The sequence below is a fragment of the Phoca vitulina genome, unplaced genomic scaffold, assembly GCF_004348235.1.
Source record: "Phoca vitulina isolate PV1807 unplaced genomic scaffold, GSC_HSeal_1.0 scaffold33, whole genome shotgun sequence".
Taxonomy (NCBI): Eukaryota; Metazoa; Chordata; class Mammalia; order Carnivora; family Phocidae; genus Phoca; species Phoca vitulina.
Genome location: NW_022589736.1, coordinates 18,641,059 through 18,785,237, shown reverse-complemented (window position 1 = coordinate 18,785,237; position 144,179 = coordinate 18,641,059). Strand labels below are relative to the sequence as shown.

At 36.9% G+C, this 144,179-nt stretch overlaps 2 protein-coding genes and 1 non-coding gene across 4 annotated transcripts; all 3 read right to left on the bottom strand.

Annotated features, from left to right (window-relative positions):
* Positions 1-1,528: 1,528 nt before the first annotated feature.
* Positions 1,529-35,413, bottom strand: TMEM236 (transmembrane protein 236). Of its 2 annotated transcripts, XM_032425967.1 has the most exons (4): positions 30,184-30,440; positions 21,289-21,361; positions 17,593-17,734; positions 1,529-2,176 (listed from the first exon to the last, which is right to left on the bottom strand). In XM_032425967.1, exons 1-4 carry the CDS (start codon positions 30,438-30,440, stop codon positions 1,593-1,595), a joined length of 1,056 nt encoding a protein of 351 aa, XP_032281858.1. In that variant the 3' UTR covers positions 1,529-1,592. The 2 variants fall into 2 exon arrangements, 1 of the variants encoding a protein (XP_032281858.1); XR_004301980.1 differs by lacking the exons at positions 17,593-17,734; positions 30,184-30,440 and adding an exon at positions 35,134-35,413 and having other exon boundaries at positions 2,094-2,176.
* Positions 35,414-57,836: 22,423 nt separating this feature from the next.
* Positions 57,837-141,416, bottom strand: STAM (signal transducing adaptor molecule). Its single transcript, XM_032425619.1, has 14 exons — positions 141,180-141,416; positions 120,908-120,992; positions 97,390-97,465; positions 97,210-97,305; positions 95,456-95,602; positions 87,695-87,785; positions 84,989-85,181; positions 83,462-83,556; positions 79,697-79,785; positions 77,727-77,814; positions 77,448-77,502; positions 76,731-76,884; positions 74,353-74,528; positions 57,837-60,258 (listed from the first exon to the last, which is right to left on the bottom strand). Exons 1-14 carry the CDS (start codon positions 141,217-141,219, stop codon positions 60,033-60,035), a joined length of 1,611 nt encoding a protein of 536 aa, XP_032281510.1. The 5' UTR covers positions 141,220-141,416; the 3' UTR covers positions 57,837-60,032.
* Positions 83,212-83,314, bottom strand: LOC116645699. The gene has a single exon (XR_004302001.1). It is a non-coding gene; the product is annotated as a U6 spliceosomal RNA (small nuclear RNA).
* Positions 141,417-144,179: the final 2,763 nt, after the last annotated feature.

The window sequence follows — 144,179 nt, the reverse complement described above, 5'->3', positions numbered from 1 at the left end:
GAAAACTCAGGAGGGACAGTCAAATGCCTGATGAATCAATAGCCACAACAACTTTAATCTGTATATTTGCTCATTTTGAACCTAATACTACTTGGTGAAAAATTATAATCTGAGGTAATCTTAAGACTTTACATATTATTTTTCACAAATGCATGGTTAAAATTTTTATTCCCAGACAGTAAACAGGGACGCAGCAAAGAATGAGACAGGAAAATTAAAACAATGCATTTAGCTACTTGTTTCTCTGGGATTTGGTATATTTGAAATATTTAGAATTTATCGGGTTATTATTGTTTGCCAGACAATGTCATGAGAGCATTTCCTGTCTCATATAATCCTCTCAATTTTCTTAAAGTACAGTTCTAACCTACTAAGGTACTGTTATTAGTCTCATGTTTTAGATGTGGAAACTAGGGCTTACCGTGGTCAAAGAACTTGCCCCAAGCCATAAAGCTAGAAGCTAAGCTTTTAATAACTGTGAATAGATCTTTTCTAATAGCGTGAGGAAAAACCATAAAGCACAGGGGCCCACTGAGACTGGGGAATTTGGTGGAGGGTAGGGGTGGCAGGTAAGTTCAGTTATCCATCCTTAAGCTGTTTGTTGCCACAGATCACTGAAGAGACTTGCTAATTTAACACATTACTCTGCACACATAAGCCTCCCAAATTTTTCTAGCAGCTGAATATCCAAGAGTGTCCCAATATAGTGAAAGCAAGTTTCACAATTATGTATCTCATCACTTAATATCAAGATATTCATTACATATTATCACATAAAACACTAAGCATTTGCGGCTATATTCATAAGCTGAATGTCTAATTCTAAACAGGGCGTGCAACTGTTTTTAGGATGGTCTGAAATTCCACAAACAAAATATTCTTTGAAATCCACATCTTCAGTGTATGGCTTCTTCCTATTATAAAACTTTAGGTATTACTGATGTACCTAGACTTCATTCTACTAAACAGTATTTACATTAATACTTCAGTACTAGCAAAAGAACTGTGCCTCAAACTGAACCAAACATCTATTAAACTGAACTGCTGTTTATGCTGAAATTCGTCGATTACATAAAAGTCACTTGCCACAGTGTATTAAAGAACATAATCCCATGTGTGAAGAAGACCCTAAAACTACAATTCAAATTGTTAAAAAGTATAATCTAAAAATTATTCAAGAACTTGAGGTGTATTTTCTAAAAAAACAGTTCTCACTAAGTCTTGTAATGCTCTTTAATTTATATAAATGATAAGAATCTCATTCTTGGGCTAACTTAGTGGGAAAACATGTTCTAATTTTTTTAAAGCTTTAATGAAGAGTGTTTTGAGAAAAAGTGTGGTATACATAACTAAAATGACTAACATTTTCTAGAGATACAGGGGAGTTAACATAAGAATAAAACTTTGCTTAAATTTAACATCATTTGAATATATTTCTTAAAAAATGATATGCTACAGTTATTAAAAACAGTGTATTCTCTACAATGTATTCATTTCTTTACATAGTACAAAAACCTATGCCCCAGAAAAAAAAAAATTACAAATGTGTACACATGCATAATGCAGAGGTTTGACTATATTACATTTTCTCTTTAAAATGAAGACGTTTCAAAAGTAGAGAAAGCCCTGAATTTGGTTACGTGATTGAAGTACACATAAGAGAGAGTCACCAGTATGTTTTTACAAAGGCCCAGTACAGGTGTGATAGTTCCCAGGGCAATGACTAAACTAAGTCTAACAAAAATAAAGGGTAAATCCTGGAGAAGGATGCCCAGGGAATTCAGAAGAGGGTTCTGAGGAGTTAATACAATTCGAAGGAGAGAAATAAAACTGAATATGTAGACTGGGTATAGCCAGCCTGACTTATACACGGCGGAGTGGCCAGCCACGCGCACCATTTCTATGGTGTCAGACCACAGCATAAAGCTCCACAGGAAGATCTGGGCACGGTCGTCCTGCTGGGACATATTTCCCAGGACTCCCGAGTGAAAGGAGGGCTCTTGGGGTCTCGCCAGCACTGGAGCGGGGTTCTGCATCCTTGTTGCCGATGGCAGTGACGCCTCGGTCCTCCTAGCCGGCTGAGGAGGTGAAGTGCTTTCTTCATTTTGCTTCACTTGGTCCGTCACAGTTTTTATTTCCTGCAAAGTGGCTGTATGACCGTGCCTATCCTCGTTACCTGCAACAAATTGATTTATTTGAATTTAAAAATGGTTTAAATTGTATGTAAATTAAAATTTTATTTCAATTTTACTTAAGTTTTAAAATTTAAAGATAAAATTGTAAGTGTTCTCTCGTTTGACACCTGTTTTACACATGGAACTTCAGACAACAATGGGAGGCATATGGCCAAAAAATAAAAAACAAACAAACAAACGAAAAACCAGAGGCAGAGAAGGTTCTGCATATTTTTGTATTTTTCTAGATATGGATTCCAAGTCATTTCCACCATTTCACAGTACTAGCCATGACTGGTTAGTGAGCTAAGCACTTCCACACATTATCTCATTTAATCCTCAGAAAAAAAGTGGACAGATGGGGATTACTATCCCATTTTATAAATATAGAAACTGCAGCCCAAGAGGTGAAATGACACACCAATTCAAATACACAGTTAGTAATGGGCAGAGTTGGAATTTACACCCAGATCTGTTTGACCCCAATTGATAATCTCTTAACTTTATGGCTACTATTACTGTCTAGAGGCAATACATCATGTACTAATTATAAAACATACAAATATCATAAAATCAAATGACTCTAAAAGTCCAATGGTCCAATGCTGTCATTTTTACAGGAAGTCCACAGGGATCACTACAATCCAGATCTCCAGGCTTGGAGTTTGGTCCTGAGAGGGAATCTGATGGACCATGAGAAAGTCTTCATGAAGGTTGCCACTCAATCCAAGTTTCTTTAAACTGTACTATCCTCAGAGTTTTTGAACCAGTCAGTACAATTGATCAGACTAAAGCAATTTGTTTGTGGCCACAAGGCTATCCCTGATCAACACAACAGGCGTCTGAATAAGGAGGATATTTTCTCATGAACTTCACATCGTGTGTGAGTGTGTGTGTGCACTCATGCGCATGCCTCTCTGTGCACACATGGGTGTTGAGGTTGGGGAATTATGGAGGGATCCTCAAATCTCAAAACTTACTACCAGTGTCGATGTTGATAGTGTGGTTCTTATGCATAAATGGTACAGCACATTATTTCTCAAACATTCATCTAGTTAAGCACCATTTTTTTTTTTTTTTGGCTAAGAATTTGTTAGGTCTTAACAAAGTTTACTCAGCAAACACGCTGAGTTGTCATATTACTTGATAAGACAAAATAGCTCTAAAGGTTAAAGACACGAAGTCAATAAATATTTGTTGAACTATACTGAACTGATGTGAAAACATTTTAAAATAAATAAATTATTATGATTAATGACTAATAAAATGTTTGATTACTATAAATAGGAGCTGTTTAAAGAACAAACAAACCTTGGTTTTCTTCTTTAAAATTTTAAGTGTGAATTGAGTAAATCAATAAACTAAAAAGATAATCTAAATTCTTGATGAAATAGTATTTTTTTTAAAAAAGATTTTATTTATTAATTTGACAGAGAGAGACATAGCAAGAGAGGGAACACAAGCAGAGGGACTGGTAGAGGGAGAAGCAGGCTTCCCACAGAGCAGGGAGCCCGATGTGGGGCTCGATCCCAGGACCCCGGGATCATGACCTGAGCCGAAGGCAGACGCTTAACAACTGAGCCACCCAGGCACCCTGAAATAGTACTTACTTCTGATATGAATCATTTATAAATAAATGGTAGGACCCTTAGAAACTTCTTTACCAACCTTAGATGACACAGTAGCATGAATGAGTATCATTTTAATAAATAATAGTCAGGTAAGAAAGAAAATTATATACTCATTACTATTATTTTAATATTCATAAAATCATCTCTTTTTAAACTCAGATGCTCACTGGCAGCAGTTATATCTCTCATTTTACAAAAGAAAAAAAAACAACATGGAAATTATGTTTCTTAGAGTATGTCATGTCCTGGAGAACTCTCCTTCACCTGTCTTAGTAGATAAAACTATTTGAAGGGAAATCCAAATTCCTTTGTCAACACAAATAATGCAGTGTATAATGTGGGCTTTGGAGGATGATTGCAAATTCAGCACTATTTCAATGCCAGTAACTGGCAAGCTAAGACATGACACATTAACATTTTTAAACAGTAAGAATCTTAATATCTGTGGATAAGAGCTGTGAGATGAACAATGAATTCTTAGCTAGAGTTCATTTTTAATAAGCTACTAAAGTCCCAACCCATGGGTATTTGGTGAAATTGGGGCTGGGAGCTTCATATCTCTCCACAGCTCAATAGAAACTAGCTTAGATTTGGGGGTACAGGGACTCTGTTGTCTTCTTTCCAAGGGAGAAGTACTAGAACTATTGGCTGGAGAGTTCTGCTGGCCTGCCAGAGGACAAGGTAGTGTTGAAGAAGCCAAGAAACGGTTGGTCATTCGAGTAGACCCCAAATTTACCCCCAAGTAATGTAAACTTTCATGTACTCAATACTATTCCATTTGATTCAGTAACTAGTTCCCCTCCAAATTATTATTTTAATTTCCACTTTGTTCTTTTGTTGTTGTTGGTGGTGGTGTTCTATTGGGGTAAAAGGATATTTATTTGTGCAAAATCCATAAAAGATCTAAGCATGAAGAAAGAGATCTACTCACTTCCCTAGAGGTTGACATTTCCCTGCAAAAAGTAAAAGTAACAGCCATTCTGTAGCTCCCTACATCTGATGCCAGTCGCCAAAACAACATTGTCTTCACTGTGCAAGCTAAATACTTAAGAACATGTAATTTTAATCACAGGTAAATGTTTAAGTAGGTAATTCACATCTATTTTTTAAATTACTTATTTATTTGAGAGAGAGCATGCATCTGCGGGGGAGGGGGCAGACGGAGAGGAACAAGAAGACTCTGCACTCTGCACCCAGAGGGGAGCCCAACAGGGGACTTGATCCCACCACCCCGAGATCATGACCTGAGCTGAAACCAAGAGTCAGTCGCTCAACCAACTGAGCCACCCAGGCAACCCTTGATTATTTCTTTGTATTGATGTATTTCTCTCTCTAAATTGTTCCCCAAAGTTTTAGATAGTTTACAGGGAAAACCTAAGAACAACATAACAAATCAGTAGTGGAGAATTTTCTAAAGTGAACATGTGTGCCTCTTGCAAAGAGAATAGGAAAGAAATAAGAGTTATTTAAATATAAGAGAAAAAGAATCATAAGGAAAGGCACCTAAAGCCAAGACGGGAATGGAGCTGATACTAAAAATGCACTAGTGAGGCTCCCAGTTGTCTGTTAGGAGCAGACAGATTTTAGAGGGCCATACCAAGCTTCAACCGGACATAGAGAATGGTAGCAAATACTGTGAAAACAGTCCCACCTTCACCATGCTGTAACCTGTGATCACATCAATAAATACAGAAGAATAAAATGTGGCAGGGCTTTAAAAAGAAGGTCAGTTCTGTGATGAGAGACTCTCGTATGGGTCTGAGTGAGACTAGAGGTCAGGAAGGCTCATTCAAGAAGTGAGAGTTAAGCAGCGACCTGAAGAATAAGTAGGAATGAATTAGGTGAAGAATGGAGAAAGGAATATTCTAGGTAGTAGAAAGAGCATGTGCAAAGATCTTTCAGCCAGAGTGATCGAAAGAGGGAAAGTTTTGTAAGGAGTTGGGGAAGCAGAGGGGGAAGAAGAGGAGAGGAGCCCAAACCTAATAAGTGCTCTCTATATACCAGACACTGTCTTAAGCCCTTTCTGTGCATTAATTCACTTAATCCTTAGAATAACTCTATACCATAGATGCTGTTATTTTCCCACCTGAAAGATGAATAAACTAAGGCACAGAGAGATTGACAATTGTTTCTAAGGTCACACAGATAGCAAGGAAAGAGACCAGAACTTGAACCTCAAACCCTTTGCCCCTAGATCACGCTATCAGTGGCAGACTCAGACTGTGTGGCACCTTATGGGCCATGATAAAGGCTTTGTACTTTCTTCTAAGCTCAATGGAAAGCCGCTGAAGAGGGAGAGTGGAAGGCAGAGGAACCAGAAAGGACATAGTCTTGATTAACAGTCCCCCAAATCTATTTTTCCTGAGAGAAAATGTTCTAGAGAAGGTGAAATGCTAATGAATTAGAAATAACACTCTGAGGGAAAAAAAAATCTAGAAAAGACGAAAATTAATAGTCATTACAAATATCTTAAAGTATTTTAAGCACACAAAGCACTTTTGGTCATGGAAAAAATGTAATAAATTAAAATACACAACAAGGCACTTATATACATTGTTATTTTGATGCTATCTACCGACTAAACTCAATTGGACTGTGTATAGTTTGTTTCCTTTCAGCAGCACATCTGAGCTCTGGAAGACAAGTAACTTCATTGCCAAGTAATAAATGATGAAACCAGCATCTACTTCACAGGGTGGTTATGAGGACTGAGCAAGTCAATATATATAGAACACTTAAAATGGTGCCTGACACACAGCAACAGCCATATGTGTGTTAAATGAATCAAACACAGCAATCACTAAATATAAGAATGCAGTAAATAGTAAAAGTGATTACAGTTTGTTAAACTTTGGTTATAGTTACACTGTTACCCCCATCCCACTTATGGGGGGGGAGGGGCGGAGGTCAAAAAGTTTGAGAAACTGTGTCATACTAGAGAGCCTTCATGAGGTCAGGACTTTAATTCTCATATTTGCCTGCTCAGATCACACAGCTTACAACAGCTAACAAGAGTCTATCACGTGCATCTCTTCCCAGTTCCGTGATCAGTGTTCAGTGACATCACCTTGGTAGCTTGAAAATGGTCATGGAAGGAGTAATTACACCAGAGAAATGGACAAAGGCTACAAATCAGGGCCTTCCCCTGCATTCCCTGGAGAGACGGTGGTTTAAACATTGACCAGCATACTACTGCTTGTGTTCAAAATGGTATGCAAGTTTTCACCAAATAATAATAATTCATAATAATAATGAATTCAAGACAAATATTCAACCCATCATCAATTTTGAAAGAGCTCATGGACTTTCCTTAGAAAAAGCATTATACTGTTTTCCAGTACATTCCAAAGCCTATTCACTGCCAGTTCCCTACCAGGCATGAGAATAAATAAACGTATCATTTCTGGATTTTAGGCAATGTAAAATATTAAGAAAATTCTTTTGTCTGCTGCAGCTTGAAGGCTGGATAGTTTAAAGACCACCTTCCTGGACAAGATATTATATTATATATAATAATATAACAATTATAATCATTATATTAAATATATGGACAACTATAAATATATGATATATATTAATATATGATAATTATCTATCATATAATATTGACTATATTTAAATAAAACATAAATAGTAAAGTAAAATGCTGAAAAGCATATGGGTATCTTATTTCCAAATATAAATAATTCTAGACTTTGAAATGCCTCTACTAGTAAGTGCTTGGATATAGAACAAAGCTTGGAATCCCAGCAGGAACACAAGCTGGGTGACAGAAATGGACACACATGGGAATGAGCCTGTTTTTAGCCTTCAGAGCGCTTGCCTCAACTTTAATTATACACATTTGCTAGTGTAATTTATTGATTTGCTATTATGTCCACTAAACCGAGAGCTCCATAACAGGGGGACTCTGCCCGTTTTCACTCACCACTGTACCCGCAGGACCTAGCAGAGTGCCTGGTATACAATAGATCCTCCCTAAAGATTTGCTGTATAAAAGATGGGAGACATTCCTGCTCAGGAGTCTGTTCACATAAGGGAGCAATGGGCATCTTGCTGGGGGAATGTGCTTGAAGGCAAGTAAGCCAAGGCATTAAAGCCAGGTGGAATAACAACGCACCCCCCCCCCCCCAACCTCCATTCAACAGGAAGAAGGTCTCCGGAGTCCTGCACAGGGTCTGCCCTAAGATTGTGGTCTAGATCCTAGAGAGAGCTCTTTAAGTGAGACCATGCAACTGACACAGCTAACAAGCCCTGGAGGACATTAGGAGGTCCTGGCAGCACGGCCTGGGCACATGCTCAGCTCACCGGTGAGAGAAGACGTCACACATGGCTTTGGGCCCGGGATCACAGCCAGAGCAAAGTGTCCCCAGCATCGCCCAGCAGGACTGGGACAGACATCGGCGGGAGACGGCTCCTACAGCAGCAGGCTGATTCAAGACATTGCAAAGGCTTCCCAGGCACCGGCGGCAAGTGGGGTCACCAGTCAAGGGACAAAAATGCCCACGTGTGATTCCGAGAAGACAGTGTTTCTGAGTTCATAGGACACAGACTAAGAACACCACCCCCATCCAGAAATAGGGGGACTTGGGGTTCTGAAATAGCAGGTGCAAGCAGAGCCACAGCAAAATGATGCTCCATACAAAGGACCCCATGATGTTTAACACAAAATGACCAAGAACATCCATACCTTCTGCAGACCATCAGCTCAACAACCTACTTTATTCTCTCTTCCCTCCAAGACAAGAAAATCTAGATTTTTTAAAAAAGATTGTATTTATTTATTTGACACACAGAGACACAGAGAGAGAGAGTACACAAGCTGGGAGAAGAGGAGAGGGAGAGGGAGAAGCAGGCTCCCTGCTGAGCAGAGAGCTGACATGGGGCTCCATCCCAGGACCCTGGGGTCATGACCTGAGCTGAAGACAGACACTTAACCGACTGAGCCACCCAGGCGCCCCAAGAAAATCTAGATATTGAAAATCAACGACCTATGCCTTTACTCTCAATCTGGGGCCATAATCTTTGCGGACTAATAATGATAGGAAGAACAAGGCTTGGTATTGTAACAAGGTAATGCATGCTGAGTTCTTCATGCTCCCTTATTTCTATCAGTCTCCCTAAAATATTTACTTTGAAAATATCCTGCAACTCTCAAGAATCTCACTTGATATACTAACATTGTTCATAAATTTTCCCCATGTAGGAAGAAAGTAACAATTAAATGCCGAATTGCTATAACCATGTAAAGTTGTCCTAATCAAAGGGTCACAATTTGATAGCACCTGATGTCTTATGTCTTTTGGCATGAGGATTGCTACAATATAATTTCTGGCCCAATACCCACTGACCTAATCCTGACAGCTGGTACTTCATTAGAAGGTATAAATCAGAAATTCTACTCTTCTCTCATCCCAGTCTGGTAAATAGCTACTTACTTCTTGAGAAGGGGAAAAAATCCTAGAACTAACGTACATACTTTTCTGAAACTTCCTTCTTCTAAGTAGCAAAAGGAGGGTGTGAAGGAAATACTCCCCCTTTTTGGCATGGCCCCGAACACAGTGTTCCTCATATGCACTCTCTAAAGCCATTGCAAAATACATTATGGAAACCCAGCTCACACGCTGGGCTCATATTGTATAATAAGCTTTTTCTTAAAAAGAAACAAAGGGGAACTCAAAGTGCCATTTATTTTATTCAGAGAAAAGCAGCATCCCTTTTTCCCCCCTTTACTGTCTGTGGCATCTCTTACATTCTATCTGGTTAAAGTGTGTTGCATTCCATTTCAAGGAAATCTGGAAAGCAAATAGCTTCAGGAATTTGGATTTGGGCTCTCAGCTTTTAACTTGGTATATGTCACAATTCCCAATACTTCCTATCACGAGGGGCTCTCCGTCAGGGTGGGTATCAGAACTGTTTGCAGAACTTTTGAAAGTTGCGGATGCCAGGCCTTGCATATACTTCAAGCCAGAAATTGCTGGTCTAGGCATATAACCTGAAGAAGTTAATTGTATATGCTGAGACCCCAACAACTGTCCCCTGGTGTACTGATCAGTAGATAGTGATCACGCATATGTATTGTGAAAAGATGCCTCTGGTGAGTACCCAACAGGTGAGTCCCTGCATATATGTCCACAGGTGGCCCATGATTCACCAGAAATAGCTTAGAAGTTCAATAAAAATCATCATTGTCATTCGTTTAAGAAATTGTGTAATTCAATAAGAAGAAGTAACTAATAAAGTAACAGATCCTTTTCCTTCTTCCATTCATGCTCTGCAAACCCCTAAACCTGGATCAGCCCTCCAGTTCCAACTTTTCTACAATCAATGCCCAGATTTCTCAGTATCATTGAAGAAAGCTCTCATAATCTTGATTGGTCGCAGGACAAATTCCTGGTTTCCATCCTTTGCTGAACCCTATGCATCTCTCATCCATCCATCTCCCTGCCCTTGACCCTCAGCAATTATTCCAAACCTTACCCATCCTGTTACAGAGTCTCTCCCTTCCATCCATTCCCAGTGCTCTCTGCAGGTAATTTTGCTTCCTACTTCACAAAGACATTGGGGTGTTAACAGGTATAAACTGCCCCTGCTTGCTTTCTGCCCATCCACTTGAATAACATTCATAAGTGTAAATCACCTGGGGAGTTTTAAAAATTACTTGTGCCTGGCCCTATCCTCCACCAAAATTATGATTTAATTATCTAGGGTTCAGTCTGGGAGTCAAAAAAATTTCAAGCCCCTTAGGCAATCTGAATGTGTAGTAAAAAAGTGAAAACCACTGCTCACAATTGGGGATACCAATCAGAATTCAATGAGGTTTTGTTTTTAAAAATTTAAATATGCCCAAGTCCCATCCTCAGAAATCCTGATTCAGTTTATCTGGGGTTGCTATGACTGGCATTGACATTTTTAAAGCACAGTATTAAGTTCTTTTTTTTATGTTGGAAATATCAGGAGAAATGGAAAGAAATAAAGGCAGGGTCTAAAAGCTTTGCCAGATCAAGTGAATAAATATACTGATTATCATTCCTGATTTATTGGTTACCTATAAATTAATGAGTTTATACCCTACAGAGATTCCAACTTCTCTTCATGAAACATTTAAGTGTACAAAATTTTTGAGAAGATAATTGGTAAATATTTATATCAGCTTGGAGTGAAAAAAAGATTTTTAAAGCATAACTTCATAGAGTCCAGAGAGGAAATATTTATAGATTGGATTATGTCAAAATTAGAAATTTCCTATATCAAAAACAGTATAGTAAAATTAAAAGGCAAATAACTGAAATATATATTTCTGACAGGGAAAGTTTAATGTCCTTACTATTTTTTTTATTTTTTATTTTTTTATTATGTTAGTCACCGTACAGTACATCATTAGTTTTTGATGTAGTGTTCCATGATTCATTGTTTGTGAATAACACCCAGTGCTCCATGCAACACGTGCCCTCCTTAATACCCATCACCGGGCTAACACATGCCCCACCCCCCTCCCCTTTAAAACCCTCAGTTTGTTTCTCGGAGTCCATAGTCTCTCATGGTTTATCTCCCCCTCCGATTTCCCCCCCTTCATTTTTCCCTTCCTTCTCCTAATGTCCTCCATGCTATTCCTTATGTTCCACAAATAAGTGAAACCATATGATAATTGACTTTCTCTGTTTGACTTATTTCACTTTGCATAATCTCCTCCAGTCCCATCCATGTTGATGCAAAAGTTGGGTATTCATCCTTTCTGATGGCTGAGTAATATTCCATTGTATATATGGACCACATCTTCTTTATCCTTTTGTCTGTTGAAGGGTATCTTGGCTCTTTCCACAATTTGGCTATTGTGGACATTGCTGCTATGAACATTGGGGTGCATATGGCCCTTCTTTTCACTACATCTGTATCTTTGGGGTAAATACCCAATAGTGCAATTACTGGGTCATAGGGTAGCTCTATTTTTAATTTTTTGAGGAACCTCCACACTGTTTTCCAAAGTGGCTGTACCAACTTGCATTCCCACCAACAGTGTAAGAGGGTTCCCCTTTCTCCACAACCTCTCCAACATTTGTTGTTTCTTGCCTTGTCATTTTTTGCCATTCTAACTAATGTCCTTACTATTTACAGAACTCATGAATCAGTAGTAGAAACAACAAAGGAACGAACATATCAACAGAAAAACAGATCAAGGACAGAAAAATATGATTTTTAAAAAATACAAATAGCCAAGATACCTATGAGAAAATGCTCAACACAACTACTACCTTAAGCAAATTATTAAAACAATAAGATACTGTTTTTGCCTATGAAACTGGCAAAGATAAAGAGGAATATATTATCCAAAGGTACAAGGTTGAGAAGAAACAGGTGTTTTCTTACACTACTGTTTAGATGGCAAATTAGGGCATTCTTTATAGGGGGTCATTTGATTGATTGACACCTGTCAAAAACCTTAAAAGCTTGCATATACTTGGAGGCAGAAATTGTACGTCTAGGCATTTAACGTAAAGAAGTAATCATCTATGCTGTTAAGATCTGGCAGCACTTGGCCCCAGTCTCTGGGTATTAAAGAGACTACACAGTAAGAACTGGACTAGGGCCACTGAGAGCAGATTTATTTGAAAATCTTACACTGCCAACATCATACCTGGCACTTCTGACTGATGTGACAGTGGAAACCACCTCCTCTGCAGAGCTCTGATGTTTTCCACTCAAATATCCTGTTGATCTCACCTCTAGCAAGTCGTCTCTGACTGTGCAGATATCCCCAATGCAGCCAAACCATCTTGCTATCCCGTTTGTACAATCCCCTATGAATGACCCCCTCTGTATTTGTCTGCATGTGCAGCCAGTCCATAATAGTCCCATTTCTTCTGGCAAGTGTCGTTGCCAAGGAGTCTGGGCATGTGCAGATGCTCAGGGTCTTCTGAGGACACTCTGTGGTCATCCTCCTGGTATCATTCGGCTGTCATCCAGTGGCCATTAACTCTCTCTGTCCCTGGCCACTGCTTGGCCAGTCACCTACAAGTGGCTTCTAACTCTCATACACAGCACAGGGTCCTGCAGACACTGACCACCTCTACCATCCATGCATGTGCGCTCCACACATGGCTTGCCTCCCCTGCTCAACTCAAACCACATCACCCTGCTCATTCTCACCACATCCTTCTCCTTTTTTCTGCAACCCTTTTTACTTCTGAACAAGAGTCCTAACAATAGTGCTTTTAGTAGTTAAAAACTGGAAAAGAATCTAGTTGTCCAACAACAGCGGTTAGTTAATGAATCATGGTTAAATAAGTTAGGGTTTGTTAGTACAATAAAAACCATGTACTGAAGAAGATACAATAATAAGAATGATACCCACCACAAACTGTTAGGAAAAAAGATACAAAATAGGTTTCCTTAAGTGAAGTATGTCCACGAAGATGCTATCAGTTCTAAATCTCTAGTCTACAAGATCATGGTTGATTTCCATTTTCTTCTTTTTCGCTTATGTTTATTTGACAATCTTTTTAAATGAATATGTATTATTTTGGGAAAACAAAACATTAGAAATAAAACAGTTCGAAATGGAATGTTAAAAATTTTATCTGGTTTTTATATGTTGAGCCTCAAAACCTGTGTGTGCTCTACCCTGATGAGCCCGCTCTACCTGCAATGCTGTATTGTAGTGCATTTTAGTGTGTTGTATTGTTGTATTGTATCACATCCCAGAGCAATGGAAGTCACAACACCTCGGATGAGGGTACACTTTGTCTTTGGGGGTGCAGTGTCAAGATTCCCAGGAAGCCATGGGCTGGAGAGGTAGAGAATTGGCCACCTGAGTTATGGTACTGCCTTAGAGAAAGCAAAAGCCTATGAATCTAAATGAGGTCCTGGGTTAATGGTTTCTAGACAGTTAGCAGAAGAACCATTCTTTTTTTTTTTTTTTTTTCAAATGAAATCTTACATAAAGTATCAGCTCCTAAACAGACAAATGTTGTATTGATTTGGTTCAAGTAGGAATTGGGGCAACCAGTGACTCCAGTTAAGCCTCCCCTTTCTGCCCACACCCCCCTACAAAGCAACTTTGTAGGTTTCCAAATTCACTATTTGAGAAACAAACAAAAGTTGGTTTTAATAAGGCAACTTCCATTCCAGCAATAGGTTTCTCCATTCAGAGTATGAAATCCAACTGGTTATTTTTGCACATTTATTACATGTATACCTGGATTTCTTGAGGCCCAATCTTCCTTTCCATGTAGAAAGCTTTCTTTACCATGCCTGCCTAAACTCCTACAAATCCCAGATATTCCCTTTAGATTTTTCTGACCTCCAACACCCTAGATTAAATGAAGTATTCCTTCACGTGTCGCCCCACAGTACTTTAACTATTATACGCTATTATACCACTTGTAATGTGGCGCCTGAGCTAGGCTTATGCTATTCAAGTGAGTCTTTGTACGTAGAACTGAAAATCTGCGTCCTAACCATGGACTTCTTTGTGGGTCTGTTTGCATTACTGGCTTTTATGAAGGTTAAGGAATCTATGTGGGGGCAGGGGGGGGTCTAATGGTGACCATGATTTGGGGTTCAGACAATATAGGTAAGGCTGATGTAAGGAAACTGAGATCCCATGGAAAAAAAAAAAAAACTACCTCAAGAGAAGAAGGAGTCTGGCTCTACCAGAATCAGCCACGAGAACTAGTGATAGGAGGGGAAAAGGTGATTTCCACTGGAGTGGGATGGCCATTACTTGAACTTGTTGAATCCCAGCCAATCTGTTGGAACATATACATTCTGGGCATAAAAGGCTTGTGTTCCCAAAAGAAAATCTATTGTTCTATTTGGGAGCTCTCTAAACAAGTAGATCTCTGTGGAGGGAAGTCAGTATTCCAAATGTCAGAAGAAAGGCAATCAGTCTAAAGCACCAAGAGAACATCAAACAATATCCCAGAAGCAAATAACAGCAGTACAAGCATTTAGAGGAGAGTCAGTCCAAGAGTGGTGGACAAATAGCATGCCAGGTTGTTTGTGCGTGAGAATGATGACTGAAAAAAAAGCAGGAGCAATGGAATACTTAGCAGTCTGGACCAACAAATGACACCACAGGAGATCACCTTGGGTCTGGCTTACAAAAAAATGGGAGAGGGAACAATATGGAAGAGGAAGAGGGATGGAGGTCCAGTCATTCATTGGTTGGGACTGAGCTAGCAAAATTCAAATAGAAATATCAAAGTGTGCTCATCAGTACCCACACACTAGTAAGAGCTGGGGACATTCAGGCTATATATTGTATTCCTATTATTTGTTCCCATGGCTGGGACGTGACATTATTAGGTACGACATCCATCTGTGAGGCGGCTGTGCCTCAGGGATCTGTGTATCAGAAAATATTCCCGTGTGAGGCTCAGGCTATGTGAAATGATGCCCTTGGATGTTATGACATAGTAATCGCTTGATACTGAGATGTTTCAACTGGTAATGGAAAGTTAGCGGAAAGGACTCCTTGATCCAGTGAGGATTGCTTTAAGCATAAGCATATTTTTTTTTGTATAGAATAACTTTTATTTAAAATTATAGAAAAGGAGGAGCTACACAAAGATCAAGCTTTTCTAGCTTAGAATTGGGATGGTTGAGATAGCACGAGAGTGTCCAGAAATCCAAGCATTGTAGATGACCTTAGTTTCATCAAGTAGAAGGTCATAACTGCTACAAGCTGATAGATGGGTAGGCATTTCAAACTCTCTGGATAGAGCACAGAACAGAATATATTCCATTTCCCAACATTTTCTAAAGGGAGCCAAATGTTTCTAAAGCTTAGTCACCACCCACTCCTACTGTACTTCTTGGATTCTGAAGTACCACATGCAGTGACAACATATTTTTAGCATACCGGCTTATGTTCAGATTTATGTACTATAACTTACATGTTTATGAATTTATGTATTAAATTCCAGAGAATGAGAATATCCCATACATTCAAAATTCACATAATCTATTTTGTTAGTATGCATATTCAAAAGCTTGCAAAAAATTAAATTGACATAAATTAATATTTGCAAAGGTATTTTGAGTGAATGCTAGTTTTTTTTAAAGCATGATTTAATTAAATGGTAGAGCTATTAAACCAGATATTAACCCTCCCAAGTTTGGGCAGAGGAGCTCAAGAAGAAGGCTTTTCAAATAAGAAAAAGCAGTTGTGCAAGATGTTCTCAAATCTTGTCTCCAAGACTGACTTCTTTGGGGTTTTCTTATTTCAATTCTCAGTGTCATCGTCATTGCTGGATACGGGGAAAATGCCCCTTTGACAATCCAACTCATCACTTAAAATATAAGATGCCAATAACTTATTCCCAAAAATATACATGTGTATTTTTTAGAAAGAGAATTTTCACTAAGAAAGTAAACAGAATGTCCACATTAACAGGGAAGGTACAGCATTATCAAAAACAATCCAATTTCAAAACAGGGTTGCATCAAGGAAGAGTCTAGAGAAGGAGCAAAGGATGTGACAATCCCCAAATCTCCTCAGTCTGAGACAAATACGCTTGGCTCTGGAGGGCAGATATAACTTGAGGATACCCTGTCCTCAAAAGATGGCCACTAGCTACCATCTTACCTACCTCGTACCCTGCGTTATGTTAAACATCACAACCGTCACTTCCTACCCGAGGACAGAGCGCAAAACTTGAAACTCAGAGTCTCAGATTTCCTGGCGGCCTCCCAACTCGGTTTTATTTTTCAAATTTGAGGAGTAAGAGTGACTGAAAGGCTGGTGGCTCATGATCCATACATGATTCTCTAGTCTTTTCCTTCCTGGCTGTAGTAGTCATCCCTATTACTGTAAAGCATTCCCCAGTGACTCACTCAGTCTAACCCCTCCACTCCACCAGGAAGTGATTAGACAAAACCTACCCATTTCAAATATAAAATCTTAGTCATACAAGAACTATCGCATACACTTAGTATAAATTAAACACAGATACTATCACATGAAATTAAGTGAAAGTTAAGAAAATTTAAGACCAATCATAATATTCAATTAGCATAATACCTTTTTCCTTTTTTTTTTTTTTTTTTTAAGGCCAACCTAAATTTAGTTTTGACTGATCCCTTTGGAAGAGTATTTGTGGCATATCTTGGTTTTGTTAGTGTGATTGTTAGCTTTTGACAATCCACAATTAAAAACACATAATTCTCGGGGCGCCTGGGTGGCTCAGTCGTTAAGCGTCTGCCTTCGGCTCAGGTCATGGTCCCAGGGTCCTGGGATCGAGCCCCACATCGGGCTCCCCGCTCAGCGGGAAGCCTGCTTCTCTCTCTCCCACTCCCCCTGATTGTGTTCCCTCTCTCGCTGTGTCTCTATCAAATAAATAAATAAAATCTTTAGAAAAAAAAAAACACACACATAATTCTCTAAGACATACTGCAGTAGTCACATTAATTTCTGTATCAAAGGTATCTAAACCTAAACTATTTATTTATCTAAACTTAAGGTTTTAAGAGCGTTCCTGAAAAATATAAATCTATAATAATTTACTTAGATAATTTTCTTGTTATAGTAAACATTAAAGTTTTTGGTATTAAATATTTGGTAAGTTTATTCATTTATCAGTACTACCAAAATACAAATAAGAATAACTGCCTATCAAAGTAGGTTTTAAAAGAACTATATTTAGATCTCTTCATTTCTGATCTTCTAACTATAATGTTAGATGTCAGAAAGGGTATCATTAAACATGTCAACAGGTAACAGGGTGACAGAAAGGTGAATAATCTGTCAAACTTCTAAAAATATTTATATTTAAAAGAATACTTACTCTTTAGCCGCCCTCTAAGAGGATATATCCTGAGTTTTTCAATAATATCAACCACAATCAAGGAAGTCAGAACCAGAGAAACTGGCAGGTCAGGTAAATTATCAGGTAAGATATCCACAGTACCATTAATATTTTTTTGAACCTGTTTTCAGAAAACCATTTAGAAGGATTATATTTTTGTGCTTTCTTTAAAATTCTTTTAATAGTCTGAAAGTAGCAATAAATTAATTATAAAGACATTTGCTAAAAGACTAGAAGCTTGATTTCCAGATTTTCAGGTGTTCAACCCCATAAGCTTTTGAACAATTTGTAAAGATGTAACAAAGATTCCTATCAGTGGAAGAGCTTTCAGTTCAAGATAGAGCTTGGTAAATACACACAAAAATACAATGGCAGGTTCCTGGTAATGGTGGGATGTGCAATTTCTTCCAACTCTTCTGCTAAGCAGAGCCTTTGGGAGTCCTTAGGTCAGAGAATGAGGGGGACAGATATTGGATGGAGTTCAGGGTTTTCCAAGAAGGGAGAGCCCAGGTAAACCCAGGCAGGTTTTGGGATACTTCCTTCATCTGATTAAGGTATCTACAAAAAAACCTATGGCAAGCATCATATTAGTGGTGATATGTTGAGTTTTTCCTCTGAGATCAGGAAGAAGACAAAGGTGCCACCATGACCAATTCTATTCAGCATCGTACTAGAGGTCCTAGCTGGTATAATGAGGGAAGAGAAAGAAAGAAACATTGTATATATTTTTATATATATATATATATATATATATATATAATAAAATTATTCCACATATATATATATATTTCCATAGACTACATAATTGTACATGGGGAAAATCTCCCCAAAATAGATAAATTATTTCTAAATACCAATAAAGGGAAAATGCAATTTTAAAAAATGATACCATTCAATGCAACCTCAATCAAAATTCAAAGTTTTTGTGGAAAATGACAAGCGGACTCTAAAACCCATATAGAAATACAAAGGGCAAGACGTTTAGATGAAAAAGATATAAAGATTTACTCTTTTGGCTATAAAGAGCTATTATACAGCTAGAAGAATTAAATCAATGCGATGTTGGCATAGGTATATAAAAGTAGGCAGTGGACAAAACAAGGCTTGAAATAGACGTGTATATATACATGCCTGATTTATAACAAAAGCAGCACCACAGAGAAATGTGGAAAGACAGACTTTTTAATAAATAGTGCTCAGTCCATTAGACATTAATTGGGGGGAAAAACAGACTCCCCACTGCACAACATATACAAAAATTAGTTTCAAATGGATTGTGAATCTAGAAGAGGATGTAAAATAATACAGGCTCCAAAATATAATATAGGAGGATATCTACAGGTCTTTGAAGTTCAGATTCACAGTATGACAAAATCTTTTCAAGTTACCAAAATTATTATCCATGAAAAAAAGAAACTGATAAACTGCACTGTTTTTAAATTAAGAACTCTTCATCCAAAAATGGCATGAAAAGTATTAAGTCACAAAGCGTGAATATATTTGCAATACATATGATCAACAAAGGGCTTGAAATCTGAATATATAAATAACTTCTGAATCAATTCCAAAAAGATAAATAACACAATAGGAAAAAATTGGCAAGATGAGAAAACACCCAATTTCATTAATTATTGGTGAAATGCAATGTAAAACTACAATGAGATTCAAGAATATACCCATCGGAATGGCTAAAAGACTTACAAGGTAAGGCTAGCGAGGATGTGGAACAATAGGTGTGCTCATTCTCTGCCAGTGTGAAGTCTAAATTAGTAGAATCTCTTTGGAAAACTGGCATCTTCTGCTACAGTTGAACATTTGAATATCATATGACCCCTCGATTATACTCCTGCATCTTTAACCAACTGAAATTCTTGCCTATGTGCATCAATAGACACATTCAAAGATGTTCACAGCAGCATTATTTGTAATAACCAAAACCAGACACAACTGAAGGTGGGCATCAAAAGCAGAAATGTAAACTGTAATATATTCATAATAAGAAATACTCTACAGAATGAAAATGAATGGAATACAGTTGTACACAAAAACCCGAATGAATCACACTTTTGAATAAAAGAAGCCAGACATAGATTAGGTAGATAAATAGAAGATAGATAGATAGATAGATAGATAGATAGATAGATAGATAGATAGATAGATAGATTATATATATATATAATTATAATTATATATATATATATATAATTGTATTTCCCTTTATGAAAGATTCAAAACCAGACAAACCAATATATGGCATTAGAAGTTAAGACAGAAGTTACCTTTGAGGAGGAGGGAAATGTTGTCATTGCAAAAAAACATGGGGGTGGCTTTTAGGGAGCTGGCAAAGTTATTTTTTGACCTCAGTAGTGTTTACACAGGGTTTTGCTCTGTGCTATTTCATTAATATTGTATACCTTGTGCTTTGTACACATTTCTGTTTGTGTGTTATACTTGAGTGAAAAATTAAAGAAGGAAAAAATGTGCAACAGTGGATAAGGACATAATAGAAAAGAACCAAAAAGGTTGTTTTGGCCCCCAAAAGGTCAATCAAACTACAAATACACCGTCACTTTATGATAATAGGGTTCCTTAACAGGTTGTAAACTGAATTTTTAAAGGTCTTGGGGACCTCCCAAGTGCTTTACAAAGTCTTTGGGGAGGAGGGAAGAGAAAAAGATAAATCTAGATAAAAATATTCACATATTGTTGTTTGATGGAAAGTACCTCTGTGGAGCCTTCTGAGGTTATTCTAACACATTCATATATTGTCCTAATGTAGCATCTAGGACATATTCCAACAACCATGTATTTCTAATGATATCATACACTACCCAGTACTCACTTCTTTCACTAAGCCTAGCATAACTATTCTGATTGCCTGTTTATTTTTCTCTCTACTGTTGATAAATTACTACTGAAGGCCAGAGACTCCATCAAATTTCCTTAGTGTTTTATCCCAGTACCTAACACACTGCCTGGCATGTAATATGCACTTAATAAGTATCTATTCAACATACTTCACCTATGAAATATAAAGTAATTTAGGTCACTCACTTTGGGGAAGTGAAAATTATCTTTCACAGCATCATCCAAATTAATAAGGTTAATAGGGCATTCTTCTTTGAACCTTTTTTAGACAATAAAATTCTCACAACCTAAAAGTTCTGCCTGTAATATTCCTGTCCTGTAGATGCCCATCTATCAGAGTCCTTTTGAAGCTTCATTAAGTCAAAACATAAAGTCAAGTTTATTTTCAAACAAATATCATGTGCAAATGCTTTGCCAACGGATATATTATCAAAGGTCTTAGAATGAGTGGTTGTTCCTTTGGATATTGTTCAGGACTGAGGACACTCAAAAGACATCTAGTTAAAAGAAACAAATGTGGGTCTACTTTCAAATTCCTTGCTTTTTTATTATTTTGAAATTAACATTCCTGTCTCTCACACACAAACACAGAAGGTATTTTTTTTTAATTGGCTGCTAGACCTTCCTTCACAATTGCAGAGGTAACAATGATCTTAGTACTTTAAATAGATACATTATAACTTGGAAAAAGATTGGATAAAATAAACTTTAAGAAAATTTTCGGGCACACTGTTCTATCAAATTCCAGTAACAGAGGAAATTTTAAAATCTCAAAATCTTGCATCAAAAGAAATAAAAATTCCATACCTCGGTCATTGCGATAGAAAAGCTGAAGCTGGGAAGTGTGGTGAGCATAACACACATCATCATAACAGGTCTCCTAGCAAAGGAGAAAAAAATAAGCAAAAGCAATAATGTACCAGATCAACAGTTCCTGTTACATTTTGCTAATTTTGCAGTTCCTGTTCCATTCATCTATAGTTTTTCTAAGAAACTACTGCTTCCTTATTTCCATTTCCCAAATGTTTGAGTATGGCAAAGGGCAACACACGCAAAAACCGGAATATTTTTCTAGAACAAAGGGGTGAGAGATTTCCAAATAACTAGCAAACCATGGACTTCTAAGAGCATTTCTGTGCAAGACAAGACAAGTGACATTCAACATTTTCATTATTATTTGGAATCCTGCCCAAGAGTTCTGGCTCCAGTGACCAACTGAAAAAAAAAAACAAACATGACTTTCTTAAGTATTATATTATATCCTATGTCTAAAATTGATTTTGCAAAACACGTGACTTTCTTAAGTATTATATTATATCCTATGTCTAAAATTGATTTTGCAAAAAAGACATTTAGAGACTGTATACCAAGAGTGACTTCAAGTGAAAACATTTGGATATTTCTTACTTGAGCCAAAAAAATTATATATATATAAATATATATAAAATGAAATGTGTGATTTTATATATCATATATATATACATATATAAAATCACATATATCACATATATATTATATACACAAAAATATAAAATTTTATGTATATCGCATATATATAAAAATCACACATATATGTATGTATATATACATATATATATGATATATAAAAATCACATAGGGGCTCCTGGGTGGCTCAGTCGTTAAGCATCTGCCTTCAGCTCAGGTCATGATCCCAGAGTCCTGGGATCGAGCCCCACATCGGGCTCCCTGCTGAGCGGGGAGCCCGCTTCTCCCTCTCCCTCGCTCACCCTGCTTGTGTTCCTGCTCTCGCTATCTCTCTCTCTGTCAAATAAATGAATAAAATCTTTAAAAAAATAAAATAAAATAAAAATAAATAAAATAAAATAAAAATAAAAATCACATAAATTTTCACATTTGTTTTTTGGACCATTTCTTAAACCTTACATGATCAATTAATCAAATAGTTATTGTTATATAATACATATATAATACATAAAATACGACAGAAAGAATTAAAATATACACTTAGCATCATTAATTTATGGGAAGACAAAATATACTCAAAGCTTTTGTATAATGAAATACTTACCTCCTCTTTCCTTAAATATTCATTTCACTAATTACACATTTTACTAATTACATTTATATGATAATGTGTTTCTAAGTACAAAAAGTGTTGAACTCTTTCAAATAACTAAGGATTTCTCCTTGGTACTACCATGTTTCCGTCGATCCCAGCCTTCTAGGTATAGATATAAATTAGAGGGCGGGATAGACACCTCTCCCAGCCAGACCCAATATGACCTGCTAAAACCAGAGGTACAATGGGGCTTTTAAGGGGTAGCTTTGCCTCCTTTTCTGAGCCCAGATCTAGGTTCCTGCAGCACCTGGTTCTCTAAGACTAGCTAGAGCCTTCACGGAGCCCTCTTCTTCTCAACTTGTGCTCAAAAATAGACAGGAGTGCCCCAGGGATTACTCCCACTGCTCTTCTCTATCTATATTTTCTCCCTCAATTATCTAAGCCAATCCCATGGTTTTAAATACCACCCACTTATCCATGACTTCCAAATATTATATATATATTATTTATATGTTATATAAATATTTATATAAATTATTATATATAAAATATATATTGATATATAAATATACAAAATATAATAATATGATATGTAAGATATAAATTATATGTGTGTGTGTGTATATATATATATATATGTGATTTTTTTGGTTCAAGTAAGAAATATCCAAATGTTTTCACTTGAAGTCATTCTTGGTATACAATCTCTAAATGTCTTTTCTGAAAAATCAAAATCAATATTATATATATATAAATATTCCTGAGTTCTGGGCTTGTATGCCCAATTCTATTTGTTACCTCCACTTGGATGTCTCATAGGCAATCCAGATTCAACATGCCTGAAAAAGACTCCACAACCTTCTCCATACCTGTTCTGATTATCATCAAATGCTGTCTGGTTTACTGCAAGTAGATTTACTGAAAACACATTTCCAATCCATCCTTTGCTAACACTCTAGCTCATCCGCTGTCATCTCATATCTGACTTCCTAACCGATTTCCTGTTAGTGCTTCTATTCTTGCCTAGCAATGTTTTCTCCACAGAGCAAATAGTTATATTTTTAAAATGTAAAACACATCTTATCACTGCCCTGCTCAGAAATCTCCAATGATGAGGGGTGGGGTGAATGGAGAGTTAGTGTTTGGTGAAGACAAAGTTTCAGTTTTGCAAGATGAAAAGAGTTCTATGGATGGATGGTTGGTGACCGCACAACAGTGTGAATGGACTTAATGCCACTGATCTATATGCTTAAAAATGGTTAAGATGGTCAATTTTATGTTATGTGTATTTTTCAAAAAACACACGCATTTGTGCATTTTACATAATTTTTAAAAATCTCTGATACATGAGTAATGTAATTACAATGAAACTGGAACCTATTACTCTAGCCTACATGTTCTATATGGTGTGGTTTCTCTTCTTTCTCCTACTCATTCTCATTTAGAATGACCTTCCTCTCTCCCAAAAACCACTTAACTCCAGCCGTTATGGCCTTCTAAGTTATTTCATGATCACAGCAACCTCGCCCCACCTTCAAATTGTACACTGGCTACTCCTTTTACTCCCAGATCTTCCATGTCTGACATCCACTGTCATCCAAATTATAAAATTTACAGCCCTATGACTATCTGAAATTCTGCTGATTATTTCTTGTTTACCATTTTACACATTCTTCTTTGCCAATCCCCCAAACTAAGTTCCATGGAAGCAGAAAACTTATCTCAGTGGTTTCACTACATTATCTCCACTGGCCAGCACAATGTTTTTGAACCATTTTTGTAGCAGTGAAACTTCTGAGAATCTGGTAAATCCTATGGGCCTTTCTCAAAACATAATTTTTAAAAACAAAACAATTATGTTGAAATACAGTTACCCAAATTCTTTTAAAATTTTGATATAGTAAAACATGTCCCTATCTATGAACACATTCTCTTCTTATTTCCTGTGGAGTACTCAAGATCTAGTGGAAACTGAAATCATTCATAAACCATAATAGGAAGTACCTGCAATGTGATATGAAAAGACCTATGTAATGAAATTACAGGTTCTGATAATACTACTGTGGTTTGTTACCAACATTCAAAATGGAAAGAAATGATAGCTTTCAATTAGAGGTTAGTGAAAATAAAGATGTAACCTGTTTCTAATCCAAGTTCTGTGTTTTATGTAACCAGAAATAATGATAATTTGTATTTAAAAATCTTGACTTACTGCTAACATATGTTTATAATTTATTAATAAGTGTTGTGTGGGTTAAATTCTGTTCTCCTCCCCCCCAAAGATATGTTGACGTTCCAACTCCTGGTACCTTACAATGTAATCTCATTCGGCAATAGGGTCTTTCTAGAGGTAGTAAGTTAAAATGAGGTCATTAGGTGGCCCCTAATCCAATGTGACTGGTGCCCTTATAAAGTGGGAAATTTTGGAGAATGTACAGATGAAAGATTATGTGAAGCAACATAGTGAGACACCACATGATGATGAAGGCAGAGATCAAGCAGGGTGATGCATCTCTAAGGCAAGGCATGCCAGAGTGCCAGTGAACCACCAGCCCTCAGAAGGAACCAACCAACACAGTGATCTCAAGACTTCTAGCCTCCAGAACGGGCAGACAATACATGTCTGTTGTTAAGAAACCCACTTAGAAGTTCTTTGTTATGGCCACCCTACAAAACGAATGCAGATTTTGCTGTAAGGAGGTGGGGTACTCCTGTAACAAATACCTAAAAATGTGGAAGCAGCTTGGAAGGGGGTAATGGGTTATCTGGAAGAGTCTGAAGATTGGTGATAGGAAAAGGCTAGACTGTTAGAAAAATATGGGTGTTACAGAAGATTCTGGTGGAAGCTCAGAAAGGAAAGAGGAGAGCTGCAGAGAAAGCCTCTATCAACCCTAGACAGTACGCACATTGTCATGAACAGAAATGCTACAAATACGAATGTTAAAGGTGTTTCTGGTGAAGTCTCAGGCAGCACTCAGGACCATGTTATTGGAAACTGGAGAAAAGGTGATCCTTTCTATAAAGTGGCAGAACACTTGGTGGAACTGTGTTCTGCTGGGTAGAGAGTGGAACTTAACAGTTGATGAACTCCGATACTTAGCTGAGATTTCTATGCAAAGCACTGAAGGCACTGCCTGGTTTCTCCTTGCTGCTTAGAGCAAAATTCAAGAGGGAGAGAGAAATTGAAGAAGGAATTGTTAAGCAAAAGGGAACCGGAACTTGAATATTTGGAAATTTCAGTCTATCCATATTGTAAAAAATGAGAGGGGCGTCTGGGTGGCTCAGTCGGTTAAGCATCTGCCTCTGGCTCAGGTCATGATCCCAGGGTCCTGGGATCGAGCCCCACGTCGGGCTCCCTGCACAGTGGGGAGTCTGCTTCTCCCTCTCCCTCTGCCCCTCCGCCCCATTCATGCTGTCTTTCTCTCTCTCTCAAACAGAATCTCTAAAAAAAATGAGAGAGCATGTTCTAGAGAGGATACTAAGGGTGTGGCCTGTGAATCCAATCAGCTATCTCAACAGAAATACTGCCACTGACAGTCAGCTTGGACAAAAAGGGGACAGAGATGGGACAAAAGGAAGGAAAGCTATTAGCCTTCTGGGATTCAAGAGGCAGGAAGTGGGCTGCTAGAGCTATTTGGCTGTGAACATGTATTATCCTTCAAGAAAAGGGAAGAATGACTCTGACAGTGCTTTAGAGGCCCAAGAGGCTGCCACTGCCAGCCCTGGGTCCCAAGGCATTCTGGGAATCCCCACAAATCCTCCATTATTATCCTATCCCCAGGTACTCTCTTCATTGAGATAGGCTCCAGTTGCAGACTAGCTTTGTAGCTCAATGGTTTCACCCATTCACTGATATCCCAGGAAAGGGATTTCTCTTATTTACTGGGATATACAATTTGGTGTGTATATAAATAGCTTTTCCTCATTCCTCAACCATCTCCCTAGTCTATTATGAATTATGACAGGCATCTCTAAAAAGGAACAATCATTCTAAAGAGAATGAGGAAGTGTTTCACAAGAGTAAAGGAAAGAGCACTGGATTAAAGTTCAGACTCTACTGTTGATTTAGTGTGCATGTCTTAAGATCTCTGGCATTGTTTCCTCCCTTACAAAATAGGAATTATATCCACTTGGTCAACTTCACAACACTGGCGTGCAGGTCAAGTGAAAAAATAAAACATAGAAGCACTGTATAAGTGCCAAATACTTTATGAGATATTCATGATATCACTATATTGGCCTTCATTTTTCTCAAAGGATAAAAGAGACCTACAAGATTTTCCAAATTCAAAGAATATCACTTGTAGCATATAATTTTCTTCATCATCACTTCTCAGAGTCATTCTGAGGATTAAACAAGATCATGTTTTATTTATTTATTTATTTGGTTTTTTTAATCAGAGAGAGTGCACAGGGCGGGGAGGGGCAGAAGGAGAGAGAGAATCTTAAGCAGGCTCCACGCTGAGCTCAGAGAATCATACGCAGGCTCCACACAGGGCTCAGTCTCACAACACTGAGATCACGATCTGAGCCAAAATCAAGAGTTGGACACTTACCCAAGCCACCCAGGTGGCCCTAAACAAGATCATGTTTTAAATGGAAATACTAAATTCAGCCTGAGGTAATAACAATAATATTCATTGAATCCATACTATGTGCCAGGCATTATGCTTAGAACTTTATGTGCATAATTTTATTCAGTTTCTTAAAACAGCACTCAAATGAAAAAGATATGGTTGTCCCTGTTACGCTCATGAGAAAATTAAGATTCAAAGAACTTAATTAACACACAAATCCTCACAGTCAATGTCAAAGCTGCGATTTGAACTTAGGTCTGTACCTCTCAGCTGTATGGCCAGGGCACACTCTTTATTAGCTGTATGACTCATTCTCTACTGAATACCAGCTTCATGGGGTTAATAATGCCATCATGAACTTACAGGGATGTCCTCAAATAGGCTCATAACAATCTATCTGTGAATGCTAAGGATTTTTAAGATTTTGTGTAAACAACTATTTAAGCATTCTTTAAAAATCATTATTTCAATCCCTACCTTCTATAATACCAATTGTTTTTGCATCATCTTCATCTAGCAATTAAGATAAACACTCTGCCTTACCACATATATTAAAATATCCATATACACAATGTTGAGAATCATATAGAATATCCAAATATACATCTTTGGAGGGAATATATCTTAATGACACCAAAAGAGTTGCGTTGATCTTGAAATACACTTGGCATTCAAAGACAGAAAAAAAATAAAGGAAAAGTTACACAAGATAAAGGAAAGAGCACAGATTCAGACCAATCTGGGCTTAAAATCCCAGCTCCACCACTTATGAATTTATTACCTGACAAAGTTGATCACTTGTTAGAGTTTCTATTTCTTTATCCCTAAAATGAGAACACTAGCACATAGCTTGCCAGGCTGTCATAAAGCTTAATTTTAATAGTACAGAATGTGTAAAGTTTCTAGAATAGTGCTAGGTAACTCTTCTCTTCTATGCCAGTAAGAGATAGCAATATGACAGTGCTCACGAAGGAGGCCATGAGGAAACAGTTTCACAGTTGCACTAAAACTAAACAACCTATCATATATTATTTAGAACACCTGTGGCCAGTCACACCTACAAAGAAAATGAAAGACCAGAAGAGTATTTCCCCAAAGAATTCACTGGAACATACAACTGTGACACAGCCCAAGACTCATTAGCACAAGGGGAGGACGTGGACCAGATTTGTAAAACAAAATGTGTACTGGGGAGTAGAAATGAAAGACTACTCTCTTCCTTACCCTCAATTTACCCCAGCAGATTGGGATCTTGTCATTCAAAGACACAGATTAGGAGAGTGTTTAGAAGTACCGATTATGGAGTCAGATGGACGGAGGTCCAAAGTCTGGTCCTCTCACTCACTAGTTAAATGACCAGGGAAGTTGCATAACCTCTCTAATCATAAATTTCCTCTTGGGAATAATAATGATGAACTCAGGAAAATACCTACTTTACAAGGTAGTGTAGAAGGAAATGAAATTCACATGTAAATCTCTCAGCACATACATGATCGGTAAAGAAGCAGTTATAACTTAATGATGATGATGATAACTCATATGGAAGGTTTGCTGCCTGAATGATATTCAGAACTTAGAGTCCCAGAGATTTGAGTCAATGTAAAAAAATATATGGAGTGCCTTTCTGGGCTGGAGTAAACCAATGGTTTCTACAGTTATTTGGATATTCCATCCTTCCCTCAAAACTCCCAGCCCAGCCAGGAGTCCTGAACCATCAAAGTAACTTCTAGGTGGTGTGAGGAGTGAAGGGCCCAGCTCAGCTCCAAACCTGCTCCATAGGTAATCCTGAGACTTTGGGTCAAGGTTTGGAAAATCCCTAAACCCAATTCATAAATGCAGTGTCAACCAAATGGTTTATTTCCAGAAACCCTTCAATATATTTGCCCTCAGGGAACTGAAAGTCCCCTGGCAAGGTTCGTGAAGCCACACCTAGAATAGGCACCCAGAGGACACCTGTGAACTCCACACTTCAGTTCTCCCCTTCTGTACCCTCCCGATACAACTAGACTGCTGTCTCTATGATTTTTACATTTCTGCCCTTGTTAAAATTCCCAGCTGCTTGCTTTTCAAATGTGTGATGTTTTTTTACTTTAAAATAAAAGATCAGTATGAGGGATGCCTGGGTGGCTCAGTCGGTTAAGCGTCTGCCTTTGGCTCAGGTCATGATCCATCTTGGGATGGAGACCTAAATCAGGCTCCCTGCTCAGCAGGAGCCTGCTTCTCCCTCTCTCTCTGCCCCTCCCCCTGTTGTGCTCTCCCTCTCTCTGTCATACGAATAAATAAAATCTTTAAAATAAATAAATAAATAAATAAAAGATCAGTACGAAAGAAGGTTTAATGAAGCAAAGAAAACAAAAAAATCTCAGATGAGTAAAAATCAGATCTGAAGCTCTAAAAGGAAAAAATTATTAGTACCAGAGATTATTTGTACTTAATCCATATAGGTGATATGGTCATCAAATTACTGCTGAACCAACATTAAATCTTAATTTATTTAAAATATTTCTATATTATTATTGAAGCAGTTCCCCCCCCCCCACACACACACCAGGGAAACAGAATTTACTAACATAGTAAAGTATTATTTTTTTAAATCTGAGTAAAGAGACTAGTTGCTTAAAAATCTCAGTTGGTTATCAAAGGATGCTTTAGACCTGCCAAACAATGCAATATAAACATTTCAGAATAGACATTACTTTGTTTCACACAAAAGTAAAATTCTATGTTATAATCTTACAATTATGATTTCTATAAATTAACTGTGTTAACTTTATGCAGTTCAGTGTACAGAAGAATTAGGTCCAACATTTAGTACTCAGGATATCATAGACTCATGCTAACTGCAAGCTTATAAACACATGTAACGTGTTGCTATCAGTCAGGAAAAATGCCCCTATTTTTTTTTTAAAGGAAGATACCATAATATCAACACATTTATAGAAATGGTACTAATTACTTCTCACTAATCATAATGCACATACATTATGTACATTTGTGCTATGCTAACATCCTTACCTGTAGTACCTGAGAAAGTATCTTTGAAAGCATCACAGAGCTCCCCTGCTTTAGAACGCTTTTACTTACCATCCTTTAATTTTTTTGGAAAGGCGATGCTTCTTGTATAAGAGAACTTTTATGGGAACCCAAATCAGTAGAGTTACCAAAGCCACATAGGCGATTGAACAGGAAACCATCAGCCAATAATGCGTTTTATCGGGGCTGCCCTCTCTGCTTTGATAGGCAGTGGCAAACTGTTCCACAATCACGAGCGTGGGAATGGAGAAAGCAGCAAACTCAAGAAGTTCAAAAACCAGGAGCTTGATTAGTCTTCCAGAAGCCATCCTGAGGAAGGGCAAGCTGCTGAGGATCAAACACTCCCCCTTTGGTTGTGAGCAGCATATGGACACCAATACTGAGCTAGGATCAAGTTCCTTGTACTGAAATCACTAACCAGTGACTTTTTATTCTTTTATTGACCCTCATTGGGTTCAATGATCTTCCAACTCAACAAGCGAGGCCTCTTAAAGAAACAGAACAGTTGTGGAAATGATCACTTAATGTGTTTGCACGTCCATTATTCAAAGTCAAATGAATTTCTGAATATGCTTTGCAGCACTGGTAAAAAGCAGGTCTTTCAGTGTAAGCTTGGATTGCCAATTGGAGCACACAAAAAATTTTATGCAATATTTAACATTTGTTCAGTAGAACCATTGGAATTATACAATTTTAGAGTTAAAGGAGAAGAAGAGCTGTAATCCAATCCCCAATTTCTATATCTAAGCAAATCCAGGCAAAAAGAGATACCCAAAACCTGGGTCTTCATCATGGAAGACTACCCCTTGTTTTTATTCAAAGCGCTTGAAAAGGGAGTTTGGATTCACACTGCCAACCTCCTAACCAGATTGCTTCCTGGTACTCGAACTATTTTTCTTGCACGTTAATTGTTATGTAACCCAGATTAACATTTTTATTTTGCTGGTGAGGAAACCAACATATGTTGGAAACTTGTTATCAGGATTGACATATTAAGAGCTGTCTATATCTAGTCCAAAAGCATATCAAATATTTAAAAGACAACAACCATCTTCATGATTATCCTCCCTTCAAACACTACTTGTGAGCACCTGCAATGAGCACTTTGCCTTTGCTAGGTGCTGGGGTGTGAAGGTGAATGGACAAAAGATTTCTGCCCTAAAAATGCTCAAAGTCCAATAGAGAAAACAAACCTGTGAACAACAAAAATCGCTGAGGTCAGAAGTACAACCTAAGTGCTATGGTAACACAGAGGAGAACTTCCTCTTTGGGCTGTGGGAAGGGGAGGGAGAGATAAGGATGAGGAAGACAGATGGCAGGTTTTGGGGTGTCGGTAACATTCCAGACACAAAAAAAGAAGCCAGGAGGCTGGAGCGGTTATGAGAATCTGGTGTCACATGGCAGGAAGTAGAGACAGGTGATGTTAGAATTGGCTGGGGTCAGAATGTAAATGTTCCTTGAGGGATTTGGGTGTGGGATGGGGTGGGGTGGGGTGGGGTAGGGGGGTGTATGTGTGTGTGTCTGTGTCTGTGTGTGTGTGTGTGTGTGTGTGTGAGGCAGTCAGTGAAAAGGCAGTGTTTTCTGGACAGAAGAGCCACTTAACTTGATCATTTGGAAAGCGTAGTGAGTGCTGGTGTGGAGGAAGGACGGGAGCAGTGTTAACCTGGAGGTGGGGAAGCCAGGGGGGAAGCCACAGAGCAACCTGGGCAGGAGGGAGAGACTTTGCTGCAACCAATGAAGCAAGAACCATGAGGGAAGCACTGATCCTGATCCCTTCCACATGCCTGCTTCTTTAGATGGCTTCCCCTGTGCCTGCTGGCAGCCTGACGCACGCCAGTATGTCTCTGGGTTCCTCTCTGCACAGGCTGAAGGGGCCCTGCACTGCCTGGCTCCCCGGTGCACCTAGGATTCTGGTAGCGGCTCTGAGGATTACAGCCTCCTGCCCTCCCACTGCAACACAATTAGTCAGCCGGTTCCTCAAGCTATTTCATTTGAACTTGAATTTCCAATCTGCTGATGTTTAGCAGATGTCCTCTCAAATGAACGAAGAGACCTGGAAGACTGGTACCAAGAACAGGAAAGGACAAGGTAGAAAAGCCATCCAACCCGTAGTTCTGTCACCAACTGTTTCTAATATCATATAATTGTCATGGATTCTCTGTATCATCCCTGACAAAACTTTCTATTTAAGAGAGACCGGATATAAATTAGACTCTAACCTCCTAGCCCTCTGTCTTGAGTCATCAGTGCTATGTTGTGTTATAATTTCTTCTACAAATTCTGTGTATTAACAGGAATTGTGACCTGGGCATTTGAAGACAGTTGTTGAATAAAATTGCCTGGCTCCAAGCAAAAGGACTCTGGCCCAGGTCTTTAATTCCATTTTAAATACTCAATTTTTATTTCCATGTATGGGAATTTAAAAATGGCACTTGCTTTATATTTCTCACATATAATTTTCCTCCAGTTCCTAATCTCTCTTCACCTTTACCTTCAAAGACAGCATTCGTGTGATGTGACCTGCAGTTCTCTATGGCATGGAAAGCTCTGATAACTAGCTGTGCTTTCTCTGAACAGGAGGGAGGTTGTGATGCTCGCCCCCTACCCACAACAAGCCCACCTCCACGTAAAGGAAAGAGCACCTGTGTTCACATTGTTTATAAACACTTCCTGTGAGCAGATCATGGTAGAGATACAGTCCTTCCTGACTTATATTCCGGTTAGGGATATGTCACCAATGCACAGGTAAGACCTGAGAACATTGATGGAGTGAGCTGGGCATGTCAGGGCTGTGAAGGGCTCTCCCAGCACCGTCCTCCACACCCCTCTCCAGCCACATCTGGTTGAATAGGCCCTGGGCCGCAGAATGTCCCTCCGTAAACTGGGCCACGTGATCCAGCTTAGAAATCTGCACCAAGAAACGTGGGAGAATTTGGTAAGTGGAATTAAAGGAGGCCATGATTTGAAGTCAGGATTAAAACGACCCAAACTGTATGTGCTAGAACTCCCCCTGGCATGTTGTGACACTAGGTACTTATTTGCTGAATGAACCAAGAAACAAATGGAAGCCAAGTGGTGAGGGAAAGGAAGAATGAGTAAAGAAGCCAACACAGAGAGTGAGAAGACTGGAAGAGATCAACAGGGAGAGGCAACCAAAGGGCTTACAAAACGGGCTCTTCGGTCTTGGCAACCAAAAGGGCTTGAGTACAAGAAAGGAATATGTTTATGAGCAGAGGCCAAATATTATACAAAAACAAGATGTAAGGCTACTGGATGATTCAGAAGGGACTGAAAAAAAAAATCAGAGTAGAGTTGATCAGAGAGGGCTTCTCGCAGGAGGTGAGTTTTGGCCAAACTGATTTTTCGATTGACTCAAAGCAATATCCGTATATTACTACAGCAACCTTCTCTGTGTCATATAATGACATTTTCTTTGAAAATTAGTTCTAAGACTGTTCATGATATAGTGAGTCAGGAGAGGGGTAGGAGAGAGAAGCAGGCTGCAGATGCTATGTATACCAGTGTGAATGGCACAATCTCATTTTTGTTTTAAAATATCATAGCTGTGGATTTAAGCATAAATAAAAAATCCAGAAATATACTCATCAAACTAACAGTGCTGCCCCTGGGGAATGGGTGAGGTGGGGTGAAGGGGTTTTCACTTTTGATTTATTAATGTTTGCATAAGTATAATATTTCACCAGCATAAAAATTAGAAAATAATTTTAGCTTAGTAACAATCAATTAAACAAGGCAATTCTGGCTTAATAAAAATTTAATGTTCTATTTTTTAAATCTTTCCTCCACCAGTTTGTTTTCCCTAACTTCTCAGCAAAAGCAACATAAATAAATTCCACTTCCATTTATCCCTTAGATGGCAGCACTAAAGAGCAATGAAATAGCCAAGAGGCAAGCAGATGGGGAGAACCTTGAATAACGGTTTGCCAGCTGGGGAGTGTGGGCAGAATTTTATTGCCTTCTCCTGCTCTCACATGAGAGCGGGAAGAACATAGCCTTCCTCCTGCAGGCCCCACTCTAAGAGTTTCCTCCCCGCTGAAAACTTTCCTTACTCTCCTTCTCCAAACGGAAGTAAGCATTTCCTCCTTTGAGTCAAAACACCTACTGAATCCTTCTGGATTCACCCACACTTGTACCGTAGCACTTGTTTCCCTATGTGGTTTGCACACTGGGTCCCCTACAAACTGGAAGCTCCCTGAAGGCAGAGAACACTTGCTTTCATCTTTGTATCATCGTATCTCAGCACGGTACTTCTATCACATAATAGGCCCTTGACAGATCTTGTGGAAGGAATGGACGGAGATGAAGGGTAAGAGAAATGGTGGGCAGGAAGGGGAATGTGCCAAGCTTTGATAATGGCTAATTCATCTTTTATTACAAGGGAATCCTGGCTCTCACACTGACCTTTCAGAAGGAGAAATCATGTATTACCTGTCCCAATACAATCTGTCCTCTCAGCCTACGAGATTTAATTTCCTTGTGTGGTCCAATTACAGCCCCCGGGTTTCCTTCCTGCACAGCCATGGCTCTGTAAGGTCTCTACAGAAGAGAGAAAACAAAGACTCTGGGGATTGCAATTTCTTCATCTCAAGATGCATGTTAGGAAAAGACCATGCCTCTTTGCAAGCATTCACAAAGACTTAGGTCTCAGTGTTACAGTATCTTTCCCAACCTTCTCTAATCCATATGCCCTCAAAAAAGCATATTCCATAATGGATTTGAACCATTAACAAAGGAGGCTGGGGAGGACTGGCTGGTATTTGTCTGGACCAAGGCATAGCCTTTAATTATTTAAGAGTCCTCAGCTCTTCTAAAGTATCTATTTGTCTAAAATTTCTGTAACAGATTGGGAGGCAGGGTAGATTCCTTCACCAGGGAGAGAAAACAAGCTAGCAACATTAAGCTACTGGGAGGAAATAATGCTAGACCCCTAACTTAGAGACAAAGATAAAAGGAGATGAGAGAGGGTTTGAAATCACCTACCCTTCAGCTGAGACCAGTTTATGCCAATCCTGATTCTTTCCCTTCTAAGTCCCCTGATGAGTCCGCCATGCAAGTAACTGGAAGGACACGGAGGGGGACATTTTCACATCCCCAAATTCTTTACTTGGATTAATCCAAGACTGATTCGAAGAACTCTGCCCCTTACTCTGCTTTTTAATGCTGGGTTTAACAACTTCCTGGTAGGAAACAGATCGGGTTTTCTGGAGCTGGGTCTGTGGTGGAAAGACTGAGTATTGTGGTTAGAACTCACTTCCACGTAGGAATGTTGATGCAGTGTTTTTTATTTTAGTAAGCAGAAGATATCATGCTGTCCAGGGTAACACCTGTTCCCCACACTTCCAACTGTCATTTCCTTCCTGCAGGCAGGAAGTTAAAAATTCAAAGTCTCTTAAATTGTTAGTAAGATCATTTGTAATCTCAAGGTTTGTTCATTGTTTTCAGGGTAGGGTCTGTGAAACAAAATGTACAGACAGCCAGGAATGTTCTGGTATATCTGTGGTTTGTTTCCTGTAATCGTATGGTGTTGATGTGCAGCACGGCAGGGGTTGGTAGCAGTGAAACTGTTCTGCAGATCAAGCTGGATCTGTGGAGAGCCTAGGGAAGAGGCTGGACCTAATCACTGATTCTTTACAGTTTCCAAAGAGTAGTTCCAAAATACATTACTGATCCTCACAAGCAGGTGTCACCAAACAAATCACGTGAAGTGAATTCGGTAAGATTATATCACCAACTGATTATGCCCCTTTTATCAATGTTATGCTATCACAGTCCAGACAACATTCAATTTATATTATAGGAAAAAAAGTACAATTTCATCTTCTTGACTATTAAATAAAACAACTTTGTAAGAGCAAGGACAACAGCATATTCACTTATGCAACCCTTTTCATATCTGGTATTTATTTAGTGACGCTACTCTTGAAATTAAAATTTGGAGAATGTCCTTATTTTTTAAAAAATAATCATGCTCCCCTGAAATATTTTTTCTATTAAAATTGTCCAGATCTCAAAAATTTAAAGAAAGGAAGGAAGGAAGAAAGGAAGAAAAATGATTTAAGATTTCCCATTACACAAATTGTGTGTAGTGGCATATAAATGGGAGCTATTAAAAATAGACCATTAAAGAAAAGAGGAAGTCACTTCATTCTGTACAACGATCCTCAGATTTTATTTTTTAAGAGATTACAACAATCTGGGTTAGCCTTTCAATATTCCAAAGTAACAAACTTAAGCAAATAAATAAATCCTATTTAAATGTAGATGCAGCCCTAATTAATTACTGTATATTCATCCCAAAGTTCACAAAAATGGGTGCCTGGGTGGCTCAGATGGTTGGGTGTCTGCCTTCAGCTCAGGTCATGATCCCTGGGTCCTGGGATCGAGTCCTGCATTGGGCTCCCTGCTGGGCGGGGAGCCTGCTTCTCCCTCTGCCTCTGCCTCTCTCTCTCTCTCTCTGACTTTCATGAATAAGTAAAACATTTTAATAAAATTAAAAAAATGATTTAATCTATATTTCCCAAATCTTCGCTGCTAAGGACTTGGTAAGTTTGTAGCTCTTCAATTTTTTCTTACTTAAGATAAAATAACTTGACAACAATGTTAGTAGACATGGCCATATCTTTGCCAAGTACACAGAAATGACAACTATCCAGTTATTTTGGTTAATGTAGATAAAAGGTAAAATTTCCAAGTGGGTTGCCTAAATGCAGTGCTCCCTAACTCCACTGGGTGGTGCAAGTTTTATTTTGTTTTAATCACAGATTTTAAGTCAGTATTTTTAAAATGATATTATGGGTTTGAAATCTTCTAACCTAAATTACTCATTTAAAAATTTAGACTATAAAAGCATACAAATTATGTGTCTTCTTGTACTATGCATATTTGGCCCATTTAGTTCCAAAAACATTTAAGTTCGCTTATCTCTTCTCTGTCCAAAGCAGCCCACTGGCTTCCCATCTCGTTTTGAGTAAAAGCCCAAGGCTTTACCAGAATTTTCAAGGCCTTCCACAATCTTTCCCAACCACCTTTCTGTCTAACTTAATTTTCCATTACTCTCCCTCTCACTGTTCTCTTCGATGTTCTCCAAACATGCCAGACATATAGGCTTCACCCATTATGAAGCCTTTGTCCTTGCTATTCTCCCCCCCAAAAAACATCCTAAGAGCCAAGTACCTCATTTTCTTTAGGTCTTTACATGACACTTGCTGCCAGACTGCTTATCCAAAATTTCAACACACCCCCCTCCTCAATTTCCTAATCTTTTCCCTCCTTTATTTTTCCTCTCATTACTTAACAACATGTTTATTTGACTTACTATATTAACTGTCTGCTCTCTCAACTGTAACATAAGTTTCTTTAGGGCAGAAACTTACCAGTTTTGGTCTCTGTTATATACTCAAACCTAGACTAGTGCTTGGCACATAATAAGATCTCAATAAATATTTGTTGACTGAGTGACAAAATGAATTCACAAATGAACTGAGTGGACCCTCCATGCCAGCTATTGTGCTTATGCCAGGGTACAAAGATGACCAAGACACACTCTCTGCCCTTACAAGCTTACAGTCTAATTGAACAGACATTTCCTCAAGTAATTTCAATAGAAGCACAATGAGAGATGTACACCCAAGTCATTATGGAAGCAAAGAGGACAGCAACATGGAGGTTCAGGTAAAGCTTCCTGACAAAAAAAAAAAAAAAAAAGAAAGAAAGAAAATAGGCACATTTTCTGTGCTCAGGAAACTAGTCTAGCTACAGAAATACGATACTCAAATACAAAGATCAAAAGGGAAATTTTAAAATATCTTGAGACTAATGAAGACAAAAACACAACATACCAAAGCTTAAGGGATATAATAAAAAAGGTACTAAGAGTTTACAGTGATAAGATCTCAAACATACAACCTAAATTTATACCTCAAGTAACCAGAAAAAGAAGAACTAAACTCAAAGTTAGTAGAAGGATGGAAATAATAAAGGTCAGAGAGGAAATAGATAAAATAAAGAATGGAAAAATACAAAAATAAACTGAGAGTTAGTTTTTAAAAAGACAAAATCAACAAACCCTTAGCTAGACCAAGTATGAAAAAAAGAAAGACTCAAATAAATAAAATCAGAAATTAAAATATGAGACATTACCATTTATGCCACAGAAATAAAAATATCATAAGAAACTATTATGAACAATTATATGATGAAGAGTTGGACAACCCAGAAGAAATGAATAAATTTTTAGAAACATAAAACCTAAGAATAAATCAAGATGAAACAGAAAGGGCACCTGGGTGGCTCAGTTGGTTAAGTGTCCAACTCTTGATTTTGGCTCAGGTCATGATCTCAGGATCATGAAATTGAGCCCTGCATTGGGCTCTGCGCTGGGCATGGAGCCTGCCTAAGAATCTCTCTCCCTCTCCCTCTGCCCCTTTCCTTGTTCACATGCGTGAGTGCATTCTCTCTCTCAAAAAAAAAAAAAAAAAAAAAAGGATGAAACAGACCAATAACAAATACTGAGATTGATCAATAATCAGGAACCTCCCAGCAAAAAAAAAAAAAAAAAAAAAAAGCCCAGGAGCTGAGTGCTTCATAGGTGAATTCTATCAAACGTTTAAAAATAATTAATGGTGGGGCGCCTGGGTGGCTCAGTCGTTAAGCGTCTGCCTTCAACTCAGGTCATGATCTCAGGGTCCTGGGATCGAGCCCCACATTGGGCTCCCTGCTCCGCAGGAAGCCTGCTTCTCCCTCTCCCACTCCCCTTGCTTGTGTTCCTTCTCTCGCTGTGTCTCTCTCTGTCAAATAAATAAATAAAATCTTTAAAAAAAAAAAATAATTAATGGTAATCATTTTTAAACTCTTCCAAAAAATAGAGGGAACACTTCCAAATTCATTTCATAGGCCAGCAATCACCCTCATATCAACACCAGACGAAAACACCACAAGAAAACTACAGGTCAATATACTTGATGAACATGGATGTAAAAATCCTCAACAAATGGGGTGCCTGGGTGGCTCAGTCCTTAAGCATCTGCCTTTGGCTCAGGTCATGATCCCAGGATCCTGGGATCAAGCCCCGAATTGGGCTCCCTGCTCAGTGGGAAGCCTGCTTCTCCTTCTCCCGCCCCCCCTGCTTGTGTTCCCTCTCTCACTGTCTCTCTCTGTCAAATAAATAAAATATTTTTAAAAAATAAAAAAATAAAATCCTCAATAAATTATTAGCAAACCTAACTCAACAGCACATTAAAAGTATCACATACCATAACCAAGTGAGATTTATCCCTGGGATGCAAGAATGGGTCAACATACATGGATCAAACAATGTGACACATCACATTAACAGAATGAAAGACAAAAAACAATCACATGATCATTTAAATAAGTGCAAAAAAAATATTTAACAAAATTAACTACCTTTTCATGATACTCTCAAAAAAAAAAAAAAAAAAAAAGTACAGAAGGAACTTGCCTCAACTCAATAAAAGCCATATATGAAAAGGCCAAAGCTCACATCACACTCAATGGTAAAAAGCCCAAATCTTTTCCCCTAAAATCTGGAACATGACAACACCTGTTAGGATGGCTATTACTCCACAGGTACTTTAAAAACCAGTGGGTTTAGCCCAGGGAGAGCCAGAGAGCAAGAGGAAATGGAGTCCCTGCCCTTAAAGAGCCAACATAATAAATAACCCTGCTGAGACAGCACAGAAACAGCAGTTTGAAAAGCGCCTGTGGTATTACATAAGGTAGATTCATTTACTAATATCAGAACACGCCCTATAGGGGAAGAGATCTTCAGGAGACTTCTCCAAGAATAAAAGTGCCGGTTGGTGCCATTTCTCTTCCCAACCCCCGCCTAGATAGTCATACATTTGTGGGAACCAGTGTAAACATTCTCCACCGATTTTGTTGGCACTGCCCTCACATTCCCCTGTGGTCCTGCCTTATCCAACCCACCATTTTAGCAGATATCCCTCCAAAGCCCTTGCCCTCGCCACACCCTATAAGCTGCCCCAGTAGGGACTAGTGCCACTCCCAAGTGATTCCTTCCCTAGAAAGAGGGGGAGATAACCCCACACACCAGTGTGCCCACAGTTCCAGCAGGTGAGACTTTCAGCTGGCTGTGCAGGGAGAGAGCACTGCTGTTCAGGGCATAGGGCTAGTATGCTCGTCAGCTAGTCTGACTAATGACATCACCCACCTACAAGCCCATGGTGACCTCAGAAAGGCCACTCAACAATGCAGGACCGAATCCTGCCCAGTGTACTCACAGTAGGCAAAGTGGGTCATTGCAGCTGATTGGAATGAAGCAAACAAGGTTCAGCCCTAACAAAAGAAAGTGTGTGGCCCACAGAGGGGACACATCCGGAATGCCTGGTTCTGGTGGCCGGAGGGCACTGTGCTACAGGGACCTCTTCTACACAAGGCAACTACTTTCAAGACCAGGAGATGTAGCTAACCTTCCTAATACACAGAAACAAACAGAGAGTAAGAAAAAATGAGGAATATGTCCCAAATGAAAGGACAGGTCAAATACGCAAAAGAGCTAAATGAAATGGCGATCATCAATACCTGATAAATAATTCAAAGTGATGATCATAAAGATACTCAGTGGACTTGACAAAAGAGTGGAGAATCTCAGTGAGACCTTCAACAAAGAGAGAGAAAATACAAAAAGGAACCAGTCAGAGATGAAGAACTCAATAGCAGAAATAAAATCTACACTAGAGGGCATCAACAGCAGATTGGAGGATGCAGAAAAACAGGCTGGCAATCTGGAAGTCAGAGTAATGGAAAGCAACCAAGCTGAACAGCAAAAAGAACAAAGAATAATAAACAAAAAATGAGAATAGGTTAAAGGAACTCAGTGACATCATCAAGTAAAATGCAACAACATTATAGAGATCCCAGAGGGAGAAGAAAGAGCGAAGGGAGCAAAAAACTTTTCTGAAGAAATAATAGCTGAAAATTTCCTTAATCTGGGAAAGAAGAGACATCCAGATCCAGGAAGCACCAAAAAATTCTAACAAAACCAACCCAAGGAGGTCTGACTCTTGATTTTGGCTCAAGTCATGATTTCAGGGTCCTGGGATCAAGCCCTGCATCAGGCTCCCTGATTAGCGGGGGTGGGGAGGGGGTCTGCTTGTCCCTCTCCCTCTGTCCCACCCCCTCCGGTTGTGCTCTGTCTCTAATAAATAAATTTAAAAAATTTTTTTAAAAAAAGAAAGTATAGGGATGGAAAAACATATACCATGTAAATGAGAACAAAACAAAAAAACATAAAAAACAGGAAGCAATACTTATATCAGACAAAACAGACTTTAAAAAAAAGATTGTGGCAAGAGACAAAATGGAGCACTACATAATAATAAAGGGAACAATCCAACAAGAGGATATAACAATTGTAAATACCTATACACCCAACAGAGGAGCACCTAAATACATAAAACAATTATTAACAGACATAAAGGGAGAAATTGACAGTAACACAATAATAGTAGGGTACTTTAACAAACCACTTACATCAATGGATAGATTATCCAGATGGAAAATCAACAAGGAAACAGGGGCTTAGAATGACACATTAGACCAGATGGGCCTAACAGACGTATATGGAAGAGCCCAGCCAAAAACAACAGAATACATTCTTTTCAAGTGCACATGGAACATTCTCCAAGATAGATCACATGTCAAGATAGAAAAAAAGTCTCAATAAATTCTAGAAGCCTGTAATCATATCAAGCATCTTTTCTGACCACAGTGGTATGAAACTGGAAATCAATTACAAGAAAAAAATCAAAATAACAGAAATACATGGAAGGTTAAAAAAAAAAAGTCTACAGAAAATGAATCAACAAAGAAATCAAAAAGGAAATAAAAAAATACATAGAGACAAATGAAAATGAAAAACAATGGTCCAAAATCTTTGGGATGCAGCAAAAGCAGTCCTGAGAGGAAAGTTTATAGCGATACAGCCCACCTACCTCAAGAAACAAGAAAAATCTCAAATAAACAACAACCTTATACCTAAAGGAGCTAGAAAAAGAACAAAGCCCAAAGTTAATAGAAGGAAGGAAATAACAAAGATTAGAGCAGAAATAAATGAAATAGAGACTAAGAAAAGCAATAAAACAGATCAATGAAACCAGGAGCTTGTTCTTCAAAAAGGTAGAGAAAATTGATAAACCTTTAGACAGACTCATTAGGAAAAAAGAGTGAGAACTCAAATAAATAAAATCAGTAATGAATGAGAAATAATGACCATACCACAGAAATACAAAGAATTGTAAGAGAATATTATGAAGAATTATATGCCCACAAATTGGATGTGTAAGAATTGAATAAATTCCTAGAAACATACAATCTTCCAAAACTGAATCAAGAAGAAATAGAAAATTTGAACAAACTGATTACTAGCAATGAATTTGGATCAGTAATCAAAAAACTCCAAACAAACAAAAGTCCAGGACCAGACGGCTTCACAGGTGAATTCTACCAAACATTTAAAAAAGAGGTAATATCTATTCTTTTCAAACTATTCCAAAAAAACATAAAAGTTAGGAAAACTTCCTAAGTCATTCTACAAGGCTAGCATTACCCTGATACCAAAACCAGATAAAGATGCTACCAAAAACAAAAACAAAACAAAACAAAAAAACTGCAGGCCAATATCTCTGATGAACATAGATGCAAAAATCCTCAACAAAATAATAGCAAACTGAATCCAACAATACATTTTAAAAAATCATTCACCATGATCAAGTAGTATTTATTCCTGGGATGCAACAGTGGTTCAATATTCACAAATCAGTCAATGTGATACACCACATTAATAAAACAAGAATAAAAGTCATATGATCATCTCAATAGATGCAGAAAAAGCATTTGACAAAGTACAACATCCATTCATGATAAAAATTCTCAATGAAATAGGTTCGGAGGGAAGATACCGCAACATAATAAAGGCCGTACGTGAAAAACCCACAGCTAACATCAGACTCAATGGTGGAAAACAGAGCTTTTCCTCTAAGATCAGGAATAAGACAAGCATGCCTGCTCTTGGAACTTTTATTCAACAGAGTACTGGAAGTCCTAGCCGCAGCAATCAGATAATAAAATGAATTAAAAGGCATTCAAATTGGTAAGGAAGAAGTAAAACTGGATGTGCAGATGACATGATACTGTATATAGAAAACCCTAGAAACTCCACCAAAAAACTTATAAAATGAATTCAGTAAAGTTGCAGGATACAAAATTAATATACAGAAATCTGTTGTGTTTATATTCACTAATAATGAACTATCAGAAAGAGAAATTAAGAAAACAATCCAACTTATAATTATACCAAAAAATAAAATACCTAGGAATAAACTTAACCAAGGAAATGAAACATGTGTATTCTCAAAACTATAAGACGCTGATGAAAGAAATTGAAGATGACATAAACAAATGGAAATATATTCCATGCTTGTGGGATTAGAAGAATTAATATTATTAAAATATCCACATTACCCAAAGCAATCTACAGATTCAATGCTATCTCTTCACAGACCTAGAACCAATAAGACAAAAATTTGTATGGAGCCACAAAAGACTGGGCAATCAAAGCAATCTTGAGAAAGAAGACTAGAGATGGAGGTATCACAATCCCAGATTTTGAGATACATTACAAAGGTGTAGTAATCAAAACAGGATGGTACTGGCAGAGATCAAATGGGGAGATCAAATGCAGAGATCAAACTGGTAGTTGCCAGAGGGGAAGTGTAGTGGGGGATGGGTGAAACAGATAAAGGGGATTAAGAGGTACAAACTTCTAAAGTATTAAATAAGTGCACAGAAAAGTACAGCACAGATAATATAGCCAAAAATATAACAACATTTAGTGACAGATGGTGACTACACTTGTGGCGAGCACTGAGTAATGTACAGAATTGTTAAATCATTACGTTGTACGTCTTAAACGAATATAACACTGTATAATTAAACTTCAGTTAAAAACGCAGAAAAATGTAATAAATAAGTCAAATTATACAAGTAGAAAATAGGATGGTGGTTATCAGGGGATGGAGGGAGATGTGGGAAGTTCATGTTCAATGGGGATGAAGCTATAGTTCTACAAGGTAAGTCCCGGACATCGGCTGTACAACATTATGCCAATAGTTAGCAATAAGGTATTTTGCACTTATACAAGGACAGATCTCATGTTAAGTGTTCTTACTACAAAAACAACAAAACAATTCCAGGAAACTTTGGGCAGTGATGGATATGTTCATTACCTTGATTGTGGTGATGGTAATATATATGTGTACACATACATCCAAACTCACAAATTTGTCTCTATTTAAATATAAATATAATTATTTATATGTCCGTTATCACATCAATAAGCAGGGAAAATTTTTTTGTTCCAAAGCATTAAAATGATTAATGCTTATATCTATCTGACTTCCCAGTTGCAATATTAGCACCATCTCCTTATAATACTTAACACATTACTAAACTCCTCCCTGTGCTGTACTTTTAAATGCATGTGTTTTATTTCCTTACACATTTATGACATCCTTAAAGGCAGGTAGAGTATTTTGCTGCATTTCAAGGACCCCACCACCACCCCCAGTTTTGATGGTTTACTAGGAGGACTCACATGTTCAGCATATTGTACTCAAGGCTATAATTTATTACCCCAAAAGGACTCCAAACCACATCAACAAAGGGAAAAGGTGCTTGGGGTGGTGAAGTCTAGGGGAAACCAGGTACAAGCTTCCAAGAGCCTCCTCTCAATAGAGTAACACGGGATGAGTTTAATTCCCCTAGCAACAAGATGTGACATGTGTGAAATGTTGCCAACTAAGAAAGCTCATTAGACTTAGTGCCTGGGGCTTTTATTGGGGGCCGATCATGCCATCTGCCTGGCATATGCCCAAATTCCAGACTTCCTAAGGCAGGCAGGTGTTCAGCATAAACCACATCATTCGTGCAAATAGTTTGGGCACAGTGGGCCACTCTTACCAATTCTGGGAATGGTGGGAAAACTCCCCAAATCCAAGCCAAGGGCCAACCTTGTAAATGGGACTTTGAAAAGATAGCAGTCAGACCTGCTATGCTTTTTTCTTTCCACTTGGTCACTGTTAAGTCCCACTAGTGTTCAAATATCTGCTGAATTCCATTCCCAGTATTGATAAAATGAGACAACAGGAATCAAAGAAATAAAAATTTCATACACATGAAGAACTATGTTTATATCTTAAAACTGTCTGCATGTGTTTTTAAAAACTGTCTTGCCACGTAATAGGAGTTTGTTCCGATATTACCTAAACTTGGATAAACCAATTTCCTGTAAACATCTAGCTAATTATAATATAGAAGTCAACAATATGTATTGGTTAAATCACCACCACAGAGGTAATGGCCCAGATATAATATCTATTTTTTTAAAGATTTTATTTCTTTATTTGAGAGACTGAGAGAGAGAGAGAGAGAACACACACAAGCAGGGGGAGGGGCAGAGGGAGAGGGAGAAGAAGACCACCCACTGAGCAGGGAGCCCAACATGGGGCTCAATTCCAGGACCCTGGATGCTTCACCACCTTAGTACCAGAATGACTTTTGCTGTGGTATGACATGGCCACCTCCAAATTATGCTCTAAACAAGAGGCCGGTCTTTGAGAATAGAATAAATTGATACACATACCTTGACAGATCAACACAGTCTACTTTATCAGAAAAAGCTGATTGCAAACTATAAAATCTACCTAGAGCACTGCCTTAATAGATTATGTTCTGTATTTTTAAAAAGATTTTATTTATTTACTATAGACAGAGAGCAAGCAAGCACAAGCAGGGGGAGGGGTATGGGGGAAGGGATAAGCAGACTCCACGCTGAGCATGGAGCCTGACCCAGGGCTTGATCCCACAACCCTGAGATCATGACCTGAGCCAAAGCCAAGAGTGGGTTGCTTAATGGGCTGCACCACTGAGGTGCCCCACATTATATTCTGTATTTTGACGAACTCATACAGGCTTTAAGAAAAGCATACTGGTTCCTTTGATTTTACTTTTTCCAAGTGTCCGGGAATATAATCTGAAAAATTTGCTCATTTTTACAGCTCCTGAGTATCATGGGTATAATGAGGCAAAAGGCTCAATCAGTAAGGTAGACCAAGATTACGGGAAACCCTGAAATCTAGCCGGGGAATTTTAAACTGATTCTATGAGGGTTTGTAAAGTAGGTGATGTAGATGGACTCTAAGGATCTCTGAAGCATCTGAAATTATATGTAAAGCTCTGGGTAGGAACATTTTTTTGGGAGAGGGTCCCAGGTGACTATCACTCTAAAATGTTTGTGAAGTCTCAGGCCAACTATGTAAGGAAATTTAGGTCAAAGGGAAGCTACACATATATCAGTATTTTCCAAACCAGTGTGAAAGGATCACTTGGGACACTTATTAAATTATATATTTCCAGCCTACCTCAGATGAACTAAATCAGAATCTCCAGGCAAATGGCCTAAAAATCTGTATTTTACCAAGTATCTAATTTGAGTGATAGACTTCAGCGTCTTTAAAATCCATGCCAGGTTGTACATTTTACAACTCCTTAGTAAAGGCCCGCACTACTGTGTTTCCTGAGGGGTGACAGGAAAATGGTATCTCAGTGGGTCAACAAATCATTGCTCCTATTTGTCTCATGAGATGATGCTGTCAGAGACAAAGCTGTTAAGTTCCTTGCATGTAATTCTCTTCTCCAGAAAATTCAAACAACGAATCAGAAACTCACTGGATTGTAACCTTCCTTCCCAAATAACCTATCTGAATCCTAGATAATCTTCAGTTAAATGTCTAGTTTTATATTTTTCAGGATTCAATCCCAGCAGCACCACCTACTGATGATTTAAATTCAGTACTTCCTGTAAATTCTTAGCAATGTGAATACTAAACAACTGGAAAACTTAACTAGCATGCATTTGGCTTTTCATAAAATATGCATGATAACTGAGAGAGGAAAGATTGAATAATTTTTGCAAACGGGGAATCAAGTTGCATTAAATGACAATGCATGCTTCGATCCTGATATCTAATGAATGTGTGCCCCCCTAAAATTAATCTTGAAATCCTAAGCCATAACTTGATGGTATTAGGCAGTGGGGCCTTTGAGAGGTGATCAGGTCATATGAGCAGAGTCCTCGTGAATAGGATTAGTACCCTTACAAAAGAGACCCGAGAGAAGTGCATACCCTCTTCCTCTTGCCATGTGAGCTTGCAGGAAGAGGACAGCCTTCTATGAATCAGGAAGTGAGTCCTTACCAGACACTGAATCTTGCCGGAACCTTGTTCTTGGACTTCCCAGTCTCCAAAACTGTGAGGAATAAACTTCTGCTGTTTATAAGCCACCCGGCCTATGGTATTGTTATAGCAGGCTGAAAGCATGGAGACAAATCCAGGTATGTTTCTAGCATGCTGGCTATTTTCCATTTGTCCCCTACCCTCCCTGATACGCTCCCTATCATTCAATATTCCAGCTGGGTTCAGCCACCAAGAGGATTATTGGCAGGAGATCAGAGGGTGGCAGGAGACACGGGGATATCTATCTCCCTTGTCCCTCTTTCCTGCCTGCTGTGCCAGTCACATCTGGCCCTCCTCCGTAAGTCCTACCTCTGCTCTCACTGAGCTCTATGCAGTTACTGTATAATAGTTGCCCCCTTTGACCTAGGAGTCACGACAGCAGAGAGTGCCTTGCCTCAACACCCCTTGTTTCTTCCCTTTGTCGTCAGTAAGTAGTTCTTTCATGCAAGTCTGTTCAGATGGACCTCCTGAGTGTAATTCTGCTTCCTGAAGGATACGGAGAGTCACCTTGTATCCTATAAAATAGATCATTCACTCAACACTTAGGTGAATACAGCGAAAAAATACTGTCTTCTGTGCAACACAGATACAGACACAGAGATGAAAAAGATTCCACTGTTATCCTCAAGAAGCTCATACTGACATACGTAAATGAGACGTGGGTTGACTAAAAACTTTCAAAGAAAATGATACAGTGTAACTATTTCAATTTCCATACGTAATTTTATTAATCTTATTTTAGGTATCAAACAGGTAAGCCTTTTGGCCAATTATGTCTGCATAGTTCCCTAAAAGTCTCACCGAATTTATTCTTACCAGATTAGAACCCTAAGGTTTATTTCAACAACTTTAAATAAGATTTATTTAGAAATTTAGAAATTTAGAAACCTGGAATCCAATTACTTAACCTAAACATGTACGTACACTTTTACATTCTAAAGAGGTATTCTTACATATGAATGCTTACCTTGGAGTCCTCCTGTGGGACACATTCACACATACACAAATACACAGCACAAAATTCTCACTTTGTGTGAAGATTCTGGAGAGCAGGGACCTGCCTTATTCTCTCCTGTGGCTTCCAGAGTTCTCACAGGGCAGAGAGTGAATCATTTTTTCAGTGAAAAGCTGGGAGCAGCACAGCATGGTGGAAAAGAGTACAAATTTTACCTAGGTTTGAACCCCAGCTATGGCATCTTCTAGAGGGATGACCTTGAGCAAATTACTAAACTCCCTGCCTCAGTTTCCTCACCTACATCATCTTTGTTTAAATGATTTTTGAAAAGCACTTAAGAGTGGTACCTGTCCTGGGGCGCCTGGGTGGCTCAGTCGTTGATCCCAGGGTCCTGGGATCGAGCCCCACATCAAGCTCCCTGCTCAGCGGGAAGCCTGCTTCTCCCTCTCCCACTCCCCCCTGCTTGTATTGCCTCTCTCACCGTCTGTCAAGTAAATAAATAAAATCTTAAAAAAAAAAAAAAAAAAAAAAAAAAGGGTGGTACCTGTCCCATAGTAAGAACAATGTAAGTGCTCGTCCAATAAACAAAATTAAAGGGATGCTGTTTTCTACATTGCCTAGAAGTACTGTAGTTGGAAATGACCTTAAGAGATAATGATTCTCTCATTTGTCGGTGATATAACTGAAGCCGGGAAAAGTTAATACAATTAGCTAGTGTAGAAGATGTGACTGTCTCAGATAACTTCACTCCTAGGAAGACTCACTCATTGATACGACATGCGTAAGACATAAATGGAGCAATTTTATCCAACAAAACAAATAAAAATCTTTTTTTTCCAGGGAGGAGAAAGACATATGGGCACCCAATCCATTCTGGAAAAGGTTTAGTCATGAGTAGATTAACGTTTGTTCTGCCAAAAAATAAAATCTTGAGTATTATTAACCAACACAAGTTTCAAGACCTCTGAAGGCTCTGAGATTTTACCTTACTTGCAAGCTAACAAGCTAGTCTGCACCATTCCATGAATGCTGAAAAATGAAGACACAAGACCCGTGGGTCTAAGACAAAGGACTGTATCATTTACAGCACTAGCAGGAGCCAGAATATCAGCATTTTTGTTCCAAAGGAAGACACTAAGTCTATCTTCTATCTGCCCACCCACCCCCCTTTTCCAGGCTATGTGTTTTGTTACTGAACAACAAATTACTACAGTTAGTGGCTTAAGACAATATACATTTATTATCTCACAGTTTCTGTGGGTCAGGATCCTGGGCCTGGCTTATCTGGGTCCTCATCAAGGCTGCACAAAAGATGTTGGCCAGAGGTGGGTTCTCATCTGGAGACTTGACAGGAAGGCTCTGCTTCCAAGCTCAGTCTGCTAGCAAGATGGGAGTCTCATATAACATAATCACAGGAGCAACATCCCCTCACATTTCCATAGTCTGCTGGTTATTAGAAAGTTACAGGTCCTACCCACACTTAAAAGAGATTAAACAAGGCATGATCATCAGGAAGGGATCATGGGGGAATCCACTCTAGAGTCTACTAGCCTCATCACATCAGACATATTCTTGAGAATTACATGATCAGGTCCTAGAAGCCTTAGATCAGCACTGTCCAATAGGAATAGAATGTGAGACATGTTATTTAATGTTAAGCTTTCTAGTAGCTACATTAAAAAAGTTTAAAGTACACAAACACTACAATACCATATTGTGACCCAATGGTTACAGTGAAATACAGTCCTACTGAAATGATAAAGTTATGTTTAAGTGGGAAAATATTTTTATGTTGCTTCAGGTTTAAATTTAATTAAAACTAAGATTTAAAATTTAGTGGGGCACCTGGGTGGCTCAGCCAGTTAAGCGTCTGCCTTCAGCTCAGGTCATGATCCCAGGGTCCTAGGATCAAGCCCCGTGGCAGGCTCCCTGCTCAGCAGGGGAGTCTGCTTCTCCCTCTCCCTCCCCCGCTCATGTTCTCTCTGTCTCTCAAATAAATGAATAAAATCTTAAAAATAAAAAAAGATTTAAAATTTAGTTTAATTGCACTAGCCCATTACAAGTGCTCAAGAGTGCAATTGGACGGTGCAGCGTTAGATTCACTCACTCTTTAAAGCAGGAATCAAAGCCTCAGGTATCTCCAGGGGTCAGGCAAAAACAAATGAAGTGGTAACAAAATGCTCTTTGACCAAACTTTAGTCAGGCTCCTCTAAGCCCTCTTCTCGACTAGACCTTGACATGGTCCCTGTCCTTGCCAGGCCTGAAGAACCTCACTTTAGCAAGAATTCTGCTAAGTCAGTTTAGAGAGAATCCCCCTCTCCCTCGAGAGGATTGCCTTGGCCTGCCCTCAGCAAGGACCCCCCCATCCTTGATGGCTCTTCTTAGAGACTGTCCATCTATGGATTGCCCACACCCGTTCTACTCTGCTTCTTAGCTGTAACTCCCTAGTTATTTTATTCCGGATTGAGTCCAGTTTTATACTGAGTCATTTCCTCTACTGCAAGTTTCTGATTAAAATCTGTATATTAACTAGTATCTGGCTCTAGTTCTCTTTGACAACGGAAAGGGTGAGGTTTTAAAAAATGGAGGGCTCAGTGGCAAACCTGAGATGCAAAACCAGCTGTGGGAATAATATAGGCCTCGTGTTGTCAAATCATGATTTTTTTTTTCAAGGAGCAAAAAAATCTGTATTTTTCATGGGAAATCACCTAGTCTTAACATTTATTTTTAAAAAAACTCTAACCCTATGCAGGCCAAAGAAAACATGTTAGCTGGATTTGGTTGAGCCACTAGTTTTTAATCTCTGCTTTAAGGTGCCTATCCTTCTACTGTGGTTCATTCTGTATTAATTTTTGTTTGAATCACAAGGGGTAGTCTTAATTTCCTTTACTTCCAAAGTTTTGGGGAGCTACATCACTATAGTTCCTAAGAACTGACCACATCCAGGGAAAAAACGCTTCTCCTGGGCTCCAAGAATCTCTCCTCCCGGCCTTTCCTTTGCAACCCGACTCCATGCCTACCTTTTGTCTCACTCAAAGACAGTCCAGGAAGGAAACAGGGAAGATTGCCTCTTCTTCTTTACTCTCTTCCTGTAACTCTTAAATGTCAAGGAAAAAAAGGGGCATGGTTTTCTGATTAATTTTACTTCATTCTTTGGTACATGTGCCATTTTCCCCAAGTATGAATGAAAAGCAAGAAAGGGCAAAACGGGAACTAGTTTACCTTGGTGCTTCCTACAGCTGAATTAAGATACAACATGCCCTCAAATTGTTGAAATCATCAAGGAAATGAAAACTCCCCTGCTTGTGTTCCCTCTCTCACTGTGTCTCTGTCAAATAAATAAATCTTAAAAAAAAAAATCAATGAAAATAATGACATAACGGTTATGCCCACTTAGGTCAGAAAATGATGGTGATCTGCAATTTTCTTTTCTTTCCCTTTGAGGTGGGGAGAGGGCAGGATTTTTTTTTTGTTTTTAAGATTTTATTTATTTATTTAAGAGAGAGAGAGAGTACGAGTAGGGAGGGAGGGCAGAGGGAGAGGGAGAAGCAGACTCCCCGCTGAGCCAGAAGCTGGATGCGGGGGCTTGATCCCAGGACCCTGAGATCATGACCCAAGATGAAGGCAGCCACTTAACCGACTGAGCCACCCAGGTGCCCCAAGAGCAACAATTTCTCACAGACTGTATTTAAGCAAAATATATAATTCTTTGAATCTAAATGTGTTCACATGTTCAATTGGGATACTTTCTAATCTGCTAAGGAGGAAGAAAGCGTTCTGTCCTACATGTCCCTAATTCTTATCAATCACTTAAAAGTTTAAAAGGAATTTTTCTAACGTTAGAAATAAATGATGACTAGCCACTCATTCTCTAAATCACTCTCGGAGTCAGTTTTGATATAATGATTATTTGGAAACCACAAATTTGTTGCAGGAGATTGATACACTAGAAAACAGCAGGAGCAAAATGCAAATTTCAGTTGGCTTGTGCAGGAGAAACATGAGGCTAAAGGTAGAAAACTGTGCCTGGCTGACCTGAGCCACGTAGGAATACTCAAAATCCACACACTCCCCCCTCCTACCAGCAGCAGTGCCCTCCACTCACCGCTGGGGCTGTCACACTCCCCCCACACCTGGCGTCACAACTTGCCCTCAGATTCCTGCAGCCCCGCCTTCCACCTTCCCCAAACCCACAAACTACAACCCTTCCGACACTCACTCCCACAGGCACATTTCAGGTCTTTTTCAGAGTAAAGTGCCATCCTTATGGTAATATTTATTAAACATTTAATAAAGGTGTTAAAACTGTGCTACTGTTTTTATTAGATTCCTATTTTTATTCTTAAGTGTTGTCATTGCTGAAATTTTGGAGTGCTGTGGCTCTAACCCTGTTTCTCCCATAAAGTCTTAGTAAGGCTTTTTTATTGCACAAGAGTGCATAAGATGATTTCAGAACACATATTAGCATTACAGCCAAATCCACTGTGTACTATGATGACCTCTAGTTCAAATGAGTTATAACAAAGTCCAATATACAAGAGTCAACGGCTGGAAACAACTGCCCACATTCAGGTGTCTCTTCAGGTGATTTTAAGCATTCTGTACAGAATTTATATTTCTCGTATACATTTATATACAACAGCTCCTGGAATAAGTATCTAGAAAACAATGAGTTATAAACAGCATTTGATTAATAAGCCATAAATTAATAGAGAAAAAGAATATTTAGAAATACCACTTTTGAAAGATATTAAACATAGTATCTAGATCATGCTACTCAATTTTAATTTAGTGATGCTTATCTCTTGGTCAAATATGGAGAAGAGCACTTCAAAGTTTTTAATCTCAAAATGTGTACTTTTGACAAAACTGCTAAAACATATTACCTAAACTCAGCTCCTTTAGCATTTCCCTCTTTGGCTTAATTTTTGAAAACAATTTCCCTGACCATTTTGAATTATTATAAAAACAAACGAGTATAAACCGGACACTTACTCAATTTTAACCTTTCCCTACTGAAGGCATCGACAGACCATGTTACAGTAAGTATTCTTCAGCAAATAAAAACTGGGGGGTATTTTCTGCCTTTCAAATATATCAGTCAGAAGAGTTAAATACATACAAATGCTGGATGAAAGTTAAAATAAAAACAGAATTTTGTCCTACCATGCTAAAAACCTTGGGGAAATTATCATCTTTCAAATGCATGAAAGGCATGCAGGGAAGAAAGTTTAATGGAGTAAGCAAAAGCACAGTAACTGAACTTGCAGCGTGATGTAATTCCATTCCACCTACTGGAAGTCTTCCTATTTCAAATCCACATTTAATTTCACCTAAAGAAAATCCATTTGCCTACCTGCCCCCCCCATGTAAATTAATATTTTGCAACCACATGAATAAAATTAAATTATCCTGATATTTTGATACTACAACATTTCATTAAGACCAATCAAAATCTAAGGAATCTTTTTTAAAAGATTTTATTCATTTATTTGACAGAGAGAGAGAGAGAGAGAGAGAGCCCAAGCAGAGAGAGTGGCAGGCAGAGGAAGAGGGAGAAGCAGACTCCCTGCTGAGCAGGGAGCCCAATGTGGGACTCCATCCCAGGACCGCGGGATCACGACCTGAGCCGAAGGCAAATGCTTAACCGACTGAGCCACCCAGGCGCCCTCCAAGTAATCTTTTAAAAAGAAGAAAAACATATTAACTGTACAAAGACAAAATTAAAATTAGTCTTTACTATGATGTAAGATAAAGAACTTTTTCTAGTAAAACCCAAAAAGTATTCATTTCTGGGACAATGACTGAAAAAAATTAGCATGAGGCAGCAAAGACTCTAAACAAGGCAGTGACTATTCCCTTTGACACAAGCAGTGATAAACAACTGGAAGACAGTTTATATCTCCCCCTCTACAGAAAAGAGCTATAAAAAGCTTATCTACTTCTTTTCTACTTTATTAAATATTTGATATGTCTTCTTTATCAGATTCCTTTAACATAAATCTAGTAAAGAAACTTTTTTAATGTTAGCAAGATATCTTCTAAAGTACAAGAAAACTAAAATTTATTCTTAGAATTGTTTTATATAACTATATATATAAAATAAAAGATCCATGTAACTGACTCACACACAAGAAAAAGGTTGATTAGGAAAAAAAAAAACCACCTTTCTTTAACAGCTAGCTAATGTTTTTTTTCAAGTAATAACGTGTAACCAAACAATGTATAATGGCATTTTTCCCGACCAAATATTTGTGACGTAAAAAAATGCAACTGCTGATTCTACATCTTATTTGGAATATTAGAAATAAACGCTCAGCCAGCACTTTAATGTCTCAAGCAATCTGCTTACTAAACAGCTGAAGGAAGGCCAGAGTAGCACATGGACTCCAGCACCTACTTTGTCTACGAGAACATCAAGAACAGTAACATTTTACATAGTCTGATGCTACCTATCTCCTTTAGTTTGAAGCAATATACAAAAACTATATGCGGGGCGCCTGGGTGGCTCATTCTGTTAAGCATCTGCCTTTGGCTCAGGTCATGATCTCTAGTCCTGGGATTGAGCCCTGAATCGGGCTCTCTGCTCTGCGGGGAGCCTGCTTCTTCCTCTCCCTCTCCCTCTGCCCCTCCACCATGCTCGTGCTTTCTCTCTCTCTCAAATGAATAAATAAGATAAAAAAAAAAGCCACAAAACTACTGAGCTATGGTTGTATCAATGAGCTGAGCATACAGCCTGTTATATACTTTAAGGTTATACACTTCAAGGTTAATAATGTTCATTTCTATGTACGGTTTTCTGATATGAGCCTGAAAATTTTAATAATTTTTAACCATAAATCATATGGTTCTAACTCTAATTCCTTTAGGATTAAGTAATAAAGTACTATAATCAAAATGGAGCATTAAGTCTAATAACACCATAAAGAGATAAATCCAGCATGTGGAATTCTGTGCTACAACTAGTATACATCTTTAAAAAATCAGTAGCAGGGAGGAAAAAAGGCAAGAAGATTAATACAGATTAATAAAGAATAAAGAAGAAATGTGGTGCATATTACTGGATATTCAAAAAAATTAACTATATATAACAGTTTGGGGACATCTGATAACAATAATATCATAGAATTACGGTTAATTTTCTTAGATGTGATAAAGGTTTAGGTTATGTAGAAGAATGTACTTATCCTTACAAGATACATGATAAAATACTTAGGAGTATGGTTCACAATGTTTGTAACTTCTCTATTCACACAAGACAGTGTGTATGTACACATACAGACACACATATATATACACATGTGCATCTAAACATACATAAAGAAATAAAGCAAATGGGACAAAATGTTATTGATTAGTGAATCTAAGACAGAGTATTTGGGTGTTCAATGTATTAATTCTTTCAATCTTTCTGCAGGTCTGAAAATTCTCAACATAAAAAGTTGCTGGGAAAAGCACCAGATACTTAGTATCAGATACTTACTTCAACAGGCCAATTTAGTAATAATCTCCCACTCCCTCTCTCTGTCTAATCTTAACCTCTAAAGCAGTGGTCTCCAAATCAGATAGACACATCCTAGGACACAGACAAAATGAACCAGAGATATGGAAGGAAAATATTAGAATTTCTATTAATATTCTTTTTCTCTGACTCTTCTAAGATGTCTATTTTTCAGAGTGTTGCATAACGTACAATATATATCGCCACAGTAGAACCTGTACAATTTGTAAGTACATATACATATATATTTTGAAGCTGTATACTTAAAAATATTTGTTACTGATGAGGGTATCTGATAAAAAAATTGGGATACAATTCTTCTCTAAAATAGACATATCTATTTTTAAGTTTCTGACCACCAGAAGACCATTAAAACCAGTCCTTTTTGCTTTTATCAGGGAATGCTGACTCAATAATTTAATATGTAATCCTTATCTGAAATTCTAAGAAACTACAAGAAGCAGCAAAGAGACAACAGTGGTAGTGGGAAGTATTAGCGTAAGCTAAAGAGTCAGAAAATCAGCAAAGTACAGAATGACCACAAGTTATCACAAATAAAATGCAAAATTTTGTTCAGCAAGGAAATCTATGATTTTAAATACTAAAATTTAAAATGCTCTAGAACATAAGGAAAAAAGTGTTGAATCTAGGAAAACTTCAGAAAAAATTACTTAAGTTTTATAATTTCAAAGAAAGGTCATACTAAAAAAGAATACATAAAACTCAGCTTTGATTAAAAACTGGAGGGAGCATATCATCATAAATAGTATAGAAAATAATCTAATACTTGACAAGAATACTTAATCAAACCATGATTCTAAAATAAAAGATAACTGAACATAAGGCCTTCAGAAAATATTTAGCTAAGTTTCTTCTATATATTTTGAAGGGTGAAGGCAGTTAGCTGATTAAAAAAAACAGGAAAAGAAAATGATACAAGAATGAAAACTTTAAACTACATTTTTCTTATTAAATATTTAAAAAGTGATATAACAGAAAGCTATAATTATTAGTACAATTGCTAATAAAATAATAAACCAAGGAAATAGATGAGAAAAGAAAACAGTGATTTTAAAGTATTAAAAAGATGAGCATTTGATCAGTAATACCAATGGACCTCATTTTAGAAAATAACAGTTTTTATAAAGCTGCATAGTTTATCATATAGGACACTAATATGTCTTATATAAACTTGAAGCTTTGGACTAAAGATATTTCAGAGCTGAATTATACATGTCACATATACATGAAAATTGTACCAAAAAAAAAAAAGTTAGTGGTCTATTAAGCATTTTAAATACAAAAATTAAAAGGTATAGAAACAAAGTTCCAGAAGTTTGTAACATAAAGACTGGAATCTCTAGGCCCCTAAAATGGTACCTCACTGAGTAGGAGAGAGAGGTACAGAGAAGGATGATCCTAGAGTTGGGAAGACTGTAAAATCACAGTAAGTACATACTACACATTAGTCCTAGAAGGTTTATGGCACGGGTAAGATTATAACATCCAACTGGCCATGGGTATGTCAGTTACTTATGCTAGACCGTACCTGGCTGAATATTTCCATGAGTGTATATACACTCACGGAAAAATTCATGTTTATGTATACACACTCAAATTCTATAAAGGAAATAAACTGAGAAGTAAAATTTGCTTCACAGAAATCTACGTTATAGTTAATTCATTTTATAAATAATATAAAATTTATATTTAAGAATTATAAATAATTCTAAATAATAAATTAAGAATTATAAGTAACTCTATACCTTAAATAATAATAAATAAAGAATTATAAATAATATAAAATTTATATTTAAGAATTATAAATTAATTCTAAATAAATTATAAATTAAGAATTATAAGTAATTCTACACCTTAAAAAAGGGAGGGGGCAGCTATATTTTAAAAAGACTTTTTGAAAGTATGACACATACACTGGTTACAGAACAGAATCATTTGTGCTCCTAAATGGTCCTTTCTTATTTCTATCCTTGACATGTCATCTGAATGATGGAAAATCCAGGGGTTCCTTTCCAGTGGAATTTTTCTATGTGGTACTTTTATACCAAATAAATGCAAAGCACAAACTAATACAGTATCAATTTTAAGTGCTCATCATTTAAACCTTTATAAGGCTAGTAATAGGTAAGAAAAATGTATATGCATTGTAATAAGGGCAGCTTTTTAAAATCTCACCATTCATTGACTTTTATAGGTCAAAAAGCATTCTAGAGACTGTATAATTGATGTTACAGCATGAAGGATATCAAGATAAACTGGGAAAATGATACATTTGCCATTGGTAAACAGAAATTTATCAAAAGACAAAGAGAAAAATACAACATGACTTGGCAAAAAGTCTATCAGTTAAACTAGAATATTCAAATTGGAGTGAAAAAGATTATAATCTGTTTGACAATGTTTATCAAGAAACAATATATTAAAAATGTTTTTAGTGTAAAGTGTGAATTCAAGTTTTAAAATTACTGTTTTGAGGGAAACATACTCTAAACTCAGGATAACACAACACTAGGGTGACATAATGAAGTTGAAGACAATGCTGTAAATTTGAACCTATAACATTAGTCACCATTAAGATTACTTGCCACAGATGGAATCATTTGTCAAAAAGGAAAGGAATGAGTTACCTGATTACAGTAGTCTTAGAAAATACAAATTAAATTTTCATTTATGGTGTGAAACATATTAAGTCAATTCATTTAATATAATGCTGAACTCAATTTTTCATTTGTTTAAATAGTATTAAATAGCAGTATAGCACAACTAGGGAAATGATAAATATTTAAGAAGATTAAAATGTCAGTGGAAAACATATTTCATGTAGATCAAAAGGAAAGCCTTCCTTCAAAAATACTCCTGAATAGGAAGCCAAAATAATTCCATTAGAACTTTGAGAGGAGCCCCAAAAGTCCAGTTTGAAAGGTAAGAATAAATATACAAACTCTTAAGCAAAACCAGAATATAGAATACTTTGAAACATCTACTTATATCCATTTTAATGAACAATTAAAGGATACAATTGTTAAAGACATATTTAAAAGACTAATAGTGGGAAAAGACAGATGAATCAAATTTTGTTTATATCCTAAATAATTACAAGAGACTTTGAAAATGTAGTGTAATTCATGTTTTCTTTCCAGTTTAAAAATTTCTATCCATTGCCTCTATCTTTGGTGTCACTGCCACCAATAAACACAGTATACAGCTTAGAAATCTAATTACTATCTTCAACTAGGAAAAAGTAAATCAACATTATTCCTTTAAAAATAAGATATAAAGAATGTGATCCTACTTAATTTTGTCTCATGGTCCCACAATATTCTGAAATATCATGCCGAAATGTAAAAGTTTAAAAGGGAACATCATCATTTGCTGTACGTGAACCAAAAATTTAGCTACTGTACGCTGGTATGATGACAGCTAGTAGTATGCAGAGGCTACAGAAAGACATAAAATACATAAGTTTAGCTCACAATTAGTCAAAGGAAGGTTCAGTTTAATGTGAAACTGAAACATGGACAACATAATGCCTTCATGTAAATATGCTACAGCTTTGTTCTCTTGCAGTTTAAAGGGACAGTGTAATTATCTTAAATTTACACAAAACATTATGAGACATGGTAGTTGTTCATGATTAAAATAAAATAGCAATGTAAATTAATTTAACAGTGTTAAATATATTCACATGATCACCACTGTGATTCAAAATGGCCACCAATGAAGTTACACAGCAATATATGTACATAACATTTGCCACAACAGTTTTTTGTAAGTTTGACTTTTGCAGACCAGGTAATTTCATGAGACAAATAATCTTGTATCAATTCTTTCATATTATGAAAGGAATTAAATGTTGTAAGTAGTTTCAATCCTCTAGGGGAGGGGAAGGGAGAACCCCTAAAAAGTCAGTGCAAATTGAAGAGAGTTCTACCTTCTTGAATATTTGAACCTGTAGACCAAGATAGATTCCTATAAGCTGAGGATAAACAAACCTTACGATATTAAAGAACCTCATAACATTGTCAGCGGCATTTAGCGGATTATTTGCCACAAGAAGGAATCCCAAGTCCTATAGCAGAGCCTTCTGAGAATACGGTTGCTGTGGCTGAGGTGGCTGTTGACTGCCTCCTGGCTGAGGCAGCGTTGATGATGTCAAATTATAGTTCGGCACCTGGGACATATTAGTTCCTGCATTCTGGTATATAGTGACATCGGCAGCAGCAGCAGCAGGAGGAGGACTATATACTGAAGCCTGGTTGGGGTACGTATTTCCTTGAACAGAACTGACCATTGTGCTGTGGAGGGGGCAAAAAACACTCAATTAGATCAATACTGACTTACATAGCCATTTAGAGATAAACAGGAAAGCTATTCATTAAACATTCGTTCATTCAATCCGTCCCATAAATATTTATTAAATACATATAAGAGCCAAACATTTGCTAATTTAGGTACTGGGATATTATAAAGAAAGAAGGAAAAAGAGTCCTTATCGTCAGGGACCTTAAATTCTAGTAGGAGAATAAAGATATTAAATCTATAAAGGGGTCAAGTGGTAATAACTGGTATCAAGAAAAATAAAGCACAGTAGGAGGACCAGCAGCACCTGGGACAAGAGATTCCAGTTTATGAACAGTGGTAGGGCAAGACCTCTCAGATAGGACAACATTTAAAAGACAGCTGAAAAACATGAGAGAGGGAGTCATACTGATTATCTGGGGTGGGGTGGGGGGAGTACATCAGGCAAAGAGGACAGCAAATACAGAAGCTTTTGCGGAGAGAAAATGCCAGGCATGTTCAAGGAGCAGAAAAGGAGCCATGATGGAGACAAGAATGAGCAAAGGGGAGAACAGCATAACATAAGGTGGCAGAATTAAGCGGGAGGAGAGCCTTAGAACATGTGGTGCCTTGTAGATCGTAACAAGGATTCTGGCTTATATTTGAGTGAGATGAAGATAACTGACTGGTTGGTTTTGGACAGAAGACTGATGGCATTTGATTCAGGTTTTAACAGACTCACTTTGGGCCAATGATAGATACAAGGATACCTGAAAGGAGGCTACTACAATTGTCCAGATGAGAGATGACAGGTAGCTAGAGCCATGGTAGACGTGGTAAAGAGGAGTGGAAAGGGTCAGATTCTGAAGGCAGTGCCATCAAAATTTGCTAATGGGAAGTGGTCAAGATTGCCTGAAGTTTTAGAACTGAGTACCTGGCAGAGTGGCCATTCACTGAAAAGGAAGACCACAGATAAGGACTACAGTAGATTTGGGAGGGAGAATCAAAGTACAGTTGTAGACACATAAAGCGAGAGGCCTAGGAGATTCACAAAAGACAATGGACAGGCCTGGAGTCCAAATGAGAGGTCCAACAGTGTTCAGAGTCATGGGCCTGAATGAGATCCCCTAGGGAGTGACTACGAACAGAGAAATAAGTAGTTCTTATTTAAACCCTAGACCTAGAAAAAAGGAAGATAAAGAGGCACTAGGCAAAGAAGATTGAGGAGTGGCAATAAGGTGGAAGGAAAACTAAGAGAGAATGGTCATGGTCAAGTGAAGACAGTATTTTGAAAAGGAAGTGACCATTGGATCTAACAGTACGGAAATCACTAGTCCTTGACAAGAGCAGTTCTAGTGACTAGGGGAGATGAAAGCTTAATAACCTTGTTTCTCTTATTTCCCTGAAAATAAAGCAGCATTTTAAGAGGCCTCTTGGGGTGCCTGGGTGGCTTAGTCGGTTAATCATTTTGATTTCGACTCAGGTCATGATCTCAGGGTTGTGAGAGTGAGCCCAGAGTCGGTCTCTGCAACTGGGCTTGGAGCCTGCTTAAGACTCTATCTCCCTCTGCCCCCCCTCCCAACTAAAAAAAAAATAATAATAAAATAAAAGGGGCCTTCTATCTACTCCCACCACATTTACTATCTGTACCACACCCACTGATAAGACTCTGCATTCCCTCCTGCTGAAACTGATCAAGGTCAGTGCTCCCATCCAAGGCACCACCTTCCACTGTGCATGGCTCCTATTCCACCAAAAACATTCCTTCAGAGTTGTTGCTCTCTGCTTCTTCTCTTCCTGTTCCCAACCTGCTATTTGAGTTTCTACTCTGTGTAAGACACTAGGTTAACTAAACAAAGAAAAATATTAAGAGCTTTAATATTGAGATTCCCCCCATACTTTCTATTAAAAATGTAAAACAATCTATACAATGGGCAATTGCCCCAAATTTTCAAAATACTGCCTATTTCTAAACTTTTCTCCAATTGCTACACTGTTTATATAAATCAATCATTTGTAAATTCAATGCTCTTCTACTTTGCAAAAAAAAAACAAAACCCAATTCATTATTATAATAGTCATTTACTGCTACATTCCACCTACTAATGTAACCACTTAAGTAACGGTTTAAAAGCATTACCCATCATCATTCTATGTGTTGTGTTGTAAGATATAAAGTATAACAAGAAGCTGGATTTGATGCCATTACTTACATCAGTAAGAGTCACAATACTAGTATAATAAATACAATGTTGAGACCAAGTGTTTAGCTCTGGAGCCAAAATGCCTGGTTTTGTTATCTTACCTAAGTAGGACTTTAGTCCTCCCCTCCATGTCCCAGTTTCCTCTCTATAAAATGGGTGACAGTGTATCTACTTCACAGGTTATTAGAATAAAAGAGTTATAATACATGTAAAGCATACAGCACAGTGTCTGGTGCTTATTGAAACACCCCCTAAGTGTTAGCTATTATGGCAGTCATTCCCATTTTGTACTGTATTTCCTATCTCATTTATAGTTCTGCCATCTAACCTGAGGGCAAAACCCAGCAATTCACCCAATACTCCTCTTTCATATGGCTGCTCTACCCTAGCTCCCCACCTTTCACCCACATGTAATCATTCGTTAATCTCCTGAATAACTCTTTCCCCATCTCTTACCATTTTGTCCTGCAGTTGGACAATCATTTCTTGCCTAATATATACAAATCTCCCGGCTTCTTACCTAGGACCTAAAAATTCATCTATACTACTGCCATTTAAAGCCCTTTAACAAGCTTTCCCAGGTAAGACCCAACCTCCTCAACATATCTAGAACCATTCATTATCCTTGCCAGTAACTCCAAGTGTATCTCCCCCCATCCCACTGAAGACTTTAATCCTTTAGTGACACCCCAAAATGTGCCATGTACTGTCACAACTCCTCAGTTTACTCAATTCCGTGGGTACCAAGCCATTTCATACTACCAAGTCTTTGCTTACGATAGAAAATCTTTCTTTTTTCCTCCAGGCTAAGAATAACAAAGCTTGAGCATATTTTCTTGTAAATCTTCCCTGAATCACAAGGCTCCTAAAGCACCTTGCAAGTACCTCTATTCGTAATTTGTTATAATTACATATTTTTTTGTGTCTGTCTCTACTAACCAGTAAGCACCTTGAGGCTAAGAAACTCTAAACGGTCAACTAACATTTGACCAGAGAACCAAGAATATTCAATGAAAAAAAAAAAAAGATAGCCTCTTCCATAAATGGTGTTGGGAGAACTAGATAACCACATGCAGAAAAATGAAATTGCATCTGTCTTATATCATTCACAAAAACAAACCTGAAATGGATTAAAGACATTATTTAAGACCTGGAACTCCTAGAAGAAAACATGAAGAGCTCTTTGACATTGGTCTTGGCAGCAATTTCCTGGCGACGACAACAAAAGCACAAGCAACAAAAATAAAAATCAACAGTGGGAGTACATCAAACTAAAATGCATAACAAAAGACACAGTCAACAAAATGAAAAGTCAATCTACAGAATGGGAGAAAATGTTTTTAAATCATATATCTAATAAAAGATTAATATTCAAAATATATAAAGAACTCATATAACTCAACAGCAAAAAAACTAACAACCCAGTTAAAAAATGGACAGGGGAATTGAATATACAGGTTTCCAAAGAAGACATAAAATGATCAATAGGCACTCAAAAGTGCTCAATATTACTAATCATCAGGGAAATGGAAATGAAGAGCATAATGAGATCACACCTGTTAAAGTGGCTGTGGGAAAAGAGAATCCTTGGGCAGTGTTGCTGGGAATGTAAACCGGTGTAGTCGCTATGGAAAACAGTATGAAGGTTCCCCCCCCCCAAAATTAAAAATTGAACTACCATATGATCCAGCAGTCCTAATTCTGGATATATATTCAAAAGAACTGAAATCAGGACCTCGCAGATTATCTGCACTCTCATTTTCACTGCAGCATTACTCACAATAGCCAAGATATGGAAACAACCTAAGTGTTTGTCATTGGATGAATGGATAAAGATGTGGGGTACACACACACACACACACACACACAATGGAAATATCAACCACAGCAAGAAGGAAATCCTGTCATTTGTGACAACTTGGATGAGACATAAGGACATTGTGCTAAGTAAAATAAGTAAGATACAGAAAGACAAATACCATATGATCTCACTTATATGTGGAATCCAAAAAAGTCAAACTCAGACAGAGGAGAGGGGTAGTTAGCAGGGCTTGGGGGTTGCTGAAAATGGGGAAATACTGAACAAAGGGTACACAGTTTCAGTTATAAGATGAACAAGTCTGGGGACCTAATATATTGCATGGTGGTTCTAACTAATAATATTGTATCATACACATGAATGCTGCTAAGAGTAAATCTTAAATGTTCTCACCACAAAAAAAGAAATGGTAACTAAATGAGGGGATGGCGGTGGTAGCTAATACTATGGAGTGGTAATCATTTTATAACATATAGATGTATCAAATCAACAAGATGTACACCTTAAACTTACACAATGGTTTATGTCGATCATATCTTAATAAAGCTGAAAAAATTCTAAATCATACTCTGGCAGAGACGAAATGTTCAGTAAACATCTGTTTAATAGAAGTAAACTGAAATAAGAGACAAGTACATAGCTTTGGTCACCTTAGTACTATCACTGCCATCATCGCTACAGGAAGGTTTAGGAAACTGCATCAGTACCATGTTACCAAATTATCAGTAAGATCGTCCTAGGGTGACATAAGTCTGGACAAGTGATGACCCTAGAACCAAAATTATATATAAAAGAGTAAGAAATTGCCTTCTAGGTATGAATTAAGGGACACTTAAAAACCTGCCTACCAAAAACAGAAGAAAAAATAATTCCTCATTGACTATAATTTGTAATTACAAAGCTCAAGTCTAATCTGCAGTACACCTCTATCAAGTGTACTTCCAACCCCAATTCTTGCTCCTCCCAATTTCGTTTTCCTACATTTACTTTGTCCAATTTCGTTATCCTACATTTACTTTATCATCAATTTCCTCATTTAAACACACAAAACACATTTTTTATATATTTATAAATATGTTATACATACGTGTGTGTATGTATGTGTGTATATATCTTTTTAAAAACTTCCTCAAAGCCTTTGTGAAGCCTTTGCAAGGAATTAAAAAATATATCTCATTGGCCTAATATAGCACTTGAAATTCCCACCAACACTTAAACATTTATTTATCAAATATTTACTGAGTTTCCAGCAGGTGTAAAACTCTATGCTACATAGTGTGCATACAAAGGTGAAAGAGACTTAGCTCCAGCTCTCAATATATAATAGTTCAGTGGGAATATAAACAATTAAAAAAGCGACAAGACAGTACACGCTGTGCTGGGGTCCTGTGACAGCAACAGAAGAGGAACAGTGTTGGAGAGGCGGGAAGGTAAAAGGGGCACTCTGGGAAAGATGAAGGTCAGCCAAGAATAAGAACTACAGAATAAAGAGGAATTTGCCAGGTACAGAGGGCTAAATATTTCCAGGAAATGTTCTACTAGGCACCTCTAAAAGGCACCTATTGAAATGTGCCTGTGTTTCTTGAGAGCGGACACTGATAGCTACAGTCTATCAGTGGAATCAGGCCCCGGAATACAGAGCAGGACCTGCATCTGGGATTTCACATGCTCACTGCTGAAGCAGACAGAGCAACCCACAGCAACAAAGCAACACGATGCTACAGTGCTATAGCATTACACAGTTTAAGCACCTACCAACGGATTATCTCCAAGGACAATTTCTCAAGACCCTGACCAAAAAATGGTTCGGAAGCAAGCTCTATTAACAAGGGTGTTAGAGCATTATGTGACACAGTAACAACAGACTAGCTGGGAGACAGACAGCGTTTCTGGCTAATAGTAAAGTATCTACATTAACTCATGCACATTCTCAACAATACCCACCTACTTTGTATCTAGTTTTCTAATAAGCATGTTATTCCTTACCAATTTGCTTATTTTCCATGTAAGGGTATTCATTTTCATCAAATTTCAACTTAAAAAAAAAAAAAGTCCTAGAAGAGAAAGAGCTATACCTAACATTTTTTTTCCCCATGCTATATAACCCAGTAGGAAATGCCCTGTCTTTTGATGTCTATAATTGGCCTCCCCATTACCCTTCCTCTTAAGGTCACTTAGGAATACTAAATGTGATCACAAAATGATGTGTAAAAACCCCCAAGCATCCCCAGTGTGACTCTTTTGAGGATGGATAATACAACAGTGATGGTAGGAGAGCGGCATTCCTGGGCAACTTCAACACTGATGGAAAGGTTTCTACAAACTGTGCCTGTGCCACCAAGAAACTTCTGTTATGAGTCAGAATATCATGACTTTTAGAATGACACACTGCTGAATTCTTAATGCCTATATTTTATTCACTTCAAAAGAAAAGACTTCAGTTTAAATTCTCATTGAAGCAGAAGAAACACTTACATAATTATAAATTTTATCATACATAATCACTTAACTATGATTGGAGGCATTATAAGTAAATAGCCAAAACACTGGTCTGTCATTTCATATTCAGCTACCGGACACATGAACTACAGAAGCATATGACTTCTTGTATCTCTCCTTTCAAACGGTTTATCTTGCTGTAATATACTAAATTCTGACACAGGGCAAAAAGAAGGAAATATCTGTCTTAGGAGACACCCCAGAACTGTAAATTCTAGAACAATAATGATAAAAACATTTAGATTTTATATGAAATTTGTGGAGGATAAATTATAGTTACCAAATTTAAGTTTCATTAAAGTCCTTCAAATATCATCATATACTCAAATAAAAACAAAACCAAATTATGGGTTGGGTTCAAGATGGCAGTACAGGAAGACCCTAAAGTCACTCCAATCCATGAATGTAACAAATACACAACTACATATGAAATAATTTATTCTTAAAAAGACCAGAAAACTGGACAAACAGAAGCTCTGCAACAAAGGACAAAAACCACTGAGACAGACAGGAGAGGCAGAGACACCATCTGGACAAAAAACCCCATCCCTGGGGCGCCTGGGTGGCTCAGTTGGTTAAGCGACTGCCTTCGGCTCAGGTCATGATCCTGGAGTCCCTGGATCGAGTCCCGCATCGGGCTCCCTGCTCGGCAGGGAGTCTGCTTCTCCCTCTGACCCTCCCCCCTCTCATGTGCTCGCTCTCTCTCATTCTCTCTCTCTCAAATAAATAAAATCTTTAAAAAAAAAAAAAAAAAAAAAAAAAAACCATCCCAGGCACTGTGATCCACAATTGGGAGAGATCTCAAATATACATACATTTTCCCTGAGGAGAGATCTAACCTTTAGATCCCACATGAAGGGAGCCCCCAAAATGTTGGGCTTTGAAAACCAATGGCAATTATATCCAGGAAAACCACAGACTGTAGGGAACAAAGAAACTCGTTCTTAAAGAGCTAGCCATGCAGACTCACTCAAAATCCAGCACTACAACACCAATTTGAGAAGGGCCTACACCATATGTAAACAAGAACCACTTAATAATCTTGAAGTGCCTACCAGAGAGGCAGGAAACTGTTGGGACTTTCTTCAGGGACAGAAACACTGGTAGGAGCCATATTAGTGACCTCACCCTACCTTGCTAATGTGTGCCATTCTGGAACTATCCTTTTAACCTGCTAGAGCCAGTAGTCATGTCCAGTGGAGAACTCTGCCCACACCCACAGCACGACCATGAGGAACAATCAGGCAAGGGCAAAAGCTCTGCCTACCATCCTGACACAGCACATCTGCAAGACACAGCCCAATCAGGCACTAGCCCCACCCACTCCCACACCATAGACTGGGCCCTGACACAGCAGACACGCACACACAATCCACATAGGGGACACCCTATAAGCACCTAGCTCTGCTCAGACGGGATTGTGTTTCTGTGCTCTACATGAAATTTCCTACACAAGGCCACTCCTTCAAGACAGAGAAAAGTAGTTAATTTACCTAATACAAAGAAAAAAACACAGGAGTCAGGCAAAACGAAGAAACAGAGGAATTATGTTCCAATGAAAGAACAAGAAAAAATATGAGAAAAAGACATTAATGAAACAGCAATAAGCAAACTGACAGAGTTCAAAGTAATGGTCATAAAGAAGCTCATCACACTCAGGAGAAGAATGGATGAACACAGTGATATCTTCAACAAACAGAAATACAAGAAAGTACCCAACAAAAGTTACAGAACTGAAAAATACAATAACTGAACTGAAAAATATACTGGGCAGGTACAACAGCAGCCTGGATGAATCCAAAGTTGTAATACAAAGCAATGAGAACTCATCCAGAAGGAACAGAAAAAAAGAATAAAAACAAATTAATACCTTGAGTAAAATATCAAGCAGAATAGCATTCCCATTATAGGATCCCAGAAGGAGAAGACAGACAGAAAACACCAAAAAACTTATCTGAAGAAACAATAGTTGAAAACTTCCCTAATTTGGAGAATGAAATGAACATGCAGGTCCAGGAAGCTCTGAGAGTTCCCAAGAAGATGAACCCAAAAGATACACACCAGGACATTTTATAATTAAAATGCTGAAAGTTAAAGATAAAGAGAAAATCCTAAAGCAAAAAAAGAAAAACAACTTATTCATACAAGAGAAACCCCATGAGGCTATCAGCAGATTTTTCAGCAGAAACTACAGACAGAAGACAGTATTCACAGTGCTAATGGAAAAAAAACTCCAACCAAGAATTCTCGACCAAGCAAGATTATCATTCAGAATTGAAGGAGAATAAAAGTTTTTCAGATAAGCAAAAGCTAAAGGAATTCATCACCACTAAACCTGGTTTTACAAGAAATGTTAAAGGGATGACTTTAACCTAAAAAGAAATGGCACTAATTAATAACAAGAAAACATACAAAAATAAAAATCTCATTGGAAAAGGTAAATATATAGTAAAGGTATATCAATCACTTATAAAGCAAGTATGAAGATTAAAACACAAAAACAGTAAAATTAACTAAAACTGCAATAATTAGTTAAGGGACATATAAAATAAAAAATGCAAAATGACGCACCAAAAATATAAAAAACGGGAGTAGAGGGAAAAATGTAAAGTTTTGAAATGTGTTCAAATTTAAGTTGCTATCAAGTCAAAACAAAGTTATATGCACAGCAAGTTATATGTGAACCTCATGGTAACCACAAAGCAAAAACTTATAGTAAATATACAAAAGAAAATGAGAAGAAAAATCTAAACATACACTAAAGAAAGCCATCAAGCCACAAGAGAGGAGAGAAAGAAAAGGAACAGAGAGGAACTATGAAAATAGCCAGAAAACAACTAACAAAATGGCAGGTAATATATACCTATCAATAATTACTTTAAATGTAAATGGACTAAACTCTTTAATCAAAAAAGATGGAATAGATAAAAAACATGACCCATCTATACGCAGCCTACAAAAGACTTACTTCAAAGTAAGGACAGAAACAGACTGAAAGGGAAGGGCTAGAGAAAGATATTCCATGCAAATGGAAACAAAAAGAAAGCTGAAGTAGCTATACTCACATTAGACAAAATACGCATTAGAAGACTATAACTAAACTGAGCCTGGGTGGCTCAGTCCATTAAGCATCTGTCTTCATCACAGGTCATGATCTCAGGGATTGAGCCCCATGTCAGGCTCTCTGCTCAGGAGGGAGTCTGCTTCTCCCTCTCCCTCTGCATCCCCCACACTTGTACTCTCTCAAATAAATAAATAAATAAAACCTTTTTTAAAAAAAAGACTATAATAATAGACAAAGGGCATTACATAATGATATAAAGGTCAATCCAAAAGAAAACACAACATTTATAAATATACATGCATCCAACATAGGAGCAATAATATATATAAAGTAAATATTAACAGACCTAAAGAGAGGAATGGACAGTAATACAGTAACAGTAGGGGACTTTAACATCCTACTTATATCAATGGGTAGATCATCCCAACAGAAAGTCAATAAAAAAACATCAGCCTTAACCAACACATTAGACCAGATGTACTTAATAGATAATTACAGAACACACCATCCAAAAGGAACAGAATACACATTCTTCTCAAATGCATATGGAACATAGTCTAGGACAGATCACATGTTAGACTACAAAACAAGTCTCAATAAATTCAAGAAAACTGAAATCACATCAAGCATCTTCTCTGAGAAGAAAACTGGAAAAACTACAAATAGATGAGATTAAACAATATGCTACTAAACATCACTAAATCAATAAAGAAATCAAAAAAGAATCAAAAAATACCTAGAGACAAATGAACAGAAATATCTATGGGATGCTGCAAATGTGGTTTAAAGACAGAAGATCAAAGCAATACAGGCCTACCTCAAGATACAAGAAAATCTCAAACAATCTAATCTTCCATATAAAGGAGCTGGAAAAAGAAGAGCAAATGAAACACAAAGTCAAGAAAAGGAAGGAAATAATAAAGATCAGAGCAGAAATAAATGAAATAGGCACATTTAAAAAAAAGTCAATGAAACTAAGAGCTGGTTCTTTGAAAAGATAAAGAAACTCAAACCTTAGCTAGACAAACCAAGAGAGAAAGAGAAGGCTCTAATAAAATCAGAAATGAAAAAAGTTTTAACTGACACCACAAATATACAAAGGATGAAGAGCAACGACTACAAACATATGCCAACAAACTGGAAAACCTAGAAAAAAATGGAAGAGTTACTAGAAACAATCTTCTACGACTGAATCATAGAGAAATAGAAAATCTGAATAGACAGATTACTAGTAGTATGATTGAATCAGCCATCAAAAACCTCTCAACAAACAAAAGTCCAGGACCAAACACCCTCACACTGGTGAATTCTACCAAACATTCAAAGAAAATTTAATACCTATCCTTCTCAAACTCTTCCAAAAAACTGAAGAGGAGGGAATACTTCCAAAATGATTTTTTGAAGCCAGCCTTACCCTGATACCAAAACCAGATAAGGAAACCACACACACACACACACACACACACACACACACACACACAGGTAATTACAAGCCTATCATTGATGAACATTGATGCAAAATTCCTCAACAAAATATTAGCAAACCAAATTCAACAATACATTAAAAGGATCATACACTACGACATCAAGTGGGATTTATTCCAGGGATGCAAGAATGCCTCAATATCCACAAATCAAACAACATGATATACCACATTAACAAAACTAATAAAAATCATGATCATTTCAGGGGCGCCTGGGTGGTTCAGTCAGTTAAGGGTCTGACTCCTGATTTCGGCTCAGGTCATGATCTCAGGATCCTGGGATCCAACCCCGTGTCAGGCTCCATGCTGGGTATGGAGCTTGCTTAAGATTCTGTTGCTCCCTCTGCCCCTCCCATCATCCTCCACTCCTTCACAAATAAACAAATAAATAAATAAAAATTTAAAAATCCCATCATTTCAACAGATGCAGAAAAAGCATTTGATGAAATACAACATTCACTTATGATGAAAACTCAATAAATAGGTACAGAGGGACCATTACTGGACATAAGAAAACACATAATGACACAGCCACAGCTAACATTATACTCAATGGTAAAAGAAAGCTTTTCTTTTAAGATCATGAACAAGACAATGATGCCCACTCTGGCCACTTTTATTCAGATACTATTGGACGTCCTAGCCACAACAATTAGGCCAAGAAATAAAAAGAAAGCGGGAAGAGGAAGGGAGAAGAGTAGAGAGGAGAGGGGAGGAGAAGAGAAGAGAAAAGGAGAATGCATCCAAATTGAAAAGGAAGAAGTAAAACTGTCACTATTTGTAGATGACAGGATACTATATGCAGATAAGCCAAAAGACACCACCAAAAATTTGTTAGAATACATAAATCCAGCAGTCAAAGGATACTTGACAAAGATATTATAAATACACAAAATCAAAATACAGAATTGTGGCATTCTTACATACTAATAATGACTTATTAGAAAGAGAAACTAAGAAAATAATCCCACTTACAGCTGCATCAAAAAAAAAAAACACCTAGAAATAAACTTAACCAAGGAGGTGAAAGACTTGTACATTAAAAACTATAAGACACTGATGAAAGAAACTGAAGATGACACAAATAAATGGAAGGATATTCTGTGCTCATGGATTAGAAGAATTAATGTTAAGTCTCCATACTACCCAAAGCAATCTATAGATTCATTATAATCTCTATTGAAATTCCAAGGGCATTTTTTACAGAACTAGAGCAAATAGTTCTAAAATTTGTATGGAACCAAAAAAGATCCTGTATAGCCAAAGCAATTTTGAGAAAGAACAACAAAGCTGGAGGTATCATGCTTCCTGATTTAAAACTATACTACAAAGCTACAGTAATCAAAACAGTACAGTATCAGTATAAAAAGAGACACACAGATCAGTGGGACGTCACTGAGAGCTCAGAATTATACCTACACACATATGGACAATTAACTTACAACAAAGAAGCCAAGAACATACAATGTAGAAAGGACAGCATCTTCAGTAAATGGTGTTGGCAATATTGGACAGCCAAATGCAAAAGAATGAAACTGGACTACCAGCTTACACCATACACAAAAATTAATTCAAAATGGATTAAAGACTTGAATATAAAAACCTGATACCATAAATTTCCTAGAAGAAAACACAGGTGGTAATAAGCTCTTTGGCATCAGTCTTAGCAATATCTCTGTGGATCTGACTCCAAAGGCAAGAGAAGCAAACAAAAAAAACGAATGAATGAATGGGATTACATCAAAATAAGCTTCTTCTGCACAGCGGAAGAAACCATCATCAAAATGAAAAGGCAACCTACTGAAAGGGAGAAGGTTTTTGCAACTCATATATCTGAGAGGGGATTAATATCCAAAATATATAAAGAATTCATGTAACTCAACAATAAGAAACCAAACAATCCAATTTAAAAGTGGGAAGATAATATGAATAAACATTTTTCCAAAGAAGACCTAAAGATGGCCAAGAGGCACAGGAAAGATGTTCAACATCAGTAAGTATCATGGAAATGCAAATCAAAATCACAATGAGATATCACCTTACACCAATTAGAATGGGTATTATCAAAAAGACAAGAAATAACAAGTGTTGATGAGGCAGTACAAAAAAGGGAATCATCATATACTGTTGGTGGGAATGTAAAGTGGTGCAGCCAACAGTATGGAGATTCCTCAAAAAATTAAGAATAGAACAACTATATGAGCCAGGTGTTCCTCTTCTGGGTATTTATCTGAAGAATATAAAAATATTGATTTGAAAAGATATATCCACCCTTATGTTCAGTACAGGATTATTTACAATAGCCAAGAAATGGAAATAACCAAAATGTCCACTGATGTATTAATCGCTAAAGAAGATGGGGTGTGTGTGTGTGTAGAGTAGTATATGTAGTGTATATATACTACTCAGGCATAAAAAAAATGAAATCTTACCATTTGAGACAGCATGCATGGAACTTAAAAGTATTGTCATGGTAAGTGAAATAAGTCAGACAGAGAAAGACAAATACATGATTTCACTCATATGTGGAATCTAAAAAAAAAAAAAAAACCCAACCACCACCAAACCAAACTCCTACAGAGAACAGATTGGAAGTTACCAGAAGGGAAGAGGGTGTGGGGGTGGGTGGAATGGCTGAAGGAGGTCAACTGAATAGTGATAGATGTAACTAGACTTTATAGTGCATACAGATAAAGAATTAAAGTGTACATGTGAAACTTACATAATGTTATATGCCAATTTCACCTTGATAAAAAGAAAAATGATAGGAAATTTTAAAAATACAGAACCAAGACTTGAATAGAGCAGTTCAATGAGTCAGTAAGACAGAAGACTAGCTTGCTGGCTAGTAATGCAATAACGCAGGGGTTCATGTAGAATCCACTCATCACCACACACAGGGCTGACCATCTGGTATTAGTGATGGCATCTATCCTAGGTTTTTATGTAGCTCTTATGGTTACAGGTGATTGGACGCATTTAAGAGTTATAACAGCACTAACTCCAAACAACAGTAAAACAATAGTCAAAACTCAAATTACTTAGGGTAAGAAGCCTGAGTCTGCTGACTGGGAAGGGCTGGGTTTACAGATGGTGGAACTGCTCCTTGGCTGAGAGAAGACAGCTGCTCTGGGGGAAGACTGTAGCTCTGGAGATGGCTCATCTGTGCACTCCCTGCAACCAGGTAAGCACCACTTTGGGGAGGCCCTGGATAGACCTAGAACAGTTCATGATAAAAAATAAATAAATAAATAATACATTTTCTAAGATTTTAAAAGGTATGCCAAAATTTCTTTGTAAAGGCATTCAATTGCAAAGTGAACAATGAAATCTCTGAAATCTTTTTGAAAGTTACTTCTTCTGATAGGCATTTAAAAAAATACTTTTCAGTGAAGTGAGCTTCTGATGATTTTTGTTCTTAGGTAAACACGAGCTAAACTCGTGTTTATCTCATACAGAAGCAGTAAAGGAACTTACCTTGAAACTTTATACTAATATCATCCCTCTTTCCATACCGATATTTTAAGTACTCTCCTAAAAGGAATCCCAAAAAATGTTTAAGAAGTGTCTTTGAATTCACTGTTTCATGTCAATAGACTGCATTTACTTATAGATACAATTTGTATTTCCTATATTACAGTTCAGTGAACACAAAGCAAGCTAACTTTCAAAAGCAGGGGTCAGCAAACATTTTTACAAAAGTCCAGATAATAAGTACTTTAGGCTTTGTGGGCCTCTCGGAACTCTGACCATATAGAAAGCAGCCAGAAACAATGTATAAATGAATGAGAATGGCTATGTTACAGCAAAAGTTTATTTAAAAAAAAAGAGGTGGGAGGCTGGATTTGGCCTTTGGGCTATTGTCTGACCACTCATCTAAAAACTATACTTACTTTAATCTAAAGAGACTGACTTCTTAAATGCCCAAAATCTTAAACACACATAATATTCTAATTTTCTATAGTATTCTCTAGATCCTTCCATTTCATATATCTGAAAAGAGAACCCCACTGTCTATGTAGTGAGACTTTTACCAGCTGTTAAAATAGTAGTAACACATGGGGCGCCTGGGTGGCTCAGTTGGTTAAGCGACTGCCTTCGGCTCAGGTCATGATCCTGGAGTCCCGGGATCGAGTCCCGCATCGGGCTCCCTGCTCAGCGGGGAGTCTGCTTCTCCCTCTGACCCTCCCCCCTCTCATGCTCTCTATCTCATTCTCTCTCAAATGAATAAATAAAATCTTTAAAAAAAAAAAAAATAGTAGTAACACAGTTATCAGGAGATAAGACAATCATCTTAGCACTTCTTTTAAGCCATAAGAGACTCACCATACATCAGAATACAGAAGGTCTTAATTATAAACAGAGCTATTCCAGTCTTCTTAAACACCTTGTTTTTTGTACTTTGCAAATGAAACATGAAGAGTTTTTGTTTTTTTCTCAAACTGGTATCAAGAGCCATGAATAGGTATCACCTAGCCCCATGTTGCTCAAATCTGACTGCTCAGCCCCAGGCATCTGGCCCCTCATTTCTGGGGAAGCGGGCCATTTTTTAAGAAAAAAATTAACTGCACAAAGCCTGTGCCACTCTGCATAAGTAAAATGGAGTGCCTGGCTAATTATTCCCTATACAGTAAACTTGCTGAGTTTGTGGAAATAGGGCTCTTGAAATAGTTGCTTAGGGTGAATAAGGGTTTTGGAAAAGGGCTCTATAATACATTCTACATCTTTTCATGTAAAGGAAGAGGGAAAAACTCAGATTAAAGCAACTTTATATAAAACCAAAAACTGCAGATACCCAGAAAAATTTAGTAATAACTTAGTAATCAGACAAAAAAATGTGGTTCTTAACCAGATAATTACATATGAAGTTTTAGAAATATATAGATGTTTGGGCCTTACTCTTGAACACTTTAATAGGTTTCGGGTGGGGCCAAGGAACCTGTATTTTTGTTTTTTTAAGTTTGATTAGTGATTCTGATGCACACCCTTGAAGAAAAACAACTTTTTAAAAAGAATTACTGGAATAATTAGTGTGTTATACACTGTACTTATCAAGTAAAAAATTATTTTAAACTTTATTCTAAGATTACTTTCAGAAAGTTCACATTTTACAAAAACACAGCTATTCCAAATAATCTCAAATATATTGAGAATTTAAAATTATATACTTGAGGGGCTACCTGGGTGGCTCAGTCGGTAAGCATTCAACTCTTGATTTTGGCTCAGGTCATGATCTCAGGGTCTGAGATGGAGCTCTGAGTCAGGCTCCTCGCTCAGCGGGGAGTCTGCTTGAGATTGTCTCTCTCCCTTTCCCTCTGCCCCGCCCTCTGTTCACGTGCTCACTCTCTAAAATAAACAAAACCTTTTAAAAAAATAAAATAAAAAATAAACTGATATACTTGAATTTTTAAAAGCTTACCTGAGAACCAGAAACACCAGATGACTGCATATAATACTGCTGATTCTGTAATTTTGCATACATGGAATACATTGGATCTTCATTCATTAACTTGGTATACAGTGAAAGTGCTTCCATCACTTTAACATTAAGTTCTGAGAGTTCTGAATGTTTTCTGAAATATTACACAGTAATTTCAAACATAATTGCTATTTAAATGATACGATGTTCTAAATAAGAAGGCACATAAAATAGCAAAAAGTAATATAAGCAGACATTACTAAAAATTTAACCTTATGGCAGAAAATATCCTGTATTTTAGCTCCAAGATAACCAAAACTGCTTAAGGTACTATGCTGTGAGAACGCCAGCTTATTATTGTACTTGACTTTACCTGGAAATAACTAGGTGTCCCTAGTAAATAACAGACGGGGTGGGACATTTGTGAGCTCTGGTAATGCCACTTACAGCATTACAATGATTATAATAGGTAACCATTATTTTTTAAAAAGACTAATATAATTAAGGTCAAATAAATGCTCACCTTAAAAAAAATAGGCAGATGTATCTAATTCTAATTCCCATATCTATAGTGGAAAACAACTGAATGAGAACTGGTTCTTCTGGCATATCTTTAAAATAAAAAAATAATAAAAAGGCAGCTCTATCCCAATATGCACTTAAAGAGAACTTCAGGGAAGAAGATATACAACATAGATATAGCACATGTTCTTTTACCTATCAATATCTTCCAGCTTTTCGTCAATGAGAGGTCCCATCTGGTGACACATTGCTAAGATAACAAGATTTAAAGAAATATAAGAAAACACAGCAAAAGAAAGCATATCTCTCATGGATATTCATATAAGTGAGACTGGGTCATGGAAGAGTGGAAATGTTAACATTTTTTATATCATTCCCAATTGATTTTAAATATAAAACTATTCTGTAACAAAACACCAGATATAACCTCTGATTATTCTTTATGTGTAAGGTTAATGGAAAACAAAAGTTTACCTTCAAGATGAAGTAACTCTGGAAGATCTGGCTGATCATCACTGGGATCTGTACTTTGCAACATCTGTAGCAATTGGTCCATTTTGTCCTACAGGAATTAAATAGTTAATAAAAAAGCAATAAATCATTATGCAACAATATGGTCTCACTTCATTAATTAGATAATGGATGGAGAATTTTTGTGATTCATATGGAGACTCCAATTTTGCTTTGACGTATTTAGTATTTGTGTTCTCTTTAGTACCATGTGAAGTCAGAGGCCTGAAAGCTTTTCCTACTTACTTTTGAAACTGCTAACAGAGACTTTCTTAAATGAGAAGAAACAGAACCATATTTAAACTTAAAATGTGTGAGTTCTTCAATCTGTTATGTCATGCTTATGGATTTCTGTGTCATTTTGTTCTGGAGCGGCTGTAGCCTTGCCATACTGACAGGTGTAACTTCTCTCTCAAGATGGCATTACTTATGACTAACAACTCGTTATCACTTCTCCACCATGGTGAATACAGCAGCTGTTTTAGCAAGGCATAGCTCAGCTATATTACAGCTCTTCTCCTTCTAAGTAGGGCCATACGATTTTATTCTACATGTTCTTTCCACCAATATTTCAGTCTGTCATAAAAGGAAAGAAGATTTGTGGTTTCTCTATTTTCCTATGTGAGAAGGCTGAAAGGTATCTCAAAGCAAGGACTCAGATCTATTTCAGAATCTTCCCTTATAAAAACCAATGGAACTAATGAAGCCATCATTATATTAATACATCTATATTATTACACAAGTATACATGTACTTATATGTAAGTTTTTAAGAATCAAAATACTGATCTCATGTACCAAAGAATAATACTATAATAATGACAAAGTTTTCTCCATGCATGGTTTTTACACGGTTATGTTACTAACCACAGGTACGTTAGGTAAATAATGTAAAAGACTACCAGTTTTATACAGTCATTTAAGCCAAAGCAAAAACTCTTGTTTCTGCAAAGAACAGCTTGAGAGATAAACTAAGCACTGGACAGTGAAAGGGACACAAGTACATAAAAAACTCTTCTAAAGTCAAAAGAATTTTATATGTTGAAATGGATACTATTTTTCAATGTAAAAGATTCATAATTTTCATTTTAAGTAGCCTAGAAAAGAAGGTATGTGTCAGAAAAGTCTGCCTACAGCAAAGAAAAAAAAAAGTGGGGGAAGTGGGGGGTAATATGATGAGAGTCAACTAACATCTGGATAATTTTTGTTTACAGAATATTACACCTATTTGAAATTAGTTAATATCAGAAAAATGAGATTTCTATACAGACCACTAGGCTGACTCTACACACATTTTCTTATGCAATGCAACTGGCCAAACATAACTTTCCCTGATCCAGATTCCCTGGCTCTCAGAACAGTCTTCAACGGTCTGTTTCTCTAAAAGAGAAACTTCAAACTTTATGGCTCCTCCCAAAGAAGGCTAAAAACCTATAAAATCCCTTCAAATATTTTTTTTTTCCCCTTCAAATATTTTAAAGATGACATATCATTTTTCATCATAAGTTTAAAATGTTACAAAGAATGTAATTTCCAGAGCATTAAATACTGATCTTCACAAATAAAAGTCACATATTCTATTAAATATATTCCATCCAAAAAAATTTCACAAAATTGTGTTTGCAATAATTAAAAAAAACAAAACAAAAAAACTGCAAAAAACCTTAGTTCCAACAGTAAAATAATTAAATCATATAAACCCATTCTATGGAATATTAAGCAGGAATTTTAAATAATGAGGTACAGAATGGGACTAGAGAGACAGTTTCAAGGACTTTGTCTATATTCAAGGACTTTGCTTTGTCTATATTGCTCGAATTTTATAACCCAAAATATATGCACTAATCAAGTAATCAATTTTTTTAAAAGAAAACAGTAACAGCACTTCAACTTTAATACCAAGTATGAACAACTCTCACAGAGGAAATCACTTACTTCATCAATATAGGCTTGCTCCGGTTCTGGCTCTATTGTTTCTACTTGAACATCATCACTAAATTGTACCGTCTTCTTCTCCGTTTTAACTGTAAAACATGTAATATTTATCTTTTCCTTATAATAAACTTAAAATTCTATTCTAAAGCACTTTAAACTGCATGAGAGAATTTGGATTTTTCTTTTATTCCCTTCAATCTGAGAGACTAAATTTAAGGAATAAACTACAGATTTAGGCAATAATGAGAGAACATTATTTTATGGAATTCTGTGAAGATTTCTTAATTTTCTCTTAAGAATTTACATTTTCCATAAAAGATACTTCACTAAAAATAAGAGGTATATTTCTGAAACAAAGATTAGTTACCTACTACATATGAGAGCTTAGTAAATTGGTGGACAAAAAGTAAAGTTTTACAAGGACATAAATGAACTCTACAAATTAAAATAAGTCCTCTTTTAAATTACCAGTCCCTTCAAAGAAAAATCTCATTTGAAAGACCATGCTATTTCAATGTAGTGAAATGGAAAGTCAGCTATACGTTCTCTGGCAAGCTACTCAGACGTTTTACTAGCAGAATGACATCCAGGTCAATGGAGAACTTTACAAGTGGCATGGGCAATGATCTGAATTTTCCACTAAATCAGCCCGCATTTTTTAGTTCCATTATTCTTTGAAATAAAAATGTGGTTATGAAGGGATCTGCAAACCACTGGCCAGAAGCACATATTTCTCTTGCTTAACAAAGCAATCTTTAAAAACTATTCAATATATCATTAACTAGTAAATATAAGGTTATGATTAATAGAGCAATTAATCTTCTCCCCCAATATACTGAGAGGCTCATACGACTTTAAAGGGATGAACTTCCTTTCTGCATTTCTCATCCTTGTACCAATGTGGTTAATCAGTATTCATAAAAATATTAAGAATCAAGATGAAAAGGGTTTGGGAACGGAGCAGAATTATGGAAAAGAAATATATTAATTAAACTATTAAATGTGCGTAACAGAATATTACATTTCCTCCCAAATGAATCTCTTCTACCATTTTAACAATGAGGTTAACAGCAGCACAGTAATATTAAAAACGCTTGCGCAGGAAAAAGCTAATATATGACACTGCCTGGATTTAAATACGAATCTATCTGGTGCTACTAGCCCATATACTGAAATCTGGCCGATGATTTTTTACTCTGAGAACAGGAACTCATACCACTTATGTATTCGGTGCTGTAAGCTTCTGTATAAAAATGTACGTAATTTAATTTCCATTCATCCCATTCAAATCACCATAAAGCAAAATTCTATACACACACAAAAGTTTCAGCTGATTTTATTTTCTCATGGGGGTAAAAGAGACATGTGCTAGAGATATTTCTGCTTTTTATATCTTGCGCTGTTAACAAGTAGAGAGCTGGGAAAGCACCACATTGGCTGCTACCCATAAGAGAACACATCCTAACAGCTGACCATGCACAAGTTTTCAGTGCTTTTTCTCAAAGGCACTAATACTATTACCAAATATGCGTGCGTGCATGCATGCGTGTGTGCGTGTGTGTATGCATGTACACAAAATAAACTATTTTCACAATATCTTCCTACACTTCCAAAAGAAAAACAAGCCAAGCAGGGCAGGTACTTGTACAGGACATTAAGTAAAGTGGGCTTCTGCTAAGGTGCCTGGGTGGCTCAGTTGGTTAAGCATCTGCCTTCGGTTCAGATCATGATCCCCGAGTCCCAGGATGGAGCCCCACATCAGGCTCCTTGCTCAGTGGGGAGTCTGGTTCTCCCTCCAACCCTCCCCTCTCTCATGTTCTCTCTCTCAAATAAATGAAATCTTAAAAAAAAAGAAGAAGAAGAATGCTAAGAAGATCATGCTAACACTCATTTCCCAAGCTCAAGAACTAAAATTCCATTATAGAAGCTCTCCTATTCCTGCTCTTCTTTTCAGTAGTCCAGAGTGAAACACAGGAAGAAGAGCTAGAATACTCATTTTAAAGCTGCACTGCTATATGATGGGGAAAAAGAGGAGTTGGCTACATGATCCATATGAGATCTTGGATTTCATCTTGAACAGAAGTCCAAGACAATTCCATCTTTTCCAATAGCTTATTGAGGACAAAACAAAAACAAAAAACCCAAACCTCAAAAAAAAGCAAAGAAAAAATCACCACCATAAGCCCAGGTTAAAAAGTTGGCACCCAATACACTGCCATTTAAAAAGGGTTCTACAACATATTTTTTGAGTTCTAACAAAAAAGAACTCCATTACTAGAATGGGTATCAGGAATCTGTCTGTCATAAATCGGTCATAAAATGACATGAGACAACTTGGCAATAATTGGGAGACAGCTTTGTTTCATCAAAGATAAAAGTAATGTCTGATTTGTTGTTAAAGCCTTCTCTTGAAAGAGAAGTGTTCTTATTCAAGGAAAAGTATATCTTTTACATATATATATATGTAAACACACATACTTATGCACCATTTATTGATAAATATTTAGATAGTCGTATTCTAGGTAAGATTCAGTACTATGTGCTGTTGGAAACGAAAAATGAAAAGATGACTAAGACAAAGATCCTTTCTTAAAATTCTTATAAACTAAAAAAGACCTAAGCATCCTGTAGCTTATAACTCTCTTTGATACCTTCTACTGGCATTATAGAAAGATGAGATGAGGTGAGATATTTTGTCAGATAACTATAGCTCACCAGCTTATATACACAAACTCTTAAAATTCTAAACCTTTCAACCACTAATGGAAATCTTTCTACACTAGAACATATTTCTGTTTCCTTAAACAAAGGGAGATTATGACTTAATCTTGATGACCCAAACTCATCATTATGAAGAACAGTGAAGTATAGTATTATGTAGAAATATAGTGAACTGCCTACCAACATGTTGGTAGGTTCCAAGTAGTTACATCTCCTGCAACTATTATGCCTGCCAGTAACATCACTTTTCCTCCTGGGCCCTACTTTCTAGTTTATTTCCCCTAGTAGCACACACTTGGAAACCAAACAAAAAGGTATTCACATGATCAGTTATGGTTCCTTCTGACTCTCTGACATGGGGGCTTAGGAAAGCCATTATATTGCTTACAGGCCACTGCTTCCAAGTTTGGGGCTAGACACTAAAGAAATGGCCTCAATCTTAGAACAGAAAGAATCCTCTATGAGAGTACACTGTATTTGTCATACTTGATCAACTGATAATGAAAATACATAGTGCATAAATTTCCTAACACTTCTTAATCTTCAGTTTTATAATGCTATATATCTAGTATTTTTAAAGAAAAGTCCACAGTCTGCCCAATTATCTGATTAGGGATAATCTTGGTAGATAATTTCAATCTGTAGATAATTAGATGATTTCTGGTAAATAATCTACTGACTAGGAAGCTGCATTTTTTTCTTTTTAAATTTTTATTTAAATTCCAGTTAGTTAACATACAGTGCAATATTGGTTTCAGCAGTAGAATTTAGTGATTCATCACTACATACAATACAAAAACATGGAACACTTCATGAATGTGCGTGTCACCTTTGCACAGGGACCATGGTAATCTTCTATCACTCCAATTTTAGTATATGTGCTGCCGAAGCGAGCACGCAAGCTGCATTCTTAATAAACACTCTGGAGGCACTAACATCTGAGAGTCCCAGCTCAGCTTATAACTTTCCATGAAGTTGAATTTACTCTTTTATTAAGAAGACAGTTGTGGATTATCATCCACTTACAGACTGGAAAATACTTACTCATTTCTGGTTCAGCAGTAAGATCAGCAGTCACAAAATTAGAGGGAAATAACCCCATGCCTTGATGGGTTTCACCTTTCCACCAGTTGGGATCACTAATGAGGAGCAAAAAAGAATGCCTGATTATAATAAAGATTTTCATCTCTATATATTCTCTACCTTTTACAATGTTTAACTTGGATTATTACCAGATTTGAATCCCCCAACAATCCAATGAGGGAAGAAATGAATGTACCATTATTATAAATAGAAGATGAAGCCTCAGAGAAGATAAAGAGGTGTTAAATACACAGCTCTTTATCTTTTGGAGGGCTGGTGAATGCTTTGAGGATTTAATACAAGGTTCTGAATTCACTCCCAAAAACAGAGATCTCTTCAACTTCAGGTAGTTCATGGGCTCCCTGTAAGACTCCTTTGTAGTAAGGTAATGGTAGGCTCTTAATTCAGATCCATTCCTAAATTAGTGTGCTCTCTTGTTCAACTAGCACCTTTTTCCCCCACAAGAAATAACATAACAGATGACACTGTTTATAGCACAAAATGTTCACAATGAACACACACTCAGATACATCCCATGGTTCACCACTGAATCTTTGGTATAAGTATAGGAAAGCTAGCAAGCTCTCAATGAACATTTTTTGAATGAATCAATCAATGATCAAGGTTTTGTGCAATTTCCAGCTAAACAGCTCAAACTTTACTTCATTTTCTTTCACTCAAGAAAACAATGTAAGTGAGCTACTATAGGAATAACCTAAATTTTTTTTGAATTTATTTTTTAAAACCACTTGCAAATTTTAGTACTTAATTATCAGCAACAATCATCAGTAACAAATTTTGAGTAAACACAAAACCCAGATGTACTTAGAGGAAACAAACTGAGGGTTGCTGGAGGGCGGGGGAGCATGCGGGGATAGGATAATTGGGTGATGGACATTAAAGAGGGCACATGATGTAATCAGCACTGTATTATATAAGACAGATGAATCACTGAACTCTACCTCTGAAACTAGTAATACGCTATATGTTAATTAATTGAATTTAAAATAAAAACAATAAGAAAAAAAAACAGAGGTACTGAATCACCTCCCATAATAATGTAAATGTATATAATTCCAAGTAAAATGAATTTGACCCATGGATATGCTATTCTTTGTGAATAAGTTCAATATATTACGCATTTCTAACAAATTCCATAAATACATAGACTTTTTTGGCATATTTTCTAAAATCTTAACCTTACTAATTTAATAATTTATATTATTAGATGGAACAAAAAATGAATAAACTCGGCCTCCAAAACAAAAACTTAGAGATAAGAAAAAAAATTAAACCACAAAATAAGAATCCAGACAGTATGATACAAGCAAAGCAATCAAACTGTCACACACAGGAAATATCTACATCAAAATTTTTTCTTATTACCTTTGGTAATGGCATTCAACAGGATTAATATGAAACACAGAAGTAATGTTATATATTTTCATATGAATGTCAACTTAATATCAATTTGATATTATCCATCACCTGTCATCAAGAACTGTAATTATTTCTCCAGCTTTAAAAGTAAGTTCATTATCTTCAGCAGCTTCAAAGTCATATATAGCACGAACTTTTCGGCCTTCATGCTGGTGGTTAGTTAAGAGATTGGATGTGCTTGGGTACAAAGTAGAAAGAGCGGTTGACTGCTGCCTTTGTTCCTTCAAGGACAACTCAATAGCTGGAAAAGAATGAGTTAAAAAGGCCCAAAATGTTAATATATCCAACAATCCAAAGAAGTACAAAAAGGTATCTGAAGGTAGAATGTATTCTTTTAAATGTGGAGATGGGAACTAGGACATATCTTGACATACTGAATAAAAATAATTTCATCAGTTTTATTCATTCATTCACAACTGAAAGTTTAAAGAATAAACTACAAAAAAAATTGAACAGAATAATGACTATTTTTTAAGAGTTTATTTTTTTCTGTAATCTCTAAACCCAACATGAGGCTTGAACTCATATAAGAGTCACATGATCTACCAACTGAGCCAGCCAGATGCCCTGCACAATGACTATTTTTACTGAATGGATAAAACTTAAATTATTCTGGGTACTAAAAAGTTATAATCTCTTAGATACACTTTTTTTATTTAGCTGCAGATACTTTCTTTCATCTTTTCAATATATTTCTATAGCTTCTGTTCCCAAAATGATAATCAAAATCACTTGGGAAGTCAAGAGTCCCAAATCTCAATGAAGACTTACTAAATCAGAGTGTCAGAGGTAGTATCCAAGAACCTGCATTTTATGGCTCCAAAGTTAATTCTTATGTGATCAGTCTAAGAAGTGGAACTTGGAAATAACTACAATGAAGTTTCACCTAACAAATTCCTCCAAAGAGATTTCAAATGTGTCTCTTTCTTTTGGTGGGGGGGGCAGATGGAGAGGGAGAGAGAATCTTGAGGCAGGGCTAGATCTCACAACCCTGGGATCACGACCTGAGCCAAAATCAAGAGTCAGACACTTAACCAACTGAGCCACTCACCCAGGCACCCCTCAACTGTGTTTCTTCTATCGATTCCACTCCTCCCCCAATGCAGACCATCACCATGTGTCACTCAGCCTTTGCAATGTAATCTGAACAGACTGATTACCCTGCTTTCAACTCAAACCATAACCTCCTTCATCCCTTCCACCTCTGTTCTACATTGATAAAATACCTAATAGGAAAAAGAAAACTTTAAAATGATCATAAGAAAATACAGGAAAGTACCTTTTAGGATTTGGGGTAGGGAAAAATATCTTAAGATATAAAAAAGCAAAAATCATAACAAAAAAGCTAAAATTTTGACATCAAAATTTAAAACTTCTGTTTGATAAAATACACCATTATCAAAGTTAAAGTAAAAGCCAAAAATCAAGAGTAGATATCTATAATAGAAATAACAGGGGGCGCCTGGGTGGCTCAGTTGTTAAGCGTCTGCCTTCGGCTCAGGTCATGATCCCAGGGTCCTGGGATCGAGCCCCACATTGGGCTCCCTGCTCCGCAGGAAGCCTGCTTCTCCCTCTCCCACTCCCCCTGCTTGTGTTCCTTCTCTCGCTGTGTCTCTCTCTGTCAAATAAATAAATAAAATCTTTAAAAAAAAAAAAAAAAGAAAAAGAAATAACAGGCAAGTGTGCCTGGGTGGCTCAGTCAGTTAAGCAACTCTCTTCAGCTCAGGTCATGATCCCGGAGTCTCAGGATCGAGCCCACATCAGGCTCCCAGCTCCATGGGGAATCTGCTTCTCCCTCTGACCATCCCCCATCTCGGGCTCTCTCACTCTCTCAAATAAATAAATAAATACTTAAAAAAAAAAAAAACAGGCAAAAAGTTTAACATCCAAAATTAAAGACTTTCTATATATCATTATCTTAAAAAAAAAAAAACTCAATAAAAAGAGAGATAATCAGAACAGCTAATAAACACACAAAAAAAGACCCAGCCTCACTAGTAATCAAGGAAATAAAAGTCAAGATAATTGGGCATTATTTCCAACATATCAGAATCACAAAAATTAAACTCTGACAATACTAAATGTTTTCAGGAAATTAAAAATATTAATAATAACTTTCATATACTGCTAATGGCAAAGGAAATAATAAAACTATTTAGCAAAGTTGAAGATGTACCTCCCCCATGAGCCAAAAATACCAGTTGCAGTCACACAACACACATACGAAAATATTTACAAGAATACTCAATGCAGCCTAATTATAGTAAAAAAAAAAAAAAAAAAAAAAACAAGACAAACAAAAAACCCCAGAAAACTCAAACATCCATCAGCAGCAGGACAGATGAACTACAGTATATATTTATTAGCACACTGGAATACTACACAATAGTTAAAACAAGTGAACTTGATTTATATGTTTTATTATGATTAGATCTTATACTGTCACATGAAAAAACTAAATGGTATATAGAATTATTTATGAAAAAAGAATTTGTTGGACACATAAAAGTATTTGGTATTGTTTATGGATATACAGTGTAATAAAAACAGTATTACAACATAGACTGAAAAGACATATATGAATAGTAGTTATCACAGAAGAGTATTATTTGATACTGTAGAAGGGCACAAAGTAGATTTCAGCATTAGGGTAAAGCCCTATGTCTTTTACTTTTAAATATCTCAGGAAAATAATATTAAGTAAGGGACCTATTTTCTTCCCACCTTTCCAGTACATGGAACTTAAAAACATACCTTTTGCTAAATCTTCTTCTTCTTTTTTGTTAGCCACAGTACCAGGATCTTTGGCAACCAATGCTGGGCTCGCTTTCGCTTGTTCGGCAGCCTAATACAAAAAAAAGGAACACAATATTTGAGGATTGTCCTCAGATTTTCCTACCTCAACTTAATCTAAGAACTTGCAAGACCCTTCTTATCAATCTACCACAGACTTCTGAGGCAGAAAATAATCCAAACTAGAGCAATCTCCACCTTGAAAGGAGAAGAGTTGGAATTGGAGAAAAAAGACTGAAAGCAACTGGATACTGAGGGCTGACAGTCTAATCACACTCTCCTACATTTGTGCAAAGGCGGTAAGCTAAAAGACGACAGCATGCAAACAAGAGAAGAAAGACTAGAAGAGATTTAAAAATTGTTAGAAAACTCCTGAAACCCATAGCAGCAATGTCCACAATAGCCAAACTGTGGAAAGAGCCAAGATGTCCATCGACAGATGAATGGATAAAGAAGAGGTGGTATATATATACAATGGAATATCATGCAGCCATCAAAAGGAATGAGATCTTGCCATTTGCAACGACGTGGATGGAACTGGAGGGTGTTATGCTGAGTGAAATAAGTCAATCAGAGAAAGACATGTATCATGACCTCACTGATATGAGGAATTCTTAATCTCAGGAAACAAACTGAGGGTTGCTGGAGTGGGGGGTGGGGTGGGAGGGATGGGGTGGCTGGGTGATAGACACTGGAGAGGGTATGTGCCATGGTGAGCGCTGTGAATTGTGCAAGACCGTTGAATCACAGATCTGTACTTCTGAAACAAATAATAAAATATATGTTAAGAAAAAAAAGAAGATAGCAGGAGGGGAATAATGAAGGGAGGGAAATCAGAGGGGAAGACGAACCATGAGAGAGGATGGACTCCGAAAACAAACTGAGGGTTCTAGAGGGGAAGGGGGTGGGAGGATGGGTTAGTCTGGTGATGGGTATTAAAGAGGGCACATTCTGCATGGAGTACTGGGTGTTATGCAGAAACAATGAATCATGGAACACTACATCTACAACTAATGATGTAATGTATGGTGATTAACATAACAATAAAAAATAAATTAAAAAAGAATTAACACCTTCCTTCAGAAGCCATTCCAAAAAACTGAAGAGGAAGGAATGCTTCCAAACTCATTTTACGAGGCCAACATCATCCTGATACTAAAACCAAAGACACCCCCCGCCAAAAAAAAGGAAAAAAGAAAAAGAAAAAAATGTATAGACCAATATCCCTGATGAACATGCAAAAATCCTCAACAAAATATTAGCAAACCAAATTCAACAGTACATTAAAAGTATCATACACCATGATCAAGTGGGATTTATTCCAGGGATGCAATGATAGTTCAGTATCTGCAACTCAATCAACATGATACACCACATTAAAATAATGACGGATAATAACCATATGATCATCTCAAGAGAAGCAGAGAAAGCATCTGACAAAATTCAACACTCTTTAAAGATAAAAACTTTGAACAAAGTGGGTAGAGAGGGAACATACCTTAACATAATAAAGGTCATATATGATAAACCCACAGCTAACATCATATTCAGTGGTGAAAAGCTGAAAACTTTTCCTCTAAGATTAAGAACTATTGCTCAACATATTGTTGGAAGTCCTAGCCACAGCAATTAGGCAAGAAAAACAAAAAAATTGGCTCTCTGCACCTCCCAATTTGACCAACAGTTGCATCTTCTTGTGCAGTGCCAACTGCGTCTCTGAGACAGGATGGTGAAGGTTGGAGTAAATAAATGTGGCTGTATTAGGCACCTAGTCACCAGAGCTGCTTTTAACTCTGACAAAGTGGATAGTGTTGCCGTCACTGACCCCTTCGTTGAAATCAACTACATGGTATACATGTTGCAATATGATTCCACCCATGGCAAATTCAATGGCACAGTTATGGCTGAGAACAGGAAACTTGTCATTAATCGAAAGCCCATCTCCATATTCTAGGAGTGAGATCCCACCAACATCCATTGGGGTGATGCTGGTACCAAATATGTTGTGGAGTCCACTGGGGCCTTCCCTACTGTGGAGAAGGCTGAGGGCTCAATTGAAGGGTGGAGCCAAGAGGGTCATCATCTCTGTCTCTTCAGCTGATGCCCCCATGTTTTTGATGGGCATGAACGATGAGAAAGATGACAACTCACTCAAGATTATCAACAATGCCTCCTGTACCACACCAACTGCTGGCCCCTCTGGCCAAGGTCATCTATAACAACTCTGGCATCACAAAGGGACTCATGATCACAGTCCATGCCATCAGTGCCACCCAGAAGAACATGGATGGCCCCTCTGGGAAGACCATCCCTGCTTCTACTGGTGCTGCCAAGGCTGTGGGCAACATCATCCCTGAACTGAATGGGAAGCTCACTGGCATGGCCTTCTGTGTCCCCATTCCCAGTGTATTGGTCGTGGATCACACCTGCCACCTGGAGAAAGCTACCAAATACGATGACATCAAGATGGTGGTGAAGCAGGAATCAGAGGGCCCCCTCAAGGGCATGCTGGGCTGCACTGAGGACCAGTTGTCTCCTGCCACTTTAACAGTGACACCCACTCTTCCACCTTCAATGATGGGCCCGCACTGCCATCAATGACCACTTTATCAAGCTCATTTCCTGTTATGACAATGAATTTAGCCACAGAAACTGGGTGGTCAACCTTATGGTCCACATGACCTTCAAGGAGTAAGAACCCCCTGGACAACTGGCCATAGGTAGAGCATAAGATGAAGAAAGAAGCCCTCAGATGCTATGGAGTCCTTGCCCCAGCTCATCTCCCAACACATTGAGAATCTCCCAACCTCAACAAGGTTTTCATCCCAGACACCATGAAGAAGAGAAGCGGCTTAGGGAGCCCTACTTTGTCAATGTACCATCAATAACATACACTGTAGCAAGGCAAAAAAGAAAGAAAGACAAGAAAAGGACATCCAAATCATAAAGGAAGTAAAACTGTCACTATTTGCAGATGACATGGTACTATATATATAGAAAACCCTAAAGACTCCTCTGAAAATCTATCAGAACTAATACATTAATCCAGTAAAATTGCAGAACACAAAATCAATATACAGAAATCTGTTGCATTTCTATACACTAATGACAAACTATCGGAAAGAGAAATTAAGAACACAATCCCATTTCCAATCCCATCAAAATGCATAAAATGCCTAGGAATAAATTTCACCAAGAAGGTGAAGAAAGACCTGTACCCTGAAAACTGTAAGATAGTGATGAAAACAATTGAAGATGATACAAATAAATGTAAAGATATGCCAATCTCATGAACTGGAAGAATTAATATTGCTAAGATGTCCATACTACCCAAAGCACCTACAGATTCAGTGCAATCCATATCAAAATCATAATGGTATTTTTCACAGAACTAGAAAAGACAGTTCTAAAATTTACATGGAACCACAAAAGATGCCGAATAGCCAAAGCAGTCTTGAGTAAGAAAAATAAAGCTGGAATATCACACTCCTGGATTTCAAAATATACTATAAAGTTATAATATAATCAAAACAGTATGGTACTGGCACAAAAAGAGAAACACAGATCAGTAGAACATAAAAGACAACCCAGAAATAACACTTATGTGGTCAATTAATCTATGACAAAGAAGGCAAGAATATACAATAGGAAAATGAGTTTCTTCAATAAATAGTGTTGAGAAAACTGGACAGCTACATGCAAAAGAATGAAACTGGACTACTTTCTTAAACCATATACCAAAAATAAACTGGATTAAAGACTTAAATGTGGGGCGCGTGGGTGGCTCAGTCGGTTAAGCGTCTGCCTTCGGCTCAGGTCATGATCCCAGGGTCCTGGAATCAAGCCCCACATCGGGCTCCCTGCTCAGCGGGAAGCCTGCTTTTCCCTCTCCCACTCCCCCTGCTTGTGTTCCCTCTCTCGCTGTGTCTCTCTCTGTCAAATAAATAAAATCTTCAAAAATAAAATAAAGACTTAAATGTAAGCCCGAAACCATACAACTCCTAGAAGAAAACATAGGCAGTAATAAGCTCTCTGACATCGGTCTTATCAATATTTTTTTGGATCTATCTCCTCAGGCAAGGACAACAAAAGCAAAAATAGACAAATGGGACTACATCAAACTAAGAAGCTTTTGCACAGCAAAGGGAAACATCAACAAAACAAAATGGCAACCTACTGAATGGGAGAAAATATTCATAAATGATATATCCGATAAGAGGTTAACATCCAAAATATACTAAAAAGCTCATATAACTCAGTATTATAAAAATAAGTAATATAATCTAAAAATAGAAAGAGGACCTAAATAGACATTTCCCCAAAGACGATATTCAGGTGACCAACAGGTACATGAAAAGATATTCACTAACAATCAGGGAAATGCAAATCAGGACCATAATGAGATAATTACTTCACATATGACAGAATGGCTAGTATCAAAAAAAAAAAAAAAAGAATTACAAGTGTTGGCAAGGATGTGGAGGAAAAGGAACCCTTGCATTGTTGGTGGGAGTGTAAACCGGTACAGACACCATTGCAGGTTCCTCCTCAATAAATTAAAAATAGAACTATCATAAAATTCAGCAATTCTTGTTTTTATCTGAAAAATAGGTTTTTAACCAAAGGACAAAAAAAACACTAATCCCAAAAAGACATCTGCACCCCTGTGTTCACTGCAGTACAAGAGCCAAGACTAGAAACAACCTAAATGTCCATCAATAGATGAATGGGTAAAGATGTGGTATACATGTTCACACGCACAGACACACAGACACACACAATTACTCAGCCATAATAAAAGAATAAAATCTTGCCATTTGCAACAACATGGATGAACTTAGAGGGTATAATGCTAAGTGAAATAAGTCAAACAGAGAAAAACACATGGTATGATTTCACTTTTACGTGGAATCTAAAAAACAAAACAGAAACAGACTCAGATACGGAAAAGAAACCTATGACTGCCAAACAGTAGGGAGGTGAAGGGGATGGACAAAACAGGTGAGGGGGACTAAGAGATACAATCTTCCAGTTATAAAATAAGTAAGATGAGGGAGGGGGATATAATGTACAGCACAGAGAATCAATAATATTTTAACAACTCTGTAAAGATGGTAACTAGACTTATTAAAGTGACCATTTCATAATGTATATAAACACTGAATCATTATGTTGTACACCTAAAGCTAACAAAATATTTTGTCAAATATTCTTCAATAAAAAAAAGAGAGAAGGAAGTACAGAAATAACCTACATTAAGTCCTATATTCCTGAAATGCACACTTTTCAAAATTCCTTCCTATCATCAGGTTCTAATTGTAGCAATGATACCTATGTTATTAATCAATCAAATATAGCCACAGTGCTAGCATTACTTTTATCTCTATGTCAAAAGTTAGTGCTACAAGAACTGCAGCAGAATGAGTTAGCTGACTGAAGTATGACTTTTCTTAATATTTTTGTATTATTTTCTTCTGTACTTGGGATGAAAAATTATACTTTAAAAATTCCTTATATTTTCAGAGGCTTTTGTTAAGTATGATGACAAAGATCTGGTCTGATTAAAATGTAATAATGATTAAGCGACTGAGCTTAAAATCTAGAGGGACTTGTGTAGATGATCCTACATGATACATTTTTCATTAAATACGAAGTTCTTCACAAACATGGTTTTCAATAAGCTATCAGACACCATTATTTAAAAAAAAATCACCATTCTACCTCATCATACTTTACTTTATATGCATTTTATATATTTCTTGTGGCTGAAGATAGTAACTACAACAAAATTAGCTTTCATATATTTTATAACATCCAGCCAAAAAAAAAGCAAAGTAACTCTTAACTTTACTATTGCTGATGTATGTCCTGAACCTCTTGAACAGGAGAGTAACCTTCTGTACCAGTCAATAAATAAATGCTCTTGCCAGTGTTCACTCCACTTCTTGTCCTTTGAAGCCTAGTCTGAACATACACATATCCACTAACCTCTATATCAAACGGAAGGCAGGATCGTGTAGTGGAAAGAACACTGGACTGAGAGTCAGGAGGCCTGCGTTCTAGTTCCAACTCTGTCAACTATGAGCTGTGGACCTGGGAAAGTCACTTAACCATTCTGGGTCTCAGTTTCCTCATCTGTAAAATGAGGGGATTAGATTAGAGAATCCCTAAAGTTGTTCACGCAAACTATCTGAGATTCTAGGTTAACCAAACAAAGCTACATTATCACACAGATCATTAGTTCTTCTTCCTTCTCTAATTGGAACAAGTCCCTTTGTGGACTGAAAAGCAGTAAAGCTGTACTCAAGAGCAGTGCTTCCCAAACTTTAACGTGCACATGGAATCATCCGGGAATCTTGCTGAAATAGAGATAATGAATCCATAGGTCTGAGTGGCACCTGAGATGCTGCATTTCTAACAAGCTTCCATGTGATGATGATGATGGTCAACAAAATACATTTTAAGTAACAAGCTCTAGAATAGCTTCTCAGGGCATAGAAACTGCAATCTCACTAATCATCTATACTTTTTGGTTTTCTATAGTGAGACTACCCTTTTATAAGTAAACATTGCCTCTCTTGTCAAGGAACTTACAAGATATCTCGGATTTTTCTGCATAAAATTATTCCTTAATTATACAGATTTTAGAATATATTCTGAGTCGTAAAAGCCAGCTATGAATTATGAATAAATACTTCTTAAAGACATATTTTATCACTGTAAAACCATTCATAAGCCAATTTTTTTTCAAGAAAGAAGAAAAATATCCTTTCCTTCCTTCATTTCCCAAACATATTTCTGGATCTTGACATCTCAAGAATATTCAGATAAACTAGAAGAGTGCTTTGGGTAGAAATCTAGGTAAGTCTGCATGAATCACTTCATGATTCTCTGAAATGGTCAAAACCCCGAACTTGAGCCCTCCATAGCTTGAGAGTTTTCTGTGCATGCTTTCACACCACTTGTTCCATTCTACCCCAATCCATGCAGTAGGGAAAGGCAGTATAATAAATTACCACACATTTTAAGCATCCTAGATTAGCTGGTGATCCCAAAGGACGGTTACCCAGAATAGGGAAAATAAAATAAAATAAAAGAGATACCCTTCAATTTTTTCTTGATGACATAGAGATTGATCCCAATACATAAACTGGGGGAGGGAGGGGCAGAAAGGAAATTTAAGCCTTTCACTCAATCGTATTTATGTACTGGTCGGCTCTTATTAAGAGAAAAGATGCTTTGTGTGCTTCTCTCCTTATTGACTCCCTTATCTCTGTCTCATTTTTAATACAAGTAGTCATAAATTTCATAATCAAAAGAACCTCTAAACTCATCCTTAAATTTCAAGGATATCCTGATTTTTAAGCTGTCATTCTCTGTAGATAAAATTAAAGCACTAAGAGTATTTAAGAAGACTGTCAGTACTACCTGATATCATAAAGCAATTCTGACTATATTATTAAAAACTCCATAAAAAATTTTTAAATTGTAAAATGCTAATCTAATTTATTTACAAGGAAGGAGAAACAGTGGGAAAGTGGAAGTTGGAACACATTAATATTCCCCTGTATTTTTCTGGCACCACTGAATGCAAGATTATTAACAAAAATTCCTTTGGAGAAGTAAAAACTACCTGGGTTTGGAGGAAAAAAGAAAAATTCATATAAATGTGGCTACTTTAGAGAAACAAACTGTAGCACACAATGCAACTTTACAAAATACCTGAGAGCCAACAGCTGGAAATGTAACTCCTTGTTCCTTAAGGTTCTTAATCATTGCTGATATTAGACTAAGCTGTGGATCATTCTTAAATTCATCTGTCCATTCAACCATAAGAGCCTTTAATTTTTCACAGACTTTAGGATGACCCTGAAAATAGAGAAAATTTTAATAAAAAAGTACTAATTTCCTGGCTAATGATATAACACAGATATGTTTAATATAGAAATTATAAAGTGCTATAGACATTTTTTTGAATCACAAATAACCCCTAGCTATAGATGATACATAAGAAAACAGAGTTGGTTACTAGAAATAATCAAATTTTTTTCACACTATGAAATAACAATAGATGATACCAACATACATACCTCATATCAAATTAAAACAGATTAAGTATGTAATAACTTATTTTGGAGGTCAGAGAGATGGAAATTTTCAGAGTACTTTGCAACTAAATGAGCTTTCTACATCAGGAAGACACAGAAAAGTACTCTGTTTTGTGTTGGCTATTTGCAGACCAATAAAAAATAAGTTGGAAAAGAGAAAATAAATGATACAATTCCTTTATTCCTAATCTCTGACTTTTAAAAATATGCTTGACTGTGTATTTTTTCCAAGTTGTTTAATTATCCAAGGCCTGGTTTGAGGCCCACTGTATGTTAATATTTCTAGAAACTTCATTTCTTCAAAATAACATCTCCCCCTCAAGTATAAAAATCACTCTGTTCACTGTAAAACATTTGGAAAATGAAGAAGTCCTTTCTCTTATGTGTAGCTGTTTGCTTTTCAAAACAGTTGTTTGTGCTACTAAATACAAGTTTGAATATCTCATTTTCAACTAAATTACAGAAAACATTATACTAAAATCTCTTCATAAACAGTCATACATTTTGATGGACATTCAGGACATTAAAAGAATGATTATTAACTAGTAGAAAATACCTAAATGTAACTGAATAAAGCAAAACAGGAAAAGAACCATAATCATGCTTGACAAGGAAATACAGAAATTCTGTAAAGAATTATGTAAATTATCTCATTTCTGTACTGTTTTCTACTAAAACCTGGAAATAATCATTTTCCCAAAAAAATGAGGCATTTTCCCTTTTAACATCTTAAAATTTTTCTTGATTATATGATATCCCATCCTCCCTCCTCCCAAGAGTCAGAAATAATTACCTGTAGAATGCACAAATTTTTACTGGGAAAACTCATACATTACTTAGTAACTTCATTTTTTTTAATTCCTTGAATTGCATAAATTGTATTCTTTATTCTACATTCAGTTAAATAAAAAGCATAGCATTAAAATCCTGCCATGGTCAGGTAGTGGCCTTACTCATGTCACAATGAAAACAGTGTCATATTTTGGCAGTACTTCTGTTCTACATTGGGAAAATACCTCAGTGGCTACACAAATGGTTACAAAAACTGTGCCTAAAACAGACTGGTATTAATTAACCAGATGGAGAAATACATGTATTTTCTTATTAGATGAAAGGAATGATCAAGAAAACAGGTTAAATATACTCTAACCTGGTTTAAAAAAAAAACAACAATTCTCCAAGTATATAAATTTATAGTCTCTTCAGCAAAACATTTACTTTACTTACATACTGGATAGACAGAGCCTAGGAAGGATTATAAAAAAAACAAAGCACAAACCAGTCCTTTGTGATTTAAAACGTGAAAAACTGAACAATAAAATACACAAAGAAGACTGTGCTAATTCATTTCTGGAAATAATTCCTTACCTTGTTTAGTACGTTGCTCACCTCACTAGCAAAATCTCTTGAACATACTTCTAAATGAAAAATTTTGCCACAGTTTGATACACATGCTCCTAGAAGCTAAAAGTATAAAATCACAAGTTAAAATAAGGGCTCAATTTTAGCAGATAGTTTTGTGGTAAAACTTAAAATGAAATCACTTACAGTCAGAGCCTGCATAGCAACATGAGGATCTTTATGGTTCACCCTCCTCATAATAGACCGAAGACAATCTTTAGGTCTAAAAAATGAGAAATGTAACAATCAATTAGTAGTGTATCCAGGTTTTTCGCCCCTTAACTGTAATAGGCAATAGACTACTATACAAAAGGTAGACTACGGTAGTTTAATTTTTATTAATGACAAATGAACAGTACACTAACAAGTTCCTTTAAATTTTTCAAATAAAATTAACAGGCTCTCTTCCTTAGCAATCATAGATTAGGCATTTCACACTAATCCTGGATGAAAAAAAGTTCTGAAAATGAAATGACAGACCAAAATTTCCACTTCCAGTCATGATGGAATAATTGGAACTAGACTTATACTCTTGCTATAAACAATGAGAAAACTGGAAAAATATATTTAAAGTATACACTCAGGTCACTGTTTGGGACATTAGGCCACAGGCAGTGCTGAATAATCTCTAAGAAGGAATATAATTAGATAAGCCAGACATTTGCCACAACTTTCCACTCAGAGGCACTTTCCAGATACCAGTACAGACTTTCTGCCTAAAGGCAGTTTCTGGATCCTGGTGCAGAGATGGTGATCCCAAGAAGAGAATAGTGATCTCACTGAGTTGAAGGGAAAGAAATCAGAATTCAGGGAGGCTGAGGAAGCTAGAATTTGCAAGACAGAGTAGAAGGAGCTATATGAAGAAATAGTCCTGGATACTTGCAAAGGAGTCCACTTAGGTCTACTGTGGAAAGAACCACACATGCATAGATTAAAACCTCCTAAGGCTGAGCAAAAAGTGACTGTGAGCTGTATGCTGAAGAGTTCCCAAAGCTCACAGAGTTGTCAGAGTTCGTATCAAAATGGAAAGTCCTTGTTAAATATATAGAGCATCCTGTGGATACACAAGAGTTTAGGCCTTGGTACTGGGACTGAACTATCGAAAAGACTACTCTAAATCCATCCTATAACTACCTAAAAACAAGCCACAGAAGGATAAAGTTGATCCAAATGTAACGTATGTTCAGAGAGAATAAAGTCTAATACTCTTTAACAACAACAAAACCTGGTACTTGATATAAAATTCATGACACTAAACATTCAGTCAAAAATTATTAGATATGATACAACACACAACTAGGAGAAAATTCAGTCAACTGAAAATGAAGAAATGAGAGATAATGGAATTAGCAATCAAAGACTCTGTATAAACTAATCTAAGTATACTCAAGGATGTACATCAAATCATTAACATAATGAGGAAAGAAATGGTGTAAAAAGGATAAAGCTTAAAAAAAGAAAATACTTCTGGAAATGAAAAATGTTTTTAAAAAGAATTAATCAGATAAGAATAAAAGATCAGTAAACTTGAAAACATGCTTGAAGTACATGAATTTAAGTACAGAGGAAAAAAAGACAAAAAAATTTAATATAGAACCATCACTAAATACATTTTTAAAAGAGAAATGGAAATTTTAAAAAATCACAAAAAATATTCAATTGATATATAAGACAATAAACAAAAGTTCAACAGAAGAAACATATCATCTAGAAAAATGGCAAGTTTTAACATTTTAATCCAACCATATCAACAGTTATATTAAATGAAAATGGTCCAAACACATCAAATAAGAAAGATTGCTAGACTGGATTAAAAAAACAGGACTGGGGGTGTCTGGGTGGCTCAGTCAGTTAAAAGTCTGCCTTTGGCTCAGGTCATGATCCCGGGATCCTGGGCGCTTCTTGCTCAGCGGGGAGTCAGCTTCTCTCTATCCCTCTGTGTGCGCGCGCTCTCTCTCTCTAGCTCTCTCTCTCTCTCAAATAAAATCTTTATTAAAAAAAAAAAAAGCAGAACCTACCTAAATGCTCCCTACAAGAAACTGTTTAAATATAAAGACATATGTAACTTAAAAGTGAAAGAATGGAGGAAAGAAAGATATACTAAGCAAACATAAACCACAAGAAAGCTGGGGTAGCTATATTAGTATCAGGCAAACTGCACTTCAAAACAAGCCACATTACCAGGGATATAGAATAAAATTACAAAATGATAAAGGGATCAATTCTCCAAGGAGACATAATAGACCAAGATGTATAAGTCTTATTTAAAAACAAAGCTTCAAAATACATGAAGCAAAAACTAATAAAACTGAAGAGAGACAAATCCACAATTTAGTTGGAGATTTCATTCCTTTGTTAGAAATTGATAAAACAATTAAATAGAAAAATAGGTTTGGGAACACTCTACTCTACAATAGAATATATATCATTTCCAGTACATACAGATTATTTACCAAGACAGACCATATGTTGAACCATTAAAAAAACTTAATTTTTTAAAAAACTGAAATGATACATGCTATGTTGTTAGACCATGATAAAATTATACTACAAATGAGTAATATGAAGAAAACTGGAAAGTCTCCAAGTTCTAAATAACCACAGTTGGTCATAATACATTATCCTTTTTATATATCATTGGGCTTGATTACAGTATAATTAAGGATTTCTGTACCTTTGTACGTAACTAGTCTATGGTTTTCCATTCTTTATTTTTGTTATTGACCTATCGCAGGCCTCATAAAGTGAGTTTCAACAAAGAAAATTCTGAGCCCAGATGGCTTCACTAGTGAATGGTACCAAACAAGTACCATTATGCTAAATATACAAATTTTTTGTAGATGTCCTTTAACAGGTTGAGGAAATTACCTTTAGTTCTTAAATTAATGAAAGATTTTGTTACAAATGTATACTGAATTTTTTCAAAGGAACTTTCCACATTTATTGACATGATTCCATGGGGTTTTTTCTTTAGTCTGATGAGATGGTGAATTACACTGATTTATTTTCAAGTGGTGAACCAGGCTTGTCATGCCTGGGATAAATTCCACTTCACTTTTCTTTAAAGAACCAGCTCTACTTTTGAACTTTCTCTACTGTTTTTCTCTTTTCAATTTCATTAATCTCTGCTCTTATTTTCCTTTCTTTTCTTTTGCTTCCTTTAAGTTTGTTCTTCTTGTTTCTTAAGATAAAAACTTAGATCACCGACTTGAGAGATTTCTTCTTCTAATATAAGCATTTAATGATATAAATTTACCTCTATGGATTGCTGTAGCTACATCCTACAAGTGTTGATATATTTCATTTTCACTTTCATTTCACTGAAAATACTTTCCAACTGCTGTTGTGATTTCCTCTTTGACCCATAGGTTACTAGCCCAAAATGGAGATAAAACATAATCATAAAAAAGTAATTGAAAAGAAAGAAAACTGGAGGAAAAAAGGGAACAGAGATAAAACATAATTGAAAACTACTAGCAAAATGGAAGCTTTAAATCCAACCATATCAATAATTACATTAAATGTAATCTCAACACTCCAATTACTAGGCAGAGACTGTCAAATTGGATAAAAAAACAAGAAACAAGTATATACCAGCTATAAACTATCTATAAGAAAATCTATTTTCTATAGTTATAATAGATAGTTTATCTTATACATAGATAATCTAATAGATTAAAAGAAACAAGACAGAAAAAGACATATCAACATTAATCAAAAGAAAGTCAAGTGGCTTCAACAATTTCAAACAAGATAAAAAGGGACATTTCATAATAATGAAAGGGTTACTTCTCTAAGGAAAACATTAACAATTCTAAGTGCAGAAGAGAATTTCAAAATATATAAAAGAAACCTGGATAGAAATGAAAGGAAAAACTGACAAATCACCTAGAACTTCAACATACTCCCCTCTCAATAATTTGACAGTATAAGTAAAACAAACAAAAATTATGGATATGGAATAACTGAACACTACCACCTACCTGGACCTACTGAACATTCTACTCACACATGGCAGATAACACAATTTTCAAGTCTATAGAAAATTCACCAAGATAGATCACATTCTAGACTATAAAACAAATGGTAACAAACTTAAAACCATACAAAATATGTTCTTCGACCACAACAGAACTAAACTACAAATTAATAACAAAATGATTGCAGGAAAATTCCCAAATGTTTAGAGATTACACACAAATCTAAATAATTCTTACATCAAATGAAATCAAAGAAACATAATTTCACTGAACTAAATGAAAGCACACTATCAAGTATTCTGTATAAGAACGTTCATAGTGGCTCTCTTCATAATAGCTAAATGGAATGCTACAATATTTATCCTTTTGATAGTGTTTTATAATATTAAGTAATGCAAATATTCCTCAACAGATAAATGGATAAAAAAATTGTAATATATTCATACAATGGACTGTCCCTTGGAAATAAATAGAAGTAGTGATATACATAAAAACTTGGACTTAGCTCCAAAACATATTCTACACTAGATACAAGATTACATACTATACAAATTCATTTTATGAAATTTTAGGAAAGGAAAATTTAATCTATAATGACATAAAGCAGATCAGTAATTGCTTAGGACAGCAGGAACTTTAGGAAGTGATTAAATGCTCTCTATCGTGACTGAAGAAATGCTTATAGTATATACGTCAATCGCATCAAATCATCAAACTGTATACTTACAAGGAATGCATTTTATTGTGAATAAGTCATTTATTAGTAAAACATTATTTTTTAATACCAGGCCATGTATGTGGTAAACATGTATTTCACGGGGATGCTATATAATTAGCAGTAATAGTAATAGCAAGTAACTACAACCTATGGAACATCTATGTGTTCAGGATCTCAAAATTTTACATAAGGAACTCATTCAATTTTCAAAACATTCACAGTAAACTGGAGTCTTATAGTTGTTCAATTCCTTGCCCATGATACCTAAGCAGATAGTAAGTGGTACAAACAAGATTCCAACCCAGGTGTGGCTGAGTCTAAATACTCTGTTTTCTGACCACAGAACTGTCTTGCAATGAACTACGATGATGGAAGGTGGGAGCTATTCATAGAACTCAAAGGATGATGGCCTCAAAATATTAATTCATTAGATTGAAATGGCATTTGTTTTACTTAATATTATAAAACATTATCAGAAGGATAAATATTTTATGATTCCATTTATATGAGGTCCCTAAAACAGGCAAATTCATGGAATTTGGCCTTGACAAGTAAAACTCACCAGTGGCAAGGAAGAGGAGGAAATGAGAAGTTATTATTTAATGCACACAGAGTTTCTGTTTGGGATGATGAGCGAGTTTTGGAAATAGATAGTGAAAACATACACGAAAGAAAAACCCTTATCAAGGGATTTAACGACAATGGGCCCTGAAGAAACTGGCCAGTAAGAATAATTACCCTAAAAAATGTTGGGGCGCCTGGGTGGCTCAGTCGTTAAGCATCTGCCTTCGGCTCAGGTCATGATCCCAGGGTCCTGGGATCGAGCCCCACATCGGGATTCCTGCTCAGCGGGAAGCCTGCTTCTCCCTCTCTCACTCCCCCTGCTTGTGTTCCCTCTCTCGCTGTGTCCCTCTCTGTCAAATAAATAAATAAAATCTTTAAAAAAAAAATAAATAAATAATGTCTTTAAGAACTGGAATACAATTACTAAACACTGTGATAGGGGCGCCTGGGTGGCTCAGTCGTTAAATGTCTGCCTTCGGCTCAGGTCATGATCCCAGGGTCCTGGGATCAAGCCCCATGTCGGGATCCCTGCTCCGCGGGAAGCTTGCTTCTCCCTCTCCCACTCCCCCTGCTTGTGTTCCCTCTCTTGCTGTGTCTCTGTCAACTAAATAAAATCTTTAAAAATAAAAAAAAATTAAAAAACCCACTGTGATAAATTTTAAAAAGTCATTTTTAATAGGGAAAAATTAAAATAAAAAAGGATTTCTGTTTCTAAGAATGTTTCACTGACTGTTGGAAGCTTTCCTCTTAAAGAGCACGGAGAAAAGAGAAAAAAATTTTAATTATATTTATTGAATACCTATTGTAATATGTCAAACATTCATCTCTTATGATTCTGAAGCTCTTTTTCTATTGATTTTCTATGACCTTAATACTACCTGAGGGGCACCTGGATAGCTCAGTCAGTTAAGCATCTGACTCTTGATCTCAGCTCAGGTCTTGATCTCCACGTCATGAGTTCAAGCCCCACACTGGGCTCCACACTGGGTATGGAGCCTACTTAAAAGAAAAAAAGTATCTGACAGCAACATTATTAATCTGAAGAATTAATATACTGTAACACTATTATTTAAATTTTGCCTTTTTCTTTTTTTTTTTTAAGATTTTATTTATTTATTTGAGAGAGAGAGAGAGAGCACAAGCAGGCAGAGAGGCAGAGGCAGAGGCAGAGGGAGAAGCAGGCTTTCTGCTGAGCAGGGAGCCCGATGTGGGGCTCGATCCCAGGACCCTGAGATCATGACTCGAGCCGAAGGCAGACGCTTAACTGACTGAGCCACCCAGGTGCCCCTAAATTTTGCCTTTTTCATAGTAGGACTTGTTTTAGGAGCCAGAATCTGTGACCCCTTGCTAATTTCTGCAGTTGTGAAAATCATGCCGACATATAAAAACACAAAATTATAATTTAAAGCACCAGTAAAGGCAAAATATAAAAGGGATTATCTGAATGCTAAAATTAAAACCATTAAAAAATAATGATCCAAAGATGATTTAGCTCAGAAAATGAACTTATTAGAAAATAATCCTCTATACTTGCTTAAATTAAATTTCTGATATATTGTTTATAAACCACTTTCATTTTTTTAAAGAAAGCACTCTAAATTCTGATGACTTTTGAAAAGGGAAGTAGGAAAGGGCTTTGAAATTCAACCTTTACTTTTTATTTTATATATTTGTATATTGTTTGAATGTTTTACCACAGCCAATTTCAAAAACCAAGGCAAAAGTATCTGGCACCAAAACAATCTTGGCTATTGCACCATAAAAAGGATAATGTCATAAAAAGTCAATTAGAATGCTTATAAGTACTGAGGAATATAGTGAGTAAAACACAAAAGTGAAAGTGAAATAATATATACACATTTGATTATTAAATCTTACAATTTAATGAAAGATTATGGCTAAAATACTGTTTTTAAAAAGGCTTGAGTTATTTTTTAATATAAACCTATGGCTTTCAATATAAAAGTAAACAAAAATATTCATGTAAATAGAATATATTCATATATGTATATGCATATACTATGTGTACTAGCTTTGGTACTAGTGAGCTCACCTGGTACCCATACCTTGGCTTCTTTTTTTTTTTTATAAGTGAATTTAAAATAAGTATACTATGGCTATTATCCTCTCAATGAAAAAATGCAAGTGGACTATAGAGACTGTATAATTTATCAACTATACAAGTACCTTTCTGAGAGTGAAGGGATGCTAACTGGGCAAAGCTCAGGAACAGTAGGCATAAAGTGAGATTATCCAAGACAAACTACATGTATAGTCACATCTGAGACATGTAGTTCAGAAAAAAGGTGAGAAAAAAAGAGGCAGCACAGAATTTTCCATCTATCTAAAAGTAGAGCATTCCTGTAAAGACTTGTATAAGCCTAAACGGCCTAAAGGGAAGAAGCAATTACAATTTATAAGGAAAATGTTTTTAGCATTCCCAGACCCCAAATATAACCTCTCTTAGGCTTTTCTGATACCTTAGGACACATCCTGCTAATGGATGCACAAAGTCAGTCAAGATAGAGCAGATGCTCACAGACACAGCTCAAAGCTACGGTGGCGTGATGCAGAGATGCCGAGTGCAGTTCCCTGCGGGGAGCTGGGCGACGCTGCTCTTGCTGCCCCAGGTGTGGGCTACCTCTAAAACAGCTCAAAGAAAAACTGAAACCATTTTCGCTTCTGGCCTTTTTTTGTAAAAGTGAAGATCCCCTTCAAATTTCTTTTAGTTAGGGTAAACAGGTACCAGTGTAGGTCCTTCAGTAAGAGTGAAGTGGCGTAACACAAATCTTCCAGAAGCAGAGGATACCTGTACTTTCATGTGGCTGTGGCTTCTCAAGACTTTTTCTCAAATCACAGACCAACCAGAAAACAGACTTTTCAGGAATGTACACAGCTGCCTTGGCATATATCAGTTCTGAGGAACTAAAGCATCAAAGTCAATTTCATTATTCACAAGTATTATTCCAATCCACCTCAACAAACTACTGTGGGCTTCAGCAGAGCTTTAAGAGGGGCCTCTTTTCTATCGAATCCTCTCTACTCTGTCTCCCATCATACCACTCTCAGTCATTTGGTTTCCATGTGAAGTTACAACTACTAAAATTAAGCTACCTCATGCTCAAAAGTAAATGAAAATTAAGGCGTGAACCCTCCTTAATCTTCAGACACAATCATCACAGAGTCATGCTACTGTGCTTTCTTTTGCAATTCAGACTTTTCCAGGTTCCCACAGAAAACAGAGAATGCAGAACGTGAAGCTCTTAAGGCAATTCTGGAAAGGATATATTCTTTAAATGAATTTCATCAACAATCACTCCTTTGTTCGAACAATGATTTAATAAAACTTTTCATTCTTGCTCATTCATCTTATTGGAAAAGGACCCAGAAAGCAAGAACCCTCTACATAGAGGGCCATGTGTTTATATCAGTGCTAAAGGATACCGACCCTTATGATTAATCCAGTTTGGTTACCAAAACTGTCACACTGAATCACCATCTCCATGTAAATTACAATGGCACTGTGAAAAAAATATTCACCAAGTAGCAAGTAACTCTGCTGATAATGCTTTCATTAACTAATGTTATGCCGTCATTTTCATTTTGGCTTTTATGAATTTTCATAAGCTACGTTTTACCACATCATGTATATAAAACAAAACCATGAAAGGTCACGATGAAACTAAGTCTTTATAACTACCCAAACAGTTTTTACATGTTAGCTGTTCTTATTTACAAATATCTACAAATGGGTAGAACTCTCTCAACACAGAATAACAATTTTCTATGCAAAAAGTCATAAATAAATGTCAGATGAAAGTAGTAAAGGACCCTTACATCACATTTTGCCATTCAAGTTCTTAACAACTGTGTATCTCAAGTATCAAAAATGGAATTTACTATTTTGTTTACTAAAATTCACTGTTTTGTTCTCATGATATATTCATTGTTTTGTTATCTAGGTCAAAGTTCTCATTCAATATTTACAGAGCAGGCCTCTGTGGCAAATTATATATTCCAAAGATAACCACAATAATAACTCCCTTTTTTTTTCTAAAGATTTTATTTGACAGAGAGAGAGAGATCACAAGTAGACAGACAGGCAGGTAGAGGGAGAGGGAGAAGCAGGCTCCCCGCCGAGCACAGAGCCCAATGCGGAGCTCGATCTCAGGACGCCGGGATCATGACCCAAGCCAAAGGCAGACGCTTAACCAACTGAGCCACCCAGGCGCCCCTAACTCCCTTTCCACATGCTCTTCTATGAAGTGACCTTGCCACTTCCCATCAAGAGGTGAAGTTTAATAACCCTCCTCTTAAATGTGGGCTGACCCCAGTGACTTGCTTGACCCACAGAATGTAGTACAAGTGATATTCTGAGATGTATAGTTCATAAAAAGCTATATAGAATACACCTATATCTCTTAGAACATCTGCTCTTAGGATGCTCCCTCTAGGATCCCAGCCACCATTCTGTAAGAAACTCAAGCCACAGGTATAGGCCTTGGCAAATGTTTCAATTGATAGCTCCAGCTGAGATCCCAGTTGACTGCCAGACATCAACTGCCAGCCATATTGAGCACCCATCCCAATCAGGCCTTCAGATATTCCAGTCCCATTCATTAGGTGACTGCAAGTTCATGAGAGACTTAAAGCAAGAAGTGCTCAGCTGTTAACCCACAGAACAGTGAAGATAATAATAAATGCTCTTTTAAGCCACTAAGTCTTAGGGTGGTTTGTTATGTAGCAATAGATAACTGGAATCACCTCTAACAAAGTATGCTGACAGTTGTTAGCTTTAAATACTACTAACTTGTATTATTTAGAATTGTTTGGGTTTTCTTCTCATTTTTTTAAAATAAAATTTTAATAAAATTGCCTTAACTGTTTATCTCCCCATCTTGAGGGTTCCTGAAGATAGGATCCAGGGCTACATTGCTCATCCTTGGCTCCCTACTCCCTAGCCACGGCACATAATTATGTTCTTAAGTGATATTTGAGGAAACAAAGATAGGAATTATTTAGCTCCTACTGCTGCTCACCAGTGACTGAAGATAAAACATTTTCATTCTGAATGTTGCCTACAATAATGCCTTCAACATGGTTGATGCTCAATAAAAAGTCACTAAGCTAAATATGGAAAACACTACTTTTCACTGCTGTACAATACTTAGTATTTAGAATAACTGAATAACCCTCCTTACAAAGCTCTATTACTGACTCCTGTATGTCTTCCACTGAGTTAGTTTTCTATGAGAAAAATGTACCTGCTTTCATAAAATCTTGTCTTAGAATTGTAATAGGATCACAGTAAGGGAAAATGCAGATTAAGTAATGCTGGGAGGAGCATGGGATGTGAGGTAAGAGATTGATGGTAATAAACATAAATGAAGTATTTTGTAAAAATACATGCTAAAGATAAAATCTGCATGTGCATTAGAAGTCCACCAATGATTCTCATCACCCACCTCTGTAAAGGGTAGTCACTCTAAAAACCTTCTCAAAATTCCATTTTGGTATTTTAAAAATTTTTGTAAGACATATCTTCTCTTTTCTTTATCTTGAGATGGGAAAACAAAAAGATTGGGGTCAGGGATAGGGATAAGAACAGGGAAAGGGAAATTATTTTTCATCTTTCCCAGTTTTCCAACCCCAAAATAACTTTGTTGCTCTTAACTTACCATGTGAGAAATGAGCAGAGCACAAATCTCACCATTGTAAAATGTAAGGGAATAGTACCATTTCCTGGGGTGTGTTTCCAAAGTCAGGGCATAGGCAAAAATTGCAGTTAATTTCTCTTGATTAGGGAGTTACCTATGAGAAAACACACTCTGCCATCTCTCAAATATGCTCAACATAGGCAACTTTTCCTCAATTATTAGAGCAAAAATGTTACTTTCAGCACCCATTGAATAAAGTGGCTTTCATACAGGGTCATGTTATTTTAAAAAAAATGCATATACTGAGCAAGAATCACACTCGATGCAGTGAGATATTCATACTCTAAGAGAAATGAAAACTGTAATGGTGAGATGGCACATATGAGCTCACTAAATGGACAATAGGGACAAGTCTATAGGAAAAATACAATTTGAGGGGGCTACAAAGAACACAGTTAAATTCAGTTAAGATAAACATGCATATGATGCAGCTCAAATCTGTAGTCAGAAGATCATGGAAAAGCAAAGCTAATTTTGTATTCCTGCAACTCTCTTTTCAAAGAACAATGAAATTTCAAATCTCTTTAAATAGCCTCAAGTAAATCTCCAAAACTGTTACATTATTCATAGGTGTCTACCTACTTACGAGTATGTTGCTGTACAGTTATGACAGATAAATAGCTCAACGTTAGTCTCTAGTCACCAGCTAGTGGGACTCCCTGAAAAGGTCCTTCCATTAATACATATGGAAAAAGCCAAAAACATGTAATGATTCTGTTGGATAAAGGAGTCAAGATTTGTGACAACTTGTGCTTTATAAAATTTTGTTAAAAACCCTCATTTCAAATATGTCCCACTCCTCTACTTCTCATTTGAAAAGTATTTTTGTATCATAAAAATATTAAGTTAAACTGTGATAAGGTTTTATATCCTTAAGGAAATTACTACCACTAAAAAGACAGTAAATTTGAATTCTAACTACTGCATCTATTAATCAATCAATGATCTTAGATCAATTAACTTTTCAAAATGAGGATACCACCTTCTTCATTATCCCCTCATGGAATCTGACAAAAAAAATAATAGGACATTTTCTTCAAAATATTGCAAATATAAAAGAAAAACAGAAAAAAAATAGTTAATAATAAGGTAAAACACAGTTAATGAATGTGCTTGCATAGTTAACCTCTAATCACCTACGAAATAAGAATGAAAAAGGACAAAGACACTAGCAGTAGGTTTCTAAGTAGAAGCACTATTACGTATTCAGAACAGAAAAATTCTTTGTAGTGTAAGACTATCTGGAGTATCACATTCCTGGGCCCCACCTAACCAGTGTCAGTACTTATACGCCCATATTTTGACAACCAAAGCCATCCCTAATATATCAATATCACGCAGGCTGAGAACCACTACTAGACAAAAGCAGCACTATAATATAGCAGAAAAAGTAGAAAAGATTTGAAGCTTGACAGACAGACCTCATCTTGAAAGGGGATTCTAAAGCTTCCTAATCAGTATGTTATTCCAATACTTCCTTTAAGAATTGTGCCAGGGATACAGAAAACTTCAACATTAGTTCTAGTTTGTTCTTCTATCAAATTACTTTTACAACTTTAACTTTCAAATAATCTTAAAGTGATTTTTAAATTGTCATTTTACATGCTTTACTACAACTTACCATTCAGGGATTTATGTGGTGCGGTGGAAGGCTAAATGTGCACAGTCTTAGTACGGGGGTAGTACCTAGCAGGCACACACTGAAAGATACGGGAATTCAAATCTTTGCTGAAGTAATTTATTTTTAAATTAATAGATAATAAAAACCTTCCTTGAATACTGAGAAGAGTCTAGTGTCGAGGATGCCTTTCAAAAGCATAAAAGCATTACACGAACTGTAAGAGAACTCTAATATAAAATATGAAAGCAATCAGAACTGAAACAAATAACTGTATATTCAATGGCATATTCAAAATACAGATTTGATCTATAATACAGATTACATAAAACACAGCCTACACAAGGGCAGCAAGGGTGAAACAGCATAAATATCAAATTCTTGACTTTGAGCTTGTAGGTGTTTCTCATGAGATGACCAACGGAACATGAATATAGTATACAAATGATGTTATCTGGCTATTTAAAGAACAAGTTCATGATTCCAAAAGACTTCAGCAGGAAAGGAGGTAAACTAAACTTCTACATACTACATACTGAGGATTAATGGAAGGATAGATTAACAGTAACTACATACTTAAATTCAATATGGTGATATTTTGAGTTTCCTAGACCATATAACACTAAGGTGTATTTCTGTCAAGCAAAACACAATGTAATATAATGCATATGAGAGAGAAGAATCAATCAAAACTTCAATATCAGATCAGCATGTCCTGATTCATGATTTTAACTTTCAAATAATTCTTCATTATAGGCACTTAATGAAAAGTGAGAAAAAAAAACATAAGATTGGGAGTAAAAACCTGACTTCGAATTTGCCTCTGTTACTACTTTTGGAAAGTCACATTAAAATCTCAGGGTTTTAGTTTCCTTATCTGTGAAACGATCTCTATAGTCACGAGGATTCTATAGGTCTTAGCTGTAAAATATATGGTGTTTTAAAAACTGCAATAAAATACAAAAGTAAAATCACTGTCTAGGGCAAGTAAAGATGAAAAAATAAGACTGAATCAGAACCTTACCCTAATCAAGGACTTGGCTCCTGCTACTATACCCACTTTCTCCCAAATCATCATCTCAATTTCCCCCTTAAAACGGATCATTCTCTTCAGGATACACAGATGTTATAATACAGTCCACTGATGAAAAAAGAAAATTCTTATCAAACAACCAGTTTAAGAAAGACTTCACTTCAACAGTGGCAAAAAGGTCAAAATACTTCATAAGAAACTTTACCAAAAATATTCAAGACTTCTAAGAGGAAAACTTCACAACACTACTAAAAGATACAAAGATATGCGATGTTCTTGGATAGGAAGATTTAATATCATAAAGACAATTTATTAATTTAAAACTAAGCCAATTTAAAAAGAAATAGTTTTGTTTTTAGACTAGTCAAGCCAATCCCAAAGTTTATGTGGGGACAGTAGAAAGGGGAAGGAGTATTTAGAAAAACTCTGAAACCACGTGGAAGCAGCACATGTATACACACGTTCGAATAGGACAAAAGATAAAGTTCAAAAAATACACAGGGTAATACATACAGGAGTGTAATATATAAAGGCAGTATTTCAAATCAGAAAGGAAAAAGATGGATTATTCAGTAAATGGCACTGGTATTTTGGGTAGCCAAACAGAAAAAAATAAATTTTGAGCCATACCTCTTACTACATAAGAGGATATTCCAAATAGAGCAAAGATTTAAATGTAAAAAATGTAACCACAGGTACAGAGACTTTGGAAAACAGCTTGGCAATTTCTCACAAAGCTAACCACAGTCTTCAAAATGATCCAGCAACCATGATCCTAGGTATTTACCCAATTGAGTTGAGAGCCTATGTCCACATACACAAAACCTGTACGTGAATGTATTTCATAGCAGCTTTACTCGGTTACCAAAAACTGGAAGGAATCTAGATGTCCTTCAATAGGTGAATGGATAAACTACAGTACATCCACATAATGGAATATTATTCAGAAATAAAAAGAAATGGGTTATCAAGCCATGAAAGGACACAGATGAAGCTTAAATGCATTTTGCTAAGTAAAACAAGCCAGTCTGAAAAGGCTACATATATGATCTTAATTATACAACATTTTGATAAAGGCAACATTAAAGAAGCAATAAAAAAAAAAACTGGTTGTCAGAGATTAAAAGAGAGGGAGGAGAAGAATGAATAGGTGGAGCAAAGAACAGTTTTAAGATGGTGAAGCTATTCTGTGTGATACTCTAATGATAGATATATATCATTAAAGATTTGTCAAAATCCATAAAACTGTACAGCATGAGATGAGCTTTAATGGAAACAATGGATTTCAGTTAATAATAATAACAATGGTTCATCACTTATAACCCATGTACCACACAATGCAAGATATTAATAATAGGGGTAGCTGTATGTGAGGGGTAGGGTGTGTATATAGAATTCTTTGCACTGTCCACTCAATTTTTCTGCAAATCTAAAATGATTTAAAAACCAAAGTCTACTAATTATGAAACCAAAAAAATGAAACCATAAAGAAAAAATGAGTTAATTCCACTAAAACCTTGGAGAGGGAAAGTCCTGTACAATTCAAAATTCTACAAACCATAAGAAAAGACTGATAAATTTACCTGTATAAAAATTAAAGACTTCCAAATGGAAAAACAACAAAGTAAAAAGAATAACATAATATATACACACACACACACACAACTCAAATTATAGACAAGGTATGTCCCTAAAATATCAAAGACTACAAGAAATGAAAGGATATGAACAGTTCATAGAAAAGGAAACATAAAAATCTCTTAAATACAGAAAATGATGTTTAAGAGCCTTTGATTCAATGTAAGACTATTCCATGATGAGCCCTGAGTGATGTATGGAAGTGCTGAATTACTATATTGTAGACCTGAAATTAACATAACACTGTATGTTAACTAACTGCAATTAAAATAAAAACTTAAAAAAAAAAAAACAACAACAAAGACTGGGGCACCTGGGTGGCACAGTCAGTTAAGCATCCGACTCTTGGTTTTTGGCTTAGGTTGTGATCTCAGGGCTATGGGATCGAGCTCCGAGTCCAGCTCTGCACTCAGCAAGAGTCTGCTTAAGATTCTCTCTCCCTCTGCCCTTCCCCACCCATTGCATGTACTCTCTCTCTCTCAAATAAATAAACAAATAAATCTTTAAAAATCAAACAAACAAAATAAAAACAAAGACTATCCCACCTCAGGCCCCTTCACCTTTACGGACAGGAGTCAAAAGAGAGCCCCAACCACTCCTTCCTAGGCCTCCAAGGTTCCATCTGCAAAGGTCAGGAGGAAGTCTTAGGCACCCAACTTTCTCTACTATCCAATAATTGAGAATTTGAGAACACATGCCTGTTTATACCAGTCCCTATGAGAAGCTGCAAACTACCCATCATTAAATAGCTCTACATATGCAGTACTTTCCACCTTCTGAAACCTCTCCACTGTGTCCTCTAGAATTCACAGTCCACCATCAACAAAAGCCCCAATCCTCAGTCCTCTGGCTCTACAGAAATCTGGCTCTCCAGGGAAGATACTACTCCCACTATATAGGGAGGTACAAGACATGGGTCTTCTTTGCCCCCTTTACTACTTCCAAATCATTCTTCCTCCCTCTTTCCTAAAACAGTCCAATTCTCATCAGGCCAGACTATCTTCTTACTGCATTTATTTAAAGAACCTCAAGTGGAGAAGGAAGGGAAAAATTAAGGGGGGGAAATCAGAGGGGGAGACAAACCATGAAAGACTATGGACTCCGAGAAACAAACTGAGGGTTTTAGAGGGGAGGGGGGGTTGGGGGATGGGTTAGCCCAGTGACAGGTATTAAGGCACATACTGCATGGAGCACTGGGTGTTATACGCAAACAATGAATCATGGAACACTACATTAAACTAATGATGTACTGTATGGTGACTAACAAAAAAAAAAAAATTTTTTTTTGTTTTCAAGCGGGGCGCCTGGGTAGCTCAGTCGGTTAAGTGTCCAACTCTTGATTTTGGCTCAGGTCATGATCCCCAGGTTGTGGAATCAAGCACCATGTTGGGCTCTGTGCTAGGTATGGAGCCTACTTCAGATTATCTCTCTCCCTCTTCCTCTACCCCTCCCTCTCTCTCTAAAAAACAAAACAACAACAACAAAAAGAAACATCTCAATTACTCCTTCATCCCTCGGTGATTTTAACTCCTGGCTCACTGCCACTCTCTCCAACATTATTCCTGTCTTAATTCTCAGAGATGTTAATTCATCTACGTAAGTGATGTTCCTAACATCTTGACTTTTCAGCTTCTATCCCACTTTATTAACTGCCATGATCACATCCTAGACCATACCATTACCGATAAGTGAAAACCCTCTATAATCTCAATTTCAAGCATTCCAACTATCACTTCTATTTTTCTAACTCACTCACTCTCTTATATCCAACTCTGTGCTCATTTAGGGCAACTCACCTCTGTTCCAGCTACTCTGTATCTTTGAAGTTCCTAGCACCAAGCATTTTCTCTCTTGCAGGATTCATGTAAATGTTATCTCCTCTGCCCGGGACCTGCTTTCAGCTCTTAGATTCTTCTCAACTTTAAAATCGTAAATGTTATCCCTTCAAACTAGTCCTTCCCTGAAAAATCTAAGTAGGTCTTCCCCTTTTATTCTCCACTAAAGCACTCTGATCACTATCTTCTTAGCTTGTTATCTACCTGTTTATTTCTACTTTCTACTAACTGTCACCACCGCTGATCACAAAGGCTTTGTTGTTTTATTTAACACTGCATACACAAAGCATGATACCCAGGCAGTACTCATTGTTTTGTCAAATAAAAGAAAAAAATGACTGATGTAGAGAAAATGAAACTAAAAATAACTCCACAATGTAAACTAAAAGAGACATGGAAATCAAGACCACACTTTACAAAAAAAACTCTTTAATTTTACTCCTGTTGGGATTTCCCCTAATTTAAATTATACTTAATCCTAAATATGAATTAGATTCCATTTGTAAACTGGAAAAACCTTCAGTACCTAGAACTGCTGTGATAATTATATATATAATGTTTCTAAGGAACTTAAACAAGACCTGGCAAATAATAAGCCATCAATAAATGTTGGCTATTATTTTTAAAAGAGCACTTGATTTTGAAAATTAAGGCCTATAAGCTGAAGCTACAATTATAATAGAATATAATATATATAGGAAGAGATGTGTTTCTCTACCTGATTGAAGATGGCTGGGTCAGAGACTACTTTTTCCTTTAAAAAAAAAATCTGGAAATATTCTATCAAACTCCAGTTGAAAAACAGAAATAGTCACAGCCCAGGTCCAAGACAAGACAGACAAAATGAAAAGCATTTTTAGCAAACTCTTTTTTTTTTTGTTTGTTTTTTTTTTTAAAGATTTTATTTATTTGAGAGAGAATGAGAGAGAGCACATGAGAAGGGGGAGGGTCAGAGGGAGAAGCAGACTCCCTGCCGAGCAGGGATCCCGATGTGGGACTCGATCCAGGGACTCCAGGATCATGACCTGAGCCGAAGGCAGTCGCTTAACCAACTGAGCCACTCAGGTGTCCCAGCAAACTCTTTTCCAAAGGTTTATATTTGTATTTTTCACAAAATGTCAGTAATAATTGTCATTATCCTTCTAGTTCTACAGGAATAAATCAAAGATTTACCGCCTAAATAGATCCCTTAACCACATAAAGGAAAAAGTTACATCATGTTTTCCACATTCAGTCAACTATATCTCTGACCAAAGCTAAGCAAAGACAGTTCAGATATAAAATAATAGCACAAATTAATCTAGATGTCAATTAGAGAAAAATTTTAACTTGGTATTGTGGATAATCAACACCTACCCTCACATTTATTTTTCACATGCGAATATAAACAAATCAATTAAAACTAACAAACAAAAGCTATTCATTATGTGAAGACATGTTAAAGAAAAATGCTACCATCATTCTCAAAGTTCTCTTGATTCTAAACAAACAGACTTTTCAGTCCATCATATGACCTCATTGGCTAGGCATTTTTCAGTACTTACTCATACACTGGAATTGCACACTAAAAGTCATGTGAATAAAAAAAAATAAAATAAAATAAAATAAAAGTCATGTGAATATCCTAGGAAGTCAGAAGAAATTTTCAAAATGTTCTTTAAAGTTTCAAGTCCAGCATATTCAAACATTTCAGGCTTAAAAAAAACCCTCTAACCTACAGGAAGTAAACAGTAACCACATCTACTAGGTTTCCTGAGACTGATATAATTATTTGTAATTATTAATTAAATGATTTTAGTTAATAATTATTATTTAAGTGTGGTAATATTCTACATGCCACTAATCAAAAACTCATGTTAAACTACAAAATGATTTCTAAGTTTGTCAATTTAACAACCAATGCACGGCTAACAGACATCAAAAGAAATATATTCCTAAGGCTATCAGGATATATTAATGAATTAACTAATTACAAATGTGGAATCGTGTATATAATATGCTTATTATATATGAATGGAAAATATATTCGTATTTCTATAAAGAAACAACGGAAAGATACAAAAGGAACAAAAACAGTTATCTATAGAGGATGGGGGGAGAAAAACAGGGATAGGAGTTAGACTTGTCCACGTTCATCTTTTCAAGCTGTTTTCATTTTTGAGCCATGTAAATATAAATCTATTTTTAAATCAAAAAAGTACGTATTTTATATAAGCATAAGTATTTCTTGAAATCAACAAATATAAATACACTCACAAGTATGTATGTATGGTTTAAAGAACAGAACAATAAAACTTTTAAAAGACAAAGAATTAGGGGTGCCTGGGTGGCTCAGTAGTTAGGCGTCTGCTTTTGGCTCAGGTCATGATCCCGGGGTCCTGGGATCGAGCCCCACGTCAGGCTCCCGGCTCCACGGAAAGCCTGCTTCTCCCTCTCCCACTCCCTCTGCTTGTGTTCCCTCTCTCGCTGTCTCTCCCTCTGTCAACTAAATAAATAAAATATTAAAAAAAAAGAAAAGAATTAAAGGAACGTTTTTCAAAACACTGGAAGCCATGTTTATGGGTCACAGTTCTGAGTAAATAAAATTTCACAATAATGGCGCTTTTTCTTCCCTTCAAAACTTGAGAATATTTTCCAGACTACAACAACTCTAAAATAGATGATACTTAAAAAAAAAAAAAAAGAAGAAGAAGAAGAAAAGGCCAAAAGGATCTAGGGGCCAGGGGGAAAAAGACTTGATATATTTTATTTATGCACTAAATAATTCCACAATATACTGATGGTGACAAATCATTTTGATAAAAATACCAAAGCTTACAGAAAAAGAAAAGCTTTTCCTAAAGTTCCCTCCACAATCCCCAAATCCACCTTCTTAAATAGATCTGTACATTTTATAAAATTAGATTAAAACCAAACGGCAATGCTTTTTTAAAAAATCTAGACTGTTACCTAGTACACGAATAACTGTATGAAACACATTCCAATCCATAACTTCCCTCTACTTCAACCTACCCTATTTAAATCTGTTTTAGGAAAATACACATCACATGGGTATGGCTTCAGGAACACCTCTCTTACACCAATGACATTTCTCAGTCTTCTCTAAAGCACACCAGATACCTAGACTACCTTGCAGACAACCTACAGTAATGTTCAATATTCTTATGCTACCATCAGCAACCCATAACTAAACGTATGTATGTAGGTTCCTAGATAACATAAACCAAATCTCCACAAGTTCTCCATATATACTAACTACAAAATGATTCCAAAAATTAAAAACAAACGGTAAGTGGTTACCAGGTGCTGGTGGGGGGGAGTGGGTGGGGGTGAGTTGTTATCTAGTAAGCAGAGTTTTAGTTAGGGATGATGAAAAGTACTGGAAATGGATAGTGGTGATAATCCCACAACAATGTGAACGTACTGAATGTCACAAACATGCCACAAAATGTTTAAAGTCATAAATTTTGTTATATATATTTTACAATAAAAACTAAGCCAACAAAAGAAATATTATGAACACCACCATAAGTATCCCACAGTTTACTGCTCACCTGAAAAGCACCTTCATAATTTTCTACTACTAAGCTGATCTGAGAATATCTAACACAATTGTGTAACACTTATCCTTAAGCATGTAGGTACAACACCTAGGACCCACAATAGTTTTAGGGGCCCACAAAAATGTTTAATTTATTTTATTTTCTTTTTTTCCAAAGCAAAGTTTATTGAGCGATAGTAAAGTGATAGTACAAAGCTCCCAAAGAGGAAGGGGAACTGAGAGGGTTGCCCATTTTAACTTATTTTAAAAGAAAAAGAAAAGAGAGAAAAAATGAACTTTTGGGGCAAAGAAAATGTTTGGATGTATAATAATACAGTTGTCTTTGTAACAATGCAGTCGTAAAATAGTTTTATTAATTTTCATGGAGAAAGGGATCCATGAACGTAAAAGTGCCGAAGGCCCATGAAAGTGAACACAGCCCTAATGGTTTTCATTTCCTATTATGAAATTATCAAGGTACAACAAGAAAGTGAAAACACAACTGGATATGTATATAAAACATTATTCTTAAAGAGAAATCACAAACCAAATTATTATAAAAAGTATCTACAAAATGAATACCAAATTTATCTTTACCAATGTAAAGATGAAAAGAAAACTGACAGGGTGAAGAGAGGCAGGACTTGTAACTGGAATGCTAGATAAAAGTTTTATCTCCAAAATATACTAGGATGGAATTAGGTTGATACCTAATCCTTAACAGACAAATTGTCACAAAATTGAACTTCAATCAAAAAGAGGTTAAGTTGCACCCATTTAACCATGTGCCTGATACTACTATAAACACTTTATATATGTTAATTAATCTCACACTGACAATAAGCCCCCTGTGAAGAAGACACAATTTTTATTCCTACGTAGCAAATGAGGAAGATATGATACTTACCCAGTGTGACACAGCAAAGTGGTCAGAGCTAGGATGTGAACCCAGGCAGTCTCACCCCAAAGTCCATACTCTCAACCACTAAGCTATCTGCTTCTTTCCTCTGCACAACAAATATTAATGGACCTTTTCATTCTACAAATCTAAGTCTATCAGATAGACATAAACTACCATAACACAAAACAAAACACAAACAAAAATGATTTTGATAGAGTGCTTTGAGGATTCACAGGACCATAATATGATTTGCTGTAAAGGGGATAAAGAAAGCTTTGTGGAAAAAATGATATGTATATTGGGCCTGGAAAGATATGAGACACAGAAACAGAAAATGGGAGAATAAAATATTTCACACTAAAGGAATACAAGGACGAAAAGCATTAAACTAAGGTAGAAAAGCACTGGCAACTGAAAAGCTTGAGTTGAAAAAAATGGTACTTAGAGTAAATGGAAAATAAATGAGTCAGATGCCTAAAGGGAGGTCAGACAACTCACCACAGAAAGTAGGGGAGTAACATGGTCAGAGTTGTTATAGGGCAACTAGATATAAGAAGTGGACAGAAAAGAAATGGAAAGAAATGTCCGAAGGTTAATTTACTAGTCCAGGCATGGTAAGGAATGTCTCAAGTAAAGTGGGACCAACAGAAATAGAGAAAAAGGAATAGATATACATCACAGAGAAGCTACTCAAATTCCAATTAAATTAAGGAACTAACAGGGTCAGAAACAAAAAGACTCAGTACACTAAAATATAACGACAACAAAGGGGATGGGTGAGGCCACATCTGGAGGCCATATTTTGGGGAACCTGACAAGGGCCGCATGTAACAGGCCGAAAAGGGCTTGATTGAAGGGGTAGAAAGACCTTGAAGACAAACTGCCCTTGCCTGGTTTGGCCAGGTTCAAGAAGTTAACTGAGAAAACTTTATAATATCAACACTCTGTGAGATATTTTGGAGGCAAATTGACAGAATTTAGCAACAGTATTAATGTGGTGGTGACTGAGGTCTTAAGTGCAAATGAAATAATCTTGTCATTAACAGAGACAGGAAACAAAAGAGGGAAAGCAGGTTTAAAGCAAAAAGAGACATGACTTCGGGTTTCTACATGGTGAGATCAAAGCTTATACAGTATGATGTCCAGAAATAATGATGTGTCCACAAGACTAATGATACAGTGAGAAAAATCAGAGTTGAAAATACAGATGTCACCCATATAAAGATATGTAGAACCTGTAAGATTTAAAAAAAAAAAAAATGTACTAGAAAAGAAAAAAGTATTAGGGGAAAAAAAATAGACCAAAGAAAGTTTAAGGAACTGCCTATATTTAGGAGGGGAGGAAGGAGAGCCAAAGAAAGCATCATCAGAGGGTTAAGATTAGCACCACAAGAATCAAGTATAGGGGTGCCTGAATGACTTGGCTGGTGACGCATGCAACTCTTGATTATGAGTTTAAGCCCCATGTTGGATGTAGAAGTTGCTTAAAAATAAAATCTTAAAAAAAAAAAAAAAGAATCAAATATAAAACAGCAGTGTTCTCTAACATTTTTCACAGGAAAAGTACATTAATAAGACAATATTTTTGTGGCATAAAGGGGTAAATGAGGCTAATAACCAGATGTTATTAGCCTAGGAATTAAGGAAATTATTAATCTGTATACCAGTTAATCTACTTGCTGTATTGAAAGCTCTGTATTAACAAAAAGGCTTTATGCCAAAAAGTTTAAGATTATACTGTCCTAAACTCTCTTTCTATAGTCACTGTTTAGTTAGGTGGAATACTGCAGATACGACAATGAAGAAAAGAACTGAAAAATAACCATGAAACTTGAGAAATCAATTGAGAAATCACTAATGGTTTTAAAAGTCAGTGGAAAAAGCTAGACTTCAGGAAGCAACTATGGACAAGGTTTTAATTAAAATATCAACATTGTTACCAGTCATGTTATCCTAATTGGTTACAGAGAGTAACTTAAAGGGGATGATTCCTCAAATCTTGCTAGCAAAAATATTCCCTTTTTAAACTAAATTGTAATATGTTTTACCTTCTAACTCTCATTTTATTCATGTTAATAAAGAGAATAAATAAAGCTCCTCTGAAACTTTGTAACACTTACCCAGTTCGAGATTGACCGACTTTATCACAAATATCCAAAATGAGGCCCCAATCCTCAGCAGTATTCATCTCACTCGTTGCTTTCTCTGTGTATTATGAAAAGAAATTGCAGAAACATTATTTTTAAAAAGAACATTCAAATGACCACATTGTGATAAGAAATCAAAATAGCTGCCAGCGGCCTGTTTAATGAGAGAGTCAAGTACATCTTCAATGATGTAATGAGCACTGGGTGTTACATGCAACTGATGAATCATTAAATCCTATCCCTGAAACTAATAGTACACTATATGTTAACTAAATTGAATTTAAATAAAAAAATTTTTAAAAATAAAAAACAAAAAAATATTTTAAAAAGAAAAAAAAATAAGCCATTGATGGGACACCTGGGTGGCTCAGTTGGTTAAGCATCTGACTCTTGATTTCAGCTCAGGTCTTGATCTCAGGGTCCTAAGATTGAGCCCCATGTCTGACTCTGCACTCAGTGCAGAGTCTGCTTGTCCCTCTCCCTCTGCTCCTCCCCCTGCCCCCGCGTGCACTCTCTCTCAAATAAATAAATAAATCAAATCTTAAAAAAAAAAGAGAAGTAGGCCATTGATACTTATTTATTTAAAAAAAAAAAAAAAAAAAAACCCTACATACAGGTCTATTCCCTTCCCCATGAAGAAAGACTAAAATAAAGAAATACTTTCATTATCAAATAATTCTTAGGTTTACTTGCCAATGAAGAAACATGACAAGGCACAAATCTCTAACAGAAAGTTTCAGGCAATTAAACTAATTATATGATTTTGTTGATTTTCATGTCTGACATGGGGAAGAAGGAAAATGAACAAAAGAAACCAAGCTCTAACTGAGTACTTTCCATTAAATGAAAACTTAACAAATTAAGAACATCAACAGAGGTATCACAGATGGAGCCCAATCATCTCATTAAGCTCCCTCCCTTAATTAAAATAAAAGATTTTTTAAGGCAAACACAGAAGGATAAGGAAAACATGAGAAGCAGTAACAGCAACAATATCTCAAAAACTATGTAACAATATAGATACATGGTACCTACTTAGAAGACCCAAAAAAGATGCATCATATACTGGCACTAACAAAAAAGCTTAAGAACCAGCCTGTTTTACACCACTGAATTCTCAGAAAAGTCAAATACTGGTAGCAGAAGGAAATGCCTGCAGCTGACAGCAGAGAAGAAAGAGGACTTAGAATGGATTAATGCTGCTCGAAGTGTGTAGGTAGGTACCTACTTTGCCTTCCTTACTCAAAGAGCAACCACCTCTCCCCAACCCACCTGAGCAAATGAGTGAAGATTTGCTTTCTGGAAATAAAGCAAAGTTTTTCTAGACAAGGAAAGACACAAAGCATAGTTGAGACTGAAGCACCAAAAATAAGGAATTACTTCCAGTTTCCAGGACAGCATTTAAGGAACTTGGAAGTTACCACTCCATCCAACAAGTAAAAAGCTGAGTAAAGTGAAAAATAAACAACTCTTCTGAGATCCCTCAAAAGTGAGGTCACAGGCCAAATGCTGTCCCCAAATTTAGAGACACAGACAGATGGATACACAGAATACAATTTAACAGAGCAGAAACCCATAAGCAAAAATATCACCAAGAACCAGTACCACAGATCTAACCTGTAACAGACAAACTGCTGGAGGCTAAGTGTACACAATTCTAAGAGCTAAAATCCAAAAGGGCCCAGACATAGGGGATTTTCCACATTTTTGTAAATTTTATTTTCATGAGCTTTCCCAGGATATCAAGATAAATATCAGAGAAAATTTTCTATTTTTCAGCAAGGGGAAGAGGACAATAACTATTGTGAGATACACCAGAGCATTCTCTTTTTAACAAGGCCACTTGTTAATTCTTTTAACCAGCACCTAACCACCTAGGGTGTTACCAGAGATTAACCCACCTCGGGTAAGGGAAATTCCCAACTCCAGCCTGCTCCAGCCTCCCATGTGGAAGAAGGGGAATACCCAAATTCAGCCCATCTAGCCATCTTTTCCCACCTAAGAGGGGGAAAAACTGAGAAGCAGGTGAGAAATTCACACCCTAGGGGAAGAGGCTCACTTTAAAAGACTGAGACCTAATCACCAGACTATAGAACACTTCTTACCTAACATCTTACTATTATGTCATTAAAGGACGGTGTTCCTTTTTTTTTTTTTTTTTAGGATGGTGTTTCTTTTATCTACTACATCATGTCTAGCTTTCAGCAAGCCACACTATAAGGCAAAAAACACAGTTTGAAGAATAAGCATGAGAACCAGATTCACACATGACAGGAATGCTGGAGTTATCATACCAGGAATTTTAAAAGCTATAATTAATATGCTAAGAGCTTTAATGGAAATAGGAGACAACATGCAAGAACAGATAAAGAAAATAAGCACAGAAATGGAAATTCTGAAAAAGAATCAAAAAGAAATACTAGAAATCAAAAACAGTATAACAAAAATGAATGCCTGTGGTGCACTCATCAGCAGACAGAACGTGGCTAAAGAATCTCTGGACTTGAGCATATGTCAATAGGAACTTCCAAAACTGAAAAGCAAAGGAAAAAAAAAAAAAAAACCTGCAACAGATTATCCAAGAACTGTGGGAAACTACAAAAAGTAAAACATAGACATAATTGAAATAGCACAGAAGAAACAGAATACTTAAAGCAAAAACAACTCAACATTTCCCCAACTTGATGTAAGACATCAAACCACAGGTCCGGGAAACTCCAAGAACACCAAGCATAAGTATCAAAAAAAAAACTACAGCTGGGTATACCATTTTCAAACTGCAAAAAATCAATGATAAAGAAAAAAAAGAAAGAAAAGCCAGCAGAAGAAAAACACCTTACCTATACAGTACTAAACATAAGAATTACATCTGACATCTCAGAAAGCATGCAACAAAAGAGGAAATGGAGTAAAATAGTGTTGAGAGAAAATAACCACTGACCTATTATGTACCCTGTGAAATTATTCTTCAAAAGGAAAGAAGAAATAAAGCCTTTCTCAACAAAAAACCATTAAGGAAATTTGTTGCCAAATAAATGCCAAAAAACTGACCTTGCAAAAAAATGTTAAAAAAAAAAAAAAGCTCTTCAGAGAGAAGAAAAATATGCTATAGGAGGGGTGTGTGTATTTCCATATAAGTGAAACAAATGACAGCAAGGGTATCAGGAACAGGAGAGAAGAACTGGGAATATTTTGTTAATCATTTCACTTGCCTGCACTACCAGTGAAGTGGTATAATGTTATTTGAGAGTGGATTTGGACTACTTTTAAATGTACATTGCGAACTCAAGGGGAACCACTAAAAATAACAAAAACAGAAGTATAATTGATATGCTACAAAAGAAAAAAGACTGAATCATATGAAATGCTCCATGGGATGCCTGAGTGGCTCAGTCAGTTAAGCGTCTGCCTTCAGCTCAGGTTATGATCCCAGGGTCCTGGGATCGAGTCTGCATCGGGCTCCCTGCTCAGCAGAGAGCCTGCTGCTCCCCCTGCTTGTGCCCCCCACCCCTGACAAATAAATGAATAAAATTTAAAAAAAAAATGCTCAATTAAAATCACGAAAGGAAAAAAAAAGTGGAAGAAAAAATAGAAAACTGTAACAGATATGGTAGATATTAATCCAACAATATCAATAATCACTTTAAATGTCAGTGGTCTAAATACAAATATTGCCACAATGAAAAAAAAACACAAAATGCAATTATATGTTGTCTACAGGAAGCCCACTTTAAATATAAAGACACATATACATTAAAGTAAAGAGATGGAGAAAGATAACCATGCCAACACCAATTAAAAGAAAAATCAATACAACCAAAAGTTGGTTCTTTGAAAATATCAATAAAATTGACAGTTGAGAAGGAAAAAAGAAAGAAAAAAGATAACAAACTACTGATATCAGAAATGAAAGTGGGGATATCACTACAGATCTCATGGACATTAAAAGGATATGGCTTTTACAATGGCTCAATACTATTGAGAGGATCATGGGAACCTCCAATTTACAGCCAATCAGTAAGAAGCATAGGACATATCCCGGACTTTGACTGGCATCGGAAGTGGAGAGTGAGGGCAGTCTTGTGGAACTGAACCCTACACCTGTGGGATCTGACACTATTTCTAGTTAGATAGATAGTGTCAGAATTGAGTTAAATTTGTGGGACACTAGTCAGTGTCCACTGAGAATTAGAGAACTGCTCAGTGGTGTTGGAAAAACACACACTAGAATTATGAACTCTATGCCTACAAATCTGATAACCTAGATAAAAGGGATCAATTCCTTGAAAGACACATCTGTCAAAATACACACAAAAATAGACAATCTAAAGAGGCCTATATCTATAAAAGAAATTGAACCAATAATTAATAACCCTCCAAAACAGACAGCATCAGGCACAGAGAGGCTAATGGTAATTTCTACCAAACATTTAAGGAAGAAATTATACCAATTCTCTCCAATCTCATCTAGAAGACAGAAGCAGAAAATACTTCATTCTGGGAGAGCAGTATTACCCTAGTACCAAAGCCAAAGATATTATTAGGAAAAAAAAACTACAGATGAGCATAGATGCAAAAATCCTTAACAAAATATTAGGCAAATCAAATCCAACAATATAAAAAAAGAATTCTACATCATAACCAAATGGCATTTATTCCAGGTAAGCAATGCTGGCTCAGTATTCAAAAATCAATAAATGTAATCCATCTCATCAACAGCTAAAGAAGAAAAATCACATGATCTTATCAATAAACTCAGAAAAAGCATCTGACAAAGTCCAACAACTCATGATAAAAATTCTCAGCAAACTAGGGATAACAGGGAACTTCCTCAACTTGATAAAGAACATCTACAAAATATCTATAGCTAATATATTTAATGGTGAGAGACTAGTAGAAGCTTTACCAAGATCAGAAACAAGGCAAGGATGTCTTCTCTCATCATACCTTTTCACCAGCATACTGGACAAGATAAAGATATAAAAGGTACAATGATTAGGAAGGAAGAAATAAACTTGTTTTTCCTTACAGACAACATGTTCATTCATCTATGTAGAAAATCCAAAAATACCAACAGCAACAAAAAAACTGGAACTAAAAAATGACGGGCGCCTGGGTGGCTCAGTCAGTTAAGCCTTGGACTCTTGGTTTCGGCTCAGGTCATGATCTCAGGGGCTGGAGATCAGCCCCCCACCCTCCCACCCCACTAGGTTCCCTGCTCAGCAGGGAGTCTGTTTCCTCTCTCTCTCTCTCTCTCCCTCTGTTCCTCCCCCTCCCAGGCTCCTGCACTCTCTCTCTCAAGTAAATAAATATATCTTTTAAAAAAATGATTTTGGCAAAATTGTACAAGGTTGATTGTACAAAAGTCAGCAACTTTCCTATATATTAGCAACAACTGTAATTTTAAATTAAAAACATAATACCATTTATATTAGCACTCAAATAAAATACTCAAGTATAAATCTACAAAATACATATAAAATCTATATGACTAAAACTACAAAACTCTGATGAAAGAAATCAAAGAATTAAATAAATGGAAAGATATTCCATGTCATGGATGTCTACAGCAGCTTTATTCAGAATCACCAAAACTTGGAAGCAAACATGATGTACTTCAGTAGGTGAAGGGATAAACTGAGGTACATCAGAACAATGAAATATTATCGAGTGCTAAAAACAAAAAATGAACAAGCCACAAGAAGACACGGAAAAGACACACTACTAAGTGAAAGAAGCCAATCTGAAAAGCTAGATAATGCATGTTTCTAACCATATAACATTCTAGAAAAGGCAAAATTATGGAGACAGTTAAAAAAAAAAAAAATCAGTGGTTGCCAGGGGTTGGAGGGAGGACAAGATGAACAGGTGGAGCACAGAGGATTTGCCAGGCAGTGAAACTACTCTGTATACAATGGTAGGCACATGTTATTATGTATATGTCAAACCCCTAGAAGATACAACACCAACAGTGAATGCTAATGTAAGCTATGGACTTTAGGTGATGATGATGGGTACTTGTGGGTTAATAGATTGCAACAAATATACCACTCTGGTGCAGGATGCTGATAGTTGGGGAGGCTGTGCATACGTGGTGACCGGAGGGATATAGGAAATCTCTATACCTTCTGCTTAATTTTTCTGTGAATCTAAAACTACTCTAAAAAGTAAAGCCCATTTTTAAAAAAAATTAATAAAGGAATTAAGCAACTGTGTAAATGCTGATACCTGCCGTGCAAAAAGAGTTAACATAGAGTGGTATCTTTAAAAGGCCTGTTTACGCATTGCCTGGTGTACAGGAACTTGGATTTAGGGAAAGTTCTCACCATTTTCAGAACTGAGAAGACTGGCTCCCAATGTCTAAATTGGTTGTACAGACAATATAGTTTATACTGAATACCTGCTTTCCTTCTGGGAGTCTGGAGTTAGGGTATGTACCAAACAGAATACGCCTACAAGATCAGCTCCCAAGAAAAACCCCAAGCACTGAGTCTAATGAATGTCCCTGGATGCAACATTCCACACATGTTGCCACAGCTCACTGCTGGGGGAATTAAGCATGTCTTCATTGGAAGAGGAGCCAAGGAAGCTTATGCCTGGTATTCCCAGACTCCACCCATGTGCCCTTTCACTTTGCTGATTGCACTTTGGGTCCTTTCACTGAAATAAATCATAGCTGTAACTAAAACTGAGTCCTGCGAGTCCTTGCTGAATCCTAGAACTGGGAAGGTGGGAGGGTGGTCTTGAGGTCCCACACACCCCCATCAAATACCTGCCCTCTCAGAAATTATTCTATTTCACCCCTCACCTTCATTCGTACCTTCACCCTCAGAGAGATTACAGGACTCTTCTCTGGGGATTCCAGGTCAGCCCAAGAGGAAACACCTAAAGATCAGAGAGTGACATGGAGGGATAGAGAAAAGTTCCACAGTAAAATGCATACCACATCAACTTATGAAGTTCAGTCAATTAAGGCCTAACCACATGATCACAGGTTCCAAAGTGCTTTCTATTTCTCTAGTATTAACCATGGGCAGACAACCAAGGATTATAAGCTGTCTGAGAAAATCTTCTAACATGGAAGATAAAGGAAAAGACAAAACAGACAAAAGAAAACAGAATAAGGCAAGTTAGAAAAAATAAGAGCCTATGTAGGAGGGAAAAACTTCAGAAGAAATCATTATCTTTTGAAACAAAAGCTATACAGAAGTAGAAGTTAACCTATCTTGACTGGAACACTGTAACTCCAAGAATAGATAGGTTGAAAGACAGCATCACTATGACCCCCACTAACATTTTCGTTTTTTTTTAACCTGAGGTGTGTTGGGGGTAGGAGGCCTGATCCATACCAAGATTCTTACCTGTAAGGGTTGGTCTTGGTGAAGACAGTGAAATTCCTACTCCTACTTCCCTTCAAAGCCCTGTTGCCTGGTTCAACAGACAATAATACTCATTTCCCCATTTTGATCTACTACTAAGAGCTGGAGATTTAAAGCAGAAAATAGCAAGCAGCCAATTCTGTCCAAACTCTATGCAGGCTAATAATTCCTGATCCATAGCACAGCCCCAAGGGATAGAGCAACACCTACCAATTAGTCATTGCCACTAGAGAATTCGATTAAGTATCTAATAAGGTGGCAGTGGGTGATAACCAATGAGTAGTGGGTACCTATGCCTAGTCACCCTACCATCTTCTAGTAGGGGAGATAACAAAAGCAGATTATTCACACAAATTCCTGGTATACGAATACAAATATCCACGACAGCTGAGATCTTGGAAAGGTGACTTATTTGCAGGAAATAATAAAATTTGGACAGATATTCAACAAAATGGAATAAGTTTCTAATCTATGCCAAGCCCCATCTGAAGTAGCTTAGACAATCAAAAAAGAGATGAAACCAGCAGAGAGAGACCTAAATAGATGACAGAAAAAGTGTTACAGAAAAAAATGGAAACCCTGAAGCAAGCTGGAAAAAAAAGGTAGAGACCTGGAGGGAGAGAAAAGGAGAATCAGGAAAGGCTTCTTGATATACCTAAAAACTAAGAAGAGAACAGGATTAATAATAAACTCTTTTGTTTCTATTTAGTAAATATACAGTGGAGTATAATAAAGAATAAAGTTACGAAAACAGAAGTATAACAAAGAATCTAGGCTGGCTACGATAGCGACTACTTTGTGAAAGCTTGGAACCACTCAAAAGCCTAAAATACAAGATGAGGTGTTTGTATTAAATCAAGAAACAAAGCCAAGAGAATTTCTAGCAAGGAAATAACCTAATCAGAACTGGACTTTCAGGGGAAAAAAAAAAAGAATCTATTCCCCATATGTGAAGATGGTTTGCATGAGGGAAAAGAAGAAAACATAATGAGGAACTAACACTACTCTTGAAACTAAACAGATTACTTAGAAAGCAAATGTTGAAATACTGTTTAATTTCATTCAGGCTGCAGGGTATACCAAAAGGATAAGTGAGTCAAATTTACCTGTCACTGTTCAAGCTTCCATAATAGACTATAAATCCCTTGAAAATAATAACAATTTCTACTTTGGGCAATTCTTTCAATATTCATGTTCTCAGCCTAAGGCCTCAATAAATACTAAACCCACTCATGTAATTACAGTATGAATCCATAAAACTCAAAGAAACACATATACCTTTAATAGCATCTACTTCAATGATTTTCAAATTTTACTTTTCAGTGTGGGAAACCCTCTACAATGCAACTGTGATGCTACCTATCTGGAGTTGGTGCTGTTCACAGGTTGAGGGCACAGAACTCCACAAGTTTCCCTACTTCAGACACAAGCAACAAGCTCTGGGGTTCCCAAGTCCTATACACTTCTGCCCAGCTGGCTCAAAATCAGGGGTTCCCATTATCCCTTCAGGTTCATTAATTCACTATAACAACTCACAGAACTCAGAAAAGCATTATGATTACATTTTTATTACAAAGATACAAATCTGAATCAGCAAATGAAGAAATGCATAGACTAAGGTCTGGGACAATCCCAAACCCAAAGCTTCTGTGGCCTCCGGATGGATCACCCCCCTGGCACATCAATGTGTATCACCAACCAGGAAGCTCAACCAAGGTTTGGCGTCTCGAGTTTTTATTGGCATTTCATTATGAAAGTATGATCGGCTATCTCCTGGAACTCAATCTCCAGGCCTCCTACCCCTCCCTGGAGGTCTGGCTAATATCATATGACTCAAAGTCCCAACCATCTAAGTCTTTCTGGAGTGATCGGCTTCCATGCTGAGTCATCTCATTAGCATAAACTAAAATATTGTCCAAGGAGCCCTTCTTGAATAAGATGCTCCTACCACTCAAGAAATTCCAAAGATTTAGAGGCTCCCTCTCAGGAAACAGGGACAAAGACCAGTCATACACTTTATTTTTCAATACTCTCTTTTATAAGAAAATTTTACCTTCAAAGAAACTCAACATGTAAACCAAATCCAGGTGGAACTGCTCTAACTGAGGAATCTCAGAGCTCTACCTCATAGACCCCCAACCCTTAGGAAGCCAAAGAAAATTGAGTGAATCATCCTGATCAATATCCTCTGGTCTAACATTTACTTCATCTTAGAAAAGGAAAGCAAGTCATTACTTTGATCTGATAGTGTATTTAAATAATTAATTCATCATCCTTACTGACTGGTAGACAAGCAGGCCTTTTAAAAACATAGTGCATTTTTGTAAAAGAAAACACTTAGATCTTGGAATCTGTCACCTTCTTAAAAAATATAATAGCTAAGCTTATTAAAACTAAAAATCAATAGTTTACTAGAAACGATATGCTTATGTCTGATCAAATATAAACTGCCTATTAAGGTAGCTAAGTATGATCACACAGTTCTGAATTAAGGTGTACCCAGGAGTGTATGGTTCAGTCATCAGCAGGTACACTGAACACTCATGAACTACCTTCTTTACTCTCTGATACATAAATAGGATCAGTACTGACTCAAACTTATGTAGATCCAAACTCTAAAACTATTCAGATTATTTACTGATGCTGCCTCAAGATCATTAAGAGCAGCAGCACAGTTCTTCTCAGTTACAAAACAGGTATCTTTCAAACTGAAAGAATAAAAACTATTAGTAACAATTCAACATGGTTTTATGAGTAGCAAAGTCAAAACTATTTTCTAAGACAAAAACAGGGGTTGGAGGGAAAGTAAAAGTGAAACAAGGAAAGAGACTTGCTTCTAAAGAACTCAAAGCTTCATAATGATCTCATTTTATCCTCAGATTATCCTTACTTTAATACAGACAAAGCTCATTTTATTGCGCTTCACTTTATTGCACTTTGCAGATACTGTGTTGTTTTTTTTTTTTTTTTTTACAAATTGAAGGTTTGTGGCAACCTTGCTTTGAGCAACTCTATTGGCACCATTTTCCCATGTGTCCCATTTTGATAATCCTTAATATTTCAAATTTTTCATTACTATTATATTTGTTATGGTGATCTGTGATCAGTGATTATGATTTGCTAAAAGCTCAGATGATGGTGAGCATTTTTTAGCAATGAAGTATTTTTTAATTAAGATGTGTGCATTGTTTGTTAGACATGATGCTATTGCACACTTAATAGACTACAGTATGATATAAACTTAACTTTTATAATACACCAGGAAACAACAAAATTCATTTGACTCACTTTATTGAGATGTTCACTTTATTACAGTGGTCTGTAACCCAGGCCACAGTGTCTTCAAGGTATGCGTGTATACAAAGATCTTTGATGTTGCAATTGTAACTGTTTTGGAGCATCAAAAATTGCACCCATATTAAGACAATGAACTTAATAGATAAAGTGTGTGTTCTTTTTTTTTTTTTTAAGATTCTATTTATTTATTTGACAGAGACACAGCGAGAGAAGGAACACAAGCAGGGGGAGTGAGAGAGGGAGAAACAGGCTTCCCGCTGAGCAGGGAGCCCGATGCGGGGATCGATCCCAGGACCCCGGGATCATGACCTGAGCCAAAGGCAGACCCTTAACAACTGAGCCACCCAGGTGCCCCTAAAGTGTGTGTGTTCTGACTGTCCACTGGCCATTCCCCCATCTCTCTCCCTCTCCTTGGGCCTCCCTACATTCTCTGGGATAAAACAATATTGAAATTAGGCCAACTAGTAACTCTACAATGGCCTCTAAGTGTTCGAGTGAAAAGAAGGCCACATGTGTCTTTAAATCAAAAGCCAGAAATGATGAAGCTTAGTGAGGAAGGTATGTCAAAAGCTGAGATAGGCCAATAGCTAGGTCTGTTGTACCAAACAGTTAACCAAGTTGTGAATGCAAAGGAAAAGTTTTTGAAGGAAATTAAAAGTGAATACTCCAGTGAACACACCAATGATAAGAAAATGAAGCAGCTTTATTGCCAATATGGAGAAAAGTCTGAGTGGTCTGGAGAGAAGATCAAATCAGCCACAACATTCCCTTAAACCAAAGCCTCATCCAGAGCAAGGTCCTAACTCTCTTCAATTCTATGAAGGCTGAAAAAGGTAAGGAAACTACAGAAGAAAAGTTTGAAGCTAGCAGAGGTTAATTCAAGAGGTTTAAGAAAAGAAGCCATGTCCATAAGACAAAAGTGCAAGGTGAAGCAGAAGTGCTAACGTAGAAGCGACAGCAAGTTCTCCAGATCTAGCTAAGATCATTACTGAGGGTGGCTACATCAAACAACAGATTTCAACGTCGACAAAACAGTGGCAAAGGATGCTTATAGTGGCAAAAGATGCCAACTAGGACTTTCATAGCTAGACGGAAGTCAATGCTTGACTTCAAAGCTTTGAAAGATAGGGATTACCCTCTTGTTCAGGGCTAATGCAGCTGGTGAATTTAAGTTGAAGCCAATGCTCATTTACCATTACAAAAATCCTAGAATTATGCTAAATCTACTCTGAATTATGCTAAATATACTCTGCCTGTGCTCTATATATGGAATAAAACCTGGAAGACAGCACATCTGTTTACAACATGGTTTACTAAATATTTTAGCCCACTGTTGAGACCTACTGCTCAGAAAAAAATATTCCTTCAAAATATGACTGCTCATTGACAATGCACCTGACCATCCAAAAGCTCTGACAGACATGTACAATGAGATTAATATTGTTTTCATGTCTGTTAACACCACATCCATTCTGCAGCATGTGGATCAAGGAGTCATTCTGACTTTCAAATCTTATTATTTAAGAAATACATTTCCTGGGGCGCTGGGTGGCTCAGTCTGGTTGCGTGGCTGATTTCAGGGTCCTGGGATTGAGCCCTGAGTCGGGCTCCGTGCTCAGCAGGGAATCTGCTTGCCTCTCTCCCTCTGCCCCTCCCCACTCTCATGCTCTCTCTGTCTCTCAAATAAATAAATAAAATCTAAGAAATATATATATATGTGTGTGTGTGTGTGTATATATATATATATATATATATATATATATATATATTTCCTAAGGCTACAGCTGCCATAGATACAAATTCCTCTGATGGATCTGGGCAAAGTAAATTGAAAACCTGGAAAGGATTCACCATTCTAAATGCCAGTAAGAACATTCACAATTCATGGGAAGGTCAAAAGATCAACATGAACAGGAATTTGGAAGACAGTGATTCCAGCCGTCGTGGATGACTTTGAGGGGATCAAAACTTCAGTGGAGGAAGTAACTGCAGATGAGGTGGAAATAGCAAGAGAACTAGAATTAGAAGTGGAGCCTGAAGATGTGACTGAATTGTTGCAATCTTATGATAAAATACGAACAGATGAGAAGTTGCTTCTTATGGATAAGCAAAGAAAGTGGTTTCTTGAGGTGGAATCTACTAGAAAATGCTGTGAAAACTGTTGAAATGTGACAAAGGGTTTAGACTATTATATAAACTTAATTGATAAAGCAGCAGCAGGGTTTGAGAGGATTGATTCCAATTTTGAAATAAGTTCTACTATGGGTAAAATGCTGTCAAACAGCACTGCATGCTACAAAGAAATAAATAGTTCAATGAAAGGAAGAGCCAATCGATGTGGAAAACTTCGCTGCTGTTTTAAGAAACTGCCACAGCCACCCCAATCTTCAGCAACCATCACGCTGATCAGTCAGTAGCCATCAACATCAAGGTAAGACCCTCCACCAGCAAAAAGATTATCACTTAATGAAAGCTCAGATGATGGTTAGCATTTTTTTTTAGCAATAAAGTATTTTTTATTTATTTATTTTTTAAGATTTTATTTATTTATTTGACAGAGACCCAGCGAGACAGGCAACACAAGCAGGGGGAATGGGAGAGGGAGAGAAGCAGGCTTCCCGCTGAGCAGGGAGCCCGATATGGGGCTCAATCGCAGGACCCTGGGATCGTGACCCGAGCTGAAGGCAGATGATTAACGACTGAGCCACCCAGATGCCCCAGCAATGAAGTATTTTTTAATTAAGGTATATACTTTTTCTAGACAAAATGCTATTGCATACTTAATAAACTACTGTATAATGTAAACATAACTTTTATATGCACTGGAAAACAAAGTTCATTTGACTCTCTTTACTGCAATATTTGCTTTACTGTGGTGATCTGAAACAGAACCAGCAAGATCTCCCAGGTATGCCTATACTCAAAAAGAGGAGATTGAGAAATCTGCCTAGCAATACCCAGAAAAACTATGCAGAGCCTCATTTGAATTTCAACAGTCTTCTCAATGGACTGGAGAACTGATAAGCAGCTACTTTTGATTTTCTCAAAATTTATAACTATCAAAGATTTGGGGAGGTGAGAAATGCTGACAGGATGACCGCCCATCATGTTCTGGCTATAGGGAAAAAAAAAAAAGGTCAATCAGCTTAGAGCTCTAACAGTTCATCAAAAATGGCTAACAGAGAAAGCAAGTCTTAAAGAAATTATTGTCTTTTTTGAGATTATGGTTATCAATTTTTCCAAAATGTTTCATCTACTGTTCCTATCCCCCCCTGACCACCAGGAACTGTTTACAAAGAAAAGCAATCTGAAGCTCTACTAACCAGATAGGAAGTAGGCGTCAAAGGAACAGCATGGAAGCATCTCAGAAAAAAGCACAAAATAGAAATGAAAACCTAAAAAGCTATACAAGGAATACCTTACAGGAGAAGTAAAATCAAAACAGAAGAAACAATGAGTACAATTTCTTAACCCAATGGTTATCAGACTTTTAACAGACCTGTGTTCTAAAATTTTCACATTTCTCCCCTGAGCATGTTTTCACAGTAACTGATTCCACCCCTTAGAATCTGAGTAGCCTCTAGAGGCTCCACAGCTATTTCTAACTTTATTATAAGAGAAGCTAAAATGTATCCATTGCTTACTGCACAGCAATTACTGTGTTAAGTCCTTTATATGCATCATATCCTTAAAACAACCCTAATCAAGACTAATGAAGAGAAGGCTATGTCAGGCCAGAGGAGCCACACCTAAAAAAGTAGTAGTATAAAACCAACAAGGAAATATGCCTTGAGAAACATAGGGGAAGGTGAGGCTGAAGAGGTAAAAAAAAAGGAGCTAAATGCTCTACATGCCATGCCGAAAAGTTCAAATTCCTGTGAAAGTTGTAGATTCACTGAAATGCTTTAATCAGAGGAGATATATGATTATTCTACATTTCAGAAATATTATCAGCCACGTAGAAAATGACTGGGGACAGACTGGAGGCAGGAATAACAGAGGCTACTATACTAATCAGAGAGTTCAGTGATCTAGCAGTGGCAGTGAGAATAGAAAGAATGGGAGGCAATGAATTGAGGGAAAATAAATGTGGATTCAAGAGCTTATTAGGAAGATAAAGCATAGAGACTATAGCAACACCGCATCCTTGAGGGCACGTTCAGTGTACTTGGCACACAGATGACAGTATGTGTTTGTTGTCTGGAATGTAGAAAATTACAACTACAGAAGTCAAGAATGACTCCCAGATTCTTGACATGTGTGACTAAACTGAAACACCAGTAATCAGAACAGAGGAAAAGCATACTTGAGAAGAAAAGTTTGAGTATGATTTTGAACATGCTGTTGAAGCATATTCATCTCCAGTAAAGAATTAGAATGTCATGTGTTTTTATAACTAGTCCTCATAGCAACTCCATGGGGTAGATATTTTAATCCCTATTTACAAAAGTGGAAAGTGAACTTAGAGGGCTTATGTACTTGCCCATATTGTGCCCATTTACTAACAGCAAATGCCACACCTGCAATTTAAACCCAAAGCCCAAAGTCTTTCCATCACACCATACTGCAGGAGAATAAATGTACCATTAACATTTATGAAAATTAAACTGGCTGTGGCTTATAATATTGAAGAGACCAGAAAAATAGACTAAAGACATGGCCAAGTCTGTGAGAGACGAACTGGTCCAAAGTACTCTGATTAGGAATGCGAAAAAGTACTATTACAAAAACAAAGACATGATGATTTAGCAGAGGCAGAGTAATGATTCAAAGATGCCTCTAGGGTTTCAAATCAGGATAACTAGAACACTGTAAAATTACCATATAATGAAAATAGAACCAGACTGGAAAATAAGTTTGGTTTTCTGATAGATTGATTTCTAGGTGATAACACCAAATAGAAATACAAGACTGGAGATGCAAAAAAAAAAAAAAAAAAAATCAGTAATTTATTATTTGATAAATACTTATTGAGTACTTACTGTGTATCAGATACACCAGATACTGTCCCTAGGTATTAGGGATAGAAATGAAAAGCTCTTATCCTGTGGAGTTTATACTCCACATAGGAGACAATCCATCAATTAATGTCAGGTAATTGAGTACCATAAAGAAAAATGAAATAGAACAAGGAAAAAGAGTGAGGAAGTAAAAACGGATTTTTTTTTAACAGTAGGTAATTAGGGAAAGCCTCTCTTAGAAACTCATTTGAACAGTCTTGAATGATGTAATGGACATCAAGATCTTCAAATACCCAGGGGAAATACATTGCAAGCAAAGAAGACAGCACAATATAGAGATAAAGGCAGGAATGACCTTGGAGTGTTCAGACCCAAGAAGCTTAGAATGAGAGAGTTTGGAGGTCAAAACTGTATCAGAGACACAGGAAGGGGCCTAACTGTAAGCCATTATAAGGAATTTGCATTTCCCTGTAAGTGGGATGGGAAGCTCCTGGAGGTTTCTGAGCAGGTAAGTGACATAACCTAAGATTTTTAGAAGATCACTGACCTTTGTATATAAGAACTGACTATAGGGGGCAACTGTGTAGCCCAACTATAAAACCTCCTGCCACACTCTAAGAAAGAGATATCAATGACTGGAGCAAGATAATAGTGGTAAAGTAAGAAGTGACGAAATTCTGGACATATTTTTTTTAAAGTAGAGCCAAAAGGTCTTACTGATAGAATGGATGTGCAATGTGAAAAAAGAAAAAAACCATGATGACTCCTAGACATTAGAGATGAGTGACAAGAAATAGCGATGGTGCCATCTAAAAGAAACAGGCAAGGATGAAGAAAGGAGGACGTTTAGGTAAGAAAACTAAGAACCATTTATCACTATATCCCATATTAAAGATAAGGAAACTGAGGCACAGTGTCTTTGCTGATAAGCAGCAAAGTTGGGAAATGAATTGAAGTAGTATAGCTCCAGAGTCTGAATTTTTAACACTAAGCCAAATTGCCTAGTAAGACTGCAAGGGGAAAAATGTCAAAGAATTTCTAGAACTGAGCCTGAGTCTTGGTTCGACATTTGGAAGTCACAAAAAGGAGAGGCCAAAAAGACTAAAAAGGAGCTAAGCAGATAATTAGAAAAAGTTTGGTGTCCTGGAAAACAAGTGAATAAAGTATATCAAAGAGGAAAGCTAAGAGATCAACAAAGAAATAGACTAGGAATCGACCATTAGATTTGGCAAGACTGAAGTCACTAGGGACTTTGAAATAAAAACTTCATGGCATAAGTTATAATTCAAGTTGAACTGAGTAAGAAATACAACATCCAAAATGAGATTCATGTATTCAAAAAATGTTTGCTGAATGTTTTATTAGTGGTCTACGTGCTTGGGATATAGTATTGAGCAAACCAAATCCCTGTCCTCACGGAGCTCACGTTCTAACAACACATTTCAGCATTTCTTACAGGGAAAAGCTATGGCCAGTATTTTCCCTCTTTGTATAAAATGTTACATTATACAAATCAGTGAATTTCTGATTCACCAATTCAGTTTATGAATAAAGCTAAAGACAGTTAATTTTGAAGAAATACAAATGTATACAATGTTAAGAGATAATTAAATCAAGTGACTTAGTATGACTACTTTAAGGTCACATACTCATTGGACAAAGTGACAAGGAGTGTTGTTAAATTTATTCTACACACCATATTCTATATACTTTACTAGTAAAAAAAATTAATATGGGAGTCTATTGGACTCTTTCCAAGTATCATTTACTGGGAGTCTCTGACAGGTCTCCTCAGGATAATGTCTCATATTTTCATATATGGATCATGAGGAGAGAATTGATCCAAATACCAGAACCTGACTAACTTTAATAGGTAAGCTTTCCTAGAGCAAAAGAATGTCCTTACATTCAAGAAGCTTACTGTCTAGCAGGCTCAAGTGAGACAGTCTCAATTAAACAAACATTTATTAGGCACCTACTATGTGGCAACTAATAAAATAAGGAGCATAATACAGGATATAACTATCTTTAATACTAAATAATTTGGTAAAGACAAAGTGCTGCAGGAGTTTGGAAAAGGGCAAAGATTACAGTGGGCTAAAAGAGTGGTTCTCAGCTGGGAGCTATTTTGTGCCCCCAGGGGACATTTAGTAATGTCTGAAAACTTTTAAAATCATGGGGGGCAGCACTGGTGAGGTCAGGCAGGCTGCTAAACACCCTACATTGCAAAGGATAGATCTCCACAACAAAGATATTTATCTTGTCGAAACTGTCAATAGTGTCACTACTGAGAAATCCTAGGCTAGAGTAATCAGGAAATGATTCAATAACAAGCTAGACTGAGTTGGTGTTTAATCATGAGCACATGTAGGCACATGTAGAAATGTAGAAGAAATAAATTAGAAGTGGAAGTATAAAAGCTGAAGGAGCCTATGTTTGAACTGACTGGTGTAGGTACTGGGAAAGAGTTTGACATTAAGAAATTTATTTAAACCCAGTGGAAATGTGTGTTTAAAAGTCAGTAGGATATAAAAGTGAACATAGTTGGAAACTAGATTATATACGGCCATGAAAACTAGATAAAAGTTCTGGAAACAGAAGGAGGTATTAAGAAATTGTTTTATTTTGAGCATTTGCCCTAGAAATTATTGTAATGTTATGAAACTGCTTGAGAGCAGCAACCACGCCTTATTCGTCAATCTCTTATGTCACTGAGACAGTGTCCTGTAAAAGATCTTTCTAGACTTATGATGGGGTCAAGTTTCAATAAGCCCATAGTAAGTTGAAATTATCCTAAGCCAAAAATGCATTTAATTCACCTAACCTACCAAACATGGCAGCTTAGCCAGCAGAGTGCTCAGAAAACTTACTTTAGCCTCTAAATCATCTAACATAAAGCCTATTTTATAACAAAATGTTGAAAATCTCATATAATTTATTGCATACTGTACTGAAAAAGAAAAACAGAATGGTAGTATGGGTGCAGAATGGTCTAAGTATATTGGTAATATACCTTCACGGTTGCGTGGCTGACTGCGAGCTGCAGGGGGGTGCCGCTCGCTGCCTAGCATCACGAGAGGATCATACCGACCGCATATGGCTTTCCCGGGAAAAGATCCAAATTCAAAATGCAAAGTACAGTTTCTACTGAATGTATATCCCTTTCGCACCATACTAAAGTTGAAAAATCGTTAAGTCGAACTACTGTGAGTCGGGGACCATCTGTACTGTGTGCTAAGAGCTTATTGAATTAAACGCAATTTTCCAATTGTTTATTAAGTATTATTGGCTATCTCTAAAGTTCCATCCACTGCTGACTCAGGCCATGCATTTACACTGGAACCAAAAATAGCAATCATTTAGTAGGTGACTACTATATAAGGGCACTATAGTAGGCCCTTTACACATATTATTTCATTGAATCACAAACAATGTGTTTTTCCACTCTTTAAAGATGAGCACTCTGGGACTCAAAGAGCTTCCATTACTTGCCCATGATTTCACTATGAGCTTGGCAGTGGCCAAGATGGGAATGAACCCTTTTCTAATCTTAACCCAAACCTCCAAGTCTCAGTGACATGCTCTAAGGAAGAGTTAAAAAGCAAAAATCAACACCTGCCACTCGTAATTAAATTATACAAAGTAACAAAAAGCAATTTCATAAGGGTGTCCTTATATTTCTTTACCACAGTAATTAGTCATGGTATTTGGCTTGCTTTCATTCCATACTTGTGTGTCAAAGTAGTTCCTAAGTGCATTCAAATCACCCCAAAATTCTACTCCAGAAAACTCAAAGTCTTGTAATTATTACCCTCAGACCGGGGGGGGGGGGGGGGGGGGGGGGGAGGAGGAGGGGGGAAGCTAACCTGTTGAATTGGTATGCTCAGTACCCAAAACCAATGACTCAGAAAACAGAAAAACAAACCAAACAAAAAAGGCATTTCAAAATCAAAACAAATCAGCATTTTCAGATTTAAGGTCCTCTTCCACACTTCTTAAAGTACTGAGAGACAGCCTAAAGAATGCAGCACAATGGCTCGGGTCCTGAATTCGGTTTCAGTTGCTGCCAAGTATTCCATTTTCATCTCTCCCAAGTTTTTGAGAGTCTACCCTTAGCCAGAAGCTCTCGCCTCCCGTTACAATTACAAAAAAAAAAAAAGGATTTTAAAATCCCCTAAGGAAGCTCATCTAAAACATTCTCCTAGTTCCAAACGTTTAACGTTTATCCAGGGAAACACTATTGGAGGGCGTATAATCCTACCCTAGGTAACGTACTGCTCAGCTCTCAACTCCCTTCTTCCAGAAGCACTGTCCCAGCACCAGAGGCTACACGAGCTGTTCCTCCGAGGCCCTCCACATCAACCCTCTAAAGCAGTTCTTTCGAAACCCACAGCCCTCGCCCAAGGCCCACTTCGCAGGCTCTCTGAGTCCCATTTCTTTCAAAAAGGATAAGCCAAGCCCCCAACCTCCTCCAAACTCTTCAGAAAGGAGCCTCAGGAAAGGGGAAGCACTCAGCCCCGGCTAGGGGCTCAGGAACGCACGCAGAGAGCGGGCAGGGTGGGCTTGCACTCCGGCGCGCGGCGGACAGGGAGCGGCAAAAGCACTTACCAACATCCTGATCGAAGGGATTGGTGGCAAAGAGAGGCATCTCCGCTGCGAGCCCAGGTGTCCGCAGGGGCTCCCCCTCGACACCACGGGAGTCAGGGAGCGACGCAGAAAAGAAGACTCGTCAGGCAAAAACAGCAACACAGACGGACTCCACAGGGTTCGCGACAGCTCCACCTCTTACCGACCCCCAGCAACCGCGGCAGCGGCGGCGGCGGCGGCGGCGGCGGCGGCGGCAACAGCGGCAACAGCGAAGGCGCAGACAAGACCCCCCGCGTGGAGCCTGTCGGGAACCTGGGCGACCTCGGCGCTGCCTGCTCAGAACCTGCCCGGCACCTGCCCCACCAAAACAGACCCCAACATAGCGCCCCCTCTGCCTGACTCCCCTTGTGATCGGTCATACCGGAAGGTGGGAGTAATGCCTGCGTTTTCTGCTTTTGCTTTGGCCAGCAGTCTCCGGAGGAAGGGGTCCTCCAGGCGCGCCGAAGCCGACTACCGAGCGCAGGAGTGAATCAGAGACTGAGAAAGAAAAGGGGTCGCGTGAGGGTTGAATGCGACCCTGTGCTCGCCTCTCACTCCTTCGGTTGTCATAATTTTATAGTCCCTATTGAGGGGGATGGAAACTCCTTCGTTGGGGGCCATCTAAGTTAAAAAGCTGTGGATTCAGTTGCTGCCTGAGGTGACAAGAAACTTGTTTGGATGAAGTCATGTGAGCTGAACGGATTGGCCCGAATCCTTAAAGAGGGGAGTGTCAGGGCGCGCGGCTCCCTCGGAGAGGCTGAGGTAACACTGGCACCTTCCCGAGAGTTCCTGAACGCCTGGCTTCTGAATCTCTGTCGAAAGCACTTGTAGCTGGGCGTTGGCACTACTGACTGCAGTCACTAAGCAGTTGTGATGATTGGAAAATAAGTTTCATGCCCCAAGAATGTCTACGATAGCCCCCTCCCCCCCCAAGACCGAGCAAAAAAAATCAAACAAAACTGCAAATGGAGCTAGAAACGGATGAGGGATTCTTAACAACTTAAAATGTTTATTTAGTGATTTTATTTATAAGTAACAAGTTATGCCTACGTCATGTAAAAATTTTAAGGAGCACCTAGAGGTTTTGTGTCCCACTTGGAGCAAAGTAAAAGCATCTTGCACATCAGTTGGAATTATGTAAATTATACCTAAGTTAGAGCACTTACAAATATAACATGTAAACAAATATTTACAACTTGTCAACGACAGGATTACTATACAAAGAGTGTTTACAAAAATCCATTAAAAATGAAAGCTCATTTCTAAAAGTGAAAAATGCAAATTAAAGTAACATTCAGATACCTTTTTGTCAGGGATTAAAACGGGATGTGGAGAATTGTACACTCACGTTGTTGAACGAAGTTTAAATTATGTAGTCTTCCTAAAGAAAATATCTGAAAGTCTGTTACAAAAGCTTTTAGATATGTGAACAGTTTTGGACCCAGCAGTTCTACTTTTTGGAATTTATCATAAAGACATTGTTTAAGAACATGAACAATGATATTCATGGCAACGTTGTTTATAATATCAAAGCATTGTTAGCCACTAAAATGTCCAATATTAAGAGGTTGTATAAATTACTTCACCTCTTGGTACCTCAATTTTTCATCTGTGAGAAACAGGAATAATAATAGGGTTGTGAAGATCAAATGGATGAATACAAACCAAGCCCTTAAGTGCCTAGCATATAGTAAGCACCAAATAAGTGTAAGAAATCATTATAATTAATATTGGTCAGGTAAATTATAGTACACACAATGTAAAAACTCCACAGCTGTTAAAGGTGATTATATAGATCTATATTTTCATAGAAAGACGTCTAAATACATAAGTTTTTAAAAGCAGGTAACAAAAACATGTAAAATTACAAAATACCCCCAATTTTGAAAGTCTGAAAGGAAATACATGAGAATATTATGACATGTTTATCTCTGAGTGGTAAAATTTGGGATGATTTTTTGTTCTTTACGCATTTTATATCTTCCAGATATTTTAATAATGGGCCTATACTTCTTTCGGTAGCACAGTTAAAACACAACAGTGTAAAAAATGTATTTAGTAACACCAGTTCTTAACATTTTAAGGAGCCAATGCCAGAAGCTTGTTTGTGTTTCATTATGGCAAGTAAAAATTCTTCTAAAACATCACTATTGACATGAGAAGCAGAACATTCTCTCTCAAAAACTGATTCTTGATGACTGGGCTGACAGAATCAAGTGACAACTTGTCCATCTTAAGTTCTTGAGCAGTGTCTGGGGCACATTATCATAATCACCCTGGATCAAAGCCAAATATTTATGAAAGTGCATTTGCATGTGCCTTGTGCTTCAGTAAGGAAACTGAATTATTCTGTTGCCGGCAGTAAGCTAGTGATCAAATTGTTCAAGCCCTGATCATCAATATGTAAAAGCAATGGGAATAGTGAAGGAATTAGTCTTGATAGCATTATCCATGTCTTCTAACCTAAAAGAATTACTTTAGCTATTTGGGGCCTTTATGATTAATATACTATAAATAATAAATATTTTTAAATGTAGAACTTTTAATATTATTGTTATGTTTAACATAAAAGCCGAATACGAAAAGTGAAATGGGTTTGTATTTTGAGGTTAGCTTTCTGTTATTATCCCTTAAAACACAAACTGCAGGAGTTTCACTTTTAAGATTACCAAAGTTGTTTGTTTTTTTTTAAGACTTTATTTGTTTATTTGAGAGAGAGAGAGTAAGAGAGAGCATGATAGCCAGGTGAGGGACAGAGGGAGAAGCACACTCCCCACTGAGCAGGGGGCCCAATGTGGGCTAGATCCTGGGACTCCAGGATCATGACCTGAGCCGAAGGCAGACGCTTAGATTAAGCCACCAAGACACCCCTAAGATTACCTAAGTTTTTAAGATATAGAGACTATATGTCAATTTCACAGTAAAACATTTCTATAATATGTGTTTACTAAATTCTATGGTTGATTTTAAAATGTTAAATCC

Bases quoted from the DNA above. Each gene is read 5' to 3' on its own strand.
- TMEM236 (XM_032425967.1), bottom strand. From the start codon at position 30,440: ATGGCTTCTGGAAGACTAATCAAGCTCCTGGTTTTTGAACTTCTTGAG. The intron at 17,735-21,288 runs GTATGGAATTTT...TTCTGAAAACAG, and splicing joins TTTCTATCGCAATGACCGAG to GTTCAAAAAAATATTAATGG. The intron at 2,177-17,592 runs GTAAGTATTCTT...AATTTGTTGCAG, and splicing joins TCTTAGAGGGCGGCTAAAGA to GTAACGAGGATAGGCACGGT.
- STAM (XM_032425619.1), bottom strand. From the start codon at position 141,219: ATGCCTCTCTTTGCCACCAATCCCTTCGATCAGGATGTTG. The intron at 120,993-141,179 runs GTAAGTGCTTTT...CATAATACACAG, and splicing joins TCCCTTCGATCAGGATGTTG to AGAAAGCAACGAGTGAGATG. The intron at 97,306-97,389 runs GTAAGTGATTTC...TTATACTTTTAG, and splicing joins TTGCTATGCAGGCTCTGACT to CTTCTAGGAGCATGTGTATC.